General features: G+C 44.8%; 2 protein-coding genes across 2 annotated transcripts; one reads left to right on the top strand and one right to left on the bottom strand.

Moving 5' to 3' along the window:
• Nucleotides 1-12146: 12146 nt before the first annotated feature.
• Nucleotides 12147-80805, bottom strand: BORA (BORA aurora kinase A activator). Its single transcript, XM_082248345.1, has 12 exons — nt 80655-80805; nt 79477-79580; nt 73342-73387; nt 70970-71051; nt 52267-52332; nt 42581-42637; nt 41631-41860; nt 40723-40876; nt 39149-39696; nt 26092-26223; nt 13403-13565; nt 12147-12346 (listed from the first exon to the last, which is right to left on the bottom strand). Exons 1-12 carry the CDS (start codon nt 80799-80801, stop codon nt 12285-12287), a joined length of 1791 nt encoding a protein of 596 aa, XP_082104471.1. The 5' UTR covers nt 80802-80805; the 3' UTR covers nt 12147-12284.
• Nucleotides 80806-84281: 3476 nt separating this feature from the next.
• Nucleotides 84282-101753, top strand: MZT1 (mitotic spindle organizing protein 1). The gene is made up of 2 exons (XM_082246577.1): nt 84282-84483; nt 101539-101753. Exons 1-2 carry the CDS (start codon nt 84342-84344, stop codon nt 101736-101738), a joined length of 342 nt encoding a protein of 113 aa, XP_082102703.1. The 5' UTR covers nt 84282-84341; the 3' UTR covers nt 101739-101753.
• Nucleotides 101754-144179: the final 42426 nt, after the last annotated feature.

The following is a 144179-nucleotide window of genomic DNA, read 5'->3' on the forward strand; positions in this document are numbered from 1 at the left end:
GGACAGCAACAGCTGAATCGCACTCTGGAGTTTTTTCTGGAGGAAGAAACACCCTGGCTGAGGACGAGTCCAAAGTCAGGCCTAGATAGTCCAGTCTCATGAAAAGGGACCAAGGACAACTTCTGAAGGTTTAGAATCCACCGAACTCCTCCAGAGTTCTCATGGCGATTGCCAAATTTGTTTCCAGCACTGTGGGAGACTCCGCACGTAGAAGCAGATCGTCCAGGTAACCCAGGACTGACATCCCTCGCTGTCGCAACAGCGGAGCCAACACCTTTGTGAAGACCCGAGGAGCAGAGGCGAGACCAAAGGGTAACGCCACAAACTGATAGTGATCTTCTCCCACGGCGAAAAGGAAAAAAACAGTTGGTGTCCTGCACATATCGGGATGTGAAGGTAGGAATCTTTGAGGTCTATGGAAGCCAGGAAACTCCCTTGCTGTAGGGAAGCCACCACCGTGCAAACTGATTCAAAGCAATTCAGTGCCTTCAGGTCCAGGACTGGACGCACCTTTCCTTCCTTCCTGGGGACCGTATACCGGTTTTAATAAAAGCCCTGGAAATGTTCCGCCCACTGAACCGGAACTATTACTCCCTGTTGTACCAGGTTCTGTATTGGCCTAAAGAGAGCCTGTAAGCGATCCGGGGACAGTCGCACATCGGAAGGGAAAAACCTTACTGGTGGGACAGATGGAAACTCGATTTTGTAACCGGACCGTATGACCTTTCGGACCCATTTGTCTTATATCCGGGATAGCCACAGGTCCAGGAGCCGGTAAGGACGTCCCCCCACCTCAGATACAGGTGAGGGCACACCTTCAGGCCAAAGTTGCCCTGTCCTCAGGTCTGAAGAAACTAGATCTTTTTTTTGCCAGACCAGGGTAGCTTGGAACCACCCGGGGCAGTCTTGAAGGGCTTTGCCTTATCAAGTGACCCTAAGTGATGGAAAAAAAAAACGGAATTTTTGTAAAATCTTGCAAAGCATAGGCCTGTTCAATGACCTGTCTGAACCAATTGGCGACGGCCGACGCCGCTACGCCCTTCCGAGGACCCCCCGAAGGACAAACAAGAATCCGACTTGCGAAAAGATTGACGATTTTTGATAAATCCTAATCGCCCGAACAACATCCAAGGCGTGCAACTCCACCCCCATCGGATGTTTAGACTTCGCGCAAGGCGAAGGCAAGCCAATGTCCTCATTGAGGTGAAATTCCGAAACCCTCTTCGGGAAAAAAGAAGGGTTAGGTCGCAAGACCACCTTAACCAAGTGAGTGACCAGATACGGACATTTGCAGGACAAGCTGCCAGCTCCGACACTCTGCGAGCCGAAGTGATCGCCACCAAAAAAGGTGACCTTCTTGGACAACAGACAACGAGATCTACCCGATCCGTTCAAAAGGACCATGTTGTAACACGGACAGAACAAGATTCCAGTCCCAAGGAGGCAGAGGCACCCTCCTAGGAGGGACCAGATGCCCCTGAACAAAAGTGCCAACCAAGGAGTTAGATGCCATAGGACGTTGAAAGAGAACGGCCATCGCAGACACCTGACCCTTGATCGTAGCCAGTGCCAAACGCTGGCAACACCCTTTCGAAGGAAGGACAACACCCTAGACACCGAGTACGGGCGAGGTGAAAACCCCCTGGACTCACACCAGGCAAAATAGGCCTTCCAAGTACGGTAATAGACCTTCCGAGGAAAATTTCCTCGCGTCGATCAAAGTGTGAATGACCTCAGGGGAGAGACCCCTATCCCTCAGGACCTTGGTTTCAACAGCCAGGCCGTCAAAGCCAGCGACTGTAAAGCAGGATGGAATATCAGCCCTTGAGACCAGAGATCTTCTCGAAGAGGCAGACGCCACGGGGCGTCAACCGCCAAATGCACGAGGTCTGCGCACCAAGACCGGCGAGGCCAGTCCGGTGCCACAAGAATCACTGTGTACTGGTTCCGAGTTCAACCTGCGAAGGAACCTGGACAGCCATTGAAAACGGTGAAAACGCATACATCAGTCGGTACTGATGCCACGGAGCTACCAACGCGTCAGACGCGTCTGCCCGAGGATCGCGCGGCCTTGCCACGATCTTTTCACCTTGCTGTTCAGACGAGACGCGAACAGGTCTACCTCCGGAAGACCCCACTTCGCACACCACATCTGGAAGACATCCGGGTGGAAGGACCATTCCCCCTGGTCCAGGGACTGGCGGCTGCAGATAATCCGCCTGCCAGTTCTCCACCCCCGGAACGTGAACCGCCGATATCACCGGGACGTGCGTCTCGGCCCAAGACAGAATGTCGGCCACTTCCCGAGCCGCTCGGGCTCTCTTGGTGCCCCCTTGGCGATTGACGTAAGCCACCGCCGTGGCATTGTCCGTCTGCACCCGAACCGAACAGCCCTGCAGCCCGTCCGGCCAACGTTGAAGGCAGAGATTCATCGCACGCAATACCAAAATGTTGATCAGAAGGGAGGAGACCTCCCCCGACCAAGTTCCCAGGGCGGACAGAACGCCCAGAACACCACTCCAGCCGACAGGCTGGCATCCGTGGTGACCACCGTCCATGAGAGAGGACGAAAAGACTTGCCCCCCGACACCGCCGGGGACTGGAGCCACCACAGAAGATCCCTTCTGGTGCGATGGCCCAACGAAATCTGGAGATCCAGAGATTGCGGTCGCCCGTCCCACCTGGACAGGATCTCCGCTTGGAGACCCCGCGTGTGAAACTGGGCGAAGGGAATCGCCTCGAAAGCCGAGACCATCAATCCCAGACATCTCATGCGCGTCCGGAGTGACTCCTTCCTGAAGAGTCCTGAGTTTGTCGTCCGGTAGGAAGATCTTCGCCTGGACCGAGTCCAGAATCATTCCCAGGTAGGGAAGACGAATCGACGGACACAGCGTCGACTTTGGAAAATTCATCGTCCAACCAAACTCCTGTAGAGTCAGCATCGTGATGGACAGGTCCTCCTCCAGACCCTGGCTGGTCGCAGACCGAACCAGAACATCTTCCAGATACCCCAGGACAGAGATGCCCTGGGCTCTCAACAAAACCAGAAACCGGTGCAAGCACCTTGGCGAAAAACCGTGGAGCCGAAGCGAGACCAAAAGGTAACGCCACGAATAGGTAGAGATCCTCCGCAATGGCGAATCGAAGGTACCTCTGGTGACCCTCGAAAAACGGGATGTGAAGGCACGCATCCTTCAAGTCGATGGAAGCCATGAATTCCCCCGGAACCAGGGCAGCCACCACCGACCGCAGGGATTCCATGCGGAACTTGCGAACCCGCACAAAGTGGTCCAGAGCCTGTAAGTACAGAATAGGACGCACCCTGCCCTCCTTCCAGGGCACAGTGAACAGATTGGAAGAGAACCCCCGAAATCTGTCCCGATGAGGCACCGGAACCGCCTGAGGGAAAAAATCTGCTCTCCGGCCGAGAGAGAAAAACTCGATCTTGTAGCCAGAACGAACGATTTCCTGAACCCACCTGTCCCGAACACGGGCCAACCAGGGTTGAAGAAAAACCGAGCAAGCGTCCCCCCACCCCAGAACTGGGTGAGGGTGCCCCTTCAGGCCGCATTGTTATGGGCAGCGGATCCGGACTGGCTGGACTTATGCTCGCCCGACCACGGCTTCTTTTGGGAGCCTCGGCCTTTGAATGGTTCTCCCCTATAGGGCGACCGAAAGGCACGAAAGGACCCCTGAGAGGGCCGAAAAGAAGCATGCTACTTACCATGAGCAGCCTTAGCCTGGTGGGATCGGGGCAGGAGCGTGCTCTCACCACCGTGACCCCCTTTATCAGTGCATCCAAGGATTCGCCAAAAAGGCGAGATCCATCATAGGGCAGATTGGCTAAGGTCTTGCGCGAAGATTGGTCCACAGACCAACACTTCAACCAAACCAGGCGGCAAGACAATACCGCCACACTGTGTTCACGTGCAGCCAACGGTACTATATCCAGGGCCGCATCACACAAATACACGACACCCTGATGGATTTTATCCACCATATCCAATGTCGCCGGTGAGGCTGAATCAGCCACCAGGACGCGCCTGAGTGCCTGCGTCCAATTCGCGACAGCCTGGGCTGCCCTAAGCGAAGCAAATAGAGCCTTTAGCATAGAACCCGTAATAGAGTAAGCATGACGGGCAAGAGACTCCAGCCTCCTGCCCGTAGCATCCCGGAACACCGAGGTATCCCCTGCAGGAATCGCAGTGGACCTATTCATCAGTAGCGGGCGTGAAAGGATAACGCAGCCTGAACCTACTTGGTACAGCAAAAGGCTTGCGTATATTGCGCCATTGTTCCTTAACAGCGCGCTGAAAATCATCAGTGCAGGGAAAGACCTGCGATGTCTTGCGTCTTTTCTGCGACCCATAAGCTGCCAGGGCAGCAGGGGGACGTGGTTCAACCCGTAAACGCAGTGTTTGCTTGATAGAAGCAACCAATTCATCCATGAGTGCAAGCTCTTCAGTCGAGCCAGGGGGAGAATTATCCACCCCTTCTACCTCAGCCTCCACCTCGGACCCCACAAGACCCAGGGAGGAACAGGACCCCGATAAGGAGACCCCAGCTATAGCAGCCCCATCACCAGCACCCTCTGTCAGAGGAGATTGAAAACTCTGGGTCGTTGTATGGATGGAACAGCCACAAACATTAGCACCTGAGCAGCAAGATTAGCCACAACCGCAGCCAAAACCCCCCCTGGGGGGGGGAAACAGCCCTTGGTCACCCACCAAGTGGTAGGAAATTTGTGTCCCTGAGAATCCATTGCCCCAATGATAAGCCAGAAAATAAAGGGTTAATTGCCCCTTAAACAAGCGCGGCGAGCGCTGCCCACCGCGCACACACACTGGCACAATTTTTACCCCCACCGGGAGAAAAAGGCTCAACACAGGCAAGGATAAAGGGATAGGGAGGTAAAAACCTGTAGAGACCATCGCTGCTGCTGCTGCTGCCTCGATCGGTGCACCCAGGGAGGGGAAGCGATGCAACACAGGGCGCTCCATGAAAGCCTATGGAAGGCTACAAGAAAATGGCCGCCCGCAGTGATACCATGCGGCCGGAGCGAGCGCTGCCAAAATGGCGCCGAAACCGCCGCTCCTCCACCTCAGCGAGGTGGACCAAACATAGCATAGCATGTAAAAACATGGCGGACCGCCGCAGCGGTCGCTGAAAGTGCCCCAAACATGATAAAAAAAATCATGCCCCACAGCCGTTCACACATACACAAACTGACACAGACAGTGCAGCACAGCCCCCCTCCTTGCAGCCCACAGCATGCAGCCAGAGAGATAGGGATTTCAATAGTGTGAACACAGGCAGGGTTACACAGTCCCAGACTGACACCCCCCCCAACAGACAGGTCCCCACATAGATACACTTACCTCCTAATGGCGTGGGGAACCCGCACAGGCGAAAAAGCCGCTGCGCATGTGGCAGGGAGAGTCGCATCCAGGACGCAAAAAAAACCAGGGTTAAGAAACCGCACAGCGTCCAGTGAGGTAGCCACCTCACCAATCATCCCTGCACCGAACAGGGATGGGTCGTTCACTGTGCCAGGAGCGTTACCTGGCTGAACGCTCGAAGGCAGGCTGGGAAGCCACTGACCCCCAACCTGCTAACAGGGGGATCAGCCCGAGACCCAGCCTGCACAAATCCTCTTCATCAGAAGAACTAATGCTGACAAAAAGAACAGCTAAGTAAAGAGAGAGAAAAAACTCAAACAAAAAATCAAAAAAGATAAAGGCTGAGACAAAATGCCCCAGCATAGAGAGATCCAGCTACTCCTGACAAGCTAGACATTGAAACTGAAGTAGGAAACAGGAAGCAGGAGGGTATAGACTGAGGGGACCACCCCCTGGGGTGGGGATATGTTAAAAGCTTTAATATTGACATTCTGTTGACTAGCTACTCCTACGGAGCAAAGTCGAATACCCCATTGTGACGAATATGAAGATGGCGGCGACTGTCGGAGGACGTAAGAGAAAAAAAAAAAAAACTTTGTGTGTGCTGAAAAGGAGGGACCCTCGTCGCAGACCCTTGTTAGCCTGTGGGAGAAAGGTACTCTTACCCCTGTGAGAGACCTTTGACCATCCAGGATAGCCCCAAACAGGTGATCTCCTTGAAAAGGTACATCAGTCAAGGCCTTCTTTGAAGTCTGATCCGCAGACCAGCATTTTAGCCAAAGTATATGCCGGAGGACCACTGCCAAAACAGGCAGCCGGCCCAATATGGGAGCAGTATCCAGCACGGCATCGCAAATTGCAGCCCCTGCACCAGCTGGTCCAACAACTTCTCAAAAGGCAGGAGGAAGATCTTAACCATCCAGGTCACGGCGTAGTAACTTAGCCCTTTCAGTCAATGTTTGCGAGATCAGGGCAACGATAAAAACACCAGTCTGAGTGCAGACCCTGTCAGGGAGGACACATTGAGGGTCCACCGTAGGTGGCACAGTCTACTTCTTTTGAGGAGTTCCTTATAAAGGAAAGTGTCTAGAAATCCGCTTGGGACCCCAGGGGAATGCTTTGGGCGCTCCCATTCCTTTTTGAGCATGTTGTGAAAAAAAACGCAGGAAAGGGAAAAATCTTTGCCACTCTGGATGGTTTGTGAGTGCCAAACGTAACCTGCGCCTCAGTCGCAGTCAGAGCTCCAGCCTTCATATTTAGGCTCTCACGCACAGATACAACCAGTGCATATGGACTACAAGAAAATGGTGGCCCCGCATTGCCTGCGGACCCTCATGGGGACCCCCTAGCCTCCTGGGCAGGATCGATTTGAAGGTAGACCCCGAAGTGACAGGTAGCAACCCAACACGATTGATCGTTGCCGGCGGCGCACCCTCCCCGCCTGAAGCTCGGACCCAGCCCCCGCAGTAGTCACAAATGTCCCAATAGCCCCAGTAGTAAGGGAGGAGAGGGGGGGGGTGCGTGACAGGACAGAGGGGAACGCAGTGTTGTAAGGGTCTGACCGTTCTAGAAGGGGCCCGCGTCCACCCCAAAACCCCCCAGGGGAGGAGGGGGGGGAACATTTACTCACCATACCAGGAACAGGCGGGCGCTTTCTCCCGACAGAGCCCCTCTCTGCCAAAGTGGGGTGGCTTTCGGCCAAATAGGAGTGCTGCGACTCGGGCCTAGACCCTGTCGTATGCGACCTGGCGAGACGTTTAACTCGCGGGGCCAGACCCCATCCAGTGGGACTATGTCGCAGCTGACCCAGAGTGAAGTTAAGGTCTGCGGGCGCTCGTTGGCTGGCTGGGGTGACCACTGGATTTATATATCCAGCCCATCACCCAGATCCAGCATAGTTGCTTGTAGACCTCACAAGGAAAAAAAATCCGGAGAAAAAAGTGAACTAGAAAAAGAAAAGAAAGAAAAGAAAAAAAAAAAAAAAAAAAAACTTTGCCAGGACCAGAGATCCCAGCAAGGAACGAGGTCCTTACTCCTGACTAGGCAGATTAAAACGGACATCCAATAGCAGGGAGAGAGGTTATACCCCCTGAGACTGCACATAGGCGTAGCCAGAACTTTTTTCTGCCTAGTGTCCTACTCCTGTAGGGGGCAGCATAACCCTACTGATATGAAGATCAGAAGACTGCGTCCGTCAATGAACGATAGAGAAAAGGAATCAACAATATATATGGTGATATATACTGGTGAGTGGACATGGACATACTGGATGTCTTTGCTACCACTGTGCTATGAGCTAGGCATCCACTGTGCCCCCAAGTACCTTTAAGGAGGGTTGGGCTCACCTGCCCCCTATTTATTAGAGTGCATGTGCTTCCACTGTGGAGACGCTCATAGATTTCAGAAGTTAGGACTGCAGGTAATACAGGGTGCCATGAAGTGGCCCTGCAGCTTACACCTGCATTTGCAAATGTGTGCTAACTAAATCCCTTTTTTTAAACACATACTATTGGGACAGGTTAATTTGATTGATTAGCAAACTGGTTGATGAATTGAGCTGGGAATGCATGGTTTTTGTTTGACATGCGTTGCCCTTCCATGTGCTCTTTGCTGTGAAGGCCAGTTATAGGTGTGGGCAGGGGCCATTTTGTTTGTTGTTGATATACACTAGTGAGTGGACACACTGAAAGCCTTTGCTGCCAGTGTGCTATGAGCTGGGCGTCCACTATGCCCCCCCCCCCCCCCAAGTACCTTTAAGGAGAGTTGGGCTCCCTCCAGGCTCCTTTACCCCCTGTCAATTAGAGTGCACGTGCTTCCACTGTGGAGACTCATAGGATTTCAGGAGTTAGGACTGCAGGTAATACAAGATGCCGTGAAGTGGCCCTGCAGCTTACACGTGCATTTGCAAATATGTGCTAACTAAATCCCCGTTTTTAAACCATACTATTGGACAAGTTAATTTGATTGGTTAGCGAATTGAGATGGGAATTCGTTGTTTTTGTTTCACACTACTCACCATACCAACGACAATCGGGTGGGCGCCGGACAGAATACCTCTCCACTCAGGGCGGGGGGTGCCGACGGCCAAGGGGCACGCTGCGACTCCGGCTGAACCAGGTCGTGTGCGTCCTGGCAAGGTGTTTCACTCGCGGGCCAGCCCCCCATCCATTGGGGCTCTGTTGTGGCGAGGCCTAGCGCGGGGCTATAACCTGCACACGCTCGCTGGCCAAACTGGGAGACCTTAAGGATCTAGGATATCCAGTCCGGCTATTGATTGCAGTTCTCTCAGGAACAGAACTAGCTAAAACATAACATTTCAACAAAGGTTCCCTTTAAAATAAAAAAACAAGCTAAGACCGAAGTCCCAGGAACTAGTTCCTACTTCTAAACTAGGCAGAAAAACAGAATCGTATTGCAGAGTGAGTGGGTGTATGCCTTCAACGACTGCCCCATAGGCGTAGTAAAGTTTTTTCTTGCCTAGTATTCTACACTACTGTAGGGGGCAGCATAAACCAATGGTTAAGAAGAATATGGAGCTGCGTCCGTCAAGGAACGATAGAGAAATACATAAGAATGAGCAAAAAAAAAAAAAAGTGTATTTGAGGAAAAATCGGTGCAAATAAAATTAATTTAACTTGTAAAAGTTGAGTTAAACCCCACACTCCTAGGAAACTGTACGTATTATTGAGGATGCCTATCAAATTAAAGGATTGGATATGGAGATTGACACAAAAAATGCCTCTAATCTACCCAAAATTTACATTTCAATTTCTTGGAAGATGTTGCTGGAGAAATAAGCCACGTGGAGACATTTCTTCATCTCTTACCTTCCTACTCTTCCCATTCTATTTATTTTTTTTCTACCATTAAGAAGCAATAAACTGGTTTCAGAACTTGCAAAAAAAAAAAAAAAAAAGTGCAGAGATTTTCTCAGTATAATAAAAACATAAAAATACAGGCAGTACCCGGGTTATAAACAAAGATTCTGTAGGTTTGTCTTAAGTTGTTTGTATGCAAGTTGGAACAGGTACATTTTTAGGCGTAACTCCAGTAAAAAAATATATATATTTATCAGTTTTTTGGATAGCATAAGGGAGGGTTAACACCTCTAACATTTATTTTGCTGTCTGTGCCCAGGTTTTAAAAGATTTTACCTCATTTTGTTCCTGTGACAATTTGATTTTGAAAACTTTGGGTTGTTGTGGAAACAAGGATTGGTGATAAAGCTTCAGTGGAGAAACCTTTTTCTCATAACTCTTACAGGGGTGAATTTCCCTTCCTACCTAGGGTTAGATTTCCTCTCACTTCCCGTTGTCCCCCTCCATTTGTATGTATGAGCCATGCAAGTTGGATGTTTGTAACTAGGGGACTGCCTGTATACAGAAACTTTATCCGCAATCTAACCAGCAAAAATGTACAACTGAAAATGTAAATGCAGAGTGTCAAAATAAAAACAACATTTATTATAGATAATGGGTCATACTTTTTACAGTGATCCCTAAAACAAAATCATAGTAAATCCAACTTGAATTCCATTATTAGTTACTTTTGTATATAAATATATAAAGCTCCACCTATAAAAGAAGCAGCAAAGCTCTGGAACCCAATGTTATAACCTGATAAAGGTTTTTTTTACATATCTATGAAGGCACAAAAGGTTTAGGAGATGCTGCACATTTTACACTCACCATCAATGCAACATAATAATGTACAAATGAAAGTATCTTTTGAGGCCAAATGATAAAAAAAAAAAACCTTACTAACAGTTATTCAAGTTCGCTTGATAAAGTGATGTCCTTCAGTGGACCTTTTACACTCAGTTTGTAATTTCACAGCCAAAAGAGCACAATACATCATATAAAGTATAAAACTGCATCAACAAAAGAAACCGAAGTAGATATCAGCAGTGTGCCACTGGACAGCATCGGAAATTAGGTCTTTTCACTTTCTCTATAAAAACAGTACCAGAGTATCGTGGAACAGATGTCATTCTTACAAATATCAGGAGGTAAAGATGGCCACATTCACACATTTGAATACAACTCTAACTCCTTTAGATATACTAAAGTATGTAGTGCTTGAACAATCTTTCTAACCAGGTGGTAAATCTAACGTAGATTGTATGGTCATTCTAAAACCACGATGTCCAAATTAAGCCCACCCAAAGAGCCAGTTGCTGTTTGAGTACCACTGTCTAAACTAAATGGGCGCTCTAGATCACCAATGAAAAGCAGGGACCCCTTAGTCCTGTATTTTCGGGAGTCTGAAGCAGTGACTCCATCACTATAATGAAGCATAGGCCATAGAGAACACTTAGGGCAGCATTCGAAGGTTAGGTTATCTACATTTTGCAACATCTATAAAATAAAGTAGCTTTCTCATTAATATTACTGTCATAGACATTCAACAGTTGGACATTTTATGTAAAAAGAGAAAGCCCAAAATTAAAATGCTGTGTAAGAATGCTTTATGGGCTGCCAGATTACCACAACCAGGAGTGGGGTTATAAATGCATTATCCAGAGCAACAGTAAATGAAATGATCAGTGACACTTCTGAGAGAGTATGAAAGATCAACCATGAGGGCTGCAGGGTTCTGGCTTGGCTAGGTTGTGGAAGAGTGAGAATCTACTTCAAGCATATATTAATGTGTTTAGGTTTCGCTATTGGGGAAATTATTTCTGTCCTGGTGAAAAAAGTGGGGAGTCACCAGAATAGCAAAGGGAAAATCTGCCAATAGAGAAACAAACAGCAATAAAAGCTGACAGAGGTTCACATGTTCTCATTATCCAAATGTTTCAACTAGAACCTAACCTTAAAGTGCATCTGCATGGCTAGAAACAGGAGGTGGGAATTTACCTGGTTGGCACTCAGATTTGTCGGCTTTAGGATCTAGAATAGTTATGCATATCAGTAGTTTATATCAACAAGCTGGGATAAGCATGCAATCAGTGAAGTCAGAACTCATGATCTGCAACATGGCTTTCCCAAGTCAACATTTTCAGAAGGAGGGTAACATTTGCAGCCTCCATCCATCCCCAAGTATAGGTACCTCCTGGGTGCTGGACATGCAGAGCACTTCTGAAAAGGCACTGGTATAAATCAAATCAATACAAATGGTAATCTCTGGATGCCGAAAATGTGCAAGTCTTTATAGATTAAAATTCTTGTCATAATTCTAACTATAGGTCAAAACAATTTGAAAAAACACAAAATTCCAAATTGGTGAATAGGATGATATAAATTTCAAACAATGCTGTTGGCTATAGAAAGCCGAGCCCTTTCAAGGCTAATTTCTAGAGAATCTCAAACATCAGAATCCCATAATGTATATAAATTAATGGTGCCTTTGTTGATGCTTAACCTTCAAATGCATTTCACCGCAGTGACTAAAGGCTGTGTTATTAACTACATAAAGAAATAATGGACTTCTATTGTTTACAGTCCCCTTTTTACCAGCCCGTAAACATCAATCATTCAGAGATGTGCTTACTTAGCACTGGTAGACAGGTTATATTGCTCATCAGCTGTCCTTGGAGCGCTAGAACATTGAAGGAAATAACTTCTGCTTAGCAGCACTAAAAAGAGTGGTAATCAGATCTATACAGATCTGCCCAAAATTTATACATGAACAGTACAATTGAAAAATATACATGGTAGCTGAATAGATCTACAAAGGGAGCCAGCTTTTAAACATTGTACAAAACGCATATGAAGTTTTGTATTGTCCAACTTAATGGGGAAAAAAAGCCTTTGGTTTAGAACCGTTCGGAATAAATACACATTGGGGTCAGTGGCACAGAGCACCTTTTCACATTCATAGGTTAAGATCAAGTTTTATCAGTATTCACAGAACTCAGAAGATTTTTTTTTCCTTATTGGAAAATTATTGCAGAAAACTTGACACAGGCCTTCCATCCATGCTGTGTTGGGAGTTCTGGAGCCGCGCTAAACAAAAAAATAAATAAAATAAGTTACCACAAGAACAAAAAAAAAAAAAAACAAAACAAATCCTAAACTAAGGGCTAAAGCACACAGGATGTTTTTGCAGCTGTTTTTAGGGGCGTCTGGCTTTTTTTTTTTTAACTGGCTCTGAATTCTCCTTCATGTTAGCCTATGTGTCCATGTGCACATGAACTTTCAGAGGAGTTTGGAGGCATAAGCAGTGCTGTATCTTGGCCTAGGCCAACAAGGCCCAGGCCTAGGGCGGCACTTTGCAGGGGGGGGGGGGGGGGGGGCAGCAAAAAGCTGCACCCTGCACGAAAAAAAAACCCAGCCTCCTTCCGGCCTGAAAAGGGACCCTGCCGGCTTGCGCTACACTTTTTGTATAGTGCCAGTCTTATGTGGTGAATTGGGCCAGAGGGAGGGCAGGGTCCAGGAGGCAAATCAGTCTTGTACCCCCATAAAACGGTCACACTGCTACCTACCAGTATGATAATAGCTGCCGGTCAGGACATTCGGACAGACCGCAGGCTGCTGACCCCACTTAATACAACTGGCCCGACGGCCGCCACTGCTAATAAGTGTGGCACTGCAGCCAAATGCTCCGCCTACTCTCCTATGTCCCCAGGCACTGATAGGAACTCATATGCTGCAATGATGGGCGCTAATAGGCTGTACTGATGGGCACTAATATGCTGCTCTGATGGTCACTGATGAGGCGGCAATGGTGGGTACTGATAAACTGCACTGATGGGAACTGATGAGGCTGCACTGATAGACTGTGGTCTGTGGTTTACAGAGGACAGGGCGAGTCATAAACAGGAAGGGGTGTGGCCTTTACAGGAAGGGATGGTTCATATTTAAATTAGGGGGTGCACAAGTGTAGTCAGGCCTAGGGCAGCACAAAACCTAAATACGCCACTGGGCATAAGTCAGTGCGTCCTGGAGCAGAGGGACAAAAGATTAAATCTGGGTGAAACTGTACATTCTGCAAATGTGAAGTTAAAAGGGACAACTAGCATCAATAAAAAAAAAAAAAAACAAACTGGATATCACACCTACCATTTTTATTAAATCTGGTAAACTGACGATCACTGCTGAGTTTCCATGGTCCAGAGTGAAGAGCTGGATGTAATTTATTACTCGTTTTTTGAGGGGGATACTCCAGTTCTGGGGACTCGACTTCTAACAGCTTATACCCTCGAACTTCCAAAGCGGAAAAATCCTTGTTTAGAGAAAAAAAAAAAAAAAAAAATTGCATGAAATTTTACAAAGCCCACGCGATCACTTTCCACTATGCACACAAGTTAAAGAATACAGGTCATGTAGGAGTATAAAAATGATAGAATTCAGGATACAGATTAAAGGGATTCTAAAAAGGAATTTATATATATATATATATATATATATATATATATATATATATATATATATATATATATATATATATATATATATATATATATATATATATTTTCTAATTCTAAAATGTCACACTTCCCTACTCTGTGCAATGGTTTGGCAGAGCAGCGAGGACAGAGAGCGTGCCACTGCTGGAACAGTAGAAATCCAAAGGTGAGAATGCACTCAAGGCAATTTGTTGAAATCAATGAATTTCTTTATTCCTCATAGATGCAAACATACAGACAATGAACAGACGTGTCAGGTTGACACGTTTCACGATACAACCGATCGCTTACTCATAACCACTCGTGTGGTTATGAGTAAGCAATCGGTTGTATCGTGAAATGCGTAAACCTGACACGTCTGTTGTGCACTGTTTGTATGTTTTCATCTATGAGGAATAAAGAAAATTCATTGATTTCAACAAATTGCCTTGAGTGCGGTCTCACCTTTGGATGTCTACTGTTTCGGATGACGGATCTGACCTGCACCAGGCTTAGAGTCTACACCTGAGCGGCTTTCCTCTGTTTCCAGCGTGCCACTGCTCTTGGGCACAGTGCTTGATGGCAATAGGGCTCAGGTAAGTTTGAGGGGAAGGGCTGGAAAAGCCCACTGAAGGTTTGTACCTTAATGCAGAGAATGCAATAAAAAGGGTTTGGAAAGGACATAAAAAAAAAAAAAAAAAAAACAACAAACAAACAAAAAAAACAACAACATGTAATACCTGCTCTGTTCAGTGGTTTTGCACAGAGCAGCCCCAATCTTCCTCTTCCTGGGTTCCCGCTTGCTGTGTGGGCACTCATGCTTGCTCACTCCCGAGCCAACTCTCTGCCGCCATAAGACAAAGCACGGCTCAGCCCTGCTCTCGCCTCACTGGTTGTGATCGACAGCTGGGGGAGCCAATGGCTCCTGCATCTCAGCTAATCAGGAGGGAGAGACCCGGGAGAGCCTCGGGTCTCTTCCACATTGCTGGATTGAGAGCATTTACAACACTTTAAGGTTAACAGAAAAACCTACCACGATTAAAAGCCAATTTAAGCAGGAACATTTTCTACTTAGTACAGTAACTGCAGAGCAAGCACATGTACTTCACATGCAATCTTCATAACCAAATACGCTATCATTACTTTTTACTGGTGGACAGAGAATTGTAAAATGTACATTTGAGTGCAAACTGAAACACTTAAGTCATGTGCTTCCTGCAGTCCACTAAAGCGAGATCACAAAACTGTATTAAGCTAGGGCTTTACCTCTAGTGTTTCTAATGTATGAGCATGGCCCCATCGAAGTCTTTGAGGAATTACTTTGCAGACATGGTCTGCAGTGGAGAAGATTTCACGACTATAAAGTAGGCACCAGAGATGCCCATAGCTGTTGAGGTGCAATAAAAAAAAAAAAAAAAAATACTTTGGGGTAGGGGAATGATTTTTATTAGGTTGATATGAAAAAAATAATAGACTTCCGGTTCCGGCACCGTATGTGCTAGCGGCTTTCCCAGCGGTCCCTTCAGCCAATAAAACCTGCCTGCCCTACATCGAACACCCACCGCCTCTGCCATTGGTTACCGCTCTCTCTGGGACCCGATCCTTGTCACCCCTGCCTCTGCCAATGGAGCGGTTCCTGGAGAAAATCAGGACTCCGCTCCCAGTCAGGCTCCCCATCAGTGTTAATTTTGGCAGCAAATTTCAATTTAGTTTTAGTCCCATTTTAGTCTTCTGCAAGTGTTTTAGTTTTAGTCGTATTTAGTCGACTAAAACTCCAGTACATTTTAGTGGACTAAAATATCTTACATTTTAGTCGACTATAACATCCTACATTTTAGTCAACTAGAACTAATTTTAGTCATCTAAATGGTCATGGTCAGGTCAGAGAGGAGGCCTGTAATGCTGCTGCCTGCAGTCAGTGCAGTGAGTGCACACAGTGCTGCTCAGAGTGCTGGATGGGGGTCTCAGGTTTAAGGGTGGTCTCTGGTCTGACTCTGAACTGAAGCTGTTGAACAGGATGGGCCAGGCGGGTCTCAGCGGCCTATATGCACGCACACAGTCCTGGAGGGATGGTGGAATCGGATGCCAGTGGTGACTGGTGAGTGGTCAGAGGGTACTCAGGGAGGCAGTAATAGCTGGCCTGGCTGTTAACTCACAGTGGGTGCTCTGCTCTGGATGTGGTGGTGGCTGGGTGCCAGTGCCGTGTGATGAGTCGGGCCTGGCGCGTCTGGCTGTAGTGCTGCAGCTGCAGTGCTCTGGGGAGGTCAGGTGACTGGTCTCGAGCCGACTCTTGTAGTAGTCCACTCCTCACATCGGACGTCACGGGGCACGCCACGCCAGACGCCACACAGGCGGAGCTCCATGAAAACCGGAAGTTGGGTAAACGCCCCTGCCTCACATTCTCGTTTAGTTTTCATTCGTTAACGAAAACTGATTTGATTTTCATCATAGTTGTCGTCATTTGACAAAAATGTGCTATACTTTGCGTCTCGTTTTCGTCAGTTGAAAAATGCCGGTGACGAAAGCCCTGACGAAAACATTTTCGTTGACGAAATTAACACTGCTGTAAACTCCATTGGCTGTAATGTCATTGCACATATTACCTGAATATAGTACCAACATTAAATATTAGGGAAAAATATAAGAAAAGCCTTTTTCTTAATTGTTTAGTTTTCAGCAGCTTAGTAGATGCTCCTTACTTATGCGTATGCGGTGGTGCAATCCATTTTTAAACTTAAATGTGCTATTATTACATGCTCTGGATGGAATTGTGTTGCCGATATAGAAATGGCCAGCAGAGGAGTGTTAATTTTGATGGGGTCAATTTTTTATTTAGTTTTAGTCTTATGACTAAAATGCCATTTTAGTTTTAGTCGTATTTTAGTCGACTAAAATTGTGTTAATTTAGTCGACGAAAACGTTTTAGTCGGTTTTAGTCGACAAAATTAACACTGCTCCCCATAAATGGAGGCCGCGGTCTCGGCTTATACCGCTGGAGCGGCAGATGCGGCGCTTATGGACACCTCTCAGGCCACGGCCACCACTGCACCCCCTACAGGAGACCCCTCCACGGACAGGATCGCCCAGGCTGTGGTCACCCTATTGTCACCAACCATTGCTTCATCCGTGGAGAGGGCAGTAGCAGCAGGTATGGCAAGTTTTAAAAAGCAACTTGGAGGACCACACTCACCGGCTTAGCGACTTGGAAAGTCGCATGTCCAGCGTAGATGAGCTATATCAGTCCCACACCACAGAACAGACCCAGGATAAAAACTTAAATTATATGGTCTTGCAGAAGCTGGAAGATTTGGAGAACAGAGCACGGCGGAGCAATTTTAGATTTATTGGTGTCCCTGAATCCGTTGCCCCCTCAGCCATTCCCGAACTGTGCGCCAAAAGAATCTCAGAAGCTTTGGGTTTGCAGGGAATCTGTGTGGAAGAGTGGGCACACCGCATGGGTATATATTCTGAGGATCGCAAAACCCCATGCCCAATAAATTGCTAAATACCTAAACTATGCTGACAAATCTGCTATTTTGCAAAAATTTCACAAAACTCAAAACTTCCAAATCGATGGAATCAAGATATTAATTTTTGCCGATTACTCCGGAAAGGTTGCCAAGAAACTTAAAACATTCTAGACTGTCTGCTCAAAACTTAAATTCAAGAACACATTAAGTTCACCCTGGCTTATCCGGCGACTCTGTGCACCTAATGACTCAGCTATCTTTCCAAGATCCAGCGGAAGCTTTTCTACGAACTCTTCACTCAGGTGATCAGGGGCACTCTGCCTCTTCCAATTCTTCCTTGGTCACACGACCACTGGTGCAAAGAAGCCCACGTAAAGAATCTCCCAAACGCCCAAAAATATTCTTCAGTGGTGAGCTCTGGCCTCATACAGTGCCTTGCGAAAGTATTCGGCCCCCTTGAACTTTGCGACCTTTTGCCACATTTCAGGCTTCAAACAAAGATATAAAACTAATTTTTTGTGAAGAATCAACAAGTGGGACACAATCATGAAGTGGAACGAAATTTATTGGATATTTCAAACTTTAACAAATAAAAAACTGACAAATTGGGCGTGCAAAATTATTCAGCCCCCTTAAGTTAATACTTTGTAGCGCCACCTTTTGCTGCGATTACAGCTGTAAGTCGCTTGGGGTATGTCTATCAGTTTTGCACATCGAGAGAATTAATTTTTTGCCCATTCCTCCTTGCAAAACAGCTTGAGCTCAGTGTGGTTGGATGGAGAGAGTTTGTGAACAGCAGTTTTCAGTTCTTTCCACAGATTCTCGATTGGATTCAGGTCTGGACTTTGACTTGGCCATTCTAACACCTGCATATGTTTATTTGTGAACCATTCCATTGTAGATTTTGCTTTAGGTTTTGGATCATTGTCTTATTGGAAGACAAATCTCCGTCCCAGTCTCAGGTCTTTTGCAGACTCCATCAGGTTTTCTTCTAGAATGGCCCTGTATTTGGCTCCATCCATCTTCCCTGTCCCTGCTGAAGAAAAGCAGGCCCAAACCATGATGCTGCCACCACCATGTTTGACAGTGGGGATGGTGTGTTCAGGGTGATGAGCTGTGTTGCTTTTACGCCAAACATAACGTTTTGCATTGTTGCCAAAAAGTTTGATTTTGGTTTCATCTGACCAGAGCACCTTCTTCCACATGTTTGGTGTGTCTCACAGGTGGCTTGTGGCAAACTTTAAACAACACTTTTTATGGATATCTTTAAGAAATGGCTTTCTTCTTGCCACTCTTCCATAAAGGCCAGATTTGTGCAGTATATGACTGATTGTTGTCCTATGGACAGTCTCCCACCTCAGCTGTAGATCTCTGCAGTTAATCCAGAGTGATCATGGGTCTCTTGGCTGCATCTCTGATCAGTCTTCTCCTTGTACGAGCTGAAAGTTTAGAGGGACGGCCAGGTCTTCGTAGATTTGCAGTGGTCTGATACTCCTTCCATTTCAATATCGCTTGCACAGTGCTCCTTGGGATGTTTAAAGCTTGGGAAATCTTTTTGTATCCAAATCCGGCTTTAAACTTTCCCACAACAGTAACTCAGACCTGCCTGGTATGTTCCTTGTTCTTCATGATGCTCTCTGCGCTTTAAACTGACCTCTGAGACTATCACAGTGCAGGTGCATTTATACGGAGACTTGATTACACACAGGTGGATTCTATTTATCATAATTAGTCATTTAGGTCAACATTGGATCATTCAGAGATCCTCACTGAACTTCTGGAGAGTTTGCTGCACTGAAAGTAAAAAGGGGCTGAATAATTTTGCACGCCCAATTTTTCCGTTTTTTATTTAACAAAGTTTGAAATATCCAATAAATTTTGTTCCACTTCATGATTGTGTCCCACTTGTTGATTCTTCACAAAAAATTACAGTTTTATATCTTTAGGTTTGAAGCCTGAAATGTGGCAAAAGGTCGCAAAGTTCAAGGGGGCCGAATACTTTCGCAAGGCACTGTAGATGGTCGCTGAACTGCCATTCACGTTTATACTATTCCGAGGAATTTCATACTCCATGGCCATTCATGTTTTATTGCATTAAGATGTACTTCTTCATTACTCCACTTTGGTGACTAGGCCTTATTGTTTCCTTGATGCTGTGCAATTTTTGCTACATTATAGTAACATTGAGATTTTGCCTTCTCTCCTTCTCCGTTCCTTGCTTGGATACTTCTGTGGTTGGCCGTTCATCCGTTTCTCCGGTGAGACCAGGTGCCCCATTAGCCTATTCCTCTTATGGGCAGGGATTACGTATTAGTCTATGCCCGAGCCCACGCTTGGGAGGCGGCGTTCCACAGTGATCAAGTACGGGAAAAAAAGATAAGTGCCTACTTTTATGGTTTTGCGTTTACTGTTTTGTGTATTTGGTTTATCCTATTCTCCAGGTCCTGCAATTCTTCATGCTCAACTAACCTAACCTTTCGTTATTCCACACCAAAACCATTGTTTACTTGTACTCCAGCCCCAAGTATGTGTCTGCTGTCGGCTCGTTAGACGTTCTTTCTCCTTGCGGTGAGCTCTTTTTACTTGTTTTTTAATCCCCTACCAAAGTTTGACCCACCATGAACATAGTCACATGGAACGTTAAGAGCCTCCAGTCACCGGCCAAGAGGATGAAGGTGTTACGACATCCAAGACGTCTCAAGGCTGAAATAGCATTCATCCAGGAATCGCACCTGCCCTCTGCCGATATGCAGTGTATGCGTACGCTTTGGGCTGGGATGGTGCTTGGATCAGCAGCTATTGGTCGCATAGCGGGTGTACTTTTGCTACACAAACATCTTCCTTTTGATGTTGTCTCCTCCGAAACTGACACGCAGGGACGCTCCTTGCGCGATCGCTTCAGTAAAGTAGACACCTCTCCTCCGGGTATTCGGCGTATCGTGCACGATTTTTCTTCTGTATATGCCACCGACTCATAAATCAGTCGCTGACTCCTTTCTTCGCAATGTCACCCTCCCCACAATCTCTCAAGCCCATCTTGAAGCCCCCATTACATCTGAGGAGGTTTCCAATACAATAAAACAACTCACCCCGAACAAAGCCCCGGGGCCCGATGGTTTATCTGGGGAATTCTATAAAATACTCTCCCCGCACATCATCCCCACACTGGTGTCCGTTTACTCTTCCATATGGTCGGGGGGGCTGCTATCTCCCAACAGGTCCCCAAGCATTTATTAAAGTCTTCGCTAAAAAAAGGCAAGGACCCTTTAGATCCAGGCTCATATCGACCTATATCCCTCCTCAATATATATGTAAAGATTCTGTCCAAAATAGCCTCACATCTTGCCCTCATTATGCCTCATCTCATTCACCCGGCTCAGTCAGGTTTCACTAAAGGGCGGTCGGCCTCTGCTAATATCCGCAGCAAGGTCCTCCTATCCCTGGACCAGTCTCGCCTTCACCCTGGGGGGGGGGGGGGGGGGGGGAACGCGGCATCATGACCCTGGAAGCGGAGAAAGCCTTTGATAATGTAAATTTCGACTGGTTCCACATGGTCTTGAACGCTATGGGATTTGCAGGCTCTTTTGTTCATTTTGTGCAGTCCATGTACGCTTCTCCTGTGGCCAGGTTGCGTGTGGCGGGATCCCTCACTGATGAATTCCACCTTTTTATAAAGGTACGCGGCAAGGCTTTCACCGCTTCTTTTTAAATTTGCCGATAGAACCTTTTGAGATTCTTTCTGACCAAAGCTACCTTACATGGAATCCACATTGGCTCCCAGGAATTGCGCCTGTCCCTGTTCGCGGATGACGTTTTACACTTTACATCTAACATCTAACCCAGCAGCAGACATACCAGTGATAGTCTATATCTGATAACTTTAGAAAATGCTCAAGCATGAAAAAAAACAATTCTATGAGCGAGATACTCCCCCCCAGTTGTTTCTACTAACCGGCCATGGGTGTCCACCTCTCCTTTTATTGTTGCCAAAACTCATATCACATATTTGGGCATCAAAATAGGGAAGACTCCTTCCTCCATTTATTAACTATCCCCCCTTATTTGCCAAAACCATGCAAGAACTGGGGAATTGGCTGGATCTGCCCCTCTCACTTTTGGTTAGATGCCATCAGTTAAAAATGGTGAGTATTGCACGTCTGCTTTATCCTCTTCAAACCCTGGCTCTATTACTCAAGCACAAAGACGTCCAGTCTCTTAACCGGGCTTTCAACAAATTCCTTTGGAGGGGCAAACAACCCCGTATTGCCCTCAAGAAGCTAAGTCTACCCAGGAGCGCAGGTGGCATCAACTTTATGGATATAACTATAATTTGTCCTGTTCCCCATCCACCCATTAGCGGCCATGTGCCTCCAGTGTGAGGACACTAAATTAAGAGTGTAGGACTGCAGATTTAAACAGGTTGCCGTGAAGTGGCTCTGCAGCTTTCACATGCGTTTGCAAATGTGTGTCAACTAAACCCCTGTTCTTTGTACCAAGAGACAGGTTTTATTTGGTTGGTGACAGACTGGAGGGTGAGTACATCAGACTGGGGGCTGGCTGACTTTCATGCACCTCTTACAATCCTTCAACCTCATTTTGTTTCTCGTTATAGGAATGGAGACGCCGGGCAACACCAGCTTGGGTCTCATCTAAAGTCCCACCTAGTCCAATATGTTTAAAGTATAATTTGTCTTGTCTCCTCCAGATAGCATTGGAATGGATATCTCAGACCTCCCGTTATTCCAACTATGCCCTGGAGTCTCAGCTGTTCAGCCCATTCTCCCTATCTGCACTACTTCATGTTAAATGGGTGACCATGCGTCCAGAGCTCCGCCACAACTTATTACTGAGAGACACTAATATAGCCTGGAGAGAGGTACGCAAGTGCCTGCGACTTACTTTATTCATCTCCAAGCATCTACCTATTCGGGGAACCCTGACTTTTCTCCGGACATGGACCAGACAACATTCAGACTTTGGGAACTCAGAGGCCTACAGACCTTCGTGGATTTATGCGACCCGATCACAGGAACTCCTCACTCATACCAGGTTAATCTTGCAAAATATAATCTCCCTGCTACACATACCTTATCTGTCCCAATGCTACCACTTCATACGCTCCTCCACAGTCAGGAGCAGAGAGGTAGGTTCAAAAGTTCTTTTAACGACTCCTTTCTAGAATCTGGCAACTTCAACATCTCACATATTTATAAAATGTTTTTGAATTCTTGTACTTCTGCTTTAGCCGATTCTACTGCATCTAATTGGTTAAAAGAGACTTTCTGGGGGAGGGAATGTTCTCTCTGATATTTTTCAAGGCTACAGGATCCACTCTACACCTTACCCAATGAAGTTTGGAAGGCAACTCAAAATTCTACACCGCGCCCATATTCTGTTTTTGTCAGAAACGTCCAAGCCTTCCTCCAGCAGGTGCCCCTTATGCAAAACCGAGAGACCATCCTTAACTCACAAATTCTGGACATGTTCCTTTATCTCATATTTTTGGGACCAAGTACTGACCTTTATTTACAGCATCACCCTACTTCACCTACCCAAGGACCCCATGCTTCTGATTTTCAGCCATTGGGACAAACGCTTGCAACTTTGGTCGAGTTCAGCTTCTTTCCCACCTCGAATATGGATCCTTACTGTTCTATTGGTGGCTAGGAGGATCATCTTGACCCAATGGATTTCTACAACATGCCCTTCTATTACTCAGTTACAAAGAGAGCTAAACAGTCTCTTACGCAAGGACAGCATCAACACAGACTTTAACTCCCTTTCTTCTCAACGTCGCTTCTACAACAAATGGAAGACCTACTTACTTTCATCTTCGATGGACCCGGAACTCCGAGATATTTGTAAAACGTTCCCTTATAAGGACCGTCTACGGCTGTCATCACCCCAAAAGAGAGGTCATTGAGTTCTGACCGCCCTCCTAACCCCCCCCCCCCCGTTCTTATTACCCCCCCCCCCCCCCTGTCCCTGTTAGAGACCATGCTTTTAATTTCCATGCCGAGAACTACTACAGTCTCTCTTTACCCAGAAAAGGGGTTTACACCCTTATTCTCTCTACCTTATGGTTTCATATTTCCCATGTTATTTTACTTAGCTATGCAAGTCAAAACACTGATCTCTGTATGGCTTTTTGGTGTCTTTATGTTGATCTTTGTATATCTAGAAAATTTTAAAGTGCAAAGGCCTTTGACACCGTTCCCCACAAACGCTTACTGTTCAAACTAAGGAAGGTAGGTATGGACCATAAGGGGAGTACCTGGATAGAGAACTGGCTCCAGGGGAGAGTTCAGAGGGTGGTAATAAATGGGGAGTACTCGGATTGGGCGGGTGTGGAAAGTGGGGTCCCCCAAGGTTCTGTCCTGGGGCCAATCCTGTTTAACTTATTCATAAATGATCTAGAGGAGGGGATATCCGGCACAATCTCAGTATTTGCGGACGATACTAAACTAAGCATGCCAATATCTTCTATGCAGGATGTGGAAACCTTACAAGAGGATCTGAACAAAATAATGAGGTGGGCAACTACATGGCAGATGAGGTTTAATGTTGAAAAATGTAAAATAATGCACCTGGGCATCAGTAATGCGAAAGCAAGCTACTCTCTGGGGGGGAAACCTCTGGGTGAGTCTAGGATGGAAAAGGACCTGGGGGTACTGGTAGACAACAGGCTTGGCAGTGGCATGCAATGCCAAGCCGCTGCAAGCAAAACCAACAGAATACTGGGATGTATAAAAAAGGATTCACTCCAGAAATAAAGAGATTATTCTCCCACTCTACAAGACTCTGGTCCGGCCACATCTGGAGTATGCTGTCCAGTTCTGGGCACCGGTCCTCAGGAAGGATGTGCTGGAACTGGAAAGAGTCCAGAGAAGGGCAACAAAAATAATTAGGGGAATGGAGGACATCAGCTATGAGGAAAGACTACAAGCACTGAACTTCTCTCTGGAGAAGAGACGGTTGAGGGGGGATATGATAACAATGTACAAATACTGTACTGGCGACCCTAGCATAAAGAACAAACTTTTCAGAGAAAGGGAATACAATAAGACACGTGGCCACTCACTAAAACTTGAGGAAAAACGGTTTAAGCTAAAAATACGTAAGGGGTTCTTTACTGTCAGAGCAGTGGGGATGTGGAATTCTCTTCCACAAGCAGTTGTATCAGCAGGGAGCATTGGTAGTTTCAAAAAACTATTAGATGGGCACCTTAAAGACCACAAAATACAGGGGTATACAATGTATGGTTAACAGAAAACACACACACACATAATAGGTTGAACTGGATGGACTGATGTCTTTTTTCAACCTCACAACTATGTAACTATATTTGTACAGTACAAGACACAGGCTAAAGCTTGGCACACACCACTACCAGCCGCTGGGTTGAATGGAAAAAAAAAAAAACCTGAACTGGCTTCAGTTGGAGCAGCTGTACTAACGATTCAATAGTACAGTGATCTCCCCTGCTGTTTTTTGTTCTGAAAAGGGGACAGTCCCCCTGCCAAAACACTCTGGTCAGCTGCTGGTATTCCATCATGCTCGTCTGTCAGAATCCGGTCAAGTGGACAACTTCTGTTGAATCGGCTGCCTTAAACACGGGCCGAATGTTGGCTGGATTTTGCGGGGCTTTATCATCAGCATTTTTTACGCTTTGAAGTAGGAGACAATTGTTTCAGGTTTGTCACATTACCCTTCGACCGATCCTTTACAAAAAGGTGCTTGCACCTCTTCTAGACCTTTTTAAAAACACAGTACATTCAGGTCACAGGTGATCTAGATGACCTGCTCCTGAAGGACTCCACTCCCTTCCAGTTGTCTGCAAGCAATGCATTTGCTCTGAGCTTTCAGCCTCCTCTTCACCTGCAAAACCTGAGCTTAATTCTAGATACAGCCTAAGCAGTATTTTTTTTCCAGAAAACAAACTGCTCTCTCAGAACTCATGCTTGGTCTTGAAATCAAAGACATCCGTCTGAGACTCTCCATGAGCCTTCTGGCCCTCATGGTGGCCTCCTTTTAGGTTGTCCAACTCACCCAATTTCATTACAGACAACTTCAACGCATTATTCTGGGGCAGTGGAATAAGCTTGCTCCCTCTCTCAATCTACCCAGGTTCCTGTCCTGCAAGGCCAGAAATTTCTTAGGCTTCATGTACACAGATTACTTTGACCACTGGCCATGGGAAAGCGCAATTTTACCACAGTTTGCGTTTTCTGGCAGTCATGTTCCTATCCTGAACGAAACTCTCCTGCCTTGTAGAGACTAGTTGAAGCCTCCCTAACTGCAGCAGCTCTTAAAACTCTTTTAAAAGCCTGTGTGATCATTGACACATAGGCTTTTAGGCTTGAGTTTGAGATTTGGCAAAAAAATGCCAAAAGCGTTTAAACTCAAGTTTAGGAACTGCAAGCATTCATAAAGCCTTAGCTTGGGAAATTTCCAACCCAGCTTTGACAATGAGGATGTCTTTTCTGTCATACTTCTGGCAAGTGATAATAGATGCCAATTGGGGAGGAGCAATCCAATCCCATATGGTACAAACAAAAACAAAAAAGTTCTGGAGCTCAGAGAGATAAAAAGGCTCTTCGCCACTGGACCCCCTTTCTGCAAGGAGACCCAATCAGGGCGGAAGCAGAAAAAAAAAAAAACCATGGCTGTGGCCTATACCAATCACCAAGGGAGTACATGGGGAATCATGAAGCCTTTAAGGAAGCAAGTCAAATCGTCGCACAGAGAAACATTGTCAAGCAAAAGAATGGAGGGCGGGCAGATGGGTTGATAGCTCTCCCCCCTCCATTTGTCATCTTTTTCTTTAAACTACATTGGTGCTCTTACAAGGGCCCGGCTAGGAAGGATGAAGAGCTTGGTGCTTATTGCATACCTTGGGTCTGACATGCTGAGATGCATTCTGAATGTCAGAAAACTGTAGATCATTCTCTTTGTATGCTCCTTCTCCACCAATTCCATCCATTAAACTGGATCCACATGTCTGTGTAGTATATCCACTGTCCACCTTTGTAAAATCACACAAAAAAGAAAAAATGAATCATATTTATAATTACACATACATATATATTAGGTAGACAATGCAATCTATAAATACATGGGTAAATCAGTTTAACACAAGAGCAAGCAATATAAAAAAAAAGTTTAAGAATATTGTGCAGCTTAGTTTTTGTTCCATCACATCCGTAAGAATTTTGTATAGCTATTTTTTTTTTTTTTTTTTAAAGGTCTGAAAACAATGTATACAGTCTTATCAAATATATACATAATAAAATGTCCAAAAGAGTCCACCTTACAGCTTATCTAAGCTTAAAGTGGTTATAAACTTGGCGTTTTGAAAGTCCCCAGATTTTAGACCCCAGATCCCTCCATAAAGAGTACATGTCACTGCCTATTATGGCGCTTTTCCACTGCATGGAACCAAACGGTTCAGCTCGCTTTTGTGCTTTTCCACTGCTGGTACCGCATGGTATGGTGTAGGAACGGTTCGGTGGCGCTTTTCCACTGCATGGAACCGAACGGTACGGCTCTCAAAAACAGTACCTACTCGATTGTGGTTCTAAGAGGTACCATATCCCACAATCCTTTGCATGCAGTCACTACTAGCCACTGATTGGTCAGAGAATACCACCCACCCCGTTGTTATCCCACCCACCTAACTTTAGTACTACTTTAGTGGAAAACCAAACCATACCGTACCATTCCAACACCGTACCATGCAACTACATCCAAAGAATGCAAAGCATATTCCTTAGGATGCATGGGCTTAGGACAGAGTGAAGGCAACACAAGGTCTTCATTCAAATGAAAATCAGAAACCACCTTAGGGAGAAAAGATTGATTTGGACGAATTTCCACTTTATTTCTGTGCACCACCAGATAAGGTGGGTGGCAGGACAACAGCGCCAACTCAGACACTCTGCGAGCAGAAGTGATAGCCACCAAGAAGGCAACCTTCTGAGACAACAAAAGGCAGAGAAATATCCTGAATTTTATCAAAAAGGAGGCTTTTGAAAAACAGATAATACCAGACTGAGATCCCACGGAGCCAGCGGAGATCGGAGGAGCCATATGGCACACTCCCTGGATGAAAGCATGAATCAATGCATGCATAGCTATTGGGCGTTGAAAATATATAGCCAAAGCCGAGACTTGGCCTTTAATTGTGCCCAAAGCCAACCGCTGGTCAACTCCTTTTTGCAGAAAGGCCAAAATCCTAGCTATAGAAAACAAGCGAGGATGCACCTACAGCGATTCACACCATGAGATGTACGACTTCCACGTACATTGATAAATCTTCATGGAAGTCGACTTCCTAGCCTTCAAAAGCGTAGGAATCACAGTCCGAAAGACCCCTATCCCTCAATACCTGGCTTTCAACAGCCATGCCGTTAAAGCCAGCTACTAAAGCAGGATGGAAGATTTGACCTTGAGACCGCAGGTCTTCCCTAAGAGGAATTCTCCAAGGAGTATCGGTGACCAGCCCTATTAGGTCCATGTACCAAGACCGGAGAGGCCAGTCCGGAGCCACTAGAATGACCGTAATGCATTCCACCTCTATCCTGCGCAGAATCCACGGCAGAAGTTTTAATAGGGGAAATGCATAAATCAGCCGATACCGAACCCAAGGAGACACCAGTGAGTCTGTGGCGTCAGACAGAGGATCTTGAGACCTGGCTGACGAACCTCTGAACCGTCCTGTTGAGGCGAGAAGCAAACGGATTAACCTTGGGAGTCCCCCACCGAACACACAGGAGATTATACACCTCCGGGTGCAGGGACAACTCCCCTTGATCGAACACCTGACGACTCGGGTAATCCGCCTGCCAGTTTTCCACACCTGGAATGTGTACAGCAGAGAGGGCTGGAACAAAGCTTTCCGCCCAGGCCAGAATCTCGGCCACCTCCTTTGCTGCCAAGACACTCTTTGTGCCCCCCTGGTGATTGATGTAAGCCACAGCCGTGGCGTTGTCGGATTGAATCTGAACCGGACAACCTTGCAGACGAGTCGTCCAATTACGCAGACATAGTTTTATTGCTCTGAGCTCCAAAACATTTAAAATCGGAAGTCTTGACTCTTCCATTGTCCAGGTACCCTGGGCACAGAACTTCCCCAGCACCCCGCCTCAGCCTGACAGGCTAAAACAACGGAAGGCAGGACTGCCCTGGCACAGAGCTGGAAACTGAATCCACCACAACTGAGCAGACTGTTGTGGCTCAAACGAATCATAGAATCCAAGGACTTTGGATCCTTGTTCCACTTGACCAGGATCTCCCTTTGCAGCTGTCTTGTGTGGAACTGAGCAAAGGGACCGACTCGAAGGTCGATACCTTCAGACCCAAGGCCTACATGCAAACTCACAGAGAGGACAGATTGTTGTCCAGCAACAACTGAATCGCCCCCCTCCAACTTTCGTAGCTTGTCCAGGGAAAGAAAAACTTTCGCCAAGGCTGAATCCAGAGTCAAGCCCAGATACTCCAGTCTCAGGACAGGAGTCAGCGCAGATTTCTTGAAATTGATGTTCCAACCAAACTCTTGTAGAGTCCCGACAGTGATCTCCAAATCCCCCAACAAGGCTGAGTGAGTCTGCTCAACAGGAGATTGTCCAGATACCCTAGTACTGCAATCCCCCGCTGGCGTAACAATGCAAATATCGGGGCTAGAACCTTGGTAAACACTCTGGGAGCAGAGGCGAGACCAAAGGGTAACGCCACAAATGGATAATGTCCAGCGTAAATAGGGGTGTGTAGATATGCATCCTTGACATCTATGGAGGCTAAAAACTCTCCCTGATGAAGAGATGCCACTACTGTGTGGATGGATTCCATCCAAAACCTCTGTACTCGTACAAAGCGATTAAGAGCCTTGAGATCCAGAATGGGACGCACCTTGCCTTCCTTTCTGGGCACTGTGAATAGGTTTGAATAAAATCTCTAAACTAGGGATGCACCGAAATGAAAATTTTGGGCCGAAACCGAAAATGCAGGATGCCCTTGGCCGAAAACCGAAAATTACTTTTTCCCCCAAAATTTTTTAAAATAGATAGAACAGGAGCATACACCAAAAACAGGTAGTGACGTACACCTGTCGCTGCCACCCTGTCACAGTATATGTACTGTGATGGGTTGTCAAGAGGTTAATTTAATTACCAATGGTATTTGTATTATGCAGCATGAGGGGTTAATGTATTGTCACTGCTGGTCACTCATCTATTAGTGACCGACCAGTGGCAGGTAATTAACCCCTTTGTGCTGCATTAGTGCAACCAGTATCAGTGCAACCAGTGTTAATTAACACTGATACTGGTTGCACTAATGCAGCACAAAGGGGTTAATTACCTGCCACTGGTCGGTCACTAATAGATGAGTGACCAGCAGTGACAATACATTAACCCCTCATGCTTCATAATACAAATACCATTGGTAATCCTGCAATCTCTTGCTGAGACTGGGAACCAAAGTGTCCAGCAGTCGCTCCCAGGGGGTCTGCAGGTGAAATTCTGTCCTGGGACTCCACATGTTATAATAACATTTTTGCAGGTATGTCTGTTTAAGCCCGCAAAAACCGCAGTCCCACCGTCACAGCATGGGCTCTCAAATCCTGATAATATATATAATAGAGCAGAAAGGGAAAATCCACAGGAACCCAAGGAAAAAAACGTTACCAGACCAGAGGAGAGCTGCCAGCAGGAGCTGCAAAAACAAAACTGAAACTGCAAAGGAAGAGGTAGAGAAATCAGCCTCTATCTGTATAAACACCATGCCATATGCCTGTCCAGTCCACGGGTCCAGAAACCAGCAAAGATGCCCCCCCCCACCACCCTTGATATGGGTGAGGGCACACCTTAATGCAGAAGGAGCCTTGTCAACAGGTCTGGAGAAGCCTGATCTTGGCTTGCCAGACCAGGTGCATTTGGATCCTCCAGAAGAGGCCCTAAAAGGCTTTGAAGCCCTTGTCAGTCGACCCTAAGGGACGAAAAAAAAAAAAAAAAAAAAAAAAAAAAAAAAATTATGAGCTTAGGAGGGCCCACCCCTACGACAGAGTTCCTTGCCCTTAGTAGCCTGCAGAAGAAAAAGTAATGTACTCTTTCCCCCCCCCGTGAGACCTTTAATGATGTCATCCAGGGTAGCTCCAAACAGGCGATCTCCTTGAAAAAGAAGATCAGTCAAGGCCTTTTTTGAAGTCTGATCTGCAGACCAACACTTGAGCCAAAAGACACACCAAAGGACCACTGTCAAAACACAGGCAAGCCATCAGGGAAGCTGCATCCAAAGAGGCATCACAGATAAACTGCAGCCCCTGGACCAGCTGGTCCGCCAGCTCAGTAAAGGCATGGGTGAGCTGTTCCCCCCTCCTGGTCACTGTGTAGGAGATTAACCCACTCGGTTAGAGTTTGCGACACTAGGGCAATGGTGAATACCGGCCTTATTGCCGAACAAGCCAAAGTGTACATAGTGCCGACCACAGCCTCCACCTTACAGTCAGTCAGATCCTTAAAGGCCAGGGACTCTTCAACCGGGATCATGGTTGCCTTATTTAATCTGGAAACCGGAGGGTCCACTACCGGTGGCACAGTCCACTTCCTAACCACTTCTGGACTGGAAGATTTTCCCCCTTAATGACCAGGCCATTTTTTGAAATTCGGCACTCGGTTATTTTAATGGACAATTGCCCGGTCGTGCGACGCTGTACCCAAAAAAAAAAAAAAAAATGGTCCTTTTCCCCCCCCTCCCACAAATAGAGCTTTCTTTTGGTAGAATTTATCACCTCTGATTTTTAATTTTTTGCACAATGAAAAACAAAAACGGAGCGACAATTCTGAAAAAATAAATAAAAAATCAACTTTTTATATTTTAGGTCAATTTGTATTCCGCTACATATTTTTGGTAAAAAAAAAAAATCCCAATAAGCGTATTTTGATTGGTTTGCGCAAAAGTTATTGTGTCTACAAACTAGGGGAAAGATTTGTCATTTTTATTTAATTTTTTACTATGGCGGCGATCAGCGATTTTTAGCGGGACTGCGACATTGCGGCGGACAGATCGAACCCCTGACATTTTGGGGGGGGGGGGGGGGGGGGGGACCAGTGACATTACTACAGTATTCAGTGCTAAAAATATGCACTGTTACTGTAATAATGACACTGGCAGGGACGATCAAAGGGTTAAATGTGAGCCTAGGGGGTGTTTTCTAACTGTGCTGGGAATGGGCTTGTGAAATCAGAGACCCGTGTTCCTAAATAGGAGGCACACAGGAGCTCTGTATGGATTCCTGAGAAAACAATGGTCTGCTGGGTTTACAACAGCAGACCACCGTTTTCTCTTGGCAGGACCGGCTTCTTCCGCTGGCGAGAGGGCACGCGCCCCCACAAACCGCCGTACAGGTACGGCCATTTGCGGGAACCTGCCGTCGTATATCAACGGCAGCTGGTCGGCAAGTGGTTAAGAAGGGACTCCTCGTAGGGGTAATGCCTAGGAAAGCGCTTCGGGACCCCACGGGATGCTTTGGTCGTCCCTACTCTTTAGCAAAAATTCTGTCAAAATAGGCAAGGAAAGATAAAACTCCTTTGCCGCTCTGGATGGCTTCTGAGTGCCAAAGGGCACCTACGCCTCCGTCCTTGATCCTCAGGGTCTCACGCACAGATACAATCAGTGCATCCAACAGCGCCTTTCCCTGCACGGTCGCAGATGTGGAGGAATCATCCTCACTAGCAGAGGATTCCATGCGCATGGTTGCAGACCCAGCAGGGTGACCTGATGGGACAGATAAGGCAGGGACACTTTTTGCTAGCCCGTCACCCGCAAGCCACCTCCACCTGGGACACAAGAGACTCCAGGACCGCTGTCAGTGCACGGATGGATGGGACCCGGAGGGCCCCTCAGCCTCAGAAAGGGGATCAGGTGGGCAAATGTGCTCCAAAGACTCCACGAGTCAGCAGGGGGGACTACAGAAAAAGTGTAAAACACTGCTAAGGGACAACCCCCACCCCGCTGGCAGCACCACCCGGTTTGCAAGGCACAAGCCCCAAGCGATCCTCAGCAGAGGGGGAGAGGACCCCACCAGGACTCACCACTCAGAAACAGGCACCTGCAGCCATTAGGAGAATCTGCACTACACATGCCATGATCAGGAAGTAAAATGATTCAGCAGTCAACACCAGGGGATGAGGAGGGGCTCCCACCGCCGAAATTGCCACCCACAGGGCTCCACTGTCATGGCCACCACCATTTCCAATGGCAAAGCACAACAAAATGGCTGCCAGACTACACAAACATGGCCGTCGTGTATAGAAAAACACACAGGCGACAACAAAATGGCGTCCCCACGAGGCCTACAGGGACACAGGAGGGAGACCAGGCCTCAAGGACAGATCCAGGCAGGACGGGGGGCCCTGGTAGGAGCCCTCAACAGGTGCAACCCCTGCCCCCCCAATCGCCAGTTAGCTTCCTGCCCCCAGGAAGGTGGCCAGACTGGGCACCCAAACAGCCCCAGCATGGGGGGAGGGGGGGAAGCAGGGGCTGGTGTGTGCCTGGAGATAGCAGGGGAACCCAGGGGTCCACCCCAAAACCCTCCGGACACAAACACACACACAGCTACTTGTGAACCATCAGGTAAGGTAAACAACAAGACAGCCCAGCCAACTCCTGACACCCTGCGTGCGGAAGTGATAGCCACCAAAAAAGGCCACCTTCTGTGACAGAGTAAGCAAAGGAACCTCACGAATATTTTCAAAAGGCGGTTTCTAAAGAACCGACAGCACTAAATTGAGGTCCCATGGGAGGTAACGGAGACCCTACTGGGGGAGATCAGAGACTCACATCAAGTGATGTACGCCCTCCAGACTCGATGATAGATCTTCCTAGAAGTAGATTTCCTAGCTTTTAACAGCGTAGGAATCACCGATTCATACACTCCTCCATCCTTCAGCACTTGGCTTTCAATAGCCACGCCGTCAAAGCCAGTGACTAAAGCAGGATGGAGGATCAGCCCTTGAGCTAACAGATGTTCTCTGAAAGGGAGCCTCCAGGAAATATCGACCAACCGTACTAGGTCTGCGTACCAGGACCTGCGAGGCCAGTCCGGAGCCACTAGGATGACCAGAATCCCCTCTGCCTCGATTCTTCTCAGGAGTCTTGGCAGAAGAGTCAGCGGAGAAAATGCGTACATAAGACGATACTGACCCCAAGGACGCCACGTCTGTAGCCTCAGCCAGAGGATCCTGAGACCTTGCTACGAACCTCTGCACTTTCCTGTTGAGAAGAGAGGCAAAAAGGTTCACATCGAGAGTCCCCCACCGGAGACACAGTTGAAACATCTCCTGGTAGAGAGTCCATTCTCCCTGATCCAACATCTGCTGACTGAGGTAGTCAGTTTGCCAATTTTCCACCCCTGTAATATGCACAGCAGAGATGGCCGGAACGAACCGTTCTGCCCAACCTTAGAATGCCAGGTACTTCCCGGGCTTCTAGGGCACTTCTGGTGCCCCCTTGATGATTTACATATACTATGGCTGTGGCCTTGTTCAATTGGATCCTTACCAGGCGCCCCCTGCAGGCGATCCGTCAATTGGGTCAAGCAGAGCCTGATTGCCCAAATTTCCAGGATATTGATCAGCAGGCTGGACTCCTTCAGAGTCCAAACTCCCTGAGCACAATCTGTGCACAAACAAAAACCTTCCCACCCGGACAGGCTGGCATCTGTGGTAAGCACTGTCCAGTACAGGGGGGGGGGGGGGGGGGTCTGGGAGAGATTTTCCCTGTCGAAGCGCCGGAGAGTGGAGCCACCAAATCAGGAAACCCCTCGTACCCCGGGCTCAACAGGATCAGATTGTCTAGAGACTGTGGGTTCTTGTTCCATTTCGTCAGAATCTCCTTTTGTATGGATCTGGTATGGAACTGCTTCAAAAAGGTGGAAACCATGAGACCCAGCACTTGTATGCAAGTCTTGAGAGATGAACGCCGGTTGGACAACAGAAGCTGTATCATATCCTGCAGCTTCTGAAGTTTCACCTCCGGAAAAAACACCTGGGCTGAGGCCTTGTCCAGGGTCAGCCCCAGATAATCCAGTTTGGTGGACAGGACCAGAACAGATTTTTGGAAATTCAGCTCCATCCGAACTCCTGCAAAGTTTGCACAGAAATGCTCAGACTGTGTCAAGGCATTTAGAGACTACGCAGGAGATCGTCCAAGTACCCCAGTACTGCAATGCCCTTCTGCCTTAACAATGCTAACACCAGAGCCAAAACATTTGTGAACACCCGGGGAACTGAGGTGAGACCAAAAAGGTAACGCCACGAATGGATAGTGCTCCTTGCCCACGGTAAATTGAAGGAAATGCTGATGCCCAACATATATTGGGATATGAAGGTAAGCATCCTTGATATCGATAGAGACCAGGAAATCCCCTTGATGAAGGGATGCCATCACTGTGCAAATGGACTCCATTCGAAAAAATTTCTGAACTCGCACAAAGCGGTTCAAGGCCTTGAGGTCCAGGACTGGACGGACCTTGCCTTCCTTCCTGGGAACAGTAAATAGGTTTGAATAAAACCCCTGAAAGCGTTCCGATTCTGGAACAGGTACAATGACAGCTGTGAAAACAGGTCCTGTACCGCCCCCAGAAAGCCTCGCAGGCGATCTGGGGACAAACGCAGGTTGGAAGGGAAGAACCTTGCCGGAGGGCAAGGACTAAAACTTGATCTTGTAACCGGACCAAACCAACTCGTGGACCCATTTGTCTTGAATCAATAAGGTCCACGGATCCAGAAAGAATCGAAGACGTCCCCCCCCACCCCAGACACGGGTGAGGGTGCCCCTTCAGGCAGAAGTGGATTTGTCTGCGATCCTGGAGGAACCCGCTCTCGACTTGCCAGGGCCTCTTGGAACCTGCTGCGGGGTTACGTGCAGATTTTGATCCCTGGTCCTTAGATTCCGAAGAATGAAAGGGACCGCTTATGGGCAGAGAACAAAGGGCCACGTTTGCAATGGGACCCTTTGCTCTTGGTAGTCTGTGGAAGAAGAGTACTCTTCCCTCCATTAAGACCCTTAATGATATCTTCCATAGAAACTCCGAACAAGCAGTCTCCCACAAAGGGGAGATCCGTCAATACCTTCTTGGAAGCTTGGTCCGCAGACCAGCATTTCAACCATAACATGCATCGGAGAGTCACTGCTGTCACGGACACCCTGCAGGCTAAGGGGGCCACATCCAGAGAGGCATCACAGATCTACTGCAACCACTGGACCAACTGGTCCGCCAGCTCCACCAAATCAGGAAGGGACTATCCCCCCTTCCATAGCCTAGCACAGTGCTTGGCCCATTCCGTTAAGGATTGGGAAACCAAGGTTATGGAAAATACCGGCTGCAGAATGGAACCGGCCATGGTAAAAAAGGTATCGGAAAAGAGATTCGGCTCTTGTCAAAAGGGTCCTTAAAGGATGGAGAGTCCTCCATCGGGAGCAGGGTGGCTTTATTCAACCTGGAAATTTGAGAGTCCACTACAAGTGGCACTTCAGTTTCTTTAACAGGGACTCTTCAAAAGGCAATGCGTTTTGGGGAACCCCACTGACTTGCAACATTGTCGAAATCGGTGGGAAAGGGGAATACCTTTGCTGCTTTGGCGGTTCTGCGGGTACCAAATTGTACCTGCGAATCCGACGCAGCAGCTGTGTCTTCCGATTTTAAAGTTTCCCGCAATGACACAATCAGTGCATCCACCAGCACCTTTTCATGTGTGGCTGTAGTGGAAGAGGAATCATCCTCACTATCAGAGCACTTGGGGTGCATGGAAATAGACTCAGTAGGCTGACTCGCGTCAGTGGCGGCCAAATGAACCTCAGAATCTGAGGAGAAAGAGGTGAAGGCGCAGAACGCTTGTTGCTCGTCCTATTTTTGAGGGCTATATCTACCTTGGACACTAGCGACTGCCGTCATAGCAGACAAGGCAGACTGGGACCCCACAGCCCCAGAGGGGGTCAGAGGGTGACACGTGTTCCAAGGACTCCATGGGTTAACAACAGCAGACCACCGTTTTCTCTTGACTACCATCTTCTTGTGAGCAAAGTAAAAATTGCTGTTAAAAGCCCCCACTGCTGAACCAGCGGTACCACAAGTCCCAGCGCACCAAATACCACTATAGTAGAAATAGGGAGCCGTTTAGCACCCAAAAGAACTCACCACCCCTCACTCAGATGAAAAGCCAGTGTGTCAGGCCGAATGTCCTGCGGCGATCAGAAAAGAGGAAGTTCAAGGAACTGCCACTAGAGGTCCACCGCCGATTCCCTGCTCCATAGACCTCAAAAATATGGCCGCCTGTAAAAACAAAGGAAAACTATGAGAAAATGGCCGACGGACTACGCAAACATGGCCGCAGAGATATCCGGCAACCATCCACGGCAAAATGGCGGCACCACGCGGCGTACAAGCAGCTCCCGGGACCCACAGGTAGTACATTTGGACAGTAAGGGGGGACCCCGCCAGGGACCCCCACCCAAACCATCCCCCCCAGAAAACCATGTTTTGCATAGCCGGCAGCACGCCCCCGCTCGACACCCTCAAAACATAAGAGTAGGCATGGCTTTCCCGGGGGGGAGCTAGATGTGGGTGAATGGGAGGGCTATGCGACCTCGCCAGGCATTTAACTCACTGGCTAGCCCCTGTCCAGTGGGGCTGTGTCGCGGCAAACCCATCTCGTAGCGAAGGTCGGGTTGCGCTTGCTGGCCAGACTGGAAGACTAAGGATCTAGGATATCCAGTGTGTCACCCAGTCCGGCAGTTGATTGTAGTTCTCACAGGAACCAATTGTAGTTCTCACAGAAACGGAAAAAGAAAAAAAAATTATATTTTAAAAAAAAAAAAAAAAGGAACAAAATTCTAGGACCAGAGATCTCGGCAGGGAACTAGGTCCTTACTCCTGACTAGGCACAAAAAAAAAAAAAAAAAAAACACAACTGATGCACTATAGCAGGAAGTGGGAAGTATACCCCCCGGGACTGCCCTATGGGCATAGTCAAACTTTTCTCCGTCTAGTGTCCTACTCCTATGGAGAGCAGCATAAACCCAAGAGTCAAGATATGGAGCTGTGTCCGTCAGTGAACGAAAGAGAAACTGGGATTTTTTTCATTTTGACACATAAGGCTGAACTCCGCTCACAAGAATGATCGCAAGGGGGAATTTAAGGTATTAGGCTGTACTTCTGCTTTAAATATATAAACATTTGGTTTAGGTGTGGATACACTTAAATACCATAATATCTGAGCACCTATTGATAGCACCGCTACAAAGGGAGATCCCCAGATTTCTCTAGATTGTCTCTCTCTGGTAAAATTGCTCTATTCAGAAGAAATCCTGCCCACCCTGATCATTAACACCAATCCATCAAAACGCTCTCCCATGCCTCTCTGCTGCAAGTGATATGTTAGGGTGCATGTCAGAGCTTTGAATTGAGATTTAATCAAATTCTCAGGGTTATAAGATCCATACAGATTTTCTTGGTAAAGGATTTTAGTCAGGCTAACTGTTCAATAAGGTTAAATAGCCCTGCACTGTACAAGAGGATTCAGAGGGACCGCCTACAGCCCAGAGCACTGGAGGAAGAGGAGGCAATCACTGGAGCAGGTGGCGAGCAAAACAAGGACACTGATTTACCAAGGCTGGCCATACATGATACAATTTTTCTTTCAGTTTTCTGTCAGATTTTCTTGAAATATGTAGTACGAAGGCCTGCCCAATTGGATACAAGTGAATGCGTTGTTTAGCTTTGACCTCACATTATGTGGTTTGTGGTAGATCTGACAGAAAATTGTATAACAAAAGTTGGACATGTATGGCCAGCCTAAAACTGGAGAGTGCAAAATCTGCATAGAAAAAACAATCAGCTTCGAGGTTTTTCTCTTTTTTGTTAAAACTTAAAGTGTTTGTAAAGCCACATTCCATCCATCAAATACACCCCCTCTGGATTATGCAGGCATTAACTATAGTGTGTTTTTTGGTTTGTTTTTTAAAGCAAAAAAGGCCAAATACCTTTTCTCACACCACAGCTGTGCAGTGACTGGGCCTCCCTCTGCTCTTCTTCCCTAATCTATGTAAATCAGCGAGGGGGGCTGAGGATTCCCCTGTGACATCAGCCAGCAGAGGAAAGTCACGTGACTGCACAGCAGTGGTGTGGGAAAAGGTATTTAGCCTTTTTTTTTTTTTTTATGAAAAACACCACACACACACAAACTATAGTTAATTTCTGCATAATCCAGAGGGGATACAAGTATTTTTGCTGCATATTGCAGCTGAATAGTGGTGGGAGGGGGGAAAAGGACAGACTGAGCAGAGAGCGGGATGACAGGGGCGCATAAACTGACCACGGTATCATGGATCAGCAGCCATGGTCAGCATAAAGGGGGGAGGGCACAGGAACAGGCAGGATCAATCAGGTATATTACAACATAAGAGGGGACAATTTACACGGCACAAGCACTGTGCTATAGATCATGCCTTAAAAAGGAACAGGATTTTTTTGGGGGTCACAACCACTATAAACAAGCTGAAGTTAGAAGCAGATTGGCTACCATGCACAGCTGCACCAGCTTTTGCACTCTCCAGATTCAGTAAATCATTCCCAGTCTTTTCACCTCCCTGTGGACGAGTATTTAACCACTGCAAGGGTTTTGTTTTCCCCTTCCAGCCCACAGGTGGGCTTTAAATAATCATTTTTCCCCATAAACATGTAAGCATGGATGCTTATCAAGTCTGTTCAGTTCTCGCTCAGGTCTTCATAGATCTGAAAGTACTAATAATATTAATTTAAAAAAAGTTAAAAACAGCCATGCGACAACCCAGAAGTCCAGACCTGAGAGTTGACCCAAAGGACTAGACTTTAGAGTAAAGCAGGTAGTTTTATTTCCTCTGGTTCCTCATAGGAGGAGGAGGAGGATTTTTACCTGAATGCTGCTGTCACAAGGAATGACACTGCTCTCCGCTAAAGGGGACATGCACATGTGAGAAGTCTCAACACTAAATGTATTCCCAGTCATAAAACTAGTCACTGGAGTGTTGCCTGTCACTGTAGCAGCTTTAACCCAAATTTGATCATCTTCAAGTTCCACAGGATCCACCATTTCTACAGTATCATTGTCTTTCAAGTCATTTTCTGTTTCTTTACATATTCTCGATTGTACAGTGGTCAGCAGGTCCATGGTGTGTGCTTCAGGAAAAGATGTATCCAGGTTATGTAACTGTATAACAATACTGCCATCAGGTGATGAGACATGTTTAGGAGGAGAGTTTTCTTTCTCCTCCTCCAGATGTTCAATTGAGAATGGTACAGCAGTCCGAAACTGTGCACTGTCCCTGCAAACATGGGAACTCCTGCCAAACACACTCTTGATTGGAGAACATCCTTCAATTAAAGGGCTTCTTGCACATGAATTGACCATGGAATTTGAAGAGGAGAGGGTATCTGGGGAAAGGAATGATAACTTCTTCTTTTCTGTAATAAAGAGTTACAGATATAATATTTTCTTTCAATTACACAAGGCCCAAAGCAGACACAACAGTTGAAAGAAATGGAGCAGCTAGCACTGCCAAATTTTTAGTAAAGCTACATATCGTATTGTAGGGCTGTCCACCCTAATTCTGGCTTCAAAGCTTGGGAACTAAATTACCTATAAAAGTCTGAAAACCACGACTAATAGACCTGAAATATTTGTTCCAGGTCAGGAACTCATCACATAAAGCTAACCAAAGCGTTCCTTGAACAATAAAGGCTCTTTAAATTTGGAGGAAGGTGAGGTGTACAGAAATGTAGTAAATTTGTTCATCTCAGCATAGGTGCCAAACATGCAATTACATAACACTACATTTGGCTTTCTTCTTTTGTGGTCGATGCCTGGATAGGTCTAAAATTTGATTTTTGTGGGAGAGACTACACAAAAAAAGTTAAGGGATCACATTTCACAGCAACATTCTATTTGAGAGGAAAAAAAAAAAAAAGTGTATTTATCAACGTCAAGATATTTTTTAGTCTACAGTACTTGACGATGATGTAGCTAACTAAACAAAGACGAAGTAGTAATCATATTCTTAAAAAAAAAGTATGGCACTTACAAGGCTAAATGCACTACCCCCCCCCCCCCCCCCATTCTTAAACAAACTATGAGAATACAAATTGGCCTAAAATGATATAAAATAAAATAAAAATGTGATTGTTAATTTTTTTTTCATTTAGTGGGAATGTTTTATAGTAGAAAGTAAAAAAGTTGTTTTTTTTTCCAGAATTGACGCGCTTTTTGGTTTATAGCGCACACAAATGCACAGGTGATCAAAATAAAGCTCTATTTGTGGGAAAAAAGGACATCAATTTTATTTGTGTACAGCTTTGCATAACCGTGCAATTGTCAGTTAAAACTAACTAAGTGTGGAATTGCAAAAAATGGCCTGGTCATTAAGGGGGAAAACCTTCCGGTCCAGAAGTGGATAAGCAGCATTTACATTTCCAACCTAATCACATACTTACCGGCCATTGGTGTCTTTCCTACATCTGTTGATATTGGAGAGAATGCTGGCGACAAGCCTCTTGGGGGTGACTTTTCAAAGTACATGGGGCTTGCAATGCTCCCAAGACTGTAAGCTCTTCGTCCACCTTGAATTGGACTTGAAGAAAACTGTCCCTTTAAAATTGGATGAAAGGTTAGAATAAATTAGTTGTATCCAACTGTTTTTAACCTAAAGCTGAAATTACATCCACGTGAACGGTTTGCCAAAATTGTTTTTTTTCCCATTCAGGCAGGTCATCCCTTTGTATTCACAGCTAAAAGTCAATGCCTGGCCATACCAGCCACAGAAATAGGCTGATCTGGGCTATGTGCAGCCATGAACAGCCAGGTGAATGAACCCTTAATGTAATTGCAAAAAAACAAAACCCACAATCAATTGTGTATATTTTGGAGCGGTGAAAATTATACTGCGCCTTTGCTGTGAATAAAGCTGGCTGTAGATAGATCATTAGGCAATTCCTACAGTCACATATTGGAGGTATGCTATTGTATTCTGCCAGCAGGACTCCTCCCACTGCCTTAATACACTGATCAGCATTTCAGCCAATTGTCTGCAGGTGCTAATCGAGTTAAAATCATACTGACAGTCCAGTTTGGGAGGAGTTGATCAATAGATCAGCTACTCACGAGCGGGAAATTTCCTTCTGAACCGGCCCAATTTTTATCCATGTATGGCCAGCTAAAATGGTGCAGGATAAAAAGATGCTGAGAGACTGTCACAAAAAAAAAAAAAAAAAAAGCTGTAACTAATCTGCTCATGTCACATCCAAAATGGCAGCATTCAGCAGTAATCTCAAGTTGAAGATTTTTGTTGAAATAAAATGATCTGGTCCCTTTAATTACAGAAATGGTGTGAACAGAGAATTACCGAATTGGGAGTTTGCATAGGGCTTCTGCATCTGACAGGAGACAGATCTATGGAGCAGAGAACTCCCAGGGAGGCTGGAGGAGCATCATATGTGCCTGGTGGCGGAGAGGCGGGTGAAGAACACTCTGATTCACTGACTTGTCCGTCCAAAAACAGCTTTCTTCGAAGTGAAGAGTTGCTTAAGCTTTCCTGGGATTGATCTGCATGCTCTTCTGCTTTAAAGTACATACCTTTTAAAAAAAAAAAAAGGGGGGGGGGGGGAAGAGAGAGAAAAAAAAAAAAAACACTTGTTTAAAAGTGCACATCTTGCCATCAAAAACAATTAGGTTTTGATAAAACAGGAGAATAATAAGAACCCCTGTTGAGTTTGCACTGCTTTTCAGGTCTCTGTTAGAGATTCCCCATCGCTTCCTTTACCGTCGCAGTGACAACGGTCAGTTTTTTTGCTGTCTGTATTACTGTTGCAGATTTTCACTGCCTAGCGAAACAGTTTCCAGTATGACAGTATGACTATATGCACACCAGCGATTAGACGCGGTGCAAATCGTAGCAGCAGGAATTTTGATTCCTGGTGCGGCTTGGTGCAGTCACCAGTCCCGGTCACTATAATGACAGGTCGCCGGCGGCAGCAACTATTTGCGGCTCTGTACATAGCCAACGTTTAACTGCAGTGATCTCTGGTGGTGTGCCCAGCAGCAATCACCACAGGTAATCGCTGGCTGTGCAGAGCTACAAATAGCTGCAGTTGCCAGCGACCTGTCCCTAGTCAACAGGGCCAGCGGCCACATATAGCCGCTGAGAGCGGCAGCAGGAATCAGAAGATTCCTGTCACTACAATTTGCACTGGCCCTAACTGCTGGTGTGCATGCAGCCCAAGCCTAAGGGAAAACCTAATGGAGTCCTGGATGCAGAGAAATAATCTGCCTTTGGAGAAACGCATCAGTACTCACCTAGTACTCGCTCCAGATTGAAGTCAATTGGTAATGACAGCTGTGTCTGACAAGCAACTGAAGAGGGGGAAAAAATATAAATAAATTCAAAAACACAGTAAATCAAGGACACAAAAAAAAAAAAAAAAAAAAAAAAAAAAAAAAAAAAAGCACACACACACACACACACACACACACACACACACACACACAAACTACACTGTAGGCAAGCCCATGATAGCCTCTCCTACTACCAAAACTCTTTGGTTTTGTAGCAAACCAGTATTAACTCAGCATGATCATAAACTGAGGGGTGCCACCTTTCCCCCTTAACGGACACCAAGCAAAGCATTTTACAGAAACTAGCAAAAGTAGAAATTTAAATAAAAAGGCACCCAGTGACCCAAGTATATACGGAAGCTCCCAGTGCTCAGCCATATTGGCCTACTCAGAGAGTGAGTGAGTCTTTAGAGACAGGGCAAGTGAACGTCTTAGGACCTGGAAAGTGCTACAGGGTCATTCTATACGGAGTTTGGAAAGTGCTTTACATGGAACACAGTGCCTGAAGAGCTTTTGGTGGAGTCTTCTAGCCCCCCCCCCCCCCCCCCCCAAAGAAAAGTTCCAAAAGAACAAGTGGAGGGGGAGACAGGAAGGAGGGCATAAAGTGGAACTTCCCCTTTAGGAGTGGAGCATAAGAACAGGAGGTGGGGGGGGGGGGGGGAACAGATGTCCCTTTGTGTACTTCCAAGAAAAGAATGGATGGATTACATCATAATTTCCTGTACTTTCAATAACTTTTTGGGACCTTAAGGTCTAGAACAGACCAGATGTCTTCAGGAACCGTAAACAAAGTTGATATAGAAGCTGTGAGACTTCTCCCCCTCCAGGAAGGGTGTAGATACCACCTGGGACAGCAGCCTTTCCAGTGCTGCAGAGAAAAACACTATTCCATTCACTCTGAAAATAAAGTGTGTAGAAGGAAAGCAGCAAAACTCTGCTTATAACCTCTGCAAACCTTGCTATTGTCTCGGTCATCCGACTTCCTGTGTCCAGGCAGTTGCAATGGCAAACAGACCCACCTCTGCGTGGGATGGTGCTTCTTCACTGTGAAGAGGACTTGCCTCTAGACCAAAAAGACTTGTGGAGCCAGTTCTTGAAGAACAGGGACTTGGCTTGTTGCTTATGAAAGGAACTCTTCTTGAATTCAAATAGGCAACATCGATTTTTGACCTGACACCTTTGCCTTTAGGGGCAAGAATATGCTTTTCCACCATAGTCACCTTCTGGATAAAGGCATCCAAGGATGGTACAAACTAGGGATAGACCGATATGGTTTTTTTCAGAGCCGATTCCGATATTTTGGTCACAAAGTATTGGCATCGGCCGATATTTTGTACATTTAAAGTTTTGAAAAAAAAATAAAATATTTTTTGACACAAATCTGGTACTGAACATGTTAATGTTGGTTTATTAACATTAAAGGCTCATTCTTCACACCTTACCTGCATGAAAACTGATAGGAAAACCGCACAGCTTTCACTTGCAGGTACATCAGTTTCACATCATGAGAACGAACGAGTCCTAAAAGAGTAGACAACTGTAGATAATTGTGAAAAATAAAGGGCTGGGAAAATAACTACAGGTTTCCCCAAAACAAAATGTACATACACTGCTGCAGTAGTGCACTCACTGTCTGCAATGATTAAATCTAGTGGCTGCAGTGCAAAAGACAGTGGACTGGACACTAGTACTACTCACTTTCAATACTTCCAGCTAAGTAGAATAATATAGTGCAGAAAGCATAACGTTTCAGCATGTTCACCAGTTAAACAGCTTCTGTTTTTTTTCATATATTGCTGCCACTTCACTAAAAACACGCTCACTTGGTACAGAGGAACGAAGAGCAGAAAGGTATCTTCTAGCATGAGAAGCAAGTCTTTTGTAGCGTGCCTCATTTTCTTTCCACCACTGAAGAGTGTCGCCACTTCTTAGGTCACTTACTGGTTCCTTCAAAATAGAGATGAAGTTAATCATCCAGGGTCATTATTGCAGATTCAGAAGAATCCTCTGCACGGGGCCCCAATAAAACACTGAAAATGGCATTCATTCGACCACGATGAAGTTTCTCTTCTGTCCGTTGTCTTTTTGGACATTGTCTTTTTTGCAGCATCCAGTTCTTTCAGATGGCTGGCTGGCACCCTGTGGCGGGTGGCTGGCTGATACAGGGCGTCTGGGTGGCTGGCTGGTACAGTGCCTGACCTATGGCTAGCTGGCTGGCACCGGGCTGCTGTGGGTGGGTGTCTGTATGGCTGTGTTACACTCCCGACTAGTCCCGACGGTTAGGCCCAGTGCATGGAGGCGCAACATATGCAATGACGTCACGACAATATCGGTAATATCGGCAAGTTCCAGAGCCGATACTGTTAGATCGGGAAAAGTGAATATCGGCCCTACGATAGTCAGCTTTGCCGATAATCGGTCAATCCCTAGTACAAGCATACATTCGCCCTCAAAGGGCAGCCTATTGCTTTGCTTCTAACAGAGAAGTTCCCCCAACCAGTACAACGATGCCCACCCATGAATGCTCCTGCATCGAATGTTACAAGGCATTCGCTGGGAAAGTCAAGGCTCTGGGAAAATTTTCCAGTAACTGCCAGGTGACAGGATCCCCTGGTTCTGATTCTTTGGAACAGTGCATACACATTACCCAAATTTGAAGGAGTTAGCATACCCCCCCCCCCCCCCACTGCAACCACCTTCGGCTGCAAAGCTGCCCTTACCAGAGAGAAGGATGCCTTAAAGAGGGCAGTCTTAGTCTAGTATAAAATAGTAGCGCCAACAGATCAACACCTCTAGCAGAATTACTCTACCATAGGATACTGCTAAACCAACCATTTTGGGGTGAAAACACCTTCTCCGAGTGAGCCCAATTGGCATACATCATATCCTGCAAGGTGTGCCTGAAAAGATTTGGATTTTTGGCAGCTGCCAGGACCCAAATCCAGTAACCTTTGGAAAAGATTCCAGAAGCAGTAATTTCAAGTTAGCGTATACCATGTATGTTAGGACGCTCTCTGCAGCCTTCTGTATAGGATACCTCAAGATTACTCCTGACAGGACTCTTCTACAGGTTATATCTGATCCTGAAAAGCTCCCTTTTCCTCTTGCTCATTGTGAGGATGTGCCTCTAAAGCAGGGGTCTCAAACTGGTGGCCCTCCAGCTGTTGCAGAACTACAATTCCCATTAGGCATTGCAAGGCTGACAGTTACAAGCATGACTACCACAGGCAGAGGCATGATGGGACTTGTAGTTCCGCAACAGTTTGAGACCCCCTGCTCTAAAACCTCATCCACCCACCAAAAGGGGAGGAGGGGGGGGGGGAAGGAGAGTTGTCCATGTTTGCATCCCAGCCAGGTGTTTCAAGCTATCGAGTACGCCTGAGAGTTAATCTCACCAGAAATTACAGAAAAAGTTCTCCCTTGACACAAAGGGAGAAGAGGTGCACAATGTAAATAACCAGATAAGGGCAGAGGTTCAGAGCTAATCTAATCCTTTGGAACAGCCATTGCAGGGCAAACTGTTTAGGGGGGGGGGGGGGGTAGTCCCTACCTGATGGGTTCCTAACCCCAAATCCCCCTGTCCCAATTAATCCACCAACCCCGCACCCCATCTGCATGAGGCCATGGCTTGTTTGTGGTAGGAAGGCCATTTATACCAAGCAGGAACACCCACCCAGCTAAGATCACAGTATACACTTTCTAAATGCCCCCAGATACCTGCTGCACCCCTGTGCTGTGTTGTGCAGGTTCTGTATCCTAACAGCAGAATCACTTGCTGTACAGAGCTGCAGGAGCTACAAACACATACTGCTTGTCCAAGGGAACTATGCGATGATGTATCTGCACTGGTCAATGCCTATTTAACACCATTACAGTGATGTAGCGCTCCAGCCTAGAAAAAAAAAAAAAAAAAGAAAAGGAAGAAGAAGACAGCCCTGATGCACTAGGAACACCCAGGGGGAAGGGCTGCCACCAGCTCCACTGAGCACGGAGATACTCACCAATACATTTAGCAGGACCTGCAGGCCCACTCTTCACCCATTATGGCAGGAATGCCCCAAAAAGGCTTTCAGGGACCTTAACTGCTCCTCCTGAAGGTTCACTGCCCTGGACATGTATAGCACCCTGGCAGTTAGTTCAACTTGTAAACTGTACACTGGAAATCACAGCCCACAGGATTCAACACCAATTGGCAGGATTACAGGTTGTCTCCGCTCTTGCATGCGGGGTCCAGCTAAGTCCCTTATGGCTTCCTGGCCGCCGTGACCTGAAACCTACCACATCAGGGGTGTTAAGAACAGGCCAAAAATTAGGGGAGCTAAGGCCCCAAAAAAAAAAAAAAATACATAGGTGATCAAATACCACCAAAGAAAGCTCTATTTGTTGGGGGAAAAAAAAAAAAAGACAATCAATTTTATTTCGGTACAGTGTCGCAAGACATGCGAAAGAGGCACATTGCACAAGCCGGGCAGTCCGAGCAATTATCCATACAGCAGCCGGCAGCACAGCAATCCAGGTTCTGTGTCTATAGCATCTTATACATCCAGCTGCATGTGCATGGGACTGTTGATACCACAGGCTCATCCTCCACCTGTTTTTCGTTTGGTTCTTTGATTTTCCTTTGTAACTATACACTTTTTAATCCATTTTAAATAAATTTTTTGGAACTTACCACACTAGAGTGGTTGCGCTGGCCCCTTAATAGCACCAGTAACAGGCATGTGGGGACTGCATCAATAGGGACCAATATGTTAATTTACATTTTGAAAGAAAGTTTGCAAATGCACTGCCTTTGTGTACCTAAGAACTCAATTTTTCCACGCACGCACTTTACATAGTTCGTTTGGGCCAAACTGGGTCCCTCACTAGCCTGTGAGGACGCTGGTTGTGTGGTAGAAGTTGTATGTAGCTGCGGCTACATAAAGCATACAGCACTGTGTTCCAGGTGCGAGCCAAGACTTCCTGACGCGTACCCAGAACACAGAAGTCTACCGCAGCGGTGCTCAGAGAGCAATGTATTCTATCATTGAACACAAAGCATCCTGAAATTGGCAGTCAGAGGTTTTGTGACATTACCCGCCTCTGACTGCCAGAAGAAAAAAAAAAAAAAAACTGCCAAGGCCGACACCTGGCCCTTGATGGTACTCAATGCAAACTGACTTCTAATTTCTACTCGACACCTCGTTGAAGGAAGGTGAAAATCCGAGCCACTGAAAAAAAGGAGGGTTAACTCCAATAGACACCACGATTGTACGCTTTCCACGTACGATGGCAGGTCTTCCTTGTGGTAGACTTCCTAGCCTTTAGCAAGGTCAGAATCTCCAACCCAGGCAAACCTTTATCCTTTAACACCTGGCTTTTAACAGCCAGGCCATCAAAGCCATTGACTAATAGCAGGATGGAAGATCGGCCCTTGGGACAGTAGATCCTCCCTCAGAGGCAGTCTCCAAGGAATGTCGGGAGCAGAGGCGGGACCAAAGGGTAACGCCACTGACTGATTGTGCTCCTGTCCCACAACAAAACAGGGGAAGCGCTGGTGTCGGGCACAGATTGAAATGTGCAGGTAAGCATCCTTGATATTGATAGAAGCAAGAAAGTCCCCCTGGAGGTAGGGATGCCGCCACCACCACGCGAATGGACTCCATTCTGAACTTCTGTACCCGCAGCAGTTCAGGGCCTTGAGGTCTAGGATCGGACATACCTTGCTCTCCTCCTTTGGGACCGTGAACAGGTGAAAAAAATAAAAAATAAAAAAAACACCCCTTAAAACCGTTCTGATACCAGAACAGTATCACTTCGTGGACCCATTTGTAATTTACCAAGGAGGTCCATGGGCCCGGAAACCAGCAAAGACATCCCCCCCCACCCCGGGCACAAGTGAGGGCGCACATTCATGCTAAAGGAGCCTTGTCTGTGGTTCTCTTCCCTTCCCAGACTGTGGAAGAAAAAAGGTACTCTTACCCCCTGTGAGACTCTTAAAGTCAGCCAGGGTAGCCTCAAAACAGGCGATCACCTTGAAAGGGTAAATCAGTCAGAGCTTTATTAGAAGTCAGGTCTGCAGACCAACACTTACTTTGGAACTTCACTCTCCCAATCAACATTGATATTTCTAATCCTCATGCTGCTAGCCTTAGTAAATCGATAGGAAAGTACATTATGTGCACTTTATGTGTATTATATTTACTTGTTTAAAACATTTTTTTTTACATTTCTTCAGTTACTTCCTGGGTTCTTGCCTAGGCAAATCATGTCATGCATCCCAAGAATCTTCAGGCGGGGATGGGGTTTTCTCAGCCAAGCACACTCTCTTGTATGCATACTTAAGCTAAGGGCAGGAAGTAAACGTTACATGAATCATGTACCCTTATTCAAGATGGCCATGGCCAGAAATGCTAGGGAGCGATTTTCAAAGCAATTTCTCAGCAAAATAAAGCACAGAGACATGTATGAATGGGGGAAGTTAGCTTTGAATAATAAAAATGAATAGAAAACAAAGGACAGAGCGCACAAGCTCCCTAGCATAAAACCGTTTTATTCAAATTAAACAAAGCCATAAAAATGTTACTCACAGGCGTGTGTAAAAGTCATGCAGAGCAAGTCAATCCCTGATGTTCCCTGGACAGACTCTCCTTCAGGTCCCGCCAGCCAGCCTCTCATACTGCACTTGCTGGCAGCCTCCTACAACCGTGACATCCGGAATGAATCCTTCCACCTCGAGGGAGCTGTGTGATGTGCGCCTACGCACGGTCCAGCCGTCGCCGCACACGCAAGGCAGAAGAGAACGTACCGCCGCTCAGAGTACACGGGGGCAGTGTACATATACAAGCCATGCACCTCTTGAGTCTACATCTAAAAAGGAACCCATCATGTTCAAAAACTGCAATTTTATAATGAGAATTCATATATACATTTTATATATATTTTTTGTAACTAGTTATATATGTTTGTATACTCTTGCTCCTATTGGTTGCCCCTGATAATGGTTTATTGTGTCTGTTACCCTTTAAGAATATATGAGGGGCAGTCACTTTTGTATATAGGTGTGAGGGTACCAGTGGGGGGGGGGGGGGGGGTGAGACCTGAAGGAAGCCACGCCTCAGAAACACGTTGTCCTAAGCAACCACATTTGTATCATGTCAGGGGACCTCTCCTCTGTGCAATCGAACCAGTGTGCTCTCTGAGCGGCTGTCCGTTCCTCTTCTGCCTTGTGTGTGCGGCGACGGCTGGACTGGGTGCAGGCGCACATCCCACAGCTCCCTCGAGGCGGAAGGATTCATTCCTTCCGGGTGTAGGAGGCTGCCAGCTAGTGCAGTACGAGCGGCTGGCTGGCGGGACCTGAAGGAGAGTCTCTGTCCAGGGAACATCCGGGTTTGACTTGCTCTGCATGACTTTACACACGCTTGTGAGTAACATTTTATGGCTTTATTTAATTTTAATAAAACTGTTATGCTAGGGCGGTTGTGCGCTCTGTCCTTTGTTTTGTTTTCTATACAGTTGTTTTCCCATGTCCCAATGGAGGGTTAGGAGAGCTGCCACGCCCCACCATATATCTATCACCTTCAGCCATATCTTAAGGTATCCCCAGCCTGGAAACAAGTTCAGGATCTGCACATGGACTGGTAAAGCTTTTTGTATTCAATAGAAATAGCATTTTTGGTTTGTTGTGCTCAGATGCCGTGAAGATCCACTTTAAGCCACAATAGATGCCTAAGCACCACTGCCGAAACAGATAGCTTAGAAATCAGGGGAGCTGCGTCCAAAGGAGGCATCGCAGACTTAACTGCAGCCCCTGGACCAACTGGTCCGCCAATTCAGCAAAAGCAGAGGAATCTGCTCACCCTCTAGGTCACGGCACAAAGGTTTTGTCCATTCAGTTAGCGTTTGCAACACTGGGGCAATGGCCAGGGCTTGCCTAAGCGCTGAGCCAGCAATAGTGAACATATTAGGGGCCACAGACTTCACCTTCCTGCCAGCCGGGTCTTTAAAAGCCAGAGATTCCTCTACCGGAATCATGGTTGACTTTTTCAACCTGGAGACAGGGATCCACCACTGGTGGGAAAGTCTACTTCTCAAAAAGGGTACCTCAATTCAAAGGGTTCAGGAACCCACAAAGGGGCATTTTGGTCGCTCCCAATCTTTATAGACAAACTTGTCAAAATAGGAGGGATAAAGAAACCCTTTTGCCGTGCGAGACGGCTTGTGGGTGCCAAAGGGGATCGGCACCTCTGCCGCACTCTCAGCTGCATACTCCATTTTTAAAGTTTCCTGCACAGATGTAATCAGTGTGTCAACTAACACCTTCTCGTGCACAGCCACATATGTGGAGGAATCATCCTACCTATCTGATAAATCAGGGAGCTTGGCTGCAAAACCCGCAGGGTGGGCCATGTCCATGGTGGCTAGGTCAGATTCAGGATCTGACAAGACAGATGAGGCAGGGGATGCTTTTTCCTAGCCAGCCGCCAAAGGCCCCCTCCACCCAGGAAACAAAGGACTCCAGGATCACCGTCCATGCATCAATGGGTGGTTGGGACCCCGAGGGACCTGCAGCCTCCGAGAGGGGGTTCAGGTGGGGAAACATGCTCCTGAGACTCCATAAGCAAAAAGGGGAACCCACCACAAAGTGTCTAGCACTGTTATGGGACATCCCCACCGGTTCACCATCAAGCAGAGCATCCCACAATCTGCAGTAGAGAGAGGGACCCCACCAGACTTACCACCCCACCAGAGTGGAACCAGGCTGCACCAGAAATAGCTCAGCTCCACGTGTGGCGTCCAAGGGAAAGGAAAACCCAGGAGTCAACACCAGGGGAAAAAGGAGGATCTCCCACAGCCAAAATTGCCACCCAGAGGCTCCACTGTCATGGCCGCCACTACCAGCACGCTAGACCATCCAAACATGGCCGCCGGCCATTTGAAACACATGGGTCCCAAAGAAATGGCACAGACTATGGCAAAACGGCAGCTGCATGCGGGATGACACCAACCAGCTATCGTGGAGAGGGGGGACCTGGGCACGGGACCATCATCAGCAGTCCGTGCCCCCCCCAGCCACGAAGCCCATCAACCGCCAGCATGTGTAGCCAAGTCTTTCTGCCTAGTGTCCTACTCCTGTAGGGACCAAATTAATCTTTTGGTTCTGAATAATGGAGAGCAGCGTCCGTCGATAAACGAAAGAGAAATGAAGTTCTTCTTTAATTTCGGGAAAAATGCAGGAATATTAGGGTCAGAAAGCCAATACAGTCCCAATAGAAGATCAATAAAGCTCCACATTTAAATATGGCACAGCTCCCCTTCCCAATGCCAACCATCCAAACAATAGTGCTTCAGCAGGAGTCCCGCAAGTTAATTCCTTAGGGAAAGAGCCAAGCAATGCAAGAAAACAATAGGATCACTACACACAAAGCCAAAACCACAGTTAAGGTCCTGAGAGGCCCTGCTGTCCCACACGGGCAAACTGGGGATACAACAGCAGGATTCGAGGAACATACGGCTTCCACTAGGCTTCAAGGTTTAGTGACCGGGTTCCATCATACCTGTGCACAGAGGCCATAAAGATAGAGGGATGAGTCAAACTCTACCTTCCAAAAAAAAAAAAAAAAAACAACCAAAACACAGCCTGTCATGGCTAATTATCTGTCATTTACCTGTACTTTTTCCAGTGGAAACAGTTTGGTCTCTCCTAAGAGGTGATTCGTAGTGGAGATTGACACCTAAGAAAAGGCGATAAAAAATGCAACCAATGCATAGCAAAAATTAAAAGTGGATAAAATAGAAAACACATTTAGAAGATAATCCAAAAATAAGTCAATAGGTCACGAGCCATACTAAAGCTGAACTCCCAGGAGAATGTATTTTGCATACTTACAATGAGGCCATATGCCATACTTTACCACCCTCTGTGAAAGCAGTAAATCGCAGTAGTATCCACGCTACCCAAGGTAATGTGCTCAATGGAATACAAAGTGATCTCTGATTGGACAAAAGGGTAGAGAAGTGATATCAATCTCCACCTTATCTAGAGAATGCTTTGCCTTCATTGAGGAAAATGCAAGGCTCTATAAATTTCAAAAGAAAACAGAACATAGTGTACAAGTACACCAGTTCCAAATACTCATTACTGCTCTTAAAAGTAAGTTACCCTACATTGCATCTCCCTTTCCTTGCAGAGAGACTGCGAGTGAGAAAAAAAAAATAAAAAAATTATATATATTTATTTATATCTCAAGGCTTGAGCTAGGTGGTTATGGTCAGTATATTTTGGGCAAGATTTTTTTTTTTTAACCGCTTCAGCAAGAGAAGATTGGTCAGGCCATTTTTTGCAATACGGCACTGCGTTACTTTGACAATTGCGTGGTCATGCAACGCTGTACCCAAATAAAATTAATCCCCCCCCCCCCCCCACAAATAGAGCTCTTTTGGTGGTATTGTATCACCTCTGCAGTTTATTTTTTGCACTATAAAAACACAAAAAAAAAAAAAAATGTATATCAAATTTCTTTATCAATTTAGGCAAATACAACAAAATTATAAAAAACGCAACACTTATTTTTGCCCCCATTTTTCATGAGCTGAACTAAAAAATCTAAGACTTTTTCATGTTGCAGCAGGATAATGCACGGCCCCATGTTGCAAGGAACTACACAATTCCTGGAAGCTGAAAACATCCCAGTTCTTGCATGGCCAGCATACTCACTGGACATGTCACCCATTGAGCCTGTTTGGGATGCTCTGGATCAGCGAATACAACATCGTGTTCCAGGTGCTGCCAATATTCAGCAACTTGCAAAGCCATTGAAGAGTAGTGGACCAACATTCCACAAGCCACAATCAACAACCTGATCAACTATGTGAAGAAAATGTGTTGCACTGCGTGAGGCAAATGGTGGTCACCCCAGATACTGACCGGTTTTCAGACCCCCCCCAATACAGTAAGACTGCACATTTTAGAGCGGCCTTTATTGTGGCCAGCCTAGGGCACACCTGTGCAATAATCATGCTGTCTAATCAGCATCTTGATATGCCACACCTGTGAGGTGGATGGATTATTTCTGCAAAAGGAGAAGTGCTCACTAACACAGATTTAGACAGATTTGAGAACAATATGAGAGAAATAGGCCTTTTGTGTACATAGAAAAAGTCTTCGATCTTTGAGTTCAGCTCATGAAAAATGGGGGCAAAAAACAAAAGTGTTGTGCTTATACTTTCCAGTGTATATATTATTGTACTTTCAAATGAGTCCCTGCCCTCAAGGCGTTTACAATCTAAATTCCACGCCTATTCATACATACAGTTGTGCTCATAAGTTTACATACCCTGGACAAATGTATGATTTCTTGGCAATTTTTCCAAGAATATGAAGAACACAAAAACTTTCACTCATGGTTAGTGTTTGGCTGAAGCCATTTATTAAAGAAAAGGGTGTACACCGCTCCAAGGCTGCCTGCAATTAGTGATCCCAGGAAGGGCTGTGGTAATCCTGAAGCTGGGTGCTCGCTAAGGTCCGTAACCTGAGAGATCCATGTAGTAAGAAGAGAAAGGCGGCACCTCCAGCAATAAAGGAAAATGCTATTTTATTGTAATCATAGGTCCAAAACCCGACATACAGGAATACACACTACTCAGCAAACGGTTTCACACAATGATCAAGCACTTTGTGTGAAAACCCATTTGCTGAGTAGTGTGTATTCCTGTATGTCGGGTTTTGGACCTATGATTCTACAATAAAATATAATTTTCCTTTATTGCTGGAGGTGCCGCCTTTCTCTTCTTACTACATGAAGCCATTATCAACTGTGTTTACGCTTTTTAAATCATAAGGACAACAGAAACTACCGAAATGAAGCTGATCAAAAAAGTTAACATACCCTGGTAATTTTGGCCTGATAACATGCATACGAGTTGACACAAAGGGGTTTGAATGGCTATTAAAGGTAACCATCCTCACCTGTGGACGTGTGTGTGTGTGTGTGTGTGTGTGTGTGCGCGCGAGAGAGAGAGAGAGAGAGAGAGAGAGAGAGAATAAAAAGTCAATGAGTTTCTGGACTCCTGACAGACCCTTGCATCTTTCATCCAGTGCTTCACTGACGTCTCTGGATTCTGAGTCATAGGGAAAGCAAAACAACTGTCACAGGATCTGCAGGAAATTGTATTTGAACTGTAAAAACAGGAAAGGGATATAAAAAGATATCAGCAGTGTTCAAACTTTAATCAAGAAGCCCAAAATAAGGGGGGGGGGGGGTTCTGTAAAACAAAACCACGGTCAGGTAGACCAATTAGAAATTTCAGCCACAACTGCCAGGAAAATTGTTCGGGATGCAAAGAAAAGCCCACAAATAACTTCAGGTGAAATACAGGACTCTGAAAACATGTGGTGTGGCTGTTTCAAGATGCACAATAAGGAGGCACTTTAAGAAAGATGGGCAGCATGGTCGAGTCACCGGAAGAAAGCCATTACTATGCAAATGCCACAAAGTATCCCGCTTACAATACACCAAACAGCACAGAGACAAGCCTCAAATCTTCTGGCACAAAGTCATTTGGAGTGACGAGACCAAAATGTAGCGTTTATGGTTGTGGCCAAAAAGCTCAATTTGGAGGGGAGTCAACAAGGCCTATGATGAAAAAGGTACACCATTCCTACTGAAACATGAGAGGGGGGATCGCTGATGTTTTGGGGATGTTCGAGCTACAAAGGCACAGGATATTTGGTCCAAACTGATGGAAAGATGAAGGCAGCATTTTATCAAAAATTACCAGAGTAAAAAACCAGAGTTAGACTTACCGGTAACTCTGTTTCTAGGAGTCGTCCAGGACAGCACAGGAGATATAGGCTCCACCTCCGGAGACAGGAAACACAAAATCAGGTGAATAAAGGGGCGGACACCCACCATCTTCCCCAGTCTTTATCCGAGAACTCCCCGGACATGGCATCTGTAACAAGACAAAAAAACACTCGCCCATGGTTAAAAACAGCATTATAGGGAGGGAATCCCTGCTGTCCTGGACGACTCCTAGAAACAGAGTTACCGGTAAGTCTAACTCTGGTTTTTCTCCAGTCGTCTGTCCAGGACAGCACAGGAGAGATCAACGAGAACTTACCAGATTAGGGTGGGACTACCGCCTGGAGGACCTTCCTTCCAAACGCTTGATCTTGCGCAGAGAGAAGGTCCAGTCTGTAGTGCTTGATGAATGTCGAGAAGCTAGACCAGGTGGCTGCTTTGCAAATTTGTTCTGGTGTCGCCCCAGCCCGCTCCGCCCAAGAAGCAGATAATGCCCTCGTGGAGTGGGCCAACAGAGAAAAAGGGCACTCTTTATCTAAACTTCTATAAGCTTCTACTATCGCCTGTTTAATCCACCTGGCTATAGTATTTGTTGAAGCCTGCTGCCCCTTATTTTTCCCTGAATGCACTACAACTAAAGCATTGGATTTTCTAAAGCTCTTAGACAACTCTAGATAGCTTAACACACAAGCCCTGACATCTAAAAGATGAAACTCTGCTTCCTTTGGATTGGAAGGGGAGGAACAGAAGGATGGTAACACCATTTCTTGGGCCCTGTGGAACCTGGAAGCCACTTTAGGTAGGAATCCTGGATCTGTACGTACGACCAACCTGTCTTCAAAAATTTGAAGAAAAGGTTCCCTAACTGAAAGCGCCTGAAGCTCACTAATGCGCCTGGCTGTAGAAATTGCTACCAGAAAGGCTGTCTTAAGGGTAATATACTTTAACGACAGGTCTACATCCTGCGAAAGTTTTATCCAACCCTGTAGTACTATTGACAAGTCCCATTTTAGGAAGAACCTTAAATGGAACTGGTCTAATTCTGGATAGTCCCTTGAAGAACCTCACCACTAAAAGGTTCTAAAGCCAGGGATCTTTCCAGAAACACTGATAATGCCGCTACTTGCACTTTTAACCACTTAAGCCCCGGAGGATTTGGCTGCTAAACGACCAGAGGGTATTTTGCGATTCGGCACTGCGTGACTTTAACGGACAATTGCGCGGTCGTGCGACGCTGTACCAAAACGAATTTGCCGTCCTTTTTTTCCCACAAACAGAGCTTTCTTTTGGCGGTATTTGATCACCTGTGCGATTTTTTGATCACGCGCTATAAACAAAAAAAGAGCGTAAATTTTGTAAAAATAGCAATATTTTTCCCTTTTTTTTATATGAAATTCCCCCCAAAAAAAATGTAAAAATCAAAAATTTTTTAATATTTTCGGCCAATTTGTTTTATGCTACCTATGTTTGGTAAAAAAAAAAAAAAAAAAAAAAAAAAAAAAAAAATCGCAAAAAAGCGTATTTTGATTGGTTTGCGCAAAAGTTATTGCGTTTACTAACAAAGGGAAAGATTTTTGTCATTTTTGTTGTTTTTTTTTTTAACGCGTAATGGCGGCGATCTGCGATTTTTTTTGCGGTACTGCGACATTGCGGCGGACAGATCGGACCCTTGACTGACATTTTTGACACTTTTGGGGTTACCAGTGACATTTCTACAGTAATCAGTGCTATATATATGCACTGTTACTGTAAAAATACACTGGTAGTGAAGGGGTTAACTTTATTTGAGAGGGAGGGGCTGTGTGTGTCCCTAGGGGCGTGATTCTAACTGTGATTGGCTGTGGCTTCAACTGTATGCAGAGTGATCAACGGATCTACATAGTAGATCCATGTGATCATCTCTCATACAGAGAGGAGAATGACAGGCAGCTTGTTTACACAAGCTGCCTGACTTTCTCCCTCTCCCCCGCCGATCGCAGAGTGGCCGGCGGCGATCGGGTCCGCCGGTCACACGCGCGGGGGGGTCCGTGACCGAGCGGGAGCGCGCCTCCGGCGGCGCGCGCTCGCTCGCTCCCTAGACCCTCACAAGCTAGTGACGTAGCCCTACGTCACTTTGCCTGTGAGGGGCTGACCGCCCACGTAGATAGTCGTGCGGCGGTCGGCAAGTGGTTAAAGTGCTAACGGCCAGTCCCTTGTCTGCACCTTCCTGCAGAAATTCAAGAATGGCTGGAATACCGACCTCCCCATTATCGGTTTTTAACCAAGAACAAAAAATTTTCCAATACTTAAAATAAATTGCCTGGGTGACCTTTCTACTAGAAAGAATTGTGCGGATCACCTTATCTGAAAGTCCTTTTGACTTCAAAAGACTTTCTTCAGATACCAGGCTGCCAACTTCATTCTCTGAATCTTTGGCAGTTGTATCGGCCCCTGAGATAGCAGGTCTTCCCTCTCTGGTAACATGAGGGGAGGACCCACTGCTAGACACCTCAGGGATGAAAACCAAGGCCTGTTTGGCCAAAACGGGGCTATCAGGATTAAGGTGGTATCCTCCTGGATGAACTTCCTTAAAACAAGAGGAATCAACTTGAACGGGGGAAAGGCATAACTCAGCTGAGACGTCCATTCCTGAGCTAAGGCATCCAGCCCTATGGCTCCTCCGCCTTTCTCTAGGGAAAAGTACCTTGGTACTTGGTTGTTCGTCCTGCTGGCGAACAGATCTATGTCTGGAACGCCCCATCTCTGGGTCACCAACTGGAAGACTTCCCTGTTTAGGGACCACTCTGCTTCCGATACCTGATGGCGACTTAGAAAGTCTGCCATCTCGTTGTCCACACCCCTTAGGTGGACTGCGGAAATAGAGCTCAGGTTTACTTCTGCCCAGGAAAAAAGGTTCTTTGTCAGCTGCATCAGGGATGGGCACCGAGTCCCTCCTTGTTTGTTGACATAAGCGACCGCCACCACGTTGTCCGATAGGACTTGTACATGGTGTCCGTTCAGGTCCTTGGAGAACACTCTTAGGGCTTCCCAGATTGCCCGTAGTTCTCTCCAATTGGCCGATTCCGGAGATTCCCTTCTGGACCATGCTCCCTGAGCCATCCTTGTTCCCCAATGGGCTCCCCAGCCCCAGGTACTGGCGTCCGTAGTTAACTGGACAGATACTGGGAAGGACCACTGAAGGCCCCCCAGAGGTTCTCTTCTTTTCTCCACCACCAGAGCGATTGCTTGGCTTTTGGAGATAAACGGATGGTCTTGTCCAGGGATTGTTGTCTCCCGTCCCAAACTCTCAGGATGTTGGCTTGGAGACACCGAAAGTGGGCCCTTGCCCAAGGAACAGCTGGGATTGTTGCTGCGAGGAACCCTAGGCCTGACATAGCTGTCCTGATGGACAGTGCCATGTTGGATTGCAGGGCGGCTGCTGTCGCCTTTACCTTTTCCCCCTTTTCTAGAGTGAGAAAAACTTTCTGCTCTATTGAATTTATCCTGTACCCCAGATAGCACAACTCTTGTGTTGGGATCAGATTGGATTTGTCCTTGTTGATTAACCAACCCAGGTCCTCCAAGAACCGGGTGGCCACCCGCAAGTCTTCCTGTAACTGGGGAAAAGAATGGGCAAAAAATAAAAGGTCGTCCAGATACGGAATGACCGAGATTCCCCTTAGTCTTAAGGGAGCCAGTGCTTCTGCCAGGACTTTGGTGAAAATCCTGGGAGAAGAACTCAGTCCGAATGGCAGGGCTCTGAACTGCAGATGGCGAACAGCACTCCCCCATCTTATCGCTATTCTTAAAAGTTTTTGAGACTTCTCGTGAATCGGGATATGAAGATAGGCATCCCTTAGATCCAGGGAAGCCATAAAGCAATTTGGGGGGAGCATTGCTTTCACCGTAAAGATGGTTTCCATCCGGAATTTTTTGTAGGTCACCCATCTGTTCAGAGGTTTTAGGTTCAGGATTAGTCGAAAACTCCCCGATGGCTTTTTCACCACAAAGACGTGCGAGTAGAAACCCATGTTTGTTTCTTCCTGGGGCACTGGAACAAGAACTTTCTGGTCCACCAGGTCGCCAATTTGCGACAACAGTGCCGACGCCTTTAGGGGATCTTTGGGAGGGGAGGTCAGAACTGTTCTCGCGGGTGGGATACTCTGGAACTGAATCTGATAACCTTCCTTGATAATCCTCAATATGAACCTGTTTTGGGTCACGCTTTCCCACTGTGGGAGGAATTGACCCAACCTTCCCCCCACCGGGACCCGGTCATTGGGGTTTAGAGGTTTTTTTTAGGAGAGGAAAAGAGAATACCTTTTTGTTGTCCTCTCCCCCACTGCTTTTTCGTGGCTGGCATTTTGGAAGTTTGCCCTTGTGGCCTTTGGGGACGAAAAAAACGTCGCTCTGGAGCTTTCTTGGGCTTTGACGGAAAAGCTTTCTTCCTGTCAGCTGTTCAGTCCAGGACTTTCTCTAGGTCTGGGCCGAATAAGAGGTCCCCTTCAAAGGGGATACCACAAAGCTTTGTCTTGGACGCTAAGTCCCCTGACCATGACTTCAACCACAAGGCCCTACGTGAAGAGTTCACCAGGGCTGCAGTTCTGGCGGACAACTTGACCGATTCTGCCGAAGCATCTGCCATATACCCGGACGCTTTTGACAGCATAGGAACGGAATCCAGAATTTCTTTACGGGAAGTCCCTCCTTCCAGATGGGCTTTAAGTTGGTCCAGCCAAACCTCCAGATTTCTGGCCACCACTGTTGTGGCCATAGCTGGTTTTAGGTTAGCCATAACTGCCTCCCATGACCTTTTAAGGAGAATCTCTATTCTCTTATCCATAGGCTCTTTAAGGACACCCATATCCTCAAAGGCCAGGTCCGTAGATTTGGCGCATTGTGAGAAGGCCGCATCCAGCTTGGGAACCTTGTTCCAAATAGAAGAGGGGTCCTCGTTAAAGGGAAACCTCCTCTTTAAGCTCTTTGGGAAAAACAGCTTCTTTTCAGGCTCCACCCACTCCTTTTTAATGGAGTCTGACAAAGTGTCATGTACCGGAAATACCCTAGACTGAGCTTCTTTCAGGGTTTGGTACATTTTGTCATGTAGGGACAGAGAGACCTGCTCTTCCTTAATTTCTAAGGTCTCATAAATCACTCCTAGTAAAGCATCAACTTCCTCAGTGATAACTTATACCTAGGCGATTTAGTCCCCAACTCAAGGACCTCCCTGGAAGAAGCTGCCTGACTAAGCTCTTCAAGGGAATCTGAGTCCTCTACCTAAGTTTCTAAACCCTCCTCTGGGGCTGAAACTAGGGGGGCTTCTGCTGGCTGTTTGGGGATCTCTATGTTAGTCAGCATAGAGTTAATCGCTTTCATCTCCTTTTGGACTCCTGCGATTAACTCCTTGCATGCCCCTGTTGACTCCTTATAGACCAATTTGTCTATACAGGGTTTACAAAGGGGTTTACTCCAGCCCTCCTTAAACTTAGCAGCACAGGCCGGGCATCTTTTCTTCCCTGAATGTTTCTCTGTGTCTTTGGGCTGAGCCTGAAGACGAGAAGAGGGGAAAAAACAAGGAAATAGTGAGACCCTTAACAGAAAAAAACAAGGAGGGGGATAAACTATAATAGCCACCCCCTCCCCCCTGCCAGAGAAGCTAAGCCAGAGTTCCTAGGCTCATTAGCCCGGACTCAGCTTTGAGGGGGGGGGGGGGGGGGGAGAGTAAAGCAAACAGGGGAATCACAGCATTCTGAGGGTCCCTGTACTCACCCCCCCCTCTCCCAGCTTAGTAGGTAGCCTACCCCTGTGACACCTACCTGAGCTGGGATGGCGCCACCACCGCTGGGTCCTGCAGTCTCCATGAGAGAGGCCTCTTCCTCCTGTAACATCCCGCCGCTGCGTTCTTGCACAGGGAAGCCTCGCCGACCTGTAGCGGTTTCAGCAGTTTAAATAAACCGCCATGGTTCCGGCGTCATCACCGCTGTGAGAGCCGGAACCGGAAGTGATGCGCCGGAAGCCCCGCCCTCCTCCGATGCGCTCCAAAGGCCGGAACTCGAGGCCTGCGCAAGCGCCCACTGCCCGTCGGAAGCCCTCGGAACATCGCTGCGGGCAGTGGACATAGCCCTCCCCGGGCTCCAGGAGGAGATGCGCCGGATACAGCCTCACCGGCCACCGGGGGCCCCCATCGCTGACCTCCTTTCCTAGGACAGGTACAGCAGAGCTCCACACCTGCCTCCTCCTCCGGGGAGGAAACACAAAAGACTGGGGAAGATGGTGGGTGTCCGCCCCTTTATTCACCTGATCCTTTGTGTTTCCTGTCTCCGGAGGTGGAGCCTATATCTCCTGTGCTGTCCTGGACAGACGACAGGAGAAATTTCTATTCATCAGCCCGGAAGCTGTGCATGGGATGTACTTGGACATTCCCAACATGACAATGATCCTAAAAACACAAGGCCAAGTCGACCGGTCATTGGCTACAGCAGAATAAAGTGAAGGTTCTGGAGTGGCCATCTCAGTCTCCTGACCTCAATATCATTGAGCCACTCTGGGGAGATCTCAAATCGCGCAGTTCATGCAAGACAGCCCAAGAATTTACAGGAACTGGAGGCTTTTTGCCAGGGAGAATGGGCATCTTTACCATCTGAGAAGATAAAAAGCCTCATCCACAAATACAACAAAAGACTTCAAGCGGTCATTGATGTTAAAGGGAGCAATACTTTTGATCCGGGTCATTTGGGTAGTTTCTGCTGTCATTAGAATTTAAAAAGAGTTAACACAGTTGAATGATAATTGCTTTAGCCAAACACTAACCATGAGTGAAAGAAAAGTTTGTGTTATCATTCATATTCTCTGAAAAATGGTCAAGAAAGCCAATTCTGCCAGGGTATGTAAACTTATGAGCACAACTGAACACACACACACACACACACACACACACACACTAGAGCCAGCAAAAACAAAAGTGATGCGTTTATAATTTTGATCAGCGTTTGTATCCTGCTACATATTTTTGTGTGGTTTGCGCATAAAAGTTATATTCCATTGTTGTGGATGCTATATTTGTTTATATCGTTATATTATAGCTTGTTAAATGAGTCATGTAGGCGAGGCGCTTGGCAAGAGGTTAGAGTGTTTAAAATTAGTATCAGTATGTTTTAGGTAGGATACCAAGACTTGCCATAAAATCCATTTCTCTGATGTTCATTGACCAACACAGCTCCTGATATTCTTATTCTTAACCATTGAGTTATACTGCCCCCTACAGGAACAGATCTGGCTATGCCTATGGGCAATTCCAGGGGATATACTCCTCTCTCTGCTATAGGTACTCAGTTTTGTTACAAGCAGTGTCAGATAAAATACAACTCCACAGAGGGGTGGGTGCGGTGTCCGTCAATGAGCATCAGAGAAATTGATTTTACGTTAGGTCAAAAATCCCATTTTCTTTTCTCTTCATTCTCATTCATTGATGGACACAGCTCCTGTCATACTTGACCATTGTCCCAAAGCAGTGTCAAAAATGAGGGGTGGGAAAACATCAAAAAATTCTCAAGGCTAAAAATAGTAGCTAGCCAGGCGACGGGCTCAACCAAAAAACAACTGTAGCCCACTAGGAGAAAAAAAAAAAAAAAAAAAAAAAACCACACACCACCACACACCCTCAAAGAGGATCAGGTCCTCTTAAAACAGCAGCCTGCAAAACTTTGCGGCCAAAGGAAGCATCTGCAGATGCCAACACATCCACTGTATAAAACCTTGTAAAAGCCTGCACCGACAACCAGGTGGCCGCCTCACTAACCTGCGTCACTGACGCTGGATGGCGGCGAAAAGCCCAGGAGGCACTAAGCGCTCTAAAAGAGTGTGTCTTGACAGGGAAAAGAGGAACCTGATGGAATAGGCCAGAACCACCATCTGTCTGATCCATCTAGAAATAACAGCAGAGGAAGCGGACAACCCTTTGCGAGGTCCATCCGTGAGCACAAAGTGTGACTTTGATCGGTAGTCTGGACTTTTTCACTAGAAAAACAAACTCTTGAAGTCCTACTAGGTCTCTGAAGGGAGGGAGCTTCTCCACAATAGGATAAGTACAAAAACACAAAAAATGAATGGACCTCAAGACACGAAAAACTGTAGTGGAATGGAACTATGAGGCCCGTTCCTGTAGGCAAGTAATTACATGACAAATGTTCCTTTCCTTGTAGTTATTGGTGTAATTTCCATAGAAGATCTGTGGTAAAGAGGAGACACTATATGATGCAGTGATGGAATTCATAAAGGCAGGAATAGTCTCCCTTTGCAGGGACCTCGTATGGAACTGGCAAACGGAACCACCTCGAAAAGGTAGACACCATCAGGCCCAGCACCCGCATCCAAGTCCGGAGGGATGACCATCTGCTGGACAGCAGGAGACAAAAATTGCAGCCTGCAATTTCTGAAGCTTGTTCAGAGGAGGAAGCACTGGCTAAGGCCGAGTCCAGAGTCAGATCCAGCTTCGTGGACGGAACCAGAGCAGAATTCTCAAAATTCAGAATCCGAACTCCCACAGAGTTCGTAAGGTGATATCCAGGTTTTTCACCAGAACAGTAGGAGACTCCGCTCGCAGAAGAAGGTCGTCCAAGCAACCCAGTACCACAATCCCCCACTGGTGTAACAATGCTAGCACCGAGAGACCAAAAGGGTAACAGATAATGCTCATCTCCCACGGCAAAGCGGATGAAGCGCTGGTGACCAGCACATATTGGAATGTGAATACAAGCATCCTCAATGTTGATAGAGGCAAGAAAAACCCCCTGATGCAGGGATGCCACCACCGTGCTAATGAACTTCTGCACCTGCACAAAGCAGTTCCTGTCTTAAGGTCCAGGATTGGATGCATCCTGCCTTCCTTCCTGGGAAAGGTTTGAGTAAAAACCCTAAAAGCCTTCCGGAGTCGGAACAATCATCCCTTGAAGAAACAGGTCTTATACCACCCCCAAACAGACCCTGTAAGTGGTCCGGGGACAGACAAGTTGTAAGGAATGAAACCTTGCTGGGGGAAAAGAGCGAAGGCTCAGAAAGGCTTCGAGCCCTTGTCAGTCAACCATGAGGGACAAAAAAGAAAAAAGAAAAAAAAAAAAAAAAAACACACACTTATGGAGAAGAGGAGAGCCCACGTCTACAACAAGGGTGCTAGCCCTTAGTAGCCTGCGGAAAAGGTACTCTTCCTCCGTTGCGAGACCTTTAAATGATGTCATCCAGGGTAGCTCCAAACAAGCAATCTCCTTATAAGAGACAATCAGTCTGGTCCGCAGACCAGTATTTGAGCCAAAAGACACGCCGAAGGACCACTGCCAAAAACAACCGAGCCACTAGGGGAGCTGCATCCAAAAGGAGGTATCACAGATAACTGCAGCCCCTGGACCAGCTGGTCCGCCAGCTCAGCAAAGGCGGGGGGGGGGGGGGGAGCTGTTCTCCCTCCAGGTCACAGCGTAAAAGCTTAGCCCACTCAGTCAGAGTTTGCGACACCAGGGCAATGGTGAATACCGCCCTCAGTGCCGAACCAGCCAGGGTGTACATATTGTGGGCCACAGCCTCTGCCTTCTGTCAGCTGGATCCTTAAAGGCCTTGGACTCTTCAACCGGAATCATGGAACAGTTACTTCTTAAGAAGGAACTCCTCATAGGGGTATCGCCTAGGGAACCCAAGGGGACGCTTTGGTCGTCCCCACTCTTTAGCGACAATTCTGCCAAAATAGGCGGGGAAAGGAAACACCTTTGCCGATCTTGATGGCTTGAGAGTGCCAAAGGGAACCTGCGCCTCTGTCACAGCTGCGTCCTCCATCTTTACGGTCTCACGCACGGATACAATCAGTGCTTCCACCAGTGCCTTTTCATGCGCAGTTGCAGATGAGGAGGAATCATCCTTACCATCAGAAAATTCTGGGCACGGTCGCAAACCCAGCAGGGAGACTTACGTCCGCGGCAGCTGAATCAGATTCAAGATCTGATGAGACAGGGGGTGCTTTTTGCTAGCCCGTCGCCCGAAAACTACCTCCACCTAGGACACAAAGGACTCCAGAACGGCCGGCAGTGCATCGATGGATGGGACCCGGATCAGGTGGGGAAATGTGCTCCAAAGACTCCACAACTCACCAGGGGAACCCCAAAAAATGGCCGCTGGACTACACAAACATGGCCGCCGTGCATTAAGCACAGGCTACAACAAAATGGCAGCCCTGTGCGGCACCACGAGACTCCCAGGGACCCAGGAGGGATACCTAGGCCTCAAGGACAGGCCCAAGCAGGAAGGGGAGCCGTGGCTGGAGCCCCCCACCAGGTACAACCCCCGCACAGTTGATTGTCCGGTCGCCGGTGGCGCACCCCCCCCCCCCCAGCCCCATTTCCAGCATAGCGCCATGCCCCCACCCCAAGAGGTGGACCATATCCCCACACAGCCTCAGCCTAAGTGGAGGGGGTGCCTGAAGGGAAGGAGGGGAACCTAGGGGTCCCACCGTACCAAGGAGGGGCCCACACCCACTCACCATACCAGGAACCAGGTGGGCACCACTCCAGGCAGAACCCCTCGCCATCTAAAATGGGGGGGGGCTGCCGGCCAGGAGGAACGCTGAGACCTGCTCGTATGGGACCTCGCGAGGTGTTTAACTCGCGGAGCTATGTTGCATCCGAACTAGCATGGAGCGGAGGTCTGCGCGTGCTCGCTGGCCAGACTGAGGTGACCACTGGATCTAGATTATCCAGCCCGTCGCCCAGTCCAGCAGTTGATTGTAGATCTCAAAGGAGAAAAAAAAAAAACACACACACACACGAGAAAAATTTCTATCTAAAATGAAAAAAAAAAAAAAAAAAAAATTGCCAGGACCAGAGATCCCAGCAAGGCACTAGGTCCTTATTCGTGACTAGGCAGAAAAAAAAAAAAAAAAAAAAAAAAAACACAAAAACAAACAAACTGGATTTTTGACTTACCGTAAGATCTTTTTCGCTTAAGTTTATTGATGGACGCAGTTCTCTGATGCACATCAGTATGGTTATACTGCCCCCTACAGCAGTAGGACACTAGGCAGGAAAAAGTTCTGGCTACACCCAAGGGTAGTCCCGGAGGGTACACCCTCTCTTCCTGCATAGGATGTCAGTTTAGTATCAAAGCAGTGTCAGAAAGTAACACCAACCAAACTCAAAAATAGTGGGGCGGGTACTGCGTCCGTCAATGAACTTAAAAGAAAAGGATTTTATGGCAAGTCAAAAATCCAGTTTTCTCTATCGTTCATTGACGGGCACAGTTCTCTCTGATTCATATCAGTAGGGATGTCCCAAAGCAGTGCCATAAAGTGAGGGGTGGGAACAGGAGAAAAGAACAAGTCCCCAAGGCCAAACAGCCAACCAGGCAACATAGGACTCAGAGTGAGGCTCACCTGAGAACAGTAAACACTCTCAAGGAAGGCCAAAAGCCCTCCAAACCGCAGCCAGCAAAAAAAACTTTGCGGCCGAAAAGGAGGCATCTGTAGATGCCAGCACACCCACCTCATAAAACATAGCAAAGGTGTGAACAAACGACCAGGTAGTAGTCTTGCAACCTGAAGCACAGATGCCTGTATGGCAAAAAGCCCAGGAAGCACTAGGCACCCAACTAGAAAGCGCAGAAACAGGGAAAGGTAGGACTTGACCCATAAATTAAGAAGCCTGCACCACCAACTGTCCGATTCACCTGGAAATGTCGCAGCAGACAAAGGCAGCCCTGTCTTTGGGCCATCCGTGAGCACAGAGAGCGAACCCGACTACGGGAAGACTCAGTCGCCAAGTACCCCTCGAGTGCCCGAACTCCATCCAGAGTATTCAGCGCACATTTCGTAGGATGAGGGGGCTCAGGACACAAGATGGCAACACAATGGCCCCGTGCAAGTGAACACCAGAAACCACCTTCAGAGGGAAGAAGGACGGATCCGGACGAAGTACCACCTGGCCCCATGAACCAACTGATAGGGAGAATGACAGGACAATATCACCAGTGCCGACAACCCCCGTGTGCAGAGCGACAGCAACCTATGCCACCTTCTGCAATAAGGTAAGCAGGGGATACCCTCAATCACAAAGGAGGGTCTGGAAGAAACGACTGCACCAATCAAGGTCCCCGGTTGGCAGAGGTCACACCGGAAGAATCAAGTGTCGCACCCCCTGGAAAAAGTTACGCACTAGAGAACGGGCAGCCAACGGCCTGTGGAATAAAAATGATCAAAGCCGAAACCTGACCCTTGACAGTACTCAAGTCCAACTTTTGATCAACCACCCCGTTGAAGGAAGCCAAGATCTGGCCACTGAGCAAGAGAGAGGAGACCAAGAAGACTCACACCATGCAATACGCAACTTTCTCATATGATGAAAAAATCATCATAGAAGACCTTGCCCACACTTACACAGTGTGGGAATCACCGAAGCAGACAACCCCCTGTCCTTTGACACCTGGCTTACAACAGCCAAGCCGGCAAGCTGTCGACCGTAAAGCCAGATGGGAGATTGGCCCCGGAGAGAAAGCCTCCAAGGAGTATCAGCGGCAAGGTTTAGAACCCACCTGAACTCCACCAGAGTTCTCACGGTGACAGCCAATTTAGTTGTCAGCACCGTAGGGGGGACTCCAAATGGGGAAGCAGAGTGGCCAGGAAACCAGGGCCAGCGCCAGGACGGGAGTCAACACGGTCGTGAAGACCCTAGCAGCATAAGCGAGACCAAAAGGTTAACGCCACAAACCAAGAGATCCTTCCCCAGGGCAAAAAAACAAAATGGAGATCCGTAGCTGTCCAGAACATAACGGGACATGAAGGTAGGCATCTTAAAGTCTATGGAGGCCAGGAAGCACCCTGATGTAGAGAAGCCACCACCGTGCGAACCAATACCAACTTGAATTTGTCCAGCTTGTTGAACCAAAGCCTGAACTGCCCCACAGAGCGCCTGTAAGCGACCTGGAGACAGCCGTACATTGGAAGGGAAAAACCTTGCCGGACATAAACGGATCGAAACTCGATCATGCAACTGGAACACATTACCTGCTGAATCCATTCAGCCTGGGATCCGGGCCAGCCACAGGTCCTCGACCCCCTAGATAGGAGAGGAAGCACCTTCAGGCCGAGTAGGCCTTGTCCGCAGGTCTGGAAAAAAACCGAACCCATGTACACCAGACCAGGGTCGTTTGGAACCCACGCAGAAGTCTGGAAGGACTTGGCCACATCGACTGTCTCCGAGGGACGAAGAAACTGTTTGTGAGCCGAAAGGGAGGAACCCCGACTGCGATGAAGGCCCTCACCCTTGACAGCCTTTGTCATCCAGGACAGCGCCATTAAGACCTTCTTAGAAGTTTGATCCACAGACCAACACTCTGGTCAAGTAGACTCCGGTCAACCACCGCCAAAAAACAAGGTGACTATACAAGGGAGCCTCGACCAGCGCAACATCACAAACAAAATGCAGCCCCTGCGCCAGCTGGTCCAACAGCTCCCCCAGGGCAAGAGGGACATGCCCCACACCAAGTCACGGTGTTGAGACTCCACCCATCAGGCAGAGTCTGCGTGGCAAAGGCAAACAAACACTGTTCCCAGTGCAGCTACGCCAGGGAGCACACCATCCTATTCCCCAAGTCCTTAAAGGACGGGGATTCCTCCACCGGAACAACAGTAATCCCATTCAGCTAGAGACCGTACATCCACCAAAGGCGGAAACAGTCCTCTGTACCAGAAACTCCCCAAAAGGGCAACAGCTAACGGCAGCTTAGACACCCAAGGGGGAACGTCTAAAACAGTCCCCTCCTACATGAGCAGCCAGCAAAATGAGCAGCTCTGGATGGAATGTGAGTGCCATATGCCACCTGCGCCCCCCAAATTGCAGGGTGCCACACACCGAAAACAACCAGTGCGTCCACCAGCGCCTGTCGCGGCAGGGGAGGTGGAAATGTCATCCTCATCATCCGAGGAGATAGGACGCGAGGTAAGAGATCCGGCAGGGAGGCCCACGTTAGGCCCACTTCTGCGGCGGCTGAGCCAGACTCAGACTCCAAGACATCAGATGAGGCAGGGGGTAGGTGGAGAAATGTTTTAGCGCACCTACCACCACCCCCCGGGGCCCAAATGCATCCCAAACTGCCAAAAAGGCATCGAACAGACAGTGGACATCCGGAAGGCCCTGCGGCCTCCCTGAGGGGGTCAGGTGGGAAAAAAATGGCCTGCAGGGTCCATACTGAACCTATAGGAACCCGCCAGCAAATTAAAAAAATAAATAAAATAATGACTTTTTTTTTTTTTTAAAGGCCCCACAGCACCCCCCGGAGGTCAGGCACGCTCTAACGGACCCCCACAAGGAGAGACCACCCTCAAGACTCATTGTCCTTCAGGCACTCCCACCGGCCTTCACAGCAAAAAATCTACAGCAAAATGGCCAGAAACGGGTGTACCAAGATGGCCGCCTCCATAGACGCAGAGGCTACAACAAAATGGTGGCCCACCCAAAAATCGTGGTAATCGGGACCCACAAGGGGACCCCCCAAACGCCCATCTACTTCAGAAGAACCCCAGCAAGCCCCCCCCCCCCTCCCACGATCATTGAGCACTGCTGACAGCGCACTCCCCCGGCTCCCCATGCGGCCTGCACACTAGGCCCCAGGCTCAGGTAGGCCCAAACAGTCTCCCACGTGGGAGGGGGGGGGTCACAATAGGACATAGGACAGAGGGAAACTCAGGAGTGCGAGGAGTATTTGATTATATAACACACACACTATTTATGGCATAAGATTACACTGTATATTTATGTATTTGGATCTATTATGTAGAGTCATCTATTGCATCTTAATAGCACAGTATAGCACTTTATTTTAATAGCACAGCTAGCACTTTATTTGAAATTTAATTTAATTATAGCACAATATTTTGCACATATTTATTGAGCAGCGCTGATACATACCAAACTCATTTATAAAAAGGCCTTCCTTTTTATCAGCAATAGCCAATACCACCATATTTAGATTCATCACCTAAGCGCAGGCACTTCCCGTTAAATTTGAGAAAAAGGAGTAACTACAGCAGAGAGAGGGAGTATATCCCCTGGGACTGCCCATAGGTGTAGCCAGACTTTCTGCCTAGTGTCCTACTCCTGTAGGGGGCAGTATAACCCAATAGATAAGAATATCAGGAGATGTGCCCGTCAATGAACGAGAGAAAAAAAAAAAAAAATAATAATTTAGGAGATATCCATTACCATTTACTACCAAATGAAACCCTAATTTGTCCTAAAAAAAAAAAAAAAAAAAAAAAAAAAGGTATATACCACCTGGATGCACAAAGAAGTTGTGATATGTTCGGTTTTACTAACATGTCAAAATTGCACTTAGGCATTTAGATTTGTTTTACCCTTAAGCTTGAATTTTGTGGCTATACAAGTCACCCAACAGGAAAAACCTTTCCAATGTATGTGTTTAGGCTGTGTATTCAGCAGCTGTCCTTGAGTTCAGTTTTACCTAAACTGATGTGCAGAACATTATATATGATCAAACATGAAATTCTTAAAAAGGGTAAAAAAAAAAAAAAAAAAAAAAAAAAAAGAAGAAGGAGACCTACATTTTGTTGAATGAAACTGAGCAGCTTGTTTCCCTTCATGTTGGGTCCAAGGTGAAGGAACAATTACTCTTTTTGTAAAAAACTACAATAGAAATGTTAAAAGCAAATATATGAGCAATAAGTATATGAATGTTGCAATAAAATAATAATATGCGACGACATCCCAAATTCTCAAGCTATGCAAATACTATTGTTCACAATGCATTAGGGCAGATCCATGATAAATAAGAGGACCAGTAAGGAAAAAAAGGTTTCTCTGTACATGGGAGATCCTGACCCCTTGCCAATTAAAGAGGTTGTAAACTCGGTAAAAAAAAATTTTTTTTTCTACAACCTGAAAGAGAAATACATAATGAGCTAGTATGCATCGCATACTAGCTCATTATGAAATACTTACCTTAGAACGAGCCCCCGCCGTCCTCTCACCTCTATGACGGGCGACATGTCTAGTTGCCCGTCTTCCGGGATCGCGGCATCCAGCCATCTGATTGGCCGGAGCCGCGGTGACGTCACTCCCGCGCACGCGCGCGGGAGCCGACAGTCACGGCACGGGGCTCTGAAGGAACGGCACGAGCGGCCGTTCCTTCATAGCGCATGCGCCGGTGACGTCACTGGATGCATCGAAGGTAAATATCTCCTAAACGGTACATGTTTAGGAGATATTTACAGTACCTATAGGTAAGCCTTATCATAGGCTTACCTATAGGTACAACTTCCCGAGGAGGGTTTACTTCCTCTTTAAAGAGGAAGTAAACTTCCTCTGCAGACATTACCTATAGGTAGTGAAAATATCTGCTAAACATGTACCGTTTAGGAGATATTTACATGACATGCAGCCAGTGACAATCACTGGGGCATGCGCTCTAAATGAAAGGCCATGGGTGCTGTTCCTTCCAAGCCCGTGCTGTCAAGGGCAGCTCCCATGAACATGAACCCGGAAGAGACTCCGGGAAAAATGTCAGCGGTGTGCGGGCGTCGCTTGAACAGCTTTGTTCTAGGGCAAGTATTACATAATGAGCTAGTAAGCAATGAATACTTATTTATAATTTTTCTGAGTTTACAAGCTCTTAAGGGAAAATTGATAGGTCTCTCAACCCCCCTCTTTGGGTTGGGGGGGGGGGGGGGGTAGGGATTTACAAAACTGGAGACGACAGCATCTCAAGCAGGTAGGTTACTATACACAACTTCTCCAGATTCTATCTTCAGCTTCATCGGTTAGCTTTTATTTTAACATTTAAAAAGGTAACTCCACTTTTGCTGAAATAAAATATTAGCATATACAATTAGCTTTCCTTGTAAATTTGCAGTGCTGTCAATTCAATCCAATATGGCAACCTGGAGGTGTTCTGTATACAGTTGGCATACATAATACCTCCAAAAACATTGGTTCCCGTTTGTGTGAGGCGATACTATTCCATGGTTAATCACTTTTAAAAAGGGGATGCACAAACTGCATTTTCTCTTGTGAGAAGACGACCTAGTAGATCAGCTGGATTAGGAATGAACCACTCTCCCATTCTGAAGGTTGGGTTCACACTAGCTACAGCCTAGTCTCTCCGCAGGGGGTCTGGTTTGAATTCACACCTGAATCGGAACCAAAAATGCACAAGACCCTTTCCAAATGTGTACCGTGCACACCCCGGAGGGGTGTGAACTGGCTCCATTGCAAGGCCAGGCACAATCTCCTGTAATGCGAATTCGATGCGGGGAATCCTGCATCCAATTCGCAAAAGTGTGAACGCAGCCTTGAGTAGGTAGTCTGGTAAAAACAAAGAGCTAGGTCTTCACAGAAAAAATTATGCTACAACGTTTTTTAAAATCCTTGCAAAATACATTGATCATCCAGAGGGGTTTATTTTTTATTTTTTTTTTTTTTTTCAAAAAAGGGGAAGAAGTTACTGTTTAACCTAACAAGCTGAAAACAAAAGCAGGTTGCTTGCCATGCACAGCTGCTTCATATTAGGTCTGTTCCCGTTTTAGTAAATTCCTCTCTTTGTGCTTTTGGGTATTTGGGAGAGGGAGGAAAGGGGGGGGGGGGGGGGACAGGTGACCTCCACCCATGAGGCAGTACTTGGGCTTAGAGACCAGTTACTAAACCCAAATACTGTCACATAACAGAGTTTGCAAGAAATCCTCACTCCCTGGTAAGCCTCACAGTAGGTATTTTGTAGTGGCTATGACAAAGGAAAGAGCAAGTAGAAATCACTGTGAAGGCTAGTACAATTGGCTCACAAATACACTCTACGCTTATTTTTTCTTTCTAATATTAGGTCTCATAACATGACAGTTGTGTTCATAAAGATACACATTTCTACAACACAGTAGCTGGGAACCCCAACAAAAAAAAAAACATCTGTGCCAGCAGTGGTTACCTCTTCAATAGCCTTTTGTCGTCTGTCCTCTACTTCCTTATCCATCCTAAATAATAATAAGACAATGTCACGATATTTGCATACAAATTGTAGGGATCAGAAGCAAGAATGACTGAAAAGGCCTATGTGGAAAACCCGTCAAGCTTGCGAAAAGGTTTTTCCCCTTAGGGACCTGAATGTTATTTCTATTAATTTAGGGGTGCCAAAGCGCTGGCCTAGCTGGCTCACGGTTTCCGTAATCCCCGAGCATCAGTGTGACAGAAGCCGGCGCTTGAGAAGGCATGTGGCTACAGTAGAGAGAAGAAACTTTGCTCCCTGTTAAAGCAACAGCTCCTGTCCCATATGGAGTCTATTTGGTCAGGCGCTAAACTAAACGGGAAGCATTGGTTCTGCTCTCTACTGCAACCGCATGCTTCCTCTAATGACGACTGTCACATTGATGCTCAGGGATGGAAGGTTGGGAACCCGCCATCTGAGACAGCAGCCACCAGGGATACTCACCAGCCACCCGCCCGCCCCGGGGGGGGGGGGGCAGCCAGCAGCAGCCGCCCGCCCTGGGGGACAGCCAGCAGCAGCCGCCCGCCCGCCCTGGGGGACAGCCAGCAGCAGCCGCCAGCTGTAATCCTGAGGAAGAATTGAGGATGGAGGTCCGTTTGTATTTAAACTCAAAGAGCAATGGGTTTATGTAAACAGGAAGTGACACCGGTCTGTACTATTCGTCTCTAGTGAATAATTTTATTATCCATCTGTTATCAAAGTAAGTTGCCTTAACATTATATAGAGTTCCGAACATGATCCGTCTTTAAGTTTATATATTTAGATTGCCAGAATATACTGTTTAATGTGCACCGGATATGATGTCCGTTCACAGTACAATATAAATGGTGTCCGTACACCGGATATGATGTCTTTGAAAACGCCCAATAGGCGGGTGAAACACGTTGACGCACTTCCAGTACGGCTCTGACGCATCGTTACACTTCCTGGATCGGCCGTGGAACGCACGCTAATAGCGGCGTCCACAACAACTTGTAGTTTATACACTGCTCGTTTTATATCCCCGTTTGGGAGTATGTTTTTCTCCACTTGGAGCTTATTAATAAACTGTTTGAAACGTACTTCACTATATGCGGTGTTTTGTTTCTAATTTGGGGGCCATGGACGTGACTCAGGCCAGCTCAAACACCTGGTACCACGTGGCATTGCCATAGGAAGTCCTTCTCCTATGCAATATCCCAGTAACTACAGGCTATTCCTATCTGCCGCTCTGGTGAGTGGGGAACCTAGAGGGGGTCACTGTCACCTGGAGCACCTTATATTTTATTTTGCACTAAAGCACTTTGGATTTTATTGATCACTTCTAATGAAAAGGACTTTTTTCATTCAAATAGATTTATACACTTGTATGATTTAGTCGATTGTGGAGGGGGAGATCATGGCCTAAAGCAATCAAAGAGGTATAATGGCACCTTCCCCCATATAGTGTACATACGGAAAGAGGAGGGAAGGGGCTACAGGTCAACCAGATTGGTGGAGCTGTACCTGGGGGGGGGGGGGGGGGGGGGAAGGGGGGATCTTGGAAAAAAGAGAGAGAGGGAAAAGGGTGTAAACAGGGAGGGGAGCCAAGAGGGCGGGGAAAAAAAAAAGTGAGGAATGAGTCAACAGAAAGCCCAAAGGGGAGGCATAATGGAAGACTAGGTCACCCTCAGGGTATTGTTGTACCCCGGGGGGGAACCTACCAAATTAGGAGGGGGAGCGGCAAATTGATGGAAGAGATTGGCGCAGACATAGGACCAGGTAACAAGGCCAGATATAAGTATTAAACTACAAGATGATTTGTTTGAGACATAATAGTCTAACCCTTGTTTGGTGATCAGAGTAGAGTGTAGAATTTATCTATACGTTTTTAAAACCAAATGGAGGAATCTGTCAGAGATCCTGAATAATTTAAATAAAAGAGGGGGGGGGGGAATATATATATTATATATTTAATATTATATTAATATTGAGCAGTGAAAGTAAAGCCGACCATAAGTGTCCAGAACAGGAGTGCAAAGTCATCATCTAAATGATGAACAGATACCGCCACCAATTATTTCAGGAACAGGTTGTGTAAAGATTTATTTATCCAACGTCGCATACACTGCAACATATAGATATCTATAGTTCGAGAGAGAGAGATATCTAGTAGAGAGTCATTCAACAAGTGTTAAGTAATTTATGTGAGATATTGGAATGAAAAGTGCAGATATATAGGGTGAGTTTTGTAACCCTTATTTATGTCAAACAGTATTAGATGTTAAACATGAGAGAGAAAGCTAAACTTTAATTGTGCTGTTACACTGATATGCAATCAGTCAAAAGAAGTATAAAGTAATAATGCTGGGATAACAGATATAGATAGGGCAAGCTAATGCGTGTATATAAAGGATCTGTTAGGATGGGTCATCTCCATAAAGTGTTTGTCCCAGGTTTTAAGCTCCGGTCTGTAAAGACAAGCATCAAGGAGCAATAAATCAAGAGTTGCAAATATAAGTCTGAAAGTCACCAAACAATGGGGAAGCTAAAACATTCCTTACCGGTCTACAAGCTATTGACATCAGAGCTTATTTTGCCACATCAGTTCCATCTTTTCAGCAAAGAATGGCAAGTATATTGTTTTGATGTGAATTTTTAAAAATAAACAAAGCAATGCAGATCAGATGAATGTATCCATGTAGTAGAAATCAGGATTGAAACCATGTTATGGCTGTATTGAGGTTTTATAATTCTAATCAATATATTCTGTACCCTTAGATCATTGTAACATGCTCAATATGTATGTATAAACACTTTTCTGGACCCTGAGGAAGCATCCATTGCGAAACGCGTAGTTCCAGCAACGGTTATGCATCACTGTATACCCTTTATGGGATATTTCCAATTAAATGATCTGTTGTGATCAAACACTGGAGATTTTATGACTAATGTATGCAACTTGTATGTGAATATATTGTTGTGGAATTTTTCCTCAGGTACAAAATACCCGTTAGTGATACCAAATCAGAGAGATATATATATATATATATATATATAAAAGATCAGACAAGACTCAAGATGGCTGAATCATAGTGACCTGATTTATTACAGCGTTTCTGGAGTTTATATATAATGAGATCAGACAAGATATTTTGTGATATTTTTTAATCAATTTTTTTTGTTGCTTGTAATGTATACGCATATACAGGTATCTTAACCACTTGCCGACTGCCTAACGCCGATCTACGTCGGCAGTCAGCCCCTCACAGGCAAAGTGACGTAGGGCTACGTCACTAGCTTGTGAGGGTCTAGGGAGCGAGCGCGCACTCCCGCGTGGTCACGGACCCCCCCGCGCGTGTGACCAGCGGACCCGATGTCCGCCGGTCACTCGGCGATCGGCGGGGGAGAGGGAGAATGTCAGGCAGCTTGTGTAAACAAGCCACCTGTCATTCTCCTCGCTGTAAAGACACTGATCACACGGATCTAGTATGTAGATCCGTTGATCAGTGTCCTTACAGCTCAAGCCACAGCCAATCACAGTAGAAAGCACGCCCCTAGGGATACACACAGCCCCTCCCTCCCAAATAAAATTAACCCCTTCACTACCAGTGTATTTTTACAGTAACAGTGCATATGTATAGCACTGATTACTGTAGAAATGTCACTGGTAACCCCAAAAGTGTCACAAATGTCAGTCAAGGGTCCGATCTGTCCGCCCCAATGTCGCAGTACCGGAAAAAAAAAAAAAAAAAAAAAAAAAAAAAAAAAAAAAAAAAAAAAATCGCACAGGTGATCAAATACCACCAAAAGAAAGCTCTGTTTGTGGGAAAAAAAGGACGCCAAATTTGTTTAGGTACAGCGTCGCACGACCGCGCAATTGTCCGTTAAAGTCACGCAGTGCCGAATCGCAAAATACCCCCTGGTCGGAATGGGGGTAAAATCTTCCGGGGCTTAAGTGGTTAAGAGGCACATTTAAATCCCCCTTGGTACAGCTCCACAAATTTGGTTGACCTGTAACCCCCTCCCTCCTCTTTCCACTTGTATGATTTATTAGCACTTTATGCACATTATATATTTTTAATGTTTTAGTTTTCAATATCCAATTTGTATTTATGCTAGTGCTGTTATTTTGATTTCACATTTTATGCAAGTTTTTACTTAGTGCAACAGCAGCTGCATCACATTTTACTTTATTGTATTTATCTCAATTTATTCATTCACATTTATATTTTTTGGTATAGAGCGTGGGTTTAAATTAATATTTTTTTACAGATGCACTGTGCTGCACTCTCAGTGCGGGTAAATCACAGTGCATCAGTGTAAAAGCAGCGTTAGGTCCCTTTCACACGATTGACCTAATCATGTTCGCCTGTCCATTTTTCAGGCAGACCCAAAAAAAAAAAAAAAAAATGAGTTAGATTGGTTTGATCCCATCAGTAACATAGTTGTAATGCGTGTCTTCTGCACACTTTCGATTTTATAGCAAGTAGTCATTTTAGCACTTTGTTTTTTTTTTAATAATCTTGGGGACTATTGAACAATTATTCTCCATGTTGTGGAGATGCAGGAAAAGGGAGTGGAAGGCAAGTTTACCAAAAACACTACTGGGCAAGATTGACATCAGGCAAAACGAGAAATTAGAAGTGGAGTGCATTTCTGTTGGATTGACAGGTACACTATATTGTTAAAAGTATTGGGATGATTGCCTTTACACACACACACATGAACTTTAATGGCATCCCAGTCTAAATCTGTTGAGTTCAATATTGAGTTGGCCCACCCTTTGCAGCTACAACAGCGTCAACTCCTCTGGGAAGGCTGTTCACAAGGTTTAGGAGTGTGTTTATGGGAATGTCTGAAGCCCGATCTATGTTCGGATCATGTTCCAGAGGTTACTGATAGGCAATGGGGGAGCAACGCCATGCCTTCTCACCACCTGTTTTAACCCTATTTTTGCTGACAAATGCAACCAACAACCAAGTGCATTACACAAGTTGGGTGAACTTTACTGCGGACACGATGCATCGCGGCATGTAAACACCCTCATCCGCTGCCTATTTCAGCTTAAGGGATGGTGGTTGGCAAAAAATGTGGCTCGACTGCAGATGCAGTCTTTGAAATAGATGAAAGGCCTAAAGTTTGGAAAAAAAAAAAAAAAAAAAACAGCGGTGGGAACATGTCACATGTTCCCAAAGGTAGAATTATCTTTTAGATTTTAACAAACTCTACCAAACATATTTTGACGTTAAAAAAAAAAAAAAAAAAAAAAAACCCTTCTTCAAAAAGAACTTTTTATGAAAAAACAAGCCAAGTTATTACCTTGTACAGCCCTCAAAATTTCCACTCGCCTGCTTGCATTTGGCGAGTGGAGTTTATTTGAAGGCGAGTTTTCCAGCTTGGCTCAGGTGGTTGCGGATCCGCTCAGCTAGGGTGGGGGGCGCTTCTGCTCGGCTTTAGACAAGCCGCAGGAGCCGCCTCCTTAGTCATCTCTATGAGGGCTGTGAGCCGCGCTGCACACTGCGAAATGTTTCCAGCACAGCCCCATGGATTCTCTTCTCACTGACATTCCGGACTTGAGGCGGCAGAAAAGATGCGTGTCCCAGGGCAGCAAGGAGGAGGAAGAAGAGTCGGCAGCAAGAGAAACTTCAAGGTAACAGCCTACTGGGTAGAAGTTTGTGCAGGGACAAGGGAGTAAGGGTCGGGAAGTAAACAGAGGAGTCTGGGTCTGGCCATGCCTGCACACAGAGGAGGGGGAGGGAACGGGGGGGGGGGGGGGGGGGGAAGCATCCATCTCCACAGTACCTGCACCATCTCTGCAGTCTCTGTCTCCTGTGCCATCTCTCCAGTCTCTGACCCTCTCCTGTACCATCTCCTGTACTATGTCTGCAGTCTCTCTGGCTGTCTCCTGTACCATGTCTGCAGTCTCTCTTGATGTCTCCTGTACTATGTATAATCTAAATAAAATATGATAATTTATGAGGGTGTGTTTAGGGGCGGAATTAGGGTCAGGCCAGGGTAAGGGCAACTGGTGGCAAGTAACTCTTAAGGCCTGGCTAGTAACCCAGGATTTGAAATTTTGAGCCCTGACCTTGTATGAATCAGACACAAACAACTTACTTGGCGTGGCTCAAATATAAAGCCTGGCGATGTATATCCTCAGGATCAATCTCAACAGGGTATATTGCCGCAAGCTGATCAATTGACCATTTAAACTGAGGAGTCTGGAAAAAAAAAAATAAAAATAGTATGCTTAGTAAAATACGTGTTTTTTTTTTTTTTTTTTACTTTAAATAAGAATCTCAGTTCCTCTGCGATTAAAGTGTAAACTTGAACTAAACCTTTTTTTTTGTGCAGAACAGTGATTTCAATCTCAACAAGCCCAATTAAAATTTTCCACAGAGCAAAGCATTGTGGCTGCAGTATGCGTACCATCCCCTCCGCGTTTGGTGGGCAAATTGGGAGCGAAGACAGCCGAACAAGGCCTTAAGGTAGTGCATGGTGCGTCAATAAAAGGTCATTTAGTCCGGGAGCAATTAGAGGCTTCCTTCCTTTAAGGATTAGAGAAGCTCCGAACCAAAACATTTTTAGTGGCCAATGACTGCATGCAGATCACAAAGATTTTGCAGAGAAAAGGCAGCGCCCTTGTGGCCTCCAGAGTCAGCAAACCTCTGTGCTATTTGCCCATAAAATCCTGCCAGTATGGGTACATCTAGGAGCACCAGGTTAGGTATTCTCACCTATTGCATCATGGATAGGAAGGGAAAAAAATGCAGGATGGGCTAGAAAGGGTGGGGGGAGTTAGCCAATTTATTTAACCTGGGAGATGGGGTTTAAAACACATACAATGATCCAGCATAAGACTAGCACCTTCTAAGTTTTGAGTTTCAGGCTCAGTTCACACTGATGCAATGTGTGAAACGCAAAGAAATCGCTGAACTTTCCACATTACATTGCGCCACATAGCCATCACACAGTGTTCATGTGATCTGTAGCAGGTGCAAAAGTTAGCGACACCCCAAAGCAAGCCGCAGAAGGCAGGGCGTTTGCTGGAATCAGATTGCATGGGTATAAACACCCATACGATTCCAGTGCAGAGAAAAAAAAAGGGGGGGGGGTGCCTGCATCTTTTTCGTGTGGATGTGGTGTAATTTGAGCCATACAAAATGATGGGTTCAAGTTGCACCACACAGAATTGCATACGATTTGCACAGGAATGCGGTGCCATTCCAGTGCGAATCACATCAGTGTGAACCCGGCCTCATATAAAAAAATGTAAGTTTACATTAGATACTTACAGCTGAAGATGTCTCCGGTTTAAACACGGTTGGACTGGAAACAAATGGCTCATTTAAGCTGCAGTAATCATTGGGACTCTCAAAAGGGTTAAGAACTGCTTTCTGTCCTGGAGTTTCTGGTGTTACCTGAGCATGAACATCACCCATTTCAGAAAAGAGACAACTGATACCTGTGCACAAATAAGGGGAAAAAAAAAAAGTTTACTAAAAAAACAGATTACAATAACCACTATAAAAAAAAAAGCTAAAGATAAACTAAAAATGGAGATTTTAATAATCAGTAGAACACAGGGATTTTTTTCAGCAGGTTGCAGCCCCGCAACTCCGGATTTCTCACCTAGGCATGTATGTCACCCCCTAGCCTCAGGCCTCTAAGAAAACGGATATAAGGCATCCCAAGAGGCTTCGGGCCAATCTCCACCACACTACACAGGCAAGAAAACACAGCGCGCCCCCCTCTCCCATCAGAAGAGAAGATGGAGGTGTGGGATCTGGAGTTCTAAAAAAAGTGTAACTCAACCAGAGGACTTTACTGCCCCACAACCGCTAATGTGAACAAGTATTAACAGGAGAAAAGGGAATCTTCCCATGGGGGACATCTGGCTCATTTACACAGGCAGCTGTCAGCAAGAATCACAGAGAAACTATCCCCCCATGAACACAGCTCGAACAGCTGCAGCATGGCCACATTTCTATTCTGGACAGACCAAGGGCCGCCACCTAGCACAGTTCACACAACTGCTGGTCTGAGCGGTTACTTGCGATTATGGACTGTGGATAAAACCGCTTTGTTTTTCAGGGACAAGGTTTCTGACAGCAGCTAATTGTCCAGGCTGTATGTAGCTGCTCTATCCAGAGGTAGCATTTAAAGCGGAGTTCCAGCCTCGAAAACAACTTTGACCCATCCACTTGCTGAAAATCCTCTAAAAAAGAACTGGATAATCTCGATTTTTTTTTTCCATTTACTTACCTTGTTTTTGGAGAAAATATACTTACCTTCCTTCCTTCCACTTCCTCCATCTGCAGCCCGCGCCGTCTCTTCCTGCTTGCATTGATTCCTGGGAGCTGAACGCTCCCAGGAGTCAATGAGCCTGCACCGCCCCCGCTCGTCACTTACATACCCAGAAGCTGTGCAGGATGACGCGCTTGCACCAGAAGTGACAAGCGGGGCCGGTGCAGGGCATTCTGGGACTGAAGAGGACACCCTGGTTTCAGCTGCCCAAAAGCTGAGATGGCAGCGCTGGACAAGAAATTTTCAAGGTAAGTATTTCTTCTAAAAAGGTAAGTAAAACCTGGGACAGTTCAGAGGCTATCATTGCTGCAATGCACTAGCCCTGACTGTCCCGGGGGTATTTTAGCCCAGTATATTTCAATGACAGGTCAGTGGCGGTCGCAGCTATCTGCACTGCCAGAGTTTCCCTGTGGCAATTGCTGCTGGAAGCACACAAAGCACAAATGGAGACAGAGGAATTTTATAGAAATTTCCTCCGACTTCCTTCATGAAGGGGAATCTTTGCAAGGGGACACAACGCAAACCTGACAGAAGCTCCATCCAAAATTGTTTAGCTTTCGATATATGTATAAGGGGGGAAGGGGAATATGAAGGATAAAATGGGGGATAAAAAGGATATTGCAGGGGATCGGCACGTTGGTAGAATGTATATAATGTGGTATAAATTATATATAAAATAAAAGTACATGACATAGCATCAATGTAAAATAGTTTATAGAAAAGCCGATGCCCTATATAGGTATTAATGAGGTAAAACGGGAAAGGGGGGGACAAAAGCGGGACTTTAAATGAGGTGTGCGGAGTCGGTGGTCACAATAAAGAATGCAATTTTATAAAGATAAAAGTTTTAATGTATATCATGAGGAAATAGCATATATGGCATAAACACATTGATACAGGTGACATCAACAATACATGTGTGAAATGGCACAATCCCAAATGGCACAATTTGGCTCCTGACGAGTGGAATGTATCCACGAAACGCGTCGAGTCTAATATGGATGCACTCCTTACCAATATTAACATGTTACCTGTTTTAATGTTTTTATCAATGATCTATTTTTCTCATTGTGTATTTCTTGAGTTATTATTTGGTATCTACGATGCCTTTTATTACATTGGGATTGTGCCATTTCACACATGTATTGTTGATGTCACCTGTATCAATGTGTTTATGCCATATATGCTATTTCCTCATGATATACATTAAAACTTTTATCTTTATAAAATTGCATTCTTTATTGTGACCACCGACTCCGCACACCTCATTTAAAGTCCCGCTTTTGTCCCCCCCTTTCCCGTTTTACCTCATTAATACCTATATAGGGCATCGGCTTTTCTATAAACTATTTTACATTGATGCTATGTCATGTACTTTTATTTTATATATAATTTATACCACATTATATACATTCTACCAACGTGCCGATCCCCTGCAATATCCTTTTTATCCCCCATTTTATCCTTCATATTCCCCTTCCCCCCTTATACAATGAACAGGGATGGAGGCGGCTAGCCCTGGGCAGGCACCGCCTCATTTAAAGTCCCAACTGTCTTTGTCTTTTTGTCTGTTTTGTCTTTGTTTGTCCTGTGTTTTGTTATATATTTTTTGAATAGCTTTCGATATACTTTACCCTTCCACACATTGTGTGTGTTAGTCCTGGTCACTAGCCTATGGCCAGGGACACACCTGACTCCAGCGATGTATATGTGTACAGGGAAGAGAGAGAGCTCCATAGGTGTAATAATAAACACCACACACACATACTAGTGGTGTACAGTGAAGAGAGAGGGTTCTATAGGTGTGATAATAAACACCACACACATAACAGTGGTGTATATTATGTGTACAGGGGAGAGAGAGGCCTCTATAGGTGTGATAATAAACACCATACACATACCAGTGGTGTACAGGTTAGAGAGAGCTCTATAGGTGTGATAATAAACACCATACCAGTGGTGTACAGTGAAGAGAGAGGGCTCTATAGGTGTGATAATAAACACCACACACATAACAGTGGTGTATATTATGTGTACAGGGGGGGAAGAGAGAGAGAGGGCTCTATAGGTGTGATAACCACCACACACATATCAGTGGTGTATATTATGTGTACAGGGAAGAGAGAGGGCTCTATAGGTGTGATAATAAACATCGCACACATGCCAGTGGTGTATAAGTGTACAGGGGAGAGAGAGAGAGAGAGAGGGCTCTATAGGTGTGATAATAAACACCACACACATGCCAGTGGTGTATAAGTGTACAGGGAAGAGAGGGCTCTATAGGTGAGATAACCACACACATATACCAACGGTGTTCGGAGACACAAGACTCACCGGGCCTCCACTGTAGACCCGAACCTCCCGCCTATCGCCCCGCCGCTCAAGCACGCTCGTCAACTTCCACAATTTTCCTCTGCAACCACAGAACACCCCACGCAACCAATCAACGGTAGTCCCTGCACTAATTTACCAATCACACGGCAGCCCAGGGGCGGGGCTACAACAATACTAACATCGCCCAATGGCTGGGTATCCGCCTTACAAATTCGAATAAGTCTCCGCGCCCCCCCAGTCACCATGAGAACTACCTACAACTTCCTCTTCACGACTGTTTCCGGTCGGTGGGCGTGATCTTCACGCAACGATTGTCAACGCTTGTCGCGTTGACTCCGCCTATGTTCTCTGATAGCATTGAAGAAACCAACTGTCCATTCTCCGCCCTAACCTCAGCAGACAGCGCTTCCGGGTCACCAGAGCAAGGGGTGGCCATGGCTAGCGCGCCTGTTAGTGTCAGCGCTATGCGGGAGACTATGGACGGTGAGTGGGTCATGTATGTTAGTAAGGACTGGGACATTCAGAAAGCAGGTTCCTCTTTGGATTGAATATGGCGCTGCGCGGTTCTAGAATTCAGTGTGGACCTGTCATCTTTAAAACTTTACTTTCTAATAGGAAGTACACTGTGCTCCCCGTCCGATCCCTGTGGCCTCATGCACACTCTAACTCTCCTAGATGCCTTTCCTCCTGACAGCAGAGTTTATGCAGAAAAAACTTTTGTGTGCGTGTGTAACGCTTGTGTGCGTGTGTAACGCTTGTGTACGTGTGTAACGCTTGTGTACGTGTGTAACGCTTGTGTACGTGTGTAACGCTTGTGTGCGTGTGTAACGCTTGTGTGCGTGTGTAACGCTTGTGTGCGTGTGTAACGCTTGTGTGCGTGTGTAACGCTTGTGTGCGTGTGTAACGCTTGTGTACGTGTGTAACGCTTGTGTGCGTGTGTAACGCTTGTGTGCGTGTGTAACGCTTGTGTACGTGTGTAACGCTTGTGTACGTGTGTAACGCTTGTGTGCGTGTGTAACGCTTGTGTGCGTGTGTAACGCTTGTGTGCGTGTGTAACGCTTGTGTGCGTGTGTAACGCTTGTGTGCGTGTGTAACGCTTGTGTGCGTGTGTAACGCTTGTGTGCGTGTGTAACGCTTGTGTGCGTGTGTAACGCTTGTGTGCGTGTGTAATCGCGTTCAGTCCAGGTTCACACTGAGGCCGTTTTGAAATCGTGCGAGTTCAGCTCAACGTGCGCAGTTTCAAGTTGGCATTTTAGTCTGACTTTGCATTCCTGCACAGATGTCTATGGAATTCACCCCCGACGTTGCCAAAAGTAGTACAGAAACTACTGTTGGGAATTGGTGTGGCGCCGCAAAGTAGGTGGCGCACCAATTCAGACGGTGCGACTGCCGGTAATTGGCTCTGATTTGACAAGTCAAATTGGACCAATGTGAACATTGGCTTAGGCATGTCAAGCATGGTTGTTTTTTTATTTGGCCTGAATAATAATTTATTCTGGCTCTTGAAATGATCCAACGCCAAAAGTGCATAGTGCTTACAGCAGCATCGGGCATTTTTCCTGACAAAACTCTGCTGCTTCCTGGACACACTGGCAGTGAAGGTATTTTTTTTCCCTGCCTTTAAAAAGCATATGTGGATGAGTACATATGCTAACCCAGTGATGGCGAACCTTGGCACCCCAGATGTTTTGGAACTACATTTCCCATGATGCTTATGTACTCTGCAGTGTAGGGGTAAGCATCATGGGAAATGTAGTTCCAACACATCTGGGGTGCCAAGTTTTGCCATCACTGTGCTAACCCGTAGATGCATTTAGAGGCGGAAAAAAAAAAGCCAAATGTCCTTGGTAGTGGCTGGAAAAAACGTCCAGTGTGCATGAGGCCTTTCACTGCCAGAGCCTTTTTCACTTTTTTTTTTTTTTGGCACACATTTCACCAGTAGAACTTTACCTATAAAAACTTGCTTCTTGCTGCAGGCTGCCATTTGTTACATTTGCTTGTGTCTTCAGTGAAACTGTTAATTAAATGGCTGACGTCATACCTGATCACATGTGCAGCATCATGGCAGTTGCAGTTTCAAGCGGAGTTCCGCCCCCCCCCCCAACCTCCAAAAATTAAAAGTCAGCAGCTACACATACTGTAGATGCTGACTTTTAATATTAGGACACTTACCAGTCCTGGAGTCCAGCGATGTCGGCACCGCAGCCGATGTTTCCGCCGCCATTGCCGCTGAGGGAACCCGGCAGTGAAGCCTTTCGGCTTCATGGGTGGGTCCCTTCTGCGCGAAGTGCGCTGCGCATTCCTACTGGCGTGGCGTTCCTACTGGCGTGGCGGAGGAGGGGGCCCAGCTTCCGAGGCGCCGTATCCCAGAAGTGGGTAAGGGTACCTGTCAAAAACAGGTACACGTCCCCCTCCCCCCCCCCCCCCCCCCCCCGAAAGGTGCAAAATGTGGCAACAGAGGGGGGAAGGAAACAAAAGAGCAGAAGTTCCACTTTTGGGTGGAACTCCACTTTAAACAGAAGCAGTGTACTTGGCTGTAAAGGATAGGAGGGATTAATTCTGCTTTAAAGTGGAAGTCCAGCCTAAAACTAAATTTGCCACCTCCTATAGACATTCACAGTTTAAGGCCCCTTTCACACAGTCCGTCCGTCGGACTGACTCCATTTATCTCAGCGGGGGATCGATCCACTGATTGAGGCAGGGATGGCACCCATAGAGTAACTATGGGGCTTCCATTGTCAGCTGTGTCCTCTGCACTCGCCTACAAGCCGCCGCTGACAGCTCAGCATTGGATCGGGTCAAATCGGCTTCAGAAAAGGTATGCATACTGATTTCTTCTTTGCAGGGCTAGATAGGTTAGTGTTATGCTGGCCATACACGCACAGAATTTCGGCCGAAAATGGTCATTTTAGGAAAGATCGTTTGAAAATTGGGCTGTTAGTGAACACAAGTTTACCGACGATTTCAATCGCGTGCCCGGCTAATGTCGATGGATCCATAGCGAAAACTTTTATCGTTTCTACAAAAGTTATGTGTATGGTAAAATTGAAATGAAAATAATATTCTGACTCGTATTGCGCATGTTATGGAACGATCATTATGATCATGAAAACGATTATGTAAAAGAGTTTATTCTGTAAGTTAGTGGCCAATTCGCTTTAAACTGACGAATAATCGTTCAGTCTGCAAACGGCCGAAATTCTGTGCGTGTATGGCCAGCATTAGATCGTAGATGTCTATAGATCTAGCGATTTTAGTGTTAAGCTGGACTTCCACTTTAAGGCTGTCAGCAGATCGGCCTCTACAAACTCAGCTATGCCTAAAAATGGCTCAAATAGGAGAGCAATTGAGCATGTGCAGAGCAGGGTGAAAGTTTATTACTGTATTTTAAACAGTATAGGAACTTATTTTTAAATATGTTTTGCATAGCTATACATAAATCAATCAGCGCAAATTCCTCAAACGGTGTATATCATATCAATCATAGAGCTAAAAAATTATAAATGAAGAATCATACCAGTGATAAAGTGCTCAAGTGCAATAATACATAAATTAATAGTGCAAATATGAAATTAAATATATGAACAAATGTGCAAATTCAATCCAAATATATAGAAAAAAATGTACACACACCCACACACTAAATGCAGTCCAAATATATAGGAAAATTTGCAAATTCAGTTCAAAGGGGGTTTAACCAAAGTTGCGTGATGACTCCTTTAGAATTCCACCAAGTGAGTACACTCCTCAAAAGTGCCATGTGCTATCTGCCCAAAGAATTAGTGATGGTGACACTCTCCGTATTAACCACTTGCCGACCGCCGCACAACTATTTACCGATGTCGGTGCAGAGGGAGAAATGCAGGCGGCTAATGTAAACAAGCCGCCTGTCATTCTCCCCTGTGTATGAATGGTGATCATACGGCTCTTCTATGTAGGACCGTTGATCACTGTTCATACAGCTCAAGCCACAGCCAATCACAGTTAGAATCACGCCCCTAGGGACACACATAACCCCTCTCTCTCTCAAAAAAAGTTAACCCCTTCACTGCCAGTGTAATTTTACAGTAACAGTACATATGTATAAGTAGTGATTTTGGTTCCTCAGGCCAGAGGGTGGGACTTTGAGGCGAAATATTAGAAAGAAAAAGTATTGAAAAGTTTAAACTTTTTATCATAAAAACGAAGTTTACTCATAAAATAATTTTACATGTGCAGAACATGAAATGTAAAGTGCTCGATGGGTGAAAGGCCCATCCGTGATGGTGCACGAAAGAAAAGAGATTGTGACACTGTGATAATAGGTGACTTTTTTAGAGACGCAAATTCCTGTCATCCATTGATGTTGGATGTTGCAGGATGCGTTTCAATCCAACGCGTTTCGGCTGAGCCTTTTTCAAGGATTTTCACCGTATCTAAGTAGAGATATTCTTTATTAGTGTCATAATAGAAAGTTTTGAGCAATTTTGTTATGTAGTTTACAATATTTAGCTTACATTGAGTTTTTTGTGCAGTACTGGATCTGTTTTGGAGGAGCCCCCTCTTATGTCCCAAAGCAACCACAGGATCCCGAAGGTGAGGAATGGCGGTAGCGATTGGGTTCTGAAAGACCACCGAATTGTAAATAGTATATAGTATACATAGATATGCAGCCCTTTAAGTTTGCAAATTTTACTCAAAGGCTAAAAATATTTGGATTTAGAGAAAATATAATCCGAATGTGGGCAAGTTATTTGCAACTAATACTCGGATAATATAATACCTGTTAGGCGTCTTGTTTCTAGTGGTCTCTCTGCAGAAAGAAGCACCAGCGGTGCTTCAAAGTGGTGAGTTGTCTCGTTCTTTTATCTGGAATGGGACCAAATGTCATTGTAACAACCTATGGGATTTTATGCCAAAATTTCAGTGTGGGCTAATACCAAGAAAATCACCTTTTTGTATATGCTACAGAAGGATATACTTGTTATGGCTGTAGAGCCTGAGTCTGTAGCAGGGTGACCTTCCTTGTTGTTAGATGATCTCTCCTGTGGAAAGATACATCATTGTTGCAACAGAGGAAAAGTGTCCTGTGTTTACAGGGCTAAATGCTGTAGGTTGTACCTGTCTCCAGTAGAGGGAGTTGTGGCCAAAGATGTAAGGGTTCCGCCGTCCTCCGGGTGGTGCTTTCACTCCAAGAGCTTGGAGATGAATGGCACACTATGGGATCCCCGGCGCCTTAAATATAGGTCGCGCATGCGCACTACGGCGCCGCGTGGTCCTATCTGTCAGGGCGGAAGTGCTTTGCTTGTATGTACCGCGCATGCGCCTGGGCTGCTGTGCGGTCAGTGACGAGGAAGTGTATCCGTTACCTGGCAACAAAGGACGCCGCCGACACGGAGAGAGAGGGGAAATCCGGATGCCGTAGGCTGATGTTGGAGCCGACAAGCCTCTCGGCTGAAAGAGCGGCAGCTGGTTTTTGCCCCGAACGTTGCCCCGCCAGGGGCGGGGCTTTCCGTGCCGGGGGTTGTAATTAGGTTGAACAGGGGGGCAAGTCCACAGTTTGAGTCTGCATTACATGTAATGAGATATATATTATATCAAAGAAAGAATTATAATATTAGTAATGCTTAGGCAATAATATGCATATATATGCTGTTTACACTTTTCAATTCTTAAAATAACAGATCTGGTACGTGTATTTTTTGGACAAGGAGAATGGAATAGGGTGTTTTGAGGGAGAAAGTGGCCATGGGGGGTATATATATATATATATATATATATATATATATATATATATATATATATATATATATATACACAAGGCTGGGGATTGGATGGGTATCAGATGTCAGTATTTTATGTCTCTACACCGGTGGAGAGAGATGGGGATAATGTCAAGGTGTTTTTTGCTATTAGTCTGTTTTTCCGGATACAAAGCTATCAAGGAACGGTTTAAAGCTCTCTGTTTCATTGAGGCCTGGCGGCGTGGTCACTTTCAGGCGACTAATTCCGCAAAAGAGTGGGCCAACACCTGGCATCCATGGAAATGTGCAACTTTTATCTCCCACTGGGTAGACACGTGAGAGATGAGCACCAGTCAAAAATGCCCCCTGTTAAATTTATGGCCCTGGATAGGCTGCACATTCCAGGGAGGGGGGGCGATTGGAATAAAACTCTCTTACAAAGAGAAATGAGGTGGATTAGTCGCCTGAAAGCGACCACGCCGCCAGGCCTCAATGAAACAGAGAGCTTTAAACCGTTCCTTGATAGCTTTGTATCCGGAAAAACAGACTAATAGCAAAAAACACCTTGACATTATCCCCATCTCTCTCCACCGGTGTAGAGACATAAAATACTGACATCTGATACCCATCCAATCCCCAGCCTTGTGTGTGTGTGTATATATATATATATATATATATATATATATACATATATACCCCCCATGGCCACTTTCTCCCTCAAAACACCCTATTCCATTCTCCTTGTCCAAAAAATACACGTACCAGATCTGTTATTTTAAGAATTGAAAAGTGTAAACAGCATATATATGCATATTATTGCCTAAGCATTACTAATATTATAATTCTTTCTTTGATATAATATATATCTCATTACATGTAATGCAGACTCAAACTGTGGACTTGCCCCCCTGTTCAACCTAATTACAACCCCCGGCACGGAAAGCCCCGCCCCTGGCGGGGCAACGTTCGGGGCAAAAACCAGCTGCCGCTCTTTCAGCCGAGAGGCTTGTCGGCTCCAACATCAGCCTACGGCATCCGGATTGCCCCTCTCTCTCCGTGTCGGCGGCGTCCTTTGTTGCCAGGTAACGGATACACTTCCTCGTCACTGACCGCACAGCAGCCCAGGCGCATGCGCGGTACATACAAGCGAAGCACTTCCGCCCTGACAGATAGGACCGCGCGGCGCCGTAGTGCGCATGCGCGACCTATATTTAAGGCGTCGGGGATTCCATAGTGTGCCATTCATCTCCAAGCTCTTGGAGTGAAAGCACCACCCGGAGGACGGCGGAACCCTTACATCTTTGGACACAACTCCCTCTACTGGAGACAGGTACAACCTACAGCATTTAGCCCTGTAAACACAGGACACTTTTCCTCTGTTGCAACAATGATGTATCTTTCCACAGGAGAGATCATCTAACAACAAGGAAGGTCACCCTGCTACAGACTCAGGCTCTACAGCCATAACAAGTATATCCTTCTGTAGCATATACAAAAAGGTGATTTTCTTGGTATTAGCCCACACTGAAATTTTGGCATAAAATCCCATAGGTTGTTACAATGACATTTGGTCCCATTCCAGATAAAAGAACGAGACAACTCACCACTTTGAAGCACCGCTGGTGCTTCTTTCTGCAGAGAGACCACTAGAAACAAGACGCCTAACAGGTATTATATTATCCGAGTATTAGTTGCAAATAACTTGCCCACATTCGGATTATATTTTCTCTAAATCCAAATATTTTTAGCCTTTGAGTAAAATTTGCAAACTTAAAGGGCTGCATATCTATGTATACTATTTACAATTCGGTGGTCTTTCAGAACCCAATCGCTACCGCCATTCCTCACCTTCGGGATCCTGTGGCTGCTTTGGGACATAAGAGGGGGCTCCTCCAAAACAGATCCAGTACTGCACAAAAAACTCAATGTAAGCTAAATATTGTAAACTACATAACAAAATTGCTCAAAACTTTCTAATATGACACTAATAAAGAATATCTCTACTTAGATACGGTGAAAATCCTTGAAAAAGGCTCAGCCGAAACGCGTTGGATTGAAACGCATCCTGCAACATCCAACATCAATGGATGACAGGAATTTGCGTCTCTAAAGTCACCTATTATCACAGTGTCACAATCTCTTTTCTTTCGTGCACCATCACGGATGGGCCTTTCACCCATCGAGCACTTTACATTTCATGTTCTGCACATGTAAAATTATTTTATGAGTAAACTTCGTTTTTATGATAAAACGTTTAAACTTTTCAATACTTTTTCTTTCTAATATTTCGCCTCAAAGTCCCACCCTCTGGCCTGAGGAACCAAAATCACTACTTGTTCTAATCAGGGATGTTGGCACCAATACAAAACTCAAATCTACTTTAAATTTCGGTTTTCTAGAACTCAACACAAATTATATCAGTACATATGTATAGCACTGATTACTGTAGAAATGCCACTGGTACCCCCAAAAGTGTCAAAAATGTCAGTCAAGGGTCCGATCTGTCCACCGCAATGTCGCAGTACCGCAAAAAAAATTGCAGATCGCCGCCATTACGCGTTTAAAAAAAAAACACAAAAATGACAAAAATCTTTCCCTTTGTTAGTAAACGCGATAACTTTTGCGCAAACCAATCAAAATACGCTTTATGTGATTTTTTTTTTTTTTTTTTTTTTTTTTTTAACAAACATATGTAGCATAAAACAAATTGGCTGAAAATGTTAAAAAATTTTGATTTTTACATTTTTTTTTTTTTTTTTTTTTTTGGGGGGGGGGGGGAAATTTCATATAAAAAAATTTGAAAAATATTGTTATTTTTGCAAAATTGACGCTCTTTTTTTTTTTTTTTTTCTTTATAGCGCATGATCAAAAAATCGCACAGGTGATCAAATATCACCAAAAGAAAGCTCTGTTTGTGGGAAAAAAGGACGTCAAATTTGTTTGGGTACAGCGTCGCACGACCGTGCAATTGTCCGTTAAATTCACGCAGTGCCGAATCGCAAAATAGGCCCTGGTCAGGAAGGGGGTAAAATCTGCCGGGGCTTAAGTGGTTAAGCGGGATTAGAAAGAGTTCACACTCACCAGACGGTGTCGACCTCTTTTACCTTATGGCAAACCGAGATAAAAGAGCGCTTGTGAGATCCCCATGATCTGATCCAGCAATCCATTAATCTTTAACCACTTCAATACAGGGCACTTTCACCCCCTTCCTGCCCAGGCCAATTTTCAGCTTTTAGCGCTGTTGCATTTTGAATGACAATTGCGCGGTCATGCAACACTGTACCTAAACAAAATTTATGTCATTTTCCCACAAATAAAGCTTTCCTTTGGTGGTATTTGATCACCGCAAGGTTTTTTGAAAAAAAAAAAAGTTTTTTTCATATTTTAAAATTTTTGTAAAAAGATACGTTTTTTTTCCTGCATGATGGGGTGGCACTGGTGGGCAATAATGGGCACTGATGGGTGGCACTGATTGCAATGATGGGCACTGGTGGGCAGCACTGATAGATGGCAATCATGGGCAGCTCTGATGGGGGGGGGGGGGGCACTGAAAGGGTCCCTGAGCCCTGATTGCCATCCCTGGTGGCCAGGGGTGGCCACTCCCTGGTGGCTCTAGTGGCACCCCCCCAAGGGTCTGCACTGGTAATCAATGCTCTAAATACCAGCAGACCCCCCCCCCCCCCCCCCCTGTCAGGAGAGCCGCATATCTGCTTTCCTCTACTCATGCCTGTCAGGCACGAACTGAGGAAAACCGATAAACGGCTCTTCCTATTTACTATGTGACCAGCTATGATTGGACACAGCTGGTGACATGGTAAAGAGCCTATAACGTAGGCTCTTTACCAAGATCGGAGATGCTGTGTGTCTGAGTGACACATCGCAGCACTGATTGCCACTCTGTGTGCCCCCCTGCTCTGTGCGCTGTTTCCTGCTGGACGTCATATGACGGTCAGTCAGGATAATACAACCACTTTGCCGCCATCGATCCGCTATAGGGCGGGCGGCAAGTGGTTAAAGTGGATATTCCTATATGCGGGTCTCAGGCGACACAAATTGTAGAGCGAAACAGACTCCTCATGGTGTAGTATCAAAAAACGTTGATTTATTATTATAAATGCCGCATAAGGCAGAACATAGATATGTTGACATTGACGTCATTGGATGTCCACTTAATAATGAAATGCGTCAAGCTGACACGCACGTCGCCTCGTTCTGAGTACCAGCCTGGAACGCATGACAGTATAGGCATTTCCGGAGCGGTGCGACTCCCAAATAGCGTGTGGGTATCCACACGTGAGCTTTGTGTTTTCTCGGAACTGAGGGTTTTCTCATTATTTAAACGCTGCAATTGGTTTATTTTAATCTATGTTATGCCTTTATGGGGTATTTTTATTTATAAATCAAAAGATTTTGGATACTACACCATGAGAAGTCGTCTGTCTCTGTCCCCTGAGACCCGCATATAGGAATATCCACTTTAAGGAAGAACGGATTGCTGGATCCGAGATCACGATCTCTGTTTGTCATAAGGTAAAATAGGTCAACACCGTCTGGTGAGTGTGAACTCTTTCTAATCCCGCCTAATACGGAGGGTGTCGCCATTACTACTCCTTTGGGCAGATAGCACTTGGCACTTTTGAGGAGTGTACTCACTTGGTGGAATTCTAACCACTTGCCAACCGGTCACGTTGACCCTACTGCGGCAAAGTGGCTCGATATCGTCCAGCGACATAGACCTACGTCGCTGGACTCCTCCCCTTGTGGGCGGCGCGTGCGCGCCGCCAGAGGCTCGCTCCCGCTGTATTCAGTCACAGCGGGAGTCGGGCCAGGGGAGGAACGGCGGTGATCACCGCTGCTCTTCCCCGAACGTCGGGGATCGAGTGTAGAGATCCGCCCGCTTGTGTAAACAAAGCGGGCGGATCTCCTAAGTGACAAACAGTGACAGATTGCAGGATTCAGCATAGCTGAACCTGCGATCTGTGCCTGTGTCACACAGTCCCCTCCCCCCACACACGTTAGTAAGCACCAGGCATACTTTAACCCCTCCCTCTCCAATAAAGTTAACCCCTTCCCTGCCAGTGTCATTTTTACAGTAACAGTGCATATGTATAGCACTGATTACTGTAGTAATGTGTAGCAGAAAACAAATTGGCCTAAAATGTTAAATTTAGTAGATTTTTTTTTTTTTTTTTTTTTTACATTTTTTGGGGGAATTTCATATAAAAAAATGTGAAAAATATTGTTATTTTTTCAAAATTGTTGCTCTTTTTTTGTTTATAGCGCAAAAAGTAAAAATCGCACAGGGGATCAAATGCCACCAAAAGAAAGCTCTATTTGTGGGGAAAAAAACATAAATTTAATTTGGGTACAGCATCGCACGACCATGCAATTGTCCGTTAAAGTAACACAGTGCCGAATCGCAAAATGTGGCCTGGTCAGGAATGGGGTAAAATCTTCCGGTCTTAAAGCGGTTAAAAATACGCTCATTGAGAATTTTTTTTGTCAGACATGTGGCTAAATACATTTTGGCCTAAATATATTACAAAAATTGAATATATTGGATATTTTTTAACTGTCAAAGTAGAAAAATATTTTTTTTTTTTTTTTTTTCAAAATTGTCACATTTTTTTATTAATATCGCAAAAAATGAAAAGCGCAGAGGTGATCAAATACCACCAAAAGAAAGCTCTCTTTGTGGGGAAAAAAGACGTAAATTTCATTTGGGTACGGCGTTGCATGACCGCGCAATTGTCAGTTGAAGTTGCACAGTGCCGAATCGCAAAAAGTGGCCTGGACGTAGGACAGCAAAATCCTCCGGTGGTAAAGTGGTTAAAGGACTCCTCACCCAACTTTGGTTGAATCCCATTTAGACTGAATTTGCACATTTTTTTATTTATATTTATAAAAATGTTTTCTATATATTCGGATTGAATTTGCACATTTGTTCATATAATTAATTTCATATTTTCACTATTTATGTATTATTGCACTTGAGCACCTTATCACTGGTAGGATTCTTCATTTATAATTTTTTAGCACTGTGATTGATATGATATATACCGTTTGAGGAATTTGTGCTGCTGATTACATTTTGGAATTGATTTATGTATGGTCTTTTACCCCTAGGGGCTTGAAGCAGCGGCAGTCCAGTTTTAATTTTAAATTGTATATTTTGTTTGGCGAGTGTAATTCCAATTCACATTTTGCATAGCTATACCTGCAAAATAGGCCAACCTGAAGTGATCTAGCAGGACTTCATTTTCTGACTAAAGTTCCACTTTAGGAACAATAAAAGTGACCGTGCCCAGATGGTAATTAATGTTAATCTGGGACTGCTGCTATTCTATTGAGAAATTCCCAATCAATAAATGATACTATAAAAGTGACAGCGATGTACGCTTTAAGTTACACTTTAAGTTCCACATTATAGCCAAAAGACAGTTACAGCGCGGTACTATGTGTGGGAGGGCATCCATAGACCTCTTCCCAGAACCCTTCAGTTCACAGAGCAGGGTAAAGGGCCCTTTGTCATGTGTCCGATCGCATGTAAGCAGACTTGCTGGTAGGGATGGGCTCAGGCGTGTTCAAATCGTAGTCCCAACCAACCTAAGCAGTCTCGCCAGGAAACCCTCACTGCACATCGCCAATCATAGTTCATAATTTCCCAGCCCGCAGCTGCACATACATGTGCTGCCTATAATTGGCGGTGTGCAGTGAGGGCTTCCTGGTGGGATTGTTTAGGTGGGTTGGGACTACAATCTGAACATGCAGGAGCCTATCCCTACTTGCCGGTTATTTGCAGTGCTTTCCTCACGTGCTGTGTCTGTGAGGAAAGGAGTGCCAGTAACCGGCAAGCTTGTCAGCGCATGTTTGTTTTGTTACAGATTAGCACAAAGGTCTAACAAATTCAAAATTTTAGTAAAAAATACTCTAAAGTTAAATTTAGGGCACAAAAATACAAATTTTTTGGCAAAATATAAAAGATGAGGTTATGCCACATAAAGAAATGTCAAACCTTAAAACCGCATGCGTCCATGAAATGGCGAAAACTTCAAGTGGTTCTAAAGTCTGGAAGATTTTTTACCTTTTTAAAGCAGTACTAAACCCATCAATTTTTAACAGTTCCCAAAAACCAGTTACATTCCCAGCTCATCCCAGGAAGGCTAACTGTCACATTTGCTCATGCTCTTAACCAAACTGTCAAACCATCACATGGTAGGTGTCATACCTGATTACATGTGCAGCATCATGGCAGTTGTAGATCAAACATAAGCTATGATGGCAGCTTCCATGGCTGAAAATGATAGGAGGGTTTAGTTCCACTTTAAGGTAAAAAAAAAAAAAACTTTTGCAAGCAGCGACACCCCCCACAGACCACCCTTTATGCTTACCTGAGTCCGATCTCGATCCAGTGATGTGCACAAGAGCAGCGGTTCCCTTCCTTACTTATGGCTCAGATTTAGAAGAGCCATGCTCCGTGTCTTATAGAGGCACACAGCAGGGCTCAGAAGTGAGCACAAACAACTGCTCCTATAGCAAGCGGCTTGCTATGGGGGCACCCGATGAGGAGCTTGGAGATACCACAGGGAACCCCAGAAGAGGAAGATCAGGGCTGCTGTGTGCAAAATCATTGCACAGAGCAAGTAAGTATAATCTGTTTTCATGTATTAAAACAAAATATAAAAGATTTACAATCATTTTCGGTACTCTATAGTTTCCATAGGCAACGCTTTAAAGCGGTAGTGAACTCTACATTTATAATTCTCCAATTAAAGTATTAATAAGCAATGTACATACAGCTTTATATGGATGTGCTCAGAATTACACTAACCTCTGCTGTTAAGTAGAAATCGGGCGAAGTTTCTTCGACGTCACCAGTGCGTGGGCAAATTTGGCTCCGTTTATGGCATGCTCAATCCACTGTCAGCTATTTATGCAGATGCTGTGCCCCCCCAACCCATCACCGCTATGCCCTTGGAATCCCACGAGACTACAGGTGTACTGGCATGTGAAACACCCCATGTGACTTGCAACAGCACAGGGGTTGTAAACATCGGAGCGGAGCATGGGATTTGGAGCGAAGGAGATCCACTATTTGCTCTTGCAGCCCATATAATACTGTCGCTAAAACACATTACAACCTCCAAAAATGTAAAAATCCATAAAGTGTATTGTTTCACTGTCCTGTACATATTGGGCATGCGCAAGATTACATCCATGATGGAAAGAAAGGGAGGAAGGAAAATACCCTTGTGAGGCAGAATAAGATAGATAAAATGGGACCAGAATAAATGAAAAAGAAAATAAGCCACAAAACAAGTAAGAACCAGCCTACGGGAAGAAATAATAAAGATCGTTTTCTAAAGCTTTGGGCATACTGCCTTTATTTTTAGGCCCCATGCACACAGGACGTTTTTGCAGCTGCTGTTAGCAGCATCAGACTTTTTTTTTTTTTTTTTTTATGCAGCTGCACAACGCCCATCCATGTTATTCTATGGCCTCATGCACACATAGAGCTTTTAGGAGCTCCAAGTGGCATAGGCGTTTTAATAGCTGCAAAAAAAAACCCAGGTCCAGTGCGTTCTGGAGCTGCAGCGTCAAGCTGTAAAAACGTCTGACGCTGCTAAAGGCTGAATAACGTTGCTTAACGTGCGTTAAGCCACGTTATACGTTTTTTTTTTTTTTTTTTTCTTTCTTTCGAAATCAATGGTTCCTTATGGGAGCATATTGATTTGAATGGAAGGCGCACCGCAAGTCGGATCAGGATGATGCGACTTGCGCTGTGAGAATCTTGAGGGGGAACTCCATGCCAAAATGGGAGAAAAATCCCCCCCCCCCCCCCCAGGTTCCAAGCCAGGCCCTTCGGGTCTGGTATGGAATTTGAGGGTAGCCCCACACTGAAAAACGGCGTAGGGTCCCCCCCAAAATCCATACCAAACCCTTATCCGAGCATGCAGGCCAGGAAAGAGGAGGGGACGAGCGAGTGGCCCCACCCCCCCTGGACCATACCAGGCCACACACCCTCAACATGGGGGGTGTGGGTGCTTTGGGGCAGGGGGGGCTCTGCACCCCCCCCACCCCAAAGCACCTTGCCCCCATGTTGATGAGGACAAGGGCCTCTTCCCGACAACCCTGGCCGGCAGGGGGCTCATCGGAATCTGGAAGCCCCCTTTAACAAGGGGGCCCCCCAGATCCTGGACCCCTTCCCTATGTGAATGGGTATGGGGTACTCATTCACCCCATAAAAGGCAGTGTATGTAAATAATGGCAGGAGACGTTTTGAAAAGTTTATTAAAAATCTTCATTCGGTCTTCTCCGCTCTGGTCTTCTCTTCTGCTCTTTTCCTCTCCGCTCGTCTGCTCTTCTCCCTTCAGCTCTTCTGCTCTTTTGCCTCCTCTGGTCTTCTTCTTCCTCCGGTCCTCCTCCGACGCTGTCCCCGGCGATTATGCTGGTCTCTGCAGCTTATTATAGGGGCGTCATCGGGAGGCATCGCCCCTTATGTTATGACGACGTCTGTGAAGAAGAGCAGAGGAGGCAAAAGAGCAGAGGAGGCAAAAGAGCAGAGGAGGCAAAAGAGCAGAAGACTGGATGAAGATTTTTAATAAACTTTTCAAAACGTCTCCTGTCATTATTTACATACACTGCCTTTTATGGAATGAATGGGTAGGGATACAATGTACCCCATACCTATTCACATAGGGAGGGGGTCCGAGATCTGGGGGGCCCCCTTGTTAAAGGGGGCTTCCAGATTCTGATGAGCCCCCCCGCCCGCAGACCCCCACAACCACCGGCCAGGGTTGTCGGGAAGATGCCCTTGTCCTTATCAACATGGGGGCAAGGTGCTTTGGGGTGGGGGGTGCAGAGCCCCCCCCTGCCCCAAAGCACCCACATACCCCCCCCCCCATGTTCATGGCGTGTGGCCTGGTATGGTCCGGGGGGGTGGGGGCCGCTCGCTCGTCCCCTCCCCTCCCCTTTCCTGGCCTGCTGGGCTGCATGCTCAGATAAGGGTTTGGTATGGATTTTTGGGGGGACCCCACGCAGTTTTTTCCGGCGTGGGGCTACCCACAAATTCCATACCAGACCTGAAGGACCTTGTCTGGAACCTGGGGGGGGACCCCCACGCCGTTTTTTTTTTCCCCATTTTTGGCGTGGAGTTCCCCCTCAAGATTCTCACAGCGCAAGTCGGATCATCCTGATCCGACTTGCGGTGCGCTTTCCATTCAAATCAATAGGCTCCCATAGGGGTACCATTGATTTTGAATGGAGGCAGAAAAAACGCTGCTGAAAGCGGCGTGGCCAAACGCGCAATAACACCAATAGAAAAAGCTACTAAAAGCACGTTTTTACAGCTGCTTTTTCCTGGCGTTGGAAGTGGCTCTGCAGCTCATTTTTTTCTGACTCCCTGTGTGCATGAGGCCTTACTGATAATTAGTGGCTTTGTTTACTACTGGTCAGCCTTTACAGGTCACCAGTTTAGAGTTACACAGGAACTCTGGTGCTAAAATGATTGCTCTCATTTTGACGTGTGTAACGATATGCAACATGTGTATTACAATTTACAATCAATGTTTTTGTGCATAGGTGCCACCAACGTGTATTTACATTTGTACGTGCAATAATGTGGGGGGGGTTCAAACAAACTGTCAGAGGTGAGCAGAGTGGCTTGATGTTTAATTTACAGTCGCTCGCTGACAGAGGAGAGTGGGCGGGAGAAGTGAATGGTCTGGGGGGGACATCTATTGTGTACATGAATGAGCACTGCACAGCCCCACCTCTTGGTACCAGCCGCCCCAGTGCCTGGCATCAATCTCCATCTCCACCCTTGATGTCTGCCCAGCAGCTTCCTCTCCTTGTGATTGTAATAAACCTGCTGCAGGACAGGGGATAGAGGTGGTCTGAGATTACAGAGAGGAATAAGGAATCCACTGCTTAACTTTATAGTGGCCGTGTTTTTCCCAGGAACAGGGTGTCAGCAAAAATGGGTCTCTGCCATGGCCCCTACTCAGGTATTGTGTGTGTGTGTGTGTGTGTGTGTGTGTGTGTGTGTGTGTGTGCACACAGTTCAGCTCCCATGTTAGCCCACCACACTGGTGGCCAAGACCAAGGGTCTTCTTGTCGTCATTACTGTATAGGCAGCATTCCAGTATTCAGGGAGCTACCACATCATATAACGTCCAAACTGTAATCAGCAAAATACTTGGAGTCCCCCATTCTCAAAGGAGAGAAGTGCTTCTACTTCACTGGCTGGTTGCTTGTTTAGAAATAAAGTGCACAATAAATGCTTAAATCATCCTAAACCGGACGCCGATCCCACAAAAAGTTTTTTGTTTAGTTACAGATAAAAAAAAAAAAAAATAGATTTTTTTTTATCTGGTCATGTGATGTCAAATATTCTCTTTCTGTCCTCATTAGTGAGTGGTCCTAGATAACTGACATCATGCCATGCCGTTCCCTGCAGCCTTCTGATAGGCTAGGTCTAATAATGCACCCCATGGGGCTGGTCCTTGATACTATGATGTATGCTTATTGAGCAACATCGCTACCTTTCCAACGCAGTGATGTCTGTCATGGGGATGTAGTTCAGCAATGACTAACACCGTTGTAGAGATAGTATGATGTAAGGTGTTTAATGACCTCACTCAGCGTGACAATGCACTGAGTGGGGTGCACTCTCCACTAAAACTATCCCTAAAACTTAAAAAAAAAAAAAAAAAAAAAAAAAAAAAGCTTTATACTTGAGAATGTTGTGCTGACAATGATACGATTGGTGTCAATGTACTAATGGAACGTCCTTAACTTTTTTCTTTTCTGACAGTTCTACTTGAAATCTCCAGGCTTCTGAACACCGGTTTGGATATGGAGACTCTATCGATATGTGTAAGACTCTGTGAGCAAGGAATTAATCCAGAGGCTTTGTCTTCTGTTATAAAAGAGCTGCGCAGAGCGACAGAGGCACTGAAGGCAAGTGATTATTCAGACCAGCAGTATGAGATTAGTATTTTTTCTATGTCCTGATATCCATGTGAAATTCTGAAAGCTGTGTTACAGTTATAAAGTCCATAATTTACCCAGAAAATATGTATTTTTGTTTCTAAGATGTGCCCTTGGTATACTACAGGCATTCTTTTATAGTTCAGCGTTTCTTTAAACCCCAGTTCTCTTGGAGGCTTAACTGTGCATGGCTTTTAGTAGGATATCTGTGTTTGACCACAGCAGCATTCATTAGTGGCTCAGACATTATGCATATAAATGAACCAGTTAATTAGCTTTACTGTGTTTAAGCAGCAATATTTTTTAAAGAAGTCCCTTCAATAATCCCCGTGGAAAAGAATGCAAATACAAATTATTCAGTCTTAGAATTTAACCACTTAAAGAGCTAGTCCACTCATTATGCAGAGTGCAGCAGGAGTATTGAGACTAGGGATGGCCAGCCAGAGCCAGGAATTATATGGGGAGAATTTTATATGTATATATTTCTGTTTATATTGAGTAACATTTTCTGATATGTACACATCCATCAACAGCTGTCCACATAAAATTTTGCTTGAGATTTATTCTAAAGATGCTAGTTGCCTGGCTGTGATTGGCCTAATGCAGGGGTGTCAAACTGGTGTCCATCCAGCTGTTGCTGAATTACAAGTCCCATTATGCCTCTGGCTGTTGGGAGTCATGCTTGTAGGGGTCAGCCTTGCAATGCCTTGTGGGACTTGTATTTTCCACAACAGCTGGAGGGCCACCAGTTTGACACCTGTGACCTAATGCAGCCTTTTTCAACCAGGGTGCCTTGAGGCTTCTTCAGGAGTGCCTTGGCAAAATGCCTAAAAATTGCACAAAATTATATACAAGCCAGCGTGTGGATGAAGCCTGCCTTTTAGTTAGACAAAGCCACAGATTTTCATTGTGCACCATTACAACCTTCTAGCTGCCGACATCCTAACGACCAATGACATCAGTTGATAAGGAGGATGTCAGTCGCCTGCATAGCATCCTTGTTTGATCCTCCCTTGCCTCTTTCTATTGGCATTGGGGTCATATTAGCTGAGGAATGGAGAAAAACTGAGGGGGGAAAGAAATATAGGAATACTAGTCGGTACCAGTTTTCAAAAGTGTATTTGTTTTGGAAGAATAAATCAGCTCTAACGTTGGGTGTCCTACTTGGACTTGTGGATGTTGCTTCATTATGTAAAACTATTAGAATAATTTTTAAATTTTAGAATGGGGTGCCTCGAGTGTTTTTTTTTTTTTTTTTTTTTTTTTTTTTATATTTATATATATGTTATTTATTTGTATTCAATTTTTTTATGATCATGAATTTAAATTGAAAATTTATTTGTCTGTCTGCCATTATTGGCAACTTTAGCGTGAGAAAAATATATCCCTTTAAATTCTACATACAGTATGTCTTCACACTGGCCCGATACGCTTCCGTGTGGTGTTTAAAAATCCTGCTTGCCACATTTTTGGTCTGTTCAAAAAAAAAAAAAAAAAAAAAAAACACGCACCCCTCCATTTGGAACCCATCAATAACGCACCAATGTTAGATTTTTGATGCAGCTTTTGAGTCACATGACCTGTGGAAAAATCGCGTGTGTTTTTGGCGCCATTATAGTTGCCACATAACTGCCACAGGAAAAAAGTCGCTGACCCTTTCCAAAAAACATTGCACAGATCTGAACATGACCCATATAAAACCATTTTAAATGGACTGTAGTGTGTTTCTGCAAAACTGAAAAACGCATAGGTTTGATCCAGGCCTTAGCCTTGGTTCCCACTAGTGCTGCTGCAGCATGATGTGCTTTTCAGTGCTGGTGTGTGTGTTTTTGTTGTGGTGTTTTTGAGAAGGCTGGGTTACATATACAAAATGCATGTACATTAGAGCTGCACGATTAATCGTATGATAATTGCAAACTCGCTTCAACCCCCCCCCCCAATCCCCAATTTTCACAATTCTCAGTGTTATGTGTTTGGGTAGGACGCAGTCAGATATCCCAAATCCCTGGCATGCGGGCTGCAGCTGTCTGACACCCGGGCGATATCCCAGCTGTCTTTGTCAGAGCTCAGCTGATAGAATGGAGCCGATGCTTCCTGCGTAGTTCCGCCTTCGTTCTGTCACAGACGGAGTGATAGCAAATGCATTCCGCCTGTGAGAGGAGACCAACAAGAAGCATCAGCTCTGCGCAGTTCCTCACACTTTGCCAGCCATCAATACCCGCCAGCCAACAGTACCCTGGGGTAATTCATGACAGAAGGGGGGGGGGGTGGGGGTTATCCCAATCAGCTTTATTTCAAATGGTTAATAAAAAAAAAAAAAAAAATATATATATATATATATATATATATATATATATATATATATATATTATACTCCTATGTCTATCTCTAGCCTCTAGATTTTGAGAATGGTGATCTCATTCTAGGCAAAAAAAATTGATTCTCATTTTTGCCAGAATCGTGCAGCTCTGCTGTACATGCAGTTTGCATGTGCTCCCATTGAAGTCTATTGGATTAAAAACATGCTACCTGCACTTTTTTAAAACACGCTGCAGGTGCACTGCAATAATGTAAATGGACACCATTAGAGAATGTCATTCAGAAAATGTATTGGTGTGCATGGGGGCTTAAGAGGAGCTCCATTACATTTTTCCACTGGGTTATCCACAAAAAAACATGCTCACAAATCCTGTAATCTAGCAGTGTTCTGTAGGGATCCACTGCAGCACACAGGGTACCACTCAGGTTTGTTGTAGCTGACACTAATGCACCACAGTGCCTCTTATGGTGGCAGACTGCAAAGTCCAAGAAGAGACAGCTGATCCACCAGATGCCTACATGGTAGAATACCATGCAAGAAATATGGGAATATGTTCCCCAAACAAAGTAAAAAAATAATTACGGTAGGTTATTCAATGTTTAGTTGTAAAATAGGAGAGGATTGGATTGAAAGAAAGTGAGTGGTGAATGTCCGCTATAAAATGATACTAAACACACATGGTTTAATTTACATGATTATTCCTTCTATTTCTATATATGGATGATGGCACTGTAATTAAATAATCTTAAGTACCTTTTTCTTAATCGAAATACAGCTGTCACATGACCCAGATATTTCCCAGCCTATCTGAAGGGAAAGCAGAGGAGCTTCTAGTCCTCTGCTGCTGTTTATTTGCTCAAAATAAAATAAACACCCTTTGGAATACAGAGTAAAAAAATGAATAATATTTAAACTGTTTTAAATTTGGCTTACAAATGCATATTTGAAAGCAAAACTTTACAATTTTGTGGAAACATTGTGTGGGTGGATTCCTGCCAACCACTGGCTGTGTCATACTCTCCAGTCTATGTCTTGGCATACAAGGGAGGTGAAGCCTACATTAATCTACATGTAATATCCTGCACTCATTGTGTTTACCTGGTTAGTGGGCATGGAGGAGGAGGGAGGGCGTGGGCTGGCATTTACTACTGTGTGTATGCCCACATGTGTGACATGGACTGCTTAGTTGTGATGGGGAAGAAAAGCGCAGTATAGAAACTTACTGAAAACCGAGCATGTGCGGAGTTGTCACTACAGCTGTAAAATTCCCAACTGCATTGAGGAGATGAATAGAAATTGGAGATAAAGAGCAGCAGGATCAGCCAGGTTTTTTGCAGAATACAGAAAACAAATCTCATAGTGAGTATGGGCAGCATAACCGTGTAATACAGCATTTGTTTTTGTTTTTTTTTGTTTGTTTTTTTTTTTTGTTTTTTTTATGATATGGGTTTAGTGACACTTCCAAGGAGCAAATCATAACATAATAGGCTTCTTCATGGATGAATGAGGAGGAGCTTGATCTGCCCACAGATTTTCACACTGAAATGCCACCCTTCCTCCACAGGTGAAACAGCTGATAGGCTGACTGCTTTGCTAAAAGCAGAGTATCTTGCATTACTGGTCTCTACATTTTCTTCCTTTAAAGTGGAACTTTACCTATAACAACTTGATAAAAAAAATAATGTTCTTAAGCAAGGAACAAACTGTACATTCCTCATTAATAATTATACTACCAAACTTAGTGTGCTAAAAATGTACCTCTGGAATTGTTCCTCTATTTTCTTGCTGGAGGCTGCCATTTTGCTGAAGCCCAGAGCCTCTGAGCAATAGTAAATCTTTAGGCTGGGTTCACACTAGCCGTGGCTCACAGCAGGGAGTCTGGTGCGAATCGGATCAGAATTTTTGGCTGAATTGGCACCTGAAACAGACCAGAAGACACACAGAGCTCTTTTTCCAGTGCGGACTGCAGCCGTCCCGGAGCTGAGTGAACCGCCTCCATTGACACTTTCCTGTCATGTTAATTGGATGTGGGAAAATTTGCATCAGTGTGAACCCAGCCTCAGGCTGTCAGCAGATCAGCCTCTACATTTTTAGCACAGTGCCTAAAAGTAGAGAACTGAGCATGTGCAGTACTAGTAAGGTGAGACAGTGTATTACTGAATTTTAAACAGTATAAACACCTCATTTTTTTTATTTACATAGCTATACCTGCAAAAGAGGCCACCCTGAAGTGATCTCACAGGACTTGATTTTCTGACTGAAGTACCACTTTAGTTGTATGGGAAACTTATCAAGGGGCATTCAGTAAAATAAGCAGAAAACCACCTTCATTAGAAAGAGATGGGAAATTTTAACTTTAAATTATGTTTGCATAGATGGTGGTAGAGGGATAACTAATCTTGCTGCAGAAGTGTGACTTTTTTGTTTTATCTTTTCAGGCATCGGAGAACATGGCAAATTAGTCAAGAGTATTATGTCTTCAAATCAAGCCTGGAAATCTGTTTTTCACTGTACTTGCAATACTATACAAAATTATCAGTCCTGTATTCGAAACTTATATAAGTCTGTCGTATTTCCTTTTGTTTGTCTTTGATATTTAAAGTATTTAAATGATGGATACCATTTTTGAATGGTATGGTCTGTGTTTTGCAAGACTTTATTATTTAAAGTTAATGGAGTGCTATTGTATTATGAAACCTTTTGATTTAACCAGAATTGTGTTTTGGGAAATTTTTTTTTTTTTTCCGCAACATTTCAAAACTGATTGTATAGCTATGCCATTATGTGTTTTGCCATTATGTGTTTTTTGTATTAAATACAGCGTATTTAAATTTTTTTTTTAAATTAATATAACTTTATTGTTAGGCATTCACCCATTTACTTATTTCTCTGTTTTTAATAAAGAGATCAGGTTTTCCATGAGGCCTTTAAAAAGAAACTTTAGTAGTAAAAAAAATTTAGTTCCGCAGCTCCAAATATTGTAGCTGCTTGCCTTAAGGAAACGGGGGGATTTACCATTTAAATCCAGTGATGTGCATGAGAGCAGCGGCCCTCCTGGGTCGCTTTCTCCTCATTGGCGCTCACAGCAGTCACAATGTCCCTTTCGGCTTACTCTGGAGCCAATGGTGCTGATCTTGGCATTTTGAATAGTGCACAGGAAGGTGTTTTTTTTTTTAAATGAGCCCCATCCCTTCATGCCCACCCACCAAAGTAAACTCATACGCAAGTTGCACCCACAAATTTTAAGTGTTTTGAACCACACATGTGAGGTATTTGATGCTATCGTTTGAGTGAGAGCAATAATTCTAGCATTAGACCTCCTCTGTAACTCTAAACAGATAGCCATTAAAAATTTTAAAGCGTCGCCTATGGAGATTTTTAAGTACCAAAATTTGTCGCCATTCCACAAGTGTGCGCAATTTTAAAGCATGACATGTTTGGTATCTATTTACTCTGGTGTAACAATCTTTGTTTCACTTAACTAACTTAACAGTTTTTTTGTTATTCATTGAAGTGTTTTTCTTTAAAAAAAAATGTGTTTGAAAGACCGCTGCGCAAATACGGTGGGACATAAAATATTGCAACGACCACTCTTTTATTCTCTAGGGTCTCTTCTAAAAAATATGCATATAATGTTCAGGGGTTCTAAGTAATTTATTTCCAAAAAATGCTGATTTTAACTTGTAAGCAACAAGTGGTTAAAGCACTTAAACCCCCTTCATAACCAGACCAATTTTCAGCTTTCAGTGCTCTCCCCTTTTTGAATGACAATTACTCAGTCATGGGTGCAGCGCTAGAGAACAAGCTTATAAAAGTTCCAAAAAATCTGTGTAGTCCTATTTGGTTTTAAATCGGCAAATGTCTGTGATTCCAAGATGGTATTGCTGGGTTAAACCTATCACCACCACCAGATGTCACCAAACACACTAACCCTTACCGTCAGGCTGGTAAGACTGCACCAGATAAATAATCCCCACGATAAATAATCCCCACGATGGTTCATCCAAACTTAACCACAGATCTCCGTAAGTTCTCAGGAACATGAATGGCAGATGCGTCACAGATCCTCAACGATGTCGTCAGGGTTTTTACAAAATGGTCATATTACCAAGTTATTTCTCACATGCTGCATAGGCATACTTGCAACTACACCCCAAAATACATTCTGCTACTCCTGAGTAGGGCGATACCACATTTGTGGGACTTTTACACAGCCTGGCCCCATACAGAGGCCCAACATCCAAGTAGCACCACCAGGTGTTTTTTTTTTTTTTTCCAGCAAGTTTATTGAAGAGTAATGAAAGTAACATACATGAAATTACACGGTTCACATTATATGTAGAATAACAATCTTATGACGGAAAGTGATAAGGCATATTTGATCCATTCAAATTATAAACAGATAGTAACAGCTGAAACTTGGCAAAAGAAATGGTCAAACATCAAGTTAAACATAAGGTGTATCACGGACTAAAAAAAGGAAGGAAAAGACAAGTGTTTTGCCCTTTTGGAGTATATAGTTATATACTAAAACAGCACTACATGTAATAGAACAAGTAAGGGCTATCATCTGTTTAAGCTTGATAAAGCTAAATTAGCAATGTAGAAGGGTAATATCAGAAAAGAAAAGGGAGCAGGGAAGCGGACCCCCTGACCAACACAGGGCCCGCTAAGGTGGGGGGGAGGGAAGAGAGATAGAAGATGGGGAAAGAAGAAGAAAAGGGAGAGGGAAGATTAGGAGAGTGGGTGAAGGGAAGGAGGGTGGGGAGAGAAAGCATCTTGTGTGTCGAGGTCTTGCTAAAGTGCATGGTAATATCAATTGATATAGCGGGGATAGTGGATCATCTAGTTGGCAGGCTTGTTAGTGAGCTGGTCATATTCTTGAGAGTAGCGGAAAATAATGCAATCTTTCCAGATTTTAATATATCTGTTTGGAGAGTCATGGACTGTGGATATGAGCTGTTCCATCTCTGAGATTTTGTTAATCTGGGTGAGCCAATTATGAAGGGATGGGACTTTCGTAGTGCCCCATAGTCTAGGAATGCGAAGTTTAGCTGTGTTTATCATGATCATAGGGAGGGATTTGAAGTACTTAGGTGAGGAGTTGGGGTGAAAATGTATTTTGTGTATATAGGATTTGACCGTGTTCCAGAATGGTTGTATCAGGGGACAGGACCACCATATATGCAGTAAGTCAGCGTGAGATTGTTTGCACCTCCAACATTCATCAGGTATATGTTTGTTAAATTTATTGAGCAGGAAGGGAGTGCGGTACCATTTGGTAAGTATCTTATAGTTATTTTCTTGGATGGAAACATTTATTGATCCTTTTAAGATGTTGCGATATATTTTTTCCCAATGTGGTTCCGTTAAGGGTATGTCAGAGTCATTGCACCAATCTTCACACAATTTGCCCTTCTGTATAGGACAAGACGGCTTCTCTCTAGCTTACTATAGGTCCTTTGCAGATATCCTGGCCATACCCTTTCTGAAAACATTTAATAGTCTCTCCAACGCAAACTCCAGCCACTCCAGACTTCTGGAAGTGCATATTTCTGTTATACCAAAAGCAGGGAAGGACCCAACACAAGTTCAAAACTATGGTCCAATCTCATTACTTAACGTAGACCTAAAAATATTCGCCAAAATACTCGCTAACCGCCTCCTCTCTTTCATTCCATCCCTGATTGGCTCAGACCAAGTTGGCTTTTTGCCTGGTAGGGAGGCAAGGAACAACACACTTAAAGCTAAACTAATCCGAAAACATAGCCTCCTTACTCCATTACTAGACAACCCTCAATTCCCACCAGGTCAATCCCCCCACTCTCTGCGCTCTGTTCCCAATGAAATAGGGATACGCATTCTTCACTTCAACTTTGAGGACCTAAAAACCGCAACACTTAATCCCTCAATGACCATGTGGGAATACACACAACTTCACTATTTTATCTCCACACACCTGAAAAAAAATCCTAAGGATACACCTCTTTCCAAATTTGTGCGCTTAAACAACCTCAACGACACTTTCTTTCCACAATGCACTCCTTTCTGAGGTGCTCTAGGAGCAAAAATTACACATAGGTTGTCAGGAAATGATATCACACTTTTGAAGGCCCTGGAGCACCAGGACAATGGAAAGTCCCACAAGATGACCCCATTTTGGAAAGCAAACACCCCAACACATTATCTAGGATGTAAAATGGGTCTTTTGAACATGTCATTTTTTTTTCAACAAGTTTTTCTAAAATGTGGAAAGAAAATCAAAACTCCTTTTTTTTTTTGTTTTACACAAAGTTGTCCATTTCTAACACATAGCATGTACATAGCAAAAATGACACTCCAAAATACATTCTGCTACCCCTCCTGAGTATGGCAATACCATGTGTGAGACTTTTACACAGCCTAGCCACATACAGAGGCCCAACATGCCGGGAGCACCGTCATTTCCTGACTTCCCATTACAATTTTGTAGGGCACTGATAAGCACTGATGTGGCATGGGTGGGCATAGATGTGGCACAGATGGGCATAGCTGATGTATTATAGAGGCAGGGGATGGGTGCAGCTGCAGTCTCTCCTTGCACGCTGTACACAGTGATCGGTAGAGGAGAGAACTGAACCAGGCATGCCCCAGTTTGTTGACAACTGATCGCTCTGTCATTGGATGGAGCGATCACATGGAAAAGGGCAGCTGTTATTGGCTCTTTACAATGATCCATGATGGGCCGGGTCCCTCGGACCCAGCAAGCACGGACACTTCTGTGTGCGTGCCCCAGGAGTGCGATTCTGAGAGGACGTTGTATGCCCTCCCAGAATAAGCCGACCGCGCTGTAGCCCTCATTCGGCTGTGGTTAAAGAGGAGCAAATTGCAAATAAAAAAATATTATAGCATGTACAGTCAGGTCCATAAATATTGGGACATCGACACAATTCTAATATTTTACACCACCACAATGGATTTGAAATAAAACAAACAAGATGTGCTTTAACTGCAGACTTTCAGCTTTAATTCGAGGGTATTTACATCCAAAGCAGGTGAAAGGTGTAGGAATTACAACAGTTTGTATATGTGCCTACCACTTTTTAAGGGACCAAAAGTTATGGGACAATTGCCTGCTCAGCTGTTCCATGGCCAGGTGTGTGTTTATTCCCTCATTATCACATTTACAAGGAGCAGATAAAAGGTCCAGAGTTAATTTAAAGTGTGCTATTTGCATTTGGAATCTGTTGCTGTCAACTCTCAATATGAGATCCAAAGAGCTGTCCCTATCAGTGAAGCAAGCCATCATTAGGCTGAAAAAACAAAACAAACCCATCAGAGAGAGCAAAAATATTAGGTGTGGCCAAATCAACCTTTTGGAACATCCTTAAAAAGAAAGAACGCACCAGTGAGCTCAGCAACACCAAAAGACCCGGAAGACCACAAAAAACAACTTTGGTGGATGACTGAAGAATTCTTTCCCTGGTGAAGAAAACACCCTTCACAACAGTTGGCCAGATGAAGAACACTCTCCAGGAGGTAGGTGTATGTGTGTCAAAGTCAACAATCAAGAGAAGACTTCACCAGAGTGAATACAGAGGGTTCACCACAAGATGTAAACCATTGGTGAGCCTCAAAAATAGGAAGGCCAGATTAGAGTTTGCCAAACAACATCTAAAAAAGCCTTCACAGTTCTGGAACAACATCCTATGGACAGATGAGACCAAGATCAACTTGTACCAAAGTGATGAGAAGAGTATGGAGAAGGAAAGGAACTGCTCATGATCCAAAGCATACCACCTCATCAGTGAAGCATGGTGGTGGTAGTGTCATGGCATGGGCATGTATGGCTGCCAATGGAACTGGTTCTCTTGTATTTATTGATATATGTGACTGCTGACAAAAGCAGCAGGAGGAATTCTGAAGTGTTTTGGGCAATATTATCTGCTCATATTCAGCCAAATGCTTCAGAACTCATTGGAAGGCGCTTCATAGTGCAGATTGACAATGACCTGAAGCATACTGCAAAAGCAACCAAAGAGTTTTTTAAAGGAAAGAAGTGGAATGTTATGCAATGGCCAAGTCAATCACCTGATCTGAATCCGATTGAGCATGCATTTCACTTGCTGAAGACAAAACTGAAGGGAAAATGCCCCAAGAACAAGCAGAAACTGAAGACAGTTGCAGTAGAATCCTGGCAGAGCATCACCAGGGATGAAACCCAGCGTCTGGTGATGTCTATGCGTTCCAGACTTCAGGCTGTAATTGACTGCAAAGGATTTGCAACCAAGTATTACAAAGAGCAGAGCGGCCGCGATCATCAGAACTGTTCTTTCGCCCTTCACTTTTCAACTTTCATGTAAGTGCTTTACCTTTAAATAAATACCTACCTTAGAGATAATGCACTATTGCCTGCCTTTGCTTTTACACATGGGGATCATTACCGTGGATGTATACTGAGAGTGACCCAAGGAGGAAGTGTATTTCTGGTGAAAGGAGCCATAGTAGGTTTTCTCAAAGGAGCGCTTGCCTGGATAAGCAGAGAGCTTGGAGAGTATTACCATTCCCTAACCTGATCTGTGACATTCTTACATCTGGTAAGAGTTTCAAACATATTTCACACGAGGCGAAAGATTAGGCTGTACCATATTGGTCTGCGTCATCTTTATAGTGCATGCCATCTTTCAGCTGGTAAGGGTACGATCACCTTATCCATAACACGTGGTGCTGTGGGGGATACGAGTATGTGAATCCTGCTTCCATTTACACTTCACCACTAAGAAGATTTTTTTGCACTTGCTTATGGACTTTATTGGGACTGTTTATTCATCACCCATCCATTTATGTTTTCAGATAGTGATTTTCACATACACACTGTCATTTCTGTTGTGCAATATTTATGTATTTATCATTTTAAATTATATATATTTCCACACAGTGTTTTTCTTTTTGGAATATACACACTTATCATTTTCTATATCAAGCGCACCTATACACCATTTTCAAGTATTACAAAGTGAAAGTTTGATTTATGATTGTTAATCTGTCCCATTACTTTTGGTCCTTTAAAAAGTGGGAGGCACATGTACAAACTGTTGTAATTCCGTAATTCCTACACCTTTCACCTGATTTGGATGTAAATACCCTCAAATTAAAGCTGAAAGTCTGCAGTTAAAACACATCTTGTTTGTATTTCAAATCCATTATGGTGGTGTATAGAGCCAAAAAGATTAGAATTGTGTCGATGTCCCAATATTTATGGACCTGACTATACAATTGTGGCACAAGTCATTGTAATTGAATGGTATTAAAAAAAATGACACAAAACTTCATTTGCAACGGGGTGCTAGATGCTAGTAACTTTAATTTTATGCATCAGCTTAATTAAAGTGCTGGACTATAGAACAGGCCTTTCTGTGCATTCCATTTGCAAGTGACCATCTCTTTAGGGCTTCTTTGGACCACCTTACGAAGAACAGCCCTAGTGTTGAGCATCTGTCTTCTGCAAGTTTATAAAGGGTAAGGATTAGCCATGCAGGGCTGCAACTTAGCAATAGATTTTTATTGGGTTTTAGACAATACAGGTAATTGGATACAGCTGCCATGGCTTACAATAGAAACTGTCATACTTGTTACATAACTTTCAACTCCATGGAACAATGTTACATATAACAAAAAGAACAGAACATGACATTTCAGAGTTCGGCAAGGTAGTAAAGCAAGGCACCCTTAACATAAAGAAGTTCCATTATTGAGATAATGGTTATGGTCATAGAGGGGGAATTCTATAAGTCCCATATGGGCTAGACCAAGGTTAAGTGTTATACCAGTCAAACCATGGTTTCCACTATTTCGCAAAGATAGGTAGTGTGTCAGTTTGTAAGGCTAATGTTCTTTCATCTAAGTAGTGTTGGTGGGTAATGCGGCAATTATGGATCTATCTGCCCTCACGTCTTATGTCAACACCAATCACTTTGGATTGGAGTTTAGCCATGAGAGAATTCGTAGCATGATTAACTATTTAGATGTCACTCTTGTGGGGGACCTTATAATAAGTACTGTTCACACCCATACATTCCGTAAATAATGTGCTGGTAATTCGTTGCTCCTGGCAACGAGTTGTCACCCCATCCCACACCATAGGTTTTATCAGGGGCTGCTGATACAAATCGTGGGGCCCCATCCAGACTACCCCATAGAATGACAGATGGCTCCAGCCCAAACCCCTCCTTCACACAGCCAGAGTCCCTGTGAGCCCTAATTATATTTTTCTAACCTAAAAAACAGATCTCTCCAATGATGTGCTGTTACTACTAAGAGGGATTCCATCTTTATCTGGTCTTCTCTCTGGTTTCTTGGGCTCCAGTCGTTTGGCCAAACTACGATAATGTAACTCACATGCATGTGCACACGACTGTCATGGTGGTAGCACAGCTCTCTCAATGAATGGTATGTCATCCATTGAGAGCCAGTGCACATGCACTGGTGCTATCACCAGCTGCTACATTTAGGAGATTGTCACTGTACCTACATGTAAGCCCTATTATAGGCTTACCCGTAGATACAAGATAAAAAATTGAATTTACTCCTGCCAGATCAGTTAGTAAAGGGTAAATAGAAGGCGTTGATACATGGATGCAGAAGGGACTGACAGTGTAGGGGAGAAGAAGCAAAGTTGCATAGATCAGGAAGCAGTCTGGGGGAGAAGAGTGGGGAGCCCAGCTACATAAAGCACACTAAACTTCATTGGGTCAAGATAACAGGCCGCTATGAAACTGGTGTAGCGATACATTCTTCACCCCATAGGAAATGCAGCTGATCAGCTGTGACTATGTCAGGAAAACAGAGCAATGGGGGAGAGAGATGAAAAAAATATACAGGCTGGGACAAGGAGTATAGGAAGAACTTCAGGGAGAGAAAGAGACAAAATTACAGAGCTAAGAAACTCAGGAGCAGAGCTAAAATTAGAGCCAGGGTTTGGGAGGGGCGGACCCACACAGGAAGGGAAATTAGTGAGCGACAACTGTCTCTTTCTCAGCAGATAAAAACTGGCATCAGGAAGAGATCAGCTTTCAGGTGCTGGAGGAAGATTTCTGTAAATGTCGTTCATCACCAATCCCCCTCCCTGGGTGGGCCCCTCTGTTTACTCCGGCCCCCTACAAGAGGACTGGTGGTCCCCCGCTTTCAGTGGCCCTGCGTTCTATTCCTATGGGAATATAAATCTCTGCCTGTACTCTCTGCGGACAAGGATCTTGTTCCTGTGCTTTCTAAGGGCTGTAGGTTCTCAAGCAGATGCATTAGGACACTTGGTAATGTTTTGTCTCCTAGCTTTTTTCAATCTGGTGGTATCAGACATACATAGTTATCCACTCATGGCTCTTTCTGCTGCAGCCAGTGGATCTACCGTTATTGTGATAAGCACAGTATAAATAACAAGACCATTGTCTCTAGATCCACTGGCAGAGAATACACAATTTGAGATTTCATTAATTGTGGCACAAAGAATGTTTTGTATGTTGTGGAATGCAAAGCATGCACACTCCAATATGTAGGATGCACCTCTAGATCTTCTAGGGTCAGGATGAGCGAACACTATAATGGTGCAGCTCTTTCCAATGACCGTAATCTTTCTAATTTATCAAAACACTTTAAACAGGTGCATGCTGGAAATATAGAATCTTTTGTATTTAGAGGTGTGGAAAGGGTTAATAAACTTCCTCACGGAGGTGATCTCCATCATAGACTACTTAAGAGAGAGGTCTGGTGGATATTCTCGGTACTAGAACCCTTGCAGGTATGAATTCCAGGTGGGATTTGGATTTATTTCTAAAATAAAATAAAACAAATATTGATTGCACTGGATGTTTCATATCTTCTGCTTCGCCCTTATTGTTTTTCTTAATTGAATGCTTTCTTTTTGTTGTAGGGCCCAACATCAATCTAGATACTAGCTTGCACAAGCCTATTGTTAAGCATGGTGTCTTTTTGATATGCTGAATGTTTTCATACCATTGTAAGTCCACATCCAACATGAATAGAATCCAGTGCCACTTTTTTCTGTCATCTGCCATTGTTTTGATTTGAATAAAATAAATGTTTTATTGACACTGCTCGTCCTCATATGAGGTATGTAGTATACATGTTCTGTCATTCATTTTGTGAATATGCTGTGAACAAGGCTCTATGCCGAAAAACACATCAGCTGTTTTTAATCTTGACCTTTATGTAGCAAATAAAGATTTTCAAGGAATATAATATATATATATAAAGTGCTATAAGTAGGAGCTACATTAGAAGTTGATGCCTGATGTCCTTAGTCACCAACGTGAACCAACCATGAATTGTGATCTTAAATCGCTCTTTTATAAATCCTCCAAAGGGTGTGCCGTGGTAAGCTTGTGTCCACCACCAGTGGCTGAATTGCCTACTTATCAGAGGTAAGTAATGATCTCACATATTGGGGTGAGGGAAACCCTCACAAACTGGTCAAATGTTTCTCCACCATGACCTCAGCAATACGCCACTTCAAAGGAAACAAGACAGAGAAGAATTCTTGCAAGTGAACTAGAGCTCTATCCAAGAAGCAGGGATGCCGAATTGCATTCTGCCTTTGTTCATACTGGCAGAAATGACATGTCATGTTACCCCGTAACCCTACGCGTTTCGTCAGGGGTCATGTGATCGTACACGTCAATTCCTCGCATTTATACAAACTGCCAAAAGAGGATATCCAATCTACATCAATCCTTGCAGGAAAACATTTAATAGGAATCCAGACCCCCCTGCACATCCAACCCCCGCTAATAATGCACAAACAATTTGTCAAATTCGAGCAAAACCAATAAGTACATTTAAAATAGAAGTAGTTCCTCCAAAAAAGTCCATTAGTCCCAATAATGCTCCCACCTGTTATTTAAACAAATAACTCTAAATATAATGTAAAAAACGTAAAAATATTTTTTTAACAGCATTAAAGTGTAATCTAAACCAATAGCTCCCTCCAGTGGCCCCACAAAGGTACAACATTGTGCCCAAAAGTTATCCCATGGAAAATGGGTAATGACATACAAATACTATCTAGTGGTGATACAAAGAAACCCACCCACACTTAGTGTGGCAATTTCCAATAAAAATGGGTGTAATTGAAACTCCATAACATTTTAATAGTTGAAAATATATAAATTCAAGTCAATGTCTACATTCATTCCTGCTGGACATAAGGTACATTAATTCAAAAATCCATTCCATCTCGTTGTTCAAGATTTTTTGTTTGATGTTACCACCCCTCCAATGGGGTTTGATTCTATCGATCCCATAAAAAATGGCAAAACTCGGATCCCTATTGTGATGGGTCCTAATTAGTGATTGGAGAGGCCATGTTTTGGGAATCCCTTTCTAACGTTGTTAAGATGTTCATTTATTCTAGTCACTAATAGACGTGTAGCGTGTCCCACGTATTGTAACCATTGTAAGTTACATGCGTGGAATCACAGGAGATAAACTTGTTGATTTTGTATTCTCTCTCCATCACTGATGATGTGAATTTCTCTATTTTTCTTTGATTCATTTTTGTTGTCCTACATGCTTTGCATCTGTTGCAATAAAAAAAAAAAACCCTTTACTATCCAAAAAAGTTATTTTCTTTTTGAGTGGATCGTAAATATTGGGTGCTAATTTATTTCAAAGATTCGGAGCTCTTCGATATATGAACTTAGGTTTTTTTGGGAGTACAGCTGATAATGTTTTATCTCTCAATAGCAAAGGCCAATATTTCTTTATAATATAAATATAAATGATGTGAACTATTATTCAAGTAGATGCTTTGTGCCTTTGAATAATTATAGACCAGATAATGTTATGTGGTTTAGAGCAGCCTTTTTCAATCAGGGTGTGAGGTTTTTTCAGGGGTGCCTTTGGCAAAATGCCTAAAAATTGATCAAATATTGTATAAAAGCCAGCGGGTAGTTAAAGCCTACCTTTTAGTTATATAAAGCCACAGGTTTTTATTATACACCAACCTGACTTCCTAGACACTGGCACCCTAACAACCTATGACCTCATCAGTTATTATCCACTTCTGGACCAGAAGGTTTTACCCCCTAATAACCAGGCCATTTTTTGTGATTTGGCAATGTGTTAACGGACAATTGTGTGGTCGTGTGACATTGTACCCAAATAAAATTGATGTCCTTTTTTTCCCACAAATAGATCTTTCTTTTGGTGGTATTTGATCACCTGTGCGATTTTTATTTTTTGTGCTATAAACAAATAAAGAGCGACCATTCTGAAAAAAAATATATATATATTTTTCATATTCTGCTATATAACATTGCCAATAAAACAATTTAAAAATCCAATTTTTTCATCATTTTAGGCCAATTTGTATTCTGCTACATACTTTTTGGTTAAAAAACCCCCAATAAGCGTATTTTGATTGGTTTTGCGCAAAAGTAATCGCGTCTACAAACAAGGGGAAAGATTTATGTCAGTTTTATTTTTATTTTTAAAATAAAAAATGTGCTAAAAATGTGCACTGTTACTGTAATAATGACACTGGCAGGGAAGAGGTTAACTAAGGGGCGAGCAAAGGGTTTTAAGTGTATGCCTAGGGGGTGTTTTCTAAATGTGAGGGGGATGGGCTTGTGGAATCAACACAGAGACCTGTGATCCTAAATAGGAGGATCACAGGTGCTCTGTGCTGATTCCTGAGAGAACAACGGTCTGCTTTGTATACTACAGCAGACCGCTGAACTCTCTCCACAGGGAGTGATCGCGGGTGTCTGGCGGCAATCGTGCCCACCGGCCCCGCGCCACGGCTTCCCCGCTGGGTAATGGCGGTTTGCACAGCCAAGCCAGCCTGCCACGGTATATCTGTGGCAGGTGGTCAGCAAGTAGTTAAGAAGGATGTCTGTTGCCTCCACAGCATCCTTGTTCGACCCTCATGTGCCCCTCTCCTTCAGCACTGGGGTGACATTAGCTGACTGATTGAAAGAAATTGAGGGAGAAGAGAAACCTTGGAATACTAGTCCAGTATCAGTGTGAAAAGTATATTTGCTTTGGAAGAATAAATCTCCTCTAACATTGGGTGTCCTACGTGTGGATGTTGCTGCATTGTGACTATTAGAATAGTTTTTTTTAGATTTTAGAATGGGGTGCCTCGAGACTGTCCATAATTTTAAAGGGTGCTTTAAGATTGTCTGTCTATAATTTTAAAGGGTGCCTCAACTAAATAAATGGTTGAGAAACAATGGTTTAGAAAATTGTTCAGAACTAAAGTTACTTTGTATTTATAAATGCTTGGAGCAGTATGTGACCCAGCTTATTCTTGTGATGTAGTTTTGTGATGTCATGACTCAAAATCCTAATGGTTTGAGGTTGACCTCTTCATAGAGCATATACAGAATGTGATGTACACACATATTTCTTGTTTGGTTTTGGTATGCACACCATATAAAAAAAAACAAACTATATTTTGTAGACTTTATTACATCTTTTTTCAATGAAAACAGATATAAGATTGTTTTTATGTTTTTTTTTTTTTAATAAGATAAGTTTCAGTTCATAAATGGAATTCGCTCTCCATATACAGTATTCTTGAGGAAAACACTTTTGGAAACCAGTGAAGCTTTCACAAGCCCCTGGCTGATTCTACAGTTTATATTGAAATGAGCTGCATAGATGGTAAACAGGAAGATAGGCTCAGAAGCAATGGCTTGAGTGTCAAAGGGACAGGAAGGTAGAAAGAATTTTCCCCAATGGAAACGCAGACACCAATAAAAACCTGTATAAAAAATATATATGTAAAAGATTCAGCGCTGAATAAATACTAACTAGGACCAGCAGCTAACACTCAAGGGTAATCCAACACCTTCAATGTAATAGTTGTAAAATAGTGTAGCGCAGTCTGATATCACAATAAATAACAATCTTTGGTAATAAACACTTAAAAGCCAAAAAAATTGTTAAAAAAATTATATGATGAATAAAAAGCGATAGTTCATAAAGGTGATAAAATAGATGGTATAAAAACACAGTCCACTAGTGATCCGGTGAAAAGACAATAAGTGTGACTTCAGTGCTCATGAGATTCCCATCACCTGGCATTATCTACCTCTCACCTCCAAAACTCGACCCCACAGGGTCTAAAAGCATGAACAATCACCACGATATTCAGCCAATATATTTCCAATTGATCAGGACCACAGCCTCCAGCACTTATCCGCACAGATATCATATATTGCAGAGGGTACAGCTTCCCAAATCGTCCCCAAACATATGGATAGAATAAAAACCTGCCATTGAAACAAACCCTTTCCTTCTCTGCATACAGAGATTTAAAAAATGTGGCTGGGGTTTCACATTATATTTAGGTAAATTATCCTCATTTATTGATAGTCACTTGTTTAAGGAATCTTTATTTCGTTTTACATGTAAAACACATATAAATAACAACAAAAAAGAAGGATAGAAACAAGGGGAAGGCCAAACGGTTCCACACACCCATGGACACAACATATCAGGTCAAAATACAAGGCTCATAGTTGGCAAGTAGCATAACCCTAGCAGCACAGGACAGAGGACAGGTTGCCGGCAACCAAAATCACGTAGCAACAGCAGGCAACCACAAACGCCATCCATGACTCAGAGCTAGCTCCAAGGGACTCCGGGTCGGGGCCAACCCCGAGGGAGGGGGGCCAATCAGCCTCCATCAAACCTCCCCTGACGCAGCCCCCCCAACCAGGGACCCCCCCAATCCCGTCCCACCTACCCAAGACGGGCAGAAGGTAGGAGCGCAGTAGCAGCCCAGGTCCCAGGTAGAAACACAGGCAGCTCTCGGGCAGCCCCTCGCGGCACAAATGGAGGGCAATCAGAGCGCAGGCGAACCGCCCCACAACAAAGTCCAAAAGCAAACCATCCTTAGGTAGTATAAACATCATAGAATTGAGGTGAAAGAAAAGGGAAGAAGGGAGAAAGGAAGAGAAGGAAAAAAAAAAAGGAGGCAAGAGAAAGAAAGGAGGAAAGTGTCGTACCTGTCGACATCTGGAGCTCTCCGACTGCCGTGCCCTTCCATGGCCACCCCCAACCTCTAGAAGCTCAAGACAACGTACTGCAGATGATCTAAGTAGGAGGCAAAGAGGGCATACCCAGAGACGGGTCGGCCAGCACCAGTAAGGCTTAGTCGAGGCTCGAGAGCAGCAGGGCCGAGTCGCCCGCATAGTCAAGCCATGGCCGCCATTTCTCATCGTTGCGCTTCCACGTCCCCCTACATTTAGCTTTCCAGTCTTCTACATCCCTTATACTGTCCACCACATGCTTCCATTCCGATCTGCTCGGGACCTGCGGCCACTTCCAGTAAAATCGGGATCAGGCTCCTAGCAGTATTGAGGAGGTGAGGCAGTATGTTACGCTGGTAATGACTGAGCGGCATGCAGGGAACGTTCAGGAGGAAGGGGACATCAAGATCCAGAATGGACTTGATCTGGTCCTTAACATCGCGCCAGAAAGGGGCAATGAATGGGCATTCCCACCACAGATGGAGCAGGGTACCACGTCTCCCACAGTCTCTCCTACATGCGGCGGAGGCAGAAGGGTAGATCCGGACCAAGTTCGCCGGTACGCGGTACCAACGCGTCAGCAGTTTTTAATCTATCTCCTGCATTTTAGAGTCGACCGAGCTTGAGTGAGTGAGTTGGTACAGATGGGCCAACTGAGTGTCTGAGAACCTCAAACCCAGGTCCCTCTCCCACATCCGAACGCATGTGGGTTCAGAGGTGGAAGATGCTGCACCCAATAGTTGATACAGTTCAGAGACCATACGGGGGACGGGAGCATCCTGTATGAACAATCGTTCGAAAGGCTTGAGGGAGGCAGGCGGACGGATAGAGGAGCCATGGACCATAAAGAAGTGATGCAACTGTGTCTGTATGGTGGTCTCTCAGAGTCTCATAGGGCAGGAGCCCGCCCCCCTCAAGCAGCTTACCACAACTGGCATTTCCATCATCCACCCAAGGGTCAAAAAAGGGGGGAACCAAAGTAGCGCCAATGGGGAAACAGGGGGGGCCAGGTCCAGGAGCCTATTCACCCGGTCCCATACAGTGAGCGCATGGACTGTAAGTGGAGAGACGTACTCCAACAACCCCCTGAACTCCCGGAAAAGCCAAACGGCGTAAGACAGGTTCCTGCCCACCATAAAATTCTCCATCAAGACCCATAACTTGGAATGGGTATGAAAGCGCCAGTTCAGGATACGCTGAAGGACGATAGCCCTATATTAACGTTGGACATCTGGCAGGCCAAGACCCCCGAGATGTTATGGGCGCTTCAATGTCATTGATAGTCACTTTTGACCCTTTGGAGAGCAGCTTAACAAACTATTGTCACCTAAATTATATGGATAATGATTGGATGGATTTTTTTCACAGGACTTTGCAAACAACACAGCAAAAAAAACCAAACACGCCAAAAGCCGACAAAAATAAACAGGGGAGCATTATACTATAAAGCTGCCTGAAAGACTTTTTTTTTTTTTTTACCCAAATCTGGCATTCATAGAGGCGTCAACATCTACCTAGTAAAACTTAGGTAATATGTGGAGACAAGACCAGGTAGCAGCCTCACAGACTTGAACAATAGAAACCTAATACTAAATAGCCCAGGAAGCACTGTCACTCCAGGTAGAATGTGCCTTGACTGGGGATAGAGGAACCTTGAGTAGGAGGAAGAGGGGAATGAGAGAGTCCCACAAAACAATTTGGTCTCTCAACCTCTCGAAAAAATTGGGACTTTAAAGGCAAATAATAGGTGCTGATCTTGATGGAAATAAGTACAACAATCATCTAAAAAAAAAATATCATCTATTACATATATGCGTACAAAATATAACAATATACATGTATTTGATAAAACATGATAAATTCATGCACAAAAGTCAATAAGACAGAGTTGATTAACCACTAGAGCCCCGATGCCTCTATTGACTAAGGCAGCTCATATATAATATATGACAATTCATGATAAATCATGATAAAAATCATACAAAAATGGGGTTCACTTGTGGTAATTGTGGAATCGCGATGCGTTTCGCTTGGTCGCTTCCTCAGGCGATTCCTGAAAACTTGTCTACAGAACAGGCATTACTTAGTTGCTTCACCCCTTGATCAGAATGGAGTGTCCAGTTAATGTGAAAAACATATCACAAATAGTTCCAAAGGTTAGTCCCTTATTAGCCGCCAGGTATGAATTGGTGGTCACAAATGAGGTAGTGGGGAACATCCGTTTGTCACCAAAGGATCAATCTATCCAGTGCATTCCTCACTTTGAGGCAAATGCTAAGGAAGAATAGTGTTGCATGAACGAAAAGAGTCCGGTCCTGTGATACCACCAAACAGCCTCTCCTCACGGAGCTCACGCTGTCTCTGGCCTTTGCCTTTGATACTATAGGCCTGAGAAATAAGCTGATGAATCCACCTGGAAATAGTGGATTGAGAAGCAGGCTGGCCCTTGTGAGGACCCCCAGTGACCGGATCACCTACATTGAACACCATTACTGCGATGTAGCACCCCTCACAAGGCATCAGAGTGTAACGCTCCTGCGTTTCATGTATGGTGTGGATTTTCAGCTGCAGAAATATTCCACTTCAGTAGTCATGTAAGAGAGATGCTGAGATACCATTCCCAACCTCAATGACTCATCATGTGTGGAAGGTCTTAATTCAGCTAGTAAATACACACACTCAACAAGCTGGTTCCTAGAGTGACTTTATGTATGTAGTAACACAGTGATGAAGATTTATGAGACAGGTTGAGTGGAGGTGGTAGGTGACAGACACTTGAAGGTAAGACAGTAGCAGATGGATGCAGGTAGGTTTAGCAATCATGTATGGTAGCAGATGACAGAGTAGCAGGTGGACATACAAGAGAGATCAACCCAGTGCAGGAATAAGTAGCAGTAGTCTTAAGAGCTAGCAATCTAGATATGCAGATGTGATAAATAGTCTTTACTATGCAGAGCTAGATAGTGTAAGCTTAGTATAAGTTTATAGAGGGTTCCCCTGCGGGGTACTTAGCACTAATAGCAATACAGCCGAAGGTTGGTTCAGGAGGAGCGGTTGATCCGGAAGCGGGATGCAGGGATCAGCGCAGCGAGGTTCCGTCAGCGAGGTATGCTTGCAAGCACGAAAGCTTCAAGCCAAGTTAGCATCCAGGTAAGGGTGTTTGAACGAACACATGTGAGTGAGAACCGGCGATTTAAATAGCCATCTAGTCCGGCGCTGAGTGATGACAGCTTCAGTCTTAAAGGTGTATGCGCACCTTTCCAAAAGAGAATGGTGGGGCGCATACACTTGTAAAAAGAGTAATTTAGGGTACCAAAGGTACCGGAACATTACAATACCCCCCCCCTTAAGGCCGGCTCCTGAAGGCCTCTGGAGCTGGTTTGTCTGGGTATCTCGCATGAAAATTGCGGATTAATCTAGGGGCATGTATTTCAGAGGTGTTTAGCCAGGTGTCGTCTTGGGGCCCATAGTTCTTCCATCTAACCAAGTACTGAAGTCTTCTTCTGTAGATACGAGAATCCAGAATCTCTTTTATCTCGTATTCTTCTCCACCTTCAACTTGTACAGGAGGCAGAGGTGGAATATTAGGCCTTATTCCTTGGTCCGGAACATGGGGCTTCAGTAGCGACACATGGAAAATGGGATGGATTTTTAGGTCTATTAGCAATGTAAGCTGTACTGCAGCTTTTCCAATAAGTTTTTTGATTGGGAAAGGTCCCAAGAACAGAGGTCCAAGCTTTTTGCTAGGGATCTTCAGTCTTAAATTTTTTGTTGAGAGCCAAACGAGGTCCCCGATAGTGTACTGTGGAGAAGGTCTTCTGCGAAGATCATAGTACTTCTTTTGTTGACTGTGAGCGTGTGCAATGGTAGTATTTAATAAACCCAGAGAATCCTTTATTTGGGTAAGATAGTCTGAGGCTACTGGGTTGTTTGAAGGAAGGATGCGTGGTGGAAGAATAGAGGGATGAAACCCATAGTTCAAGTAGAACGGACTCTGCTTGGTTGTACTGTGGGTTGCGTTGTTGTAGGCAAATTCTGCCAGAGGGAGAAGATCCACCCAATCATCCTGTTGGTAAGAAGTGTAACAACGTAAATACTGCTCGATGCATTGGTTGACTCTTTCAGTCTGTCCGTTGGTCTGCGGATGGTAAGGAGAAGTGAGCTTCCGCTCGATCCGTAGTATGTGACATAGTTCTTGCCAGAACTTAGAAATAAATTGGGATCCACGGTCAGACAGAAGAGTTTTTGGGGATACCATGTAATCTAAAGACATGTTTCATCAGGAGTTCTGCTGTTTGTTTGGACGAAGGTAGTCTGCGAATAGCAATGAAATGTGCCATCTTTGTCAGATGGTCCACTGACACCAAGATGGTATTAAATCCTTTGGAAAGAGGCAATTCTACGATGAAGTCCAAGGACAAAACTTCCCATGGAGTTTGGGGTATTGGTAGACTGCATAGTAGACCGGATGGTCTCGTAGTGTCAATTTTGGACCTGGCACAGACATTGCATGAAGAGACGAATTTTTGTATAGATGTTTTCATGTCAGGCCACCAGAATTGCCGGGAAATCAAATTAAGAGTCTTTGTCATACCCATATGTCCTGCCATAGGCACATCATGAGATAATTCCAAGATCTTGGTGCGTAGGGTAGGTGGTATGTAAAGTTTGTCGTTGTAGTAGAGGAAGCCTTCTGCATCAGTATTTAGTTGTGGTGGGGGTGAATCCAAACTTATACCATGCAAAACCTCTTCCTTCAAGGAACGGACAACTCCAATAATGCGTTTGTGAGGTATTATAGGAACGGAAGGGATTTCAAAGTAGTTTTCTTCAGTTAGTCGTGATAGTGCATCCGCCTTTTTGTTCTTATCTGCAGGTGTGTAAGTCACTAGGAAGTTAAACCTTAGAAAGAATAGTGACCATCGTACCTGTCGGTGCGAGAGAGTTTTGCTAGTCTGAAGATATTGGAGGTTTTTATGGTCCGTGTATATAATTATTGGTAATTGGGTGCCTTCGAGTAAATGTCGCCAATTCTCCAGAGCCAATTTTATAGCAAGCAGTTCCTTTTCACCCACGGGGTAATTTATCTCGGGACTGCTTAGGGATTTAGAAAAAAAGGCGACTGGATGAAGTGGTGAAGTGTGGGTTGGTCGTTGGGAGAGTATTGCTCCTACTGCCATGTTTGACGCATCTACCTCCAGAATGTATTGGAGGGATGGGTCTGGATGGCGTAATATGGGAGCGGAAGTAAACCTTGTCTTTAACAAGTGAAAAGCTTCATTGGCTTCTTCTGACCATTTGAATGTTTTTTTTATGCTAGTGAGCTGTGTGAGGGGTCTCAAAATAGCAGAAAAGTTTTTAATGAACTTCCTGTAGAAATTTGAAAATCTCAGGAATCGCTGTAGCGCCTTGCGTGTGGTTGGTGTAGGCCAATCCTGAATGCAGGATATTTTACTCATGTCCATCTCGATTCCTGTTTTGGATATGATGTAGCCTAGAAAGAGTACCTCGTCTTTATGAAACAAGCATTTCTTCAGTTTCACATAAAGGTTATGTGCAAGCAATCTCGATAGTACAAGTCTTACATGTCTTATGTGTTCAGACAGGGATCGTGAATATATAAGTATATCGTCCAGATATACCACAACACAGACATCTAGTAAGTCTTTAAAAATATCGTTTATAAATCGTTGGAAAACTGCAGGGGCGTTGCATAGCCCGAATGGCATCACAAGATATTCGAACAATCCGTATCTGGTTCTGAATGCAGTCTTCCACTCGTGTCCATCACGGATTCGAATGAGATTGTATGCTCCTTTCAGGTCCAATTTTGAAAAATAGGTAGCTCCACGCACCTGCTCAATGAGCTCAGGGATAAGCGGTAGAGGATAGCGATCTTTTATTGTGATAGCATTCAATTTCCTGTAGTCTATGATAGGTCTGAGACTTGAGTCCTTATTGCGAACAAAAAAGAGTCCTGCTGCTGTGGAAGAAGTGGAAGGTCTAATAAAACCTTTTTCCAAATTCTCATCCAAATAGGTTTTGAGATGGGAAAGTTCATCCTGTGAAAGAGGATAAACATGACCGAACGGCAATTTGCTATTTGGGAGTAGATCAATGCTACAATCATAGTCTCGATGGGGAGGTAGTGCTTGAGCATTTTTCTCAAGAAAAACCTCAGAAAGATCCTGATAACATAGTGGTGCAATCTCATCTGTCACCATAGACAGAATCTTCCCGGAAGACAGGAGGTTACACGTATCCTCGCAATAGCAAGAGAGGAAGGCCAAGGACCGTTCCTTCCAATCTATGGTTGGTTGGTGTGTGTGTAACCAGGGAAGTCCCAACACAATGGGAAAGTGGGGTGAAGGTATTAAATCGAAGGTAGTAGTCTCCCTATGAGACTCGTTAATAGTGACTAGAAGTGCTTGTGTCTGATCGGTGATCGGACCAGAGGATAACGGAACACCGGTAATAAGACTTACTGAGACAGGTTTAAGTTTAGAAATAATAGGAATTTTATTTGAAGCAGCAAAACATATATCAATATAATTTCCACAAGATCCTGTGTCAATCATGGCCTTAGTAGTAATCCTGTTCTGGTCCCACTGTAATGTCAAACAAACAAAAATGTAAGGGTTAGTGAATGAAGTTGTCAATCCCCCTAGGAGGACATGTGAACACTCACCCTTCTTTTTGTTGACTAGGGGACAGACATTTATCTTGTGATCCGGGGATGCACAGTACAAGCAGAGATTTTCATATCGTCTTTTGGCTTTTTCCATAGTTGATAGCGGTGGGCGTATGGTTCCTACCTCCATAGGAACGGGGTTAACGGCCGGAATCCGAGAGGAAACGGATAATGGCATTCCCATTTTCTCAGCCTTTCTTTCTCGTAGTCTTCTATCTATGGTAATACTGAGTTGTATTAATGCATCCAGGGTTTTTGGTAGATCCGCTCGGGCGAGCTCGTCCTTAACGGCTTCTGATAGGCCAAGCCTAAATTGGGTTTTCAGAGATGCATCATTCCATTCTGAATCAAGGGTCCATCTCTTGAATTCCGCGACAAAGTCTTCTACAGGCCTCCTTCCTTGTTTCAAGGATCTTAATTGAAGATCAGCAGTACTCTGCCTATTGGGGTCATCATATAGGCTAGTGAGTTCTGCTAGGAACAAGGCATAGGAGTTGAGAAGCTGGTCGTTTTTCTCAAAAAGAGAGTCTGCCCAGGCTCGAGGATCGCCTGTTAGGTAAGAAATAATAGTACAAACCTTAATGTGATCAGTAAGGTAGGTACGAGGTTTTAGCAAAAAAAGTAACTTACATGCGTTTTTAAATTCGCGAAATTTTTTGCGATCGCCTGTAAATACCAAAGGGGGATTTATCTTGGGTTCAGGGGACTGAGCAGAGGTAAGTTGTGTCAGTCTAATTACCTGCTGCGACAGAGCCTGATTGTCTTCTTTTAATTCAGCAAGTGCGTGTATTAACGCAGATACTTGCTGTTTTAATTGTGTCACCTGAGTGGTTATTTCTGCTGAATCCATTTGTAGGTTCGTTCAATCTGTAACGCTCCTGCGTTTCATGTATGGTGTGGATTTTCAGCTGCAGAAATATTCCACTTCAGTAGTCATGTAAGAGAGATGCTGAGATACCATTCCCAACCTCAATGACTCATCATGTGTGGAAGGTCTTAATTCAGCTAGTAAATACACACACTCAACAAGCTGGTTCCTAGAGTGACTTTATGTATGTAGTAACACAGTGATGAAGATTTAAGAGACAGGTTGAGTGGAGGTGGTAGGTGACAGACACTTGAAGGTAAGACAGTAGCAGATGGATGCAGGTAGGTTTAGCAATCATGTATGGTAGCAGATGACAGAGTAGCAGGTGGACATACAAGAGAGATCAACCCAGTGCAGGAATAAGTAGCAGTAGTCTTAAGAGCTAGCAATCTAGATATGCAGATGTGATAAATAGTCTTTACTATGCAGAGCTAGATAGTGTAAGCTTAGTATAAGTTTATAGAGGGTTCCCCTGCGGGGTACTTAGCACTAATAGCAATACAGCCGAAGGTTGGTTCAGGAGGAGCGGATGATCCGGAAGCGGGATGCAGGGATCAGCGCAGCGAGGTTCCGTCAGCGAGGTATGCTTGCAAGCACGAAAGCTTCAAGCCAAGTTAGCATCCAGGTAAGGGTGTTTGAACGAACACATGTGAGTGAGAACCGGCGATTTAAATAGCCATCTAGTCCGGCGCTGAGTGATGACAGCTTCAGTCTTAAAAGTGTATGCGCACCTTTCCAAAAGAGAATGGTGGGGCGCATACACTTGTAAAAAGAGTAATTTAGGGTACCAAAGGTACCGGAACATTACACAGAGCTTGTAGCCCAAACCTAAAGCGGGTTCTGCAGGGAAAGCTCCACTTTTGCCTAGTATTACAAAGGCATTCATCCATCCAGACTGCTGGGCCAATAGGGCCGATCTTCACCCAACATGTTGGCTGTTCCCCACAGGACTTCAGGTACTTGACTCCCTATCAAAGGGGAAGATCTGCACTAACAGATGAATGCACCAAACTCATGTTAAAGGAACCAGCTTACATTCATCCTGGTCCTGCTCTTGCCTACAGCCCTACACTATTGTGCGGATGGGTTAGTTGATATCGTCCATCTAATTTCCAGAGTGAATGTACACAGAACTCTTTGGTTAAAATGTTGGTCTGCAGAACAGCAGAACATCTCTTTGGAGCTGCTTTGGATATTCTCATAAAAGGTGTTACTGTCGATAAAAGTACTCATCTAATTCAGCAAAAGAAGCCAAGGCCTCAAACTGGAAAGACCCTGTCAGGATGGGCATGCCAGTGGGAAAGACAGACTTTAGCATGAGCCCACTTCCTACAGTATGTCTATAAAAAGGAATATGGATTAGCCTGTGAAGATGTACAGAACTACACATGCATCATCATCCTCACGTGCACCCATGACAGATAGAGGTGCCAGTTGGGCTATTGAAATTAAGCCAGTGCTCAGGTTCAGTGCTGCTTTGTCTTCAGCCTTCTGTGTCCTGAGAACCCGTGATCCTGTGTTTTGTTTCCAGTTACTGAGCCAGCACATTTGACTACTGCCTAAACTCTGCCTGTGCGGACCTCGGCTTGCCTCCTAACCATTTGCTACTGTTCCACTGATCTGCTCCTGACCCAGCTTGTACCTTGACCACGCTCCTGCCTGTGCCTCTCAATGCCCATCAGTGCTGCCAATCAGTGTCACAGTGCTGCCTACCAGTGTCTATCAGTGCCGCCTATCAGTGCCACTCAGTGCCACCTCATCAGTGCCCACCAGTGCCACCTCATCAGTGCCTATCAGTGCAGCCTATCAGGGCCCATCAGTGCAGCCTCATCAGTGCACATCAGTGAAGAAGAAAAACTACCTAATCACCTTGAAAAATTATATAACAAACTATTAAAAACGCTCTTTTTTTGTGAAAAAATTTATAAAAATGTCATATGGGTACAGTGTAGCATGACCTCACAATTGTCATTCAAAGTGCGACAGCGCTGAAAGCTGAAAATTGGCCTGGGCAGGAAGGGGGTAAAAAGTGCCCAGTAGGCAAGTGGTTAATGCAGCTCATTCACACCCCATCCAGTGCTGTATCTTGGCCTAGGCCGACAAGGCCCAGGCCTAGGGCGGCACTTTGCAGGGGGGCAGCAAAAAAGCTGCACACCACATGAAAAAGCAGCCTCCTTCTGGCTCCTGCATTGAAAAGCCCTCCCCCCCCCCTGGCTAGTGCTACACTTTTAGTTTAGTGCCAGTATTATGGGGCGAATTGGGCAAGAGGGCAGGGTCCAGGAGGCAAATCAGTCTGGCACTCCCATAAAGCAGCCACACTTTTACCTGCCGGTATGAGAGGCTGCGCTAATGGGCACTGATAGGCTACACTGATGGCCACTGATGGGGCTGTACTGAGAGCCACTGATGAGGCCACACTGATATGCTGCACTGATGAGGCGGCACTGATGGGCACTGATGAGGCTGAACTTATGGGAACCGATAAGGCTATGCTGATGGGCACAGATAGACTGTGGTTGTGGTCGGTGGTGTACAGATGACAAGGCGGGTCATAAACAGGAAGGGGTGTGGCCTTTACAGGAAGGGGTAGGTCATATTTAAATTAGGGGTGCACAAACTTAGTCAGGCCTAGGGCAGCACAAAACCTAAATACACCACTGACCCCATCCCCTTTATAGGGATGCCACTTTGTTTAACTTACCTTTTTATAGGAGGCCCAAATCCTCTTCTTTCTCAGCTGTAAAAAAGTTGATAACCCTCTTCCATTATGTGTATGACAATGTTGCACTGTAGTCCTTGCTGCTACAGCATTTGCTTAGGTTTACAATCTTGCAATAAATTTACTGCAGGCCATTTAGTATTCTTATCCAGTGGGAAGAAGGCAGATTCACTGGCAGAATTACCGGGTAATTATTTATAAATAACGGTATCAAAATAAGATTTGGACAGAGCAATACTGTATTTTCATAATTCCGCTTTTTTTTTTTACAGACAGCTTATATTTCTTTTTTTTTTCTTTTATATATTTCTACTTTATTGGAGACTATACTGAGAAAATATTGTGGCTGCTATTTCTGAACCATCCTTTAAAATACTAGTTGCCTGGCTGTCAGATAGCTTTACGACTTTCTAGGTTGCTGACCTAGAAGAACAGTATGCAGATCAGGAGTTCTGACTGTTTTGTGATGTCTCTAGCTGCATGCTAGTTCAAGCTTAGTGACTTGGAGAGCACTGAGGTCAGAGGTAGTCAGGAAGCTAGCATTTTAATGGGGGAGGTCAGCAATACAATCCTCTGTTGTTTTCCAGTTTCCTTTAATCTAGAATGAAATATGAAATATGTTGTAGTAGAGCTACAGTCCACTAGATGGCAGACAAATACTAACAATGTTATGGGAGGAATGCACAAGTACGGCTGTGTATGAAGTAAATTGTGATATATATGAATGTAAATATAGTATGCAAATTTAATTAAGCCTCTATGACCCTTTACAGGATTATTTACAGAAGAAACAAAAACTGATTATTGGAGTTAAAAGGCAATAAAGAGCCGCACCATTGGTCAATATTTTCCCTTATGAGATTGTTTTTTACTGTCACTTCAGTCTATTACAATCTAAAAGCTATTTACATTTACCTACATATTTTAATTGTAAGAGCAACCAAAGGCTAAGGTACACGACAAAAGTGCAGAATCAGTCAAAAGAAGTCTGCTAATTGCAATAAAAAAGTACAGCAATTTATGATTGTAACTTTGCGTTTAATGGAAGGAGGATCAAGGATAGTGGCTCAGGATGGATTGTTCTCAATGTATTTAATGGGTGTATATTCTACTTTTTATAATGCTAAAATTATGTTACTGCAAATAGTAGTCAACATAGAAAAATTTTAGGGTATCCACACATCACAACATATAAAATCAAAATGAACCTAGAATTAATAATATTAGATACAATTATATTTTGAAAGTTTACATTATTCACAATAACCTTTCTATATCCCAATAATCCCCAGTACTCAAACATAACCTCCTCCCTTCATATGTTAGCTAATATAGTCATATGGCCCAATCCATCACTATGTTATTTGTATATGCTAATGTGGCAGTGGAGTGGCGATTTCTCTTGATGAGCATAGTAGCTGAGATAAATGGTAGTTTGTTAGTTATTGACTAGCTTTGACCTACCTGCATTTACTACATAATGTAAATGTAGTAAATGCAGGTAGGGTGGTGACAGAATTACATCTGTAATATGCGCAATTCTCATGAAAAAAACCCCAAAACAAATGAAAAAGATTATTTTGAAAGTGATAAACTACAAATATATATGTATAATCCTTTTGCACAAACCCCATATGAAACAAATAGTAAAGTGCAAAGATAAGGAAATACTAATATGCTATAAGGCCCCTTTCACACGGTCCGTTCCGTCGACGGAGTCCATTCTGCTCAGCGTGGGATCGATCCGCCGATCCCAGCCGAGCAGGCGGATGACAGCTCCGTCTCCGCTCTGTGTGCGGAGATGGAGCTGTCAGATCCTTGCTGTCCTCTATGGGGGAATTGGATGAGAAAGGACCGCCTGTCCGTTCTCATCCGATCCCATCCAATCCGATCCGCCAGACGGATGGAAAATAGGGTTTCCATCCTTCCGGATTTCACAGACAGGATCGGATCGGAGAGCAGCAGGTGTCAGCGGAGATGTCTCCGCTTACATCCGCCGCTCCATAGGGATGCATGGAGCATCCGATCCGGTCCGCCTGAAAAACTGACAGGCGGATCGGATCGGATCAGATCGCCTGTGTGAAAGGGGCCTAATAGTGTTACAAACCTCTGAATTACTATACACATTCTGTCATATTAAATACAGTGCAAAAAGGAACGTGCTTCTACGTGCAAAAATGTGCAAAAAAGTGCAATGATCAAATAAGTCCGTAAACCATTTAATACTTGAAAAAAATCATAAATCCTTATAAAAAAGGTAAAGTGACAAAGTGCAAAAAAAAAAAAAATTGCCAAAGTGCAGCATCAGTCTCTTGGTGATAAAAACAGGAGGTGAATCACTCATGCCCCCCCCTCAGCTCCACACTCACCAGAAGACTGAACCCCTGCAGGTATCAGAGACACCAACAAATGGTATAATACATGGTCCTGTGTCTCCTCTTCCATCTCGCCTGGTCTGATCAGTGGGAATTCTCCTCATGGGTATATGGACAAGAGAGGCAACTCATAGTGTGAAGCCATAGCAAATTGTTTATTAATAAAACAGAAAACACACTTATGATGGTACAAGGAATTCAAGCAATATGCGAGATATGCTATTTCCAGAACGCAGTGCGTTCCACAGACCGGAAACTCGGAACCTGGAAGGGACGCGATGATGCTCTAGTCTCTTCCCTATGCGTTTCGTCAGAATGATATCATTCTGACATCATTTAAAAACCCATAAAATAGATAAAACCCCTCCCAAAAACCACTCCTTAAAAAAAGGGTAACTTTCCAAAAAAAAAAAAAATTTGCTGTGGGGAGGTCAGCAGCTAAAAGTAACTACAAAATAATATAGTCCACAATAATATGAACAAAAATGGAGCAATGAAGTTAATTGCCCATTAAGTGCTTACCCTGCGGCAGCTTTAAATTCATTGATTGCCGCTCCATGCCACCCCTTTTTTTCTAGTGAGGGGCTGCCTTATCCAAACCCCCCTTCTGACCTTTCTAAGCCTGCAGACCATATTTTAAGCAGTTGCCTTATAGTTTAAAAAAACTTTTGAGAACTATAAATCTTGAAACCACAGGATTTGCCTCACAACTATGGTAGCTGCAAACCCAAACCACTTTGCTAAATATTTCTAAATTTATTAACAGAACCTTCAGTATGAGGCACCCTATGAGGTACACTTTTCTCATGAACTTCTGTTGCCATTGCCATTAAAATTATCTGACATTTAAGCTAACGCTTAACAAGAGTTCATTGACTAAGCCCAGGTAATTTTAACTAGACAGGTAGAGAGAAACTTAAGAGCGTGTTTTGAGCCATATGGAGAAGGTCATGTTGGAGGGTCTGCAATGATTATATAGGCAATTATATATCGTTATTGCAAATTTAATTTAATTACAAATGTCTCCAAACAGCAAATTGCATCTAAAAATAGCAAAGCTTCTGAGTCCCAGGGCAGGAACAGTAATTTGCTATAGGGCAAATTCTTCTATATTTAAGCAGCTTGGTATGCAGGTAAGAGATTGAGGACACTGAGATAGATAGATAGATAGATAGATAGATAGATAGATAGATAGATAGATAGATAGATAGATAGATAGATAGATAGATAGATAGATAGATAGATAGATAGATAGATAGATAGATAGATAGATAGATAGATAGATATACTGTATAAGATAGATAGATAGATAGATAGATAGATAGATAGATAGATAGATAGATAGATAGATAGATAGATAGATAGATAGATAGATAGATAGATAGATAGATAGATAGATAGATAGATAGATAGATTAACAATTGCTTTGAATGTATTTGAATGCATAATCTTTGCTTTTGTCATTACTGCAATTTACATTGAGCTGGGGAAATTATTTTCCTTATTGTTGATGTTTCAAGTACAGAATACCAGTCACACAATAACTGACCTGACTGAAGTCATGCCAAATCACTTACCCTGTACAGACATCTATTTTGCGATAGGGCACTTCGTTACTTTAACTGACAACTGCGCGGTTGTGCAACACTGTACCCAAATAAAATTTATGCCATTTCTTTCCACAAATAGAGCTTTCTTTTGGTGATATTTGATCATCTATTTTTTGCGCTCTAAAGAAAAAAGGCCGACAATTAAAAAAAAAAAAAAAATGCTTTCTGCTATAAAGCACATCCAATAAAAAATAATTTGAAAAAAAAAATCAAAATATCTTCATAAATTTAGGCCATATTCTGCTACATAGTAAAAAAAAAAAAAAAAAAAAAAAATCCCAATAGGCGTAAATTGATTGGTTTGCACAAAAGTTAAAGCCTCTACAAAATGTGGGATATATTTATGGAATTTTTTTTTTACTAGTAATGGCGGCAATCAGAGACTTATAGTGGGACTGTGATATTGCAGTGGACAAATCAGACACAAATGACACAATTTTCTTGGGAACCAGAGAAACCATTAGAGTGATCAGTGCTAAAAATATGCACTGTCACTCTACTAATGAAACTGGCAGGGAAGGGGTTAACATCTAGGGCAATCAAAGGGTTAACTGTGTGCCTAAAATGTGTGTGGTTACTGTGGGGAGGTGCTTGTACTATGGGAAGGCAGAGATCCATGTTCCTTGTTTGCAGAAACACAGGATCCATGTTTTCCCTACTGACAGAACAATGATCTGCCTTGTTTACATAGGTAGACTGCCGTTTTGCATTCCCGATGATCAGCGGGACCAGCTGATTGGCTCCTGCTGTGTCCAATCACAGTGGGAGCAGATCTCAGGCGGCGCCTGCACGTGCCCCAGACCCAGAAATGTTAGATCACGTAGTAGGTACGTGATCTGGCACAGAGGGGCTGCCCGGGCTGCAGTAAATTGTATGTGTGGCGGCCGCTAAGTGGTTAAAGCATATTGTTATATTTTTCATAGCTGGTAAGTTCAGTGCAGTTTGGAGGATAGCATGGCACATTTTCCCTATACTAACCCTATTCCCTGATGCTAACTTTGCCCCTGTTTAGTAAACTGCAAGTTACAGTTGTTCTCTGTCTGATTATTTTGCAATGTCAAAAAGAAAGGTTATGGGAGTGCAACAGTGGCCCCCTACTAGCAGTACTACTCCAGGGGGAGGCAGGCAGCTTATTGCCCCTGTAATAATTCTCTCTTTATTTCTAGTATACAGTAATTCTTGCTGCAGCATTTACCTGAGTACACAGGTCCAGCTCAGGATTGGTTACAGGGCTTAATAAAACCACATGGAATCCTTTCTGTTTAACGGACAGGGGGAAGAAAGAAGATTAATTCCGCAGCTCCAGCATTTGACTAGGTTTCTCAAAACAAGATAGTTACCCGCTTTTAAATAGTGTGTAATATTAGGGGACCTTGGCCCATTTTATCTGCATAAAACAGAGTGGTGAAATCTATTCTTCAGTATGCACTGGAGTGGCAAGATATCGCAGCAGAGATATGCCGTAGGGCAGGGGTGCTCAAGCCATGGTGTGCAGGCCAAATGTGGCTCGTGGAAACATCTGATGGAGCCCATGAACTCAAACCTAATATGACTATTAATTAATAAAAATGTAAAAACAGACCAGGGAAGTGCATGCCGAGTGTCAGCAGCCCATCGATCACGATCTGGGCCTTTGCGACCCACCATCCCAGCATATCGGATTGCAATTTACAGGGACCAGCAGTGGAGGAAGTCAGTGGTCGCAGAGGGAGCATGAGTCACATAAGCTGATGCTTCCCCTGTAGCGCCAGCTCCTGTCCCTGGCGGAGTACTACCAAGTGCACTCTGCCTCTTATCCCTTCTAGGAGTCTGGAGAGGGATGCCAGCAGCATCTGCAAGAGGAAAAGAAGAGGTCTGCAGGTCAGTGTATTAAACAATGCATACACTGGGCATAATAGCTTCAATAGATTGTCATATTAGCACCTATAAATGGTTAACAACTATTTGGCTGCTTTGACACTGATGCGCTATGGTTTGCCCAGGTTTCCGGCAGGTGAACTGCTATAAGCCGTAGACTTCTATAATATCCTGAAGGCTGGTGTGCTTAAAGCACACCTAAACTCCTGAATGCATAAGAAAGCAAAGATATAATAGAAGTCTATGGCAAACTGCAGCTAATCTGCGGGTGCACTGCGCTGCACCTGTGGCGCAGGTGAACCGAAGCGCATCAGTGTGAAAGCAGCTTTATAGGGGGCTCAGGACAGTAAAGGCTCATTTACATTTGCCGTTTGGGGGCAGTATAACCCCATGGTTGAGAGGTGTTTTTACCACACATCCCCAACCACTAGTGTAGCTTCAGGGGTCACAATGGGGACCCTGCCGCATGCGCCAGGATGCCCGTGCAGCCTCCATGTCAAATTCTGTTTTACATGGAGGCTGTAGGAGGGGCGGCGGGGGTGGCATATACAGGAACTGATCCTCTCAAGTTTTCTGCTGCAACTGCTGAAATAAACAGAACATGGCTTTCATTCATGACTGTTTTACTTACTATTGTGATGCTGTGATTGGTCCATAACTATCACCTGGTACCTGGGCCAATCATACCACCCTGAATCCTGTGATTAGCTGTAGCCAATTAAAGATCACAATAGTAAGCCAGAGTAGTACAGTGGCACTATGGTAACACTAAACTACTCTGATGAAGTATGTAAGAAATCTGAAAAAAAAGAAAAAAAATCTTAAAAAAAAGAAAATAAATGTTAAAAAAATGATTTACATTTTGTTTTACATATTGTCAACAGTTAGGATCCCTGATCACTCCCACACCAGTTATATGATGATGCTGTACTGCACTGGTGACATGAAAATAACAATTGTGAAAAAAGCCCACATTTTATTTAATTTCTCTATTTTTCAAAAAATTGACAAAAAAAAATTACAGCTTCAAAAAACTCACCATACCTCTTGCTAAATACCTTGGATGTCTACTTTCCAAAAAATGGTCATTTGGGGGGTATTTGTACTGTCCTGACATTTTATGACCCCTTTGTTACTGGAGGATTACAGATTCCGATAAGTCACCCCGCCCACCCTGCAACCCAACAACCCCAGGCTAGGGTTGTAAGGGAAGAGGCCCTTGTCCTCATTAACATCCTTGCTATCAGTGGGGAATCCCCCACTGATGGCATGGATGGGTCATGGTTGTTAGGATGCCATTGGGCACCGTCTCTTTAACAACCAATAAATCATCCTTGCTGCTGACATTGGTTGTTAGGACACTGGTGGGTGCTGGCTACTTAAAGTGATTGTAAGTGATCACCTTAAAATAGAAATGAAAGGCAAAACATTTGTGCATAGATACAAAAAACCATTATAAATACCTTTTTTTCCTTCTTTTTTTTTTTTTTTTTAATGTGATCACATTTCCTTTGTTTCCTCTGTTCTCAGATGCATAAGAGCTGGGGGAGGAGAAGCAACAGCACACTGATCTTCCCAGTAAAAGTCTGTGCAGGTGGAAGGAGGGGGGGGGGCGTGCCAGGACAAGTCTGATCATTGGAGAAGAGCAGACTGAGTTTCCAGCATAGCTAGAGAACTGACCACGCTGTGCTCTCATGCTTAGGGTGGTCAGTTTTTAATAGGAAAGCAAGAAGACTGTCAGGAACATCAGGGATTTCACATAAGGAAAGCAATACAAAGAGGACAGGATACATTCTCATACAAGTACATGGTACAGCCACCACATATCAGGAACATCAAATGTTGGGGTAACAAACACTTTAACAACCAATGACTGATCCCTGCTAGCTGACAGTAGGATCTCTTCTTGTGCCAGGAACAGCCTCTCAGAACAACTGAAACAACAATACTTGTATTAGAGGAACATAAACACTTGCAGAGAAAAGATTGTGTACCATTGTTTTATCTAGCATACAATTTCTGAAATACTACCATGAGAAGGTGGATCAGTGGTTCTGTTAGTAAAGCGTTGTACAACAAGTTTTGTTTGCGTAAACATGCATAAAAGGGAAAAAAATCTTCCATCACAGCCAAAAATTCTGATAAAAATTGTAATTGTTTTTGAAGCATTATCAAACCCAAAAATGAAAAAATAATACATTGCGGCTTACCATTCTTTAAATGTAGTGGCTGCATTAAGTCTCTTTCACATGAGTGGCCAGGGGGGGCAGTTAAAAAAACTAAACAAAAAAAAACGGGTGAGCTGTGATTTTACCGACCCCCCAGACACCCACTAAAACTGTAAAATTAAAGCAGGATGGAGCTGCACACATGCTGCGGCCGCTGCAATTTTAACTCAGGATGCAGAGTTGCCTGTCAAACTTGCCCATTAAGTTTAATGGGGCCGCTGCACATGTACGTGCAATTGCAGTGTGGTGGTGTGGCATTATAAGGTTAAATCAGGTAATGAGGAGACGATGTAACACCTGCTCATCACCCAGCAAATTTGCTCTGAAAAGCGATCCAAACACAGATCACTCTTCAGAGGGAACAGCACTCCACTGTCAGTGTGATAGAGCCCTTAGTTTTCTTTTTTTTTTAGGTTTTTTTTCCCCTTCATTTTTACCTAGTGATCCAACCAGTAACACACCTCCTGTATAAGGTTTCTCCAGTCTGGATAGCAAAGCAACAGAGGCACCTTCGGACAGCAGCATTGTCCGTCTGGAGAGAGGTTAGCGTTAATCCGGCCTTGCAATGATCAAAATTTGATCAGTGTGTGGTCTCCACTGCTCACCAATAGTTGATTGTTTAAGGGTCGGTTCACATTAGTGCGATCACAGACATCGCATGTAATTCGGAGCGCACTGCTCCTAAATTACATGTGATCTCTGTGCGGTGCAAATTTCAGCCATACACTGAATTCGCACCGCAATCACACTAAACACGCACATGACCCTTTTTTTTATCCACAGCAGAATCGGATCGCATAGTGGTTCACACTAGTGCGATCCGATTCTGTGCGAACTTGCAGATCGCACTGCGATATGCAATCTCGTTAACTTTTAATTGACACCCCCTGCGTATCGCATATGGCAGTGTGAACTGCCAGGGGTGCGGATGCGATGCGGGAACACGCTGCATATTTGCAACGTTCCCGCATTGCAGAATTGTGAACCGGGACTAATTGTTGCAATATCCTCCAAAAAGCAGCACTTTTTCTGGCTCTGAGGAAGGGGGTTCGCCCCTGAAACGCGTCAGCCTAGCCACAGCAGCCCCATGCGACCATCTGCATGTCCATTCGCTACATTTGGGACCTTGGCTACCTTGGAGATTGCATATGCTATGTTGATGTGTGTTGTATCACACCAGTCTTTTGAGTACTTTGTACACTTTTTAATATTTTAAATAAATGGTTTTATGGTAATGCACTAGGTCGGTGCGCCCCTCTTTTTTCTTTTTTGTCTTTTCTACCAGTTGGTTCTGGATACCCTTGATCCTGAAGGGGGCAGCAAGACCGATAGCTCTTTCAACATCTGAGTTTGTAGTGCACCTCTTTTCACTCCATCAGACATCACTCGAGCGCAGGAGATTTTGTTTTACTACATAGGGATGCATTGAGCATCCAAACAGGTCCGCCTGAAAAACTGACAGGCGCATCGGATCGGATTGCCTGTGTGAAAGGGGTATCAGAGTAAAGGGGGCTGAATACAAATGCACGCCACACTTTTCAGATATTTATTTGTAAACATTTTTGAAAACCATTTATAATTTTTCTTCCACTTCACAATTATTTGCCACTTTGTGTTGATCTATCACATAAAATCCCAATAAAATGTGATTACGTTTTTGGTTGTAACATGACAAAATTTGGAAAGTTTCAAGGGGTGTGAATACTTTTTCAAGGCACTGTATTATAAGCATGAGATCAACAAGACAGCCCAGCAAAAAGCATCTTCAGAAGTCAGATATGGCTGCCTATGTATGTCTGTAAAATTCAGGTACTCTCCACATTTTGCTGCCATTGGTGGCACGGTGTCACTCTGGGCTTGATTACCACTGGGTGATATGTATGGTGCTTAAGCTCCGTAAGTTTACTTTATTTTTCAAAAGGTGTTCCAATATTCTTCTTTAAGTAAAAAATCCACCAGCGTGCTAATGGCTACCAATTGCATGACTGCTATAATTGGCACATTATATATTTAGCATATGATACAGGTTTATAAAGTTATGAAAATAAAAATGTTATGCCTCTCATTATTAAATGCATATTTGTCTAAATGTCTGTGTTTATTTAAGTAGATCTTGTATTATCTAAGTCTTAGTTGCCAGTAAATATGATTAATGTTACAAGTGTTTCATTCGGGTAGTCATTGCAGTGCTCTACAGGCCTGTGTACAGGGTCATACCTCAGTGCTTATCAAAAATGGTTTGTTTTCCACTAAGGACATTAAGAATGTTTCAAATATTGTAATACAACCAGAAGAAAATTAATTAGCTAATTAAAAAGCGATATGCACCAGCAAAGCACTTTTACTTTTTGAAGCGCTTTTAAAACTTGTGGTTAATCAGATTGCGGTCATTTTTAATCATCAGAAGATTTGATTTTTACTGTTAATAAAGGGAAATTAGAATGCAAGCCAATATTTCAGGCCAAATTTGGATGAGATACTTGGTGTAGGGAAGATTATAGTGATATCTAACTAACAGAGATTTGATTAAGGTTTAAGGGGAAATCGTATTATCTAACAGTTAAAAAAAGAACAGTCAGCTTATTGTCTAAGAAATGGCAATGTTTTGTTTTAAAATTTGTAAAGTGACCAGTAAATAGGAAACCACGATAAGAGTATTTCAGAGCAAGCCCTCTATCACTAGAATTAGGCCATATCTTCCCCTTACTACCTGTATTCCCAAACGAAGAAATGGAGACCACACAAGAATGGGATTTAATGGCCATACCAGTCCTTTATTAAAACATTTTTTTTTGTCCAATAAATAACAATAAATACCAATGCTCCAGTCTTCATATTCATACTGATGAGTATCTGAGCGCCTCACTTTCTGTTAGAACAGTGTACAAAAGTGACACTACAAAAACAAATTTATGTTTAAAGCAGCTGTTAATACTCATAGTTACTTTGCTGAGCACTGAACTGACCTTTAATCTTCATATTGCGTTATAAGTTTTGTACAGTGCCCATGCGTTCTAACATGTGCACTCAATATAGAAGCTGATATTCATAAACACTTCCCCTGGAAGTTCAAAGTGCAAGAGTGTTCAGAAGTCTAAAATGCATGTAAATAGTGATATTGATGCATTTACTCAAACCAGGGTAGCCTCTGCTTTCCCCTCCCTCGCCTACACAAACAGCTGTATATAAGTCAGATTAAATCTAGGTCAGTGATGGCGAACCTTGGCACCCCAGATGCTTTGGAACTACATTTCCCATGATGCTCAACTACACAGAGTCCATGAGCATCATGGGAAATGTAGTTTCAAAACATCTGGGGGTGCCAAGGTTCGCCATCACTGGCCTAGGCAGGGCTGGCCCAAGACATTGTGCTGCCTGGGTCTGAGAATGAAATGCTGCCCCCCCCCAAAAAAAAAAATTCACGCCCTCCAAGAGGCCCCCATATTCTATAGGAATATGAAAGCAGTCAGAGTAGTGTGAGTGTGTACGGAGTGACAGCAACAGCAGGACAGAGCAGTAGACACTGGGCAGATGAGCGCACCAGGCTTTCTACTGTCTATAGTGCCACAGTGCCCTGCAGGGCTGTGGGCATGGTACAGAAGAATGCAGTGCTGCGGACATGGTACAGGAGAATGCAGGGCTGCGGGCATGGTACAGGAGAATGCAGGGCTGCGGGCATGGTACAGGAGAATGCAGGGCTGCGGACATGGTACAGGAGAATGTAGGGCTGTGGGCATGGTACAGGAGAATGCAGTGCTGTGGAAATGGTACAGGAGACTGTAGGGCTGCGGGCATGGTACAGGAGAATGCAGGGTGCGGGCATGGTGCATGAGAATGCAGGGCTGTGGGCATGGTACAGGAGAATGCAGTGCTGTGGAAATGGTACAGGAGACTGTAGGGCTGCGGGCATGGTACAGGAGAATGCAGGGTGCGGGCATGGTGCATGAGAATGCAGGGCTGTGGGCATGGTGCAGGAGAATGCCAACGCCCGGCGCCAAAAAAAAGGTCCGCGGCCGGCCTTACATGCCCGGAAATAGCCGAACGTTTATGGGCTTTTCCGAGCGGCGGCGAATGCGCAGTGTGCATGTCAGGCCGGCCGCGGACCTTTTTTTTTTTTTTTTTAGCTAGCCGAAGAAGAGAAGAGGCGGCCGGAGGCTGCCCCTCTCCAAGTGCTGCCTGGGTCCCATGGTCCCACCGGGACCCATGGTAGGGCCGGCCCTGGGCCTAGGTCTCTCTCTTATTAATAACAAGGAGTGAAGGTGCTGTCTTCCCCTTTCTACACCTTTTCAAAAGTGCAGCAGATCATGTTAAAAATCTTCACTTACATAGTTTAAAAGCTGATTGAGGAAAGGGACCCCCCCCCCCCCCCACACACACACACACATAGGCAGAAGAACAAAGAAACATGCAGAGCTGTATTCTGAATAGACAAGCTCCCTGCTAAACTCCCTCTAAGCTCCCTTACCAATACAAATTTTTACCTACTGTTATCTGTTATCTCTATGCGTCAGAGAACTTGTCAGAAGTGACTCATGCTGATAACAGAGAAACAAAGCACCAGAGAGAAACAAAACTTAGCACTTTGGAGAGAGACAAGTAAACACTGGAGATATACATTATATTACCAAAAGTATTAGGATGTCTGCCTTTGCATGCACATGAATTTTTGGCATTTTAGTTTAGATCATAGGGTTCAATATTGAGCTGGCCCACCCTTTGCAGCTATAACAGCTTCAACTCTTCTGGGAAGGCTGTCCACAAGGT

This window comes from Pelophylax lessonae, assembly GCF_965119305.1.
Source record: "Pelophylax lessonae genome assembly, chromosome: 2".
NCBI lineage: Eukaryota > Metazoa > Chordata > Amphibia > Anura > Ranidae > Pelophylax > Pelophylax lessonae.

What these genes read in the sequence shown, in the direction of transcription:
- BORA (XM_082248345.1), bottom strand. Translation starts at nt 80,801, where the DNA reads ATGGGTGATGTTCATGCTCAGGTAACACCAGAAACTCCAGGACAGAAA. An exon ending in TTATATTTGAGCCACGCCAA is followed by an intron (nt 73,388 to 79,476) that starts GTAAGTTGTTTG and finishes ATTATTATTTAG; the next exon opens with GATGGATAAGGAAGTAGAGG. An exon ending in CTCAGCATGTCAGACCCAAG is followed by an intron (nt 13,566 to 26,091) that starts GTATGCAATAAG and finishes TCTCTAAACAAG; the next exon opens with GATTTTTCCGCTTTGGAAGT.
- MZT1 (XM_082246577.1), top strand. Translation starts at nt 84,342, where the DNA reads ATGTTCTCTGATAGCATTGAAGAAACCAACTGTCCATTCTCCGCCCTA. An exon ending in TATGCGGGAGACTATGGACG is followed by an intron (nt 84,484 to 101,538) that starts GTGAGTGGGTCA and finishes CTTTTCTGACAG; the next exon opens with TTCTACTTGAAATCTCCAGG.